Source organism: Hoplias malabaricus, chromosome 8 (assembly GCF_029633855.1).
Source record: "Hoplias malabaricus isolate fHopMal1 chromosome 8, fHopMal1.hap1, whole genome shotgun sequence".
NCBI classification, from domain to species: Eukaryota; Metazoa; Chordata; class Actinopteri; order Characiformes; family Erythrinidae; genus Hoplias; species Hoplias malabaricus.
Window position 1 is genome coordinate 12,972,740 of NC_089807.1, and position 127,717 is coordinate 13,100,456.

At 41.4% G+C, this 127,717-nt stretch overlaps 1 protein-coding gene across 1 annotated transcript; it reads left to right on the plus strand.

Annotated features, from left to right (window-relative positions):
* Nucleotides 1-58,844: 58,844 nt before the first annotated feature.
* Nucleotides 58,845-119,571, plus strand: unc5b (unc-5 netrin receptor B). Its single transcript, XM_066679822.1, has 17 exons — nucleotides 58,845-59,068; nucleotides 102,397-102,621; nucleotides 103,221-103,364; nucleotides 103,521-103,624; nucleotides 103,998-104,178; nucleotides 104,859-105,026; nucleotides 105,429-105,593; nucleotides 106,381-106,413; nucleotides 110,580-110,774; nucleotides 111,154-111,516; nucleotides 111,829-111,916; nucleotides 112,725-112,893; nucleotides 113,338-113,577; nucleotides 113,715-113,864; nucleotides 115,169-115,333; nucleotides 115,485-115,663; nucleotides 116,392-119,571. Exons 1-17 carry the CDS (start codon nucleotides 58,981-58,983, stop codon nucleotides 116,555-116,557), a joined length of 2,823 nt encoding a protein of 940 aa, XP_066535919.1. The 5' UTR covers nucleotides 58,845-58,980; the 3' UTR covers nucleotides 116,558-119,571.
* Nucleotides 119,572-127,717: the final 8,146 nt, after the last annotated feature.

The following is a 127,717-nucleotide window of genomic DNA, read 5'->3' on the forward strand; positions in this document are numbered from 1 at the left end:
GAGGAGCAGCGGCTCCACTCTGAGTCTCTCCCAGATGTCCGAGCTCCTAACCCTGTCTCTAAGGGAGAGTCCAGAAACGAACTTGTAAGTCGAGTTATTTAGTTTTGTAGCACTTTCAGTAATTCAGTTAGCAGTCCCTAGAATTTGGAGACATTTTAAGGCAATATTACCCACCGATGGAGCAGGAATAGAGCAATATCCTCATCTCAGTTCATGCTTTTCAATGTCCTCTCCATTGTCAACTGTAGATACTTCTGCCATGAGGAGAGAGAGAGAGAGAGAGAGAGAGAGACTGTGACAGTTTGTTTCTTTACTCATTTACAAACACTGGAACATCATGAACACATTGACTGGTTTTGAGCAGGCAGACAGACTGGAGAGGTGGCAAATGATGAGGAAATATCTTCAAAACATTTTGATTACAATTGTGAATGTTGCCTTTAAGGGTCCGATTATTAAAAGCAGTACCTTCCTATCAAGATGTGAGCACATAAATAACCACTTTATATTTTTTCATGGTTTTTCATTATTTCAGCACTGATGGACTGCTACTGATGGACTCACTGACTCTGTTATTTAAATCTATCTGGTTTCACCTGCTGTTTGCAAATCCTCTGTGTAAAACCTCTGTGTTATCTGCCTTCTGAACCATGTTCATCAAAAAGCAAATTAGTTAAATCCCATATCTACCAGACTATTTACCTTGCAGTGCTTATGATCTTCTCTGGCATTAACAGAAATTCGACGTTTTAAGCGAAAATCTTTATCACTAAATTATTGTAAATGAATGGCTCGGTCACCAAGGTAACGGATATGTCCCCATTGTGTATAAAAGCATTCTTTGAAGTAATTTGTAAAAGATCTGGTTCCTGACATCACTGATTTATACAATTCTCATTGTCATTTTTGTTCCACAGTTCACCATTTCACATCATACACCAGACATCTCTCTGATTTAGTTCGACTGAAATTTTGAAACATTGCTGGAACTTTCCTTTATCTATTAGGGAATAAAATACATTCTCAGGGGAGTTCTGTCACTAAGTTTATCATGAATATTTATATGTGTTTTCCTCCAAATAAAGGTAAGTACTCTAGTCTTTAATATGTTAAGTTACTGCCAACTGCTAAAATAAGCACGCTCATTAAAACCATTGTGAAAATTGAGGTGTCCTTAAACTTTTGATGGACAGCTTTGGAGTCCACGTGCGGTTGAAGAGGAGAGAAAAGAACAGAGAGCAAGGCACCAAGGGGGAGTTTGGTGGTGGTGTGTGTGGAGGGGGGTGAGAGGGAGGGGGTGTTTGAGAAAACAGAACATCACTGCTCAGATAAACAGGGAACAAAGGGAGCAACACACAGTTTCCCTCATCAGCTCAACTTTTAGCTTTGTGCTTCTCTCTCTCTCTCTCTCTCTCTCTCTCTCTCTCTCTTTCTCTCTCTCTTTTTCTCCATCATCCACATTCCCACCCTTGTTCACTCCTCTACTCTCTAGGTATTTTGCTTCCTTTGCTCTGTTGATGCTGTTGTTGTTGTTGTTGTTTCTTTACACCAGGCATGTTGAAAAGACTAAAAATATATGTGTTTTCCAGAGACTGGTCCCAACAGGAATCTCCGGCGCAGCCGGAAAAAACGCACCAATGCTGTTCACATAAAGTCCAAATAGCTGGCTGTGTAAATAGGCCCCTAAGCCTATTGCAGCAGACGATCTAATCACTGGATTATCAATTGACAGCCCAGAATAAAAAGGTACATAAATTGGGTTAATCTCATTAACATTTAATCCAGCTGCCTTTATGAAAATGGACTTATCTGGCGTGATTAAAGTAATGGATTGTTAGCATCTGACGGCTGGGCTGGGGGGGTGTTTCAGGGACGCTCCAGAGAGGAAAAGAGAGCTGTGCAAGACAACAAATGTGCAAGATGCAGGATGTGCAAGACAACAAAGAAAAAACTAGCAATACGGTGGTGGAGAGAGTGATGGAAGTGTCCTGAAAGTACATTCAGTGGAGGAAGTGACATTCTGCTGACATTTGGTGGCTTAGTGGCATTTTAAAAGACAGATGAGAGGCAGTTATAGTTCAGCTGAGTTTGAGATGGGGTTTCCACACACTGATTTCTTTTCTGAAGCACCCTTATCTTAAGGCACCTGCATTAACTGAAGACACACACACATACAAGTCTTCTTCATCATCTTCTCTCTAGCATATTATTCCACATGTCAAACCCTCATTCAGTTGCTGCAGTGTAGATGCGTTTTCAGGAGGAGGTCTGGCCTCATCACTGCAAGCGTGAGCTGATGTCCGTCACTCCTGAAAGACGGGAATCCAGTGGGGCAAAGAAAACATAAACTTTTAATCAAGACTCCTGGAGACCTTTTCCTTCCCCTCAGCCTTGTATCATCCCCATTTTTTCCCCTCCTTCTTTCCTCTCTGTCTGTCTCTCCATCCATCAGGGAGCGCTTTGCTGGAGCGCAACATGCCCCGCGATTGTCCTCATAAATTGTATGTCACACTGAGGATGGAGAGAGAGTGAGGGAGGGGCGAGCGAACAGTAAATAACAAAGGCTTCTGATGCCACAGCCACGCAAGATTACCCAGGCTGGTAGTCTCTTCCCCACGGTGATGAATGGGGAGAAAGATGGTGTGACACGTGCTGGTGGGGCACTAAACACCACCCACCCCCAATACCTCCCACCCTCCCTTGCTTCAATGCACCCCTTACAAACACCCACCCACCCCACCTCACCTGAACTCAGGCCAAAAACAGGGGCCCCCCTCGGAGATTTAAATTGATGAGCGTATTTATTTCTGGGTAAAAGAAGCTGTTTTGTCGCCTGCCTTCTGTAATAACCGATTTCTCACCAGACATTCTTAACTGCCATCATTCGTCTCTCTTGCTCGTACACACACACACACACACAGTTTTTTCTCAGTCACACACTTTCTGGTTCTGTTCAATCTCCTGCTTTCTCACACTCTCTTCCTTCCTTTCTCCTCTCACTTTCTCTCACATTCTAAATTCAATCTACCCCCCCCCCCCTTTTCTTATCGATCACACATTCATAACAACCAGCAGATTTTGACTCCCTCTGTGCTGACAGCCATCTCCCCAGCTTGTTTTTGTCCTTCCCTTTGCTCTGGGGCTGGTCATTAAAGGAGTATTGTGTGATTGTAATAGGTCTCTCGTCCATTCCAGCCCTCTCAACCCTCTCTCATTCACTCACTTTTACCCACTCCTCCACTCCTCCTCCGCCCGCTGCTTCTTCATCTGTTTATTTCATTTATTTCACGTTCTTCTCACTCCCTCATCCTGCCTTTGCACAACCACTCTCTCTCTCTCTCTCTCTCTCTCTTAAATTCTGTCTTCCTATAATCACTATCTCTCTCATTTTCATTTATTCTCTTTCTCTCTTTTTGTCCCTTCTCATTTTCTCTCTCTCTCTCTCTCTCTCTCTCTCTCTCTCTCTCTCTCTCTCTCTCTCTCTCTCACACACACACACACACACACATCCAAGGCAGACACTTTTTATCACCTGCAGGTTATCACCTCCTCCTTCTTCACCTGTCTCCCTTACCACTTTGGATTTTTTTCTGTGTTCATTTTCTCATAAATTCTACACACACTCATACAGCCATACACACACACACACACACATACACACACCCACACACAAGCCACCTCTTCCTTCCCATCTCCATTTCTCACCCTGTTGCTTTGTCCAGCTGGCACCGTCATCTATCCTTCTCTTCGTTACTCTCTCTCTCTGTCTCCGCTCCTGTCGTTTCTGTCTACGGGATTTGTCTCCACTCTGACATCTCCCCTCCAAACATCTGCACATCTGCTTTTTTTAACCACTGTTGCGTAAGTATTGTCTCTCAGGTTATGAGTTTTTGACACATGCAGATTGATATGATGAGCTGATGTAGAGAGACTGAAGCTGAATCTGATCCTCTACATAATAGAGGTGCAGTCTCACTTAAGAGTCTCACCTCACTATCTCCAGGATTCTTCTTCTCCCTGTCTCTCTCTCTTTCTCTCTCTCTCTCTCTCTCTCTCTCTCTCCCTCTCTCTCTGCTCTCTCTCTCTCTCTCTCTCTCTCTCTCTCTCTCTCTTTCTCACTCTCACTCTCTCTCTCTCTCTCTGCTCTCAATGCTGACAGCCACAAGAAACAAGACGAATTGGTTTAAGAGAGAAATATTCAGCTTGTTTTCCACAAAGCTCCAAAAATAAACCTGGCCACGAGACCTTGAGAAATGTTCCTTGTAAATACTGTAGTTTTTTTCAGTCGTTTTTGCACTGAAGCCAACACCTATATCATTGCACATAATATTTGGTAAACGTCCAGCTTTTCGGGAGTGAATATCATCCATCATTTCACTCACTTATCTGTGATGAAACCTCTTCATGTGTCTACACAGATCTGCAGACATTTGGGCCGGGTCGATAAAGTATTTAATAGTTTGATGTGTAACCTTTTTGAGAGCATTGATTTCTGTTCCCGTTCGCAGCGAACAGGACGAGGCTCAATCTGCGCTGTATTGACTGTGGTGGTGTTGTGATATGGCGAGCTTTGGCCTCAGGCTCCACTCTGACGCTCACTAGGCCACAACTATTGACCCTCCTGACCTTCCCACAGCTCCATTTCAGGCAGTTTCTGAATGTCCAGTGGCTAAAGGTATCTCAGAGGTATGGCATGTTCTGTGTTTTCCTGTCTATACTCATCACAGTTCCTGAAAACATTGGCAATCCATGCTTCAGTGCCTTACATAGCAACTGTCGCTATGTTGGACAAGCCTAAAGATAAATAAAGCAAGGGAATGTCTAAATTACTATTATTTTCTGAGTCTATTTCAAATATTCACACACCCAGCCCTTCAATCTTTCAAGACCAGCTTTCCGAGCCGTGTGTGAGGATGAAAATTATAATCCAACCTGATATCTTTTTTTTAAACCCCTCCTCTGCTGCTTTCCATTATCTTGTGGACTAGTATAGGAGTCACATTAGCCTAAATAATCTAAGTAAGAAGGCTTAAGCCAAATAGTTAGGGACAATGAATCACTGTTTAAAACAAATAATTCTTGCAAGATCAGAATAAATATAATAAATAAATATTCAATCTCTCTGAATATTTCTCAAAACAACGAGACAATGATATATTTTCCATATATTTTCTCTTCACTCCTCACTGTGGGGTTCTGTCATTTTTATGGCTCTCCTTTTTAGAGAATTTCATTCACATTAATTAATTACCTCTGCTTGTGTTAGTGATATGTGAAGCATTATTGGAATGCTTTATTTAGATAAGTTGTTGTGATACCCAAGCCGGGTGAATGTGGAAGGAGCATGGCAGAGGCAGGAGTAGAGATGAAGGGGTGGTATTTTATTGGAACTAAAACAACACCAAAGACTTTTTTATCTAATCAAGCTAACATTAGCACGGTGGAAAATGTATTAATGTCATAATAAAATAACACCTTACCCAGTGAGAAAATGTAACCTTGGACCTCAGCCTTATATAAGACACAAAAACATAGTTCACTGCAGTTTCTATTCTAGTAGAGTAAAATCAGATATCAGAAAAACCATAAAAATATACAGTGTCTCTGGCCCTGAAACAACTGTGTTATCTATACAGACTGAATCAATAAAACAACTGTCTACATTCTTTAAAGATGACACTCTGAGTAGAACAATTGTTGGATATTTCAGCTTAAGCATTTTCTCTGTCAGACCGGAGCGTTTTATTGAAGCTTTCTGACGAAAAGTGGTTTTTACGTCACACTAAATCTCTAAAAACCCACACCGAAGTTTGCAATACAATCTTTATCACATCTTAGGGATGTTGGTGCAGTGTCAGACTTTAGTGGAAGGACAGAGATATTACACCTGCTGGTCTCTGACATTTCATCTTATTGCTGTAGACATCCATGATGGGATTCAAGGCTAAAAGCTTACCGTTATTGATTGCAGCAAATCTGCCATTACATTGACCTCCTGTCTGGGGTCAGAAATCAGAACTCAAATAATGTTTCATTCTTTGCTTTGTTGCCTTTGCACTTTTGAAACATGTGTTTTCCATTTTTAAATGGCATTAATCTGATAACCTCAGCTTTAAGCCAGAACCGTTTAACAAAAAAATGTAACTGATATATTTGTCATTACAATGCTATTGTGTAACAGTTAACAGACATGTGGCAGTAAAACCCTAACCCTAATTCTGGCCCCTAACCCAACCCCACCATCCCCAACCCTGGTACTTGGCGTATTTCTTGAATCTGCCTGTTCAACAGAACAGGGTCATTGTGTAGGATGATATTCCCGAAGTGTTCACATCAGTCTTTGGATCATTGTGCTTTACTGGCTCTTCTACAGGATTTGTTCATCTATCTCATCTATTCATGCATTCACCTGTAGAAACACCAGTAATTTTACTTTGTCCTCTATTATGCTCATATCAGCTCGCTCTCTTTTCTCTCTCTCCACTCCCTATCTCTCTCTCTCTCTCTCTCTCTCTCTCTGGCTACAGTGCAGGGTATGATGACTCAGTGGGCTAGAGGTGACCCCAGGCCCTATTAACCACACCATCCGGCACCACGCAAAACACATTTCCCAAATGTAGCACCTCTCTGTGGCTCAGCCTCAGAGCCTCTGCGCTCTCCTCCCTCCATCAGATTGCTGCCTCTCTCTTTTTCACAAGGCTCTTAATGGTTTATAAATTGCACGTAATGATTCCTCCTCTCCCCTGCGCTAAGGTACTTTTTATGGTCTCTCGGCTTTTGTGAGGGAGAGCTCTTACAAATGGGAGGCAGTAGCCGAGGCAGCGGGGCTCTGAGTAGAGTGTGCGGAGGTTAAACTGAGCTTTCTGGATCTCATGTCAACACATCTAGCTTTCTGTTCTGTCGGAATGCACACTGGCTGCCACTCGAAACCTGGCCTGAAATGACAAACGGGGGCAAATTGGAGAAGAACATTTATACTTATGGCATTTGGCAGACCTTTTTTGTAAGAGTGGCTTACAATTTAAATCATGTAACAGAGTAAAGTGAATGTGGTTAGGTTAGGTGTTTTTCCCAAGGACTCTCATTGGTACAGCAGTGTTCCTGTCTTGGGAATCACACCCTGGTATGGAAGGCAGTGCTCTTCACACTAAAGCAAAGTTCTTATCCTCTTGCAGATTTAACTGTAGTGCATATTCTTTACCTGTGTTCATGTGGAGGCGGACAAAAGTACAGCCTTTCACTGCTGTGCCGGTGTAGTGTGCTTTCAGGTGTATAAGCATGCCTTATTCTTTCTCCCTTCGCATCTGTGTTGAGAAAGCCTTGCAATGCCATTGTGCCTGAGTGTGCCTCAGCCTTAGAGAGACAATGTGAGGATTCTTCTATAAACTCACCAGTCAGTAGCCTTCCTCTACGCTCTGCACTGAGGTTTGATGTGCTTTTTTATTTATTTTTTTTTGTGAAGAAGTGAAAGAAAACATCTGGAAGTAATGACAGACTACAAGGCACAAATATAAAAGGCATTTAAAGGTAAAACAGTATGGAATAGCTCTACATCATTTAACTGAGGTGTAACTATACGCTCCATAATCCAATTTTATTCACATTACTGGGCTCATGATGTGGTTTTGAACAAAAATTCAGATTAAGAAAAATGATTATTATAATCATGTTATTGTGCAACTTACTGAAGCAGGAGGAGAGCTGGAGGGAGCTGCTGAATGGTGCTAATTATTTGTAATGCATCAATTAATAATGCAATTACATTTGATGACATGATAAAATAGAATGTCCGTTGTTCACTACAAGGCTTAGAAACTGCAGTAGTGACATGAAAATGATGTGTTAGAGCTGACTAAACTAAACACGTGTCTGGCTGCACGTTTTTTATAAATGTTTCACAGCTCCCAAGTCCCCCTAATAATAACGTTTTAAGGGGAACCCCATTTGAGATCCCCATTGTAAATATACAGCAGCTATGAGACACTGGAAAGCAACTAACAAAATTACACTCATTTTACAAGGGTCCCAATACAGGAAGAAAAAAAACCCCAGGACGACTGGATCGAAAAACTAAAGGTTACAGAGTGGCAGAAAAAATAAGGAAAATATGCAGTGATGTCAATAGAGGATGCGCAGACAGGAAACATTTATAGCAAGGCTGCATATGTCTCTTGCTGATTAAACCTCCTTTAACATACACACGTTTCTAAAATGCTGCCAATAGATGCAATAGACTGTGGTGCACACCAATCCATGTGTGTTGCCCCGTACATTTCAGAAACCTTTCAGAGAAGATTTCTGTTGGATCCTGATCTGACTTTGTGAAAAAGAGTCCTTACTAGAGTTTTACTTGAACAACCAGGATGCAATGCTTCAGAGAAGAAACAAACTACAGTTTCAGCCAGTTGCATTCAATGTATTTCTGAGCATTCATGTTCCTCATATTCACAGCTTGCTGCATGCTAAGAAAGAGTCGGCACTATGGTAATGTCATTTTTCTCAACCTGCTGGTGCATGGTGATGTGATCAAAACTTGGGGAATGTTTTGGAGTTGGACATAATTCATTAGATGACTTCTCCAGTGTTTTAAAGGCATTCGTGTTTGTTGTCTGGTGGATTTATTGTGTGTTTCGCACTCATCATATATCTCTACTCCTTATGTAATGCGCTGCAAGCATGGACCATTTGAATGTATACAAGTTTTATTTGGGAATATTAAAAGATCTGATAAGCCACGTTATGCTTAAACTGACCACAGGAACTAACGGGTAAAATAAGTTCAGTATTTATTCAGGTCGAATTTATTGTTTAAAAAAAAAAAAAAGCACATTCCAAAAAATGTTTACTTTCCCCTTTTAGATATAATAAATCATAGAACAAGGAGCATTGTATCATACCTTATGTCTGATTCAGAGATGCTTTGCTGATGATGCGCTCTGTTTTTTTCCACATGAGCAACACAGGGCTACTTCCCTCAAGCAGTGAGGGAGAAAGAGAGAGAGGGGCAGAGGCAGTGTGGCACAGTGTGGAGGAGAGAGCAGAGGAGCAAAGCCAGAGAATGTGCTGACTGCACATCAGGAGCACATCTGGGAGAAGAGAACTTAATGAAACGAGCCTCTCTTTCGTCCGTATGTTTCTTTGGCTGGTTATTTTCTCTCTCCTTTTTTCTTCCCTCTCTCCCTCTCTCTCTCTCCCTCCCTCTCTCTCTCAAACCCTCAGTGTGCCTTCATCCATCCTCCCCATAGGTGGGTAATTACAGGGAGTGGAGAGGGGGAGGATTTTAATTTTCAGCTTGTTCATCACTGGAGCAGAGACATGGCATAGCTCTTCTTCTCCCAGTTGGCACCACTGCTATTCTGGCACCATATCATTTCCTGTCATTACTGTCCACTGACTGCGAATGGGAGAGATGTGCATTGGTTTGTGCTGAAGCTCGGGACAGTGCACCTCTCTCGCTGCTGATGAGAAGAGTTTAACTTCATTCTGTTCCCATGTTCCCTCATTTCCAGCTTCTCCTGCCTGTGTGTTTCACTGATACGAGCCAGGAGGGACACTCTTGTCCCCAGATCTGACATGAAGTCCATTCCAGAGGCTGGAGAGAGTTATCACAGCTTTCTCACCTCCCTGGTAGAAACAGATGCCTTCTGCTGATCATAGTCTTTGTACTTGAACTTTTCTGGCTCTCTGTTAACTGTGTGTCAGTCTGCGTCGCACTTTGAGCTACATTTGAGTTAAAGTGATTCACAGTGGTTTGTAACGAAGGTGATGAGTTTCACATGACCAGCTTTAGTTACAATCTCACACCAAACTGCACAGAAATGTGACTGTAAATTGTTAAAGTGCACCAGCAGTGAGAATTCAAAAAGTCCTGGAAGTTAATCTTAATGGTTGCTGATGTGATAAATGTCTCTCATAGAAGTCTCAGTTTAGTATTAGCTTAAAGTCACATGCTCTGACATCACCTGGTCCTTAGGGCACAGCTGAAAACAATGTGAAGTAGCAGTGAGATTCAGCATTTAACCCATCCATGAAAGAGAACAGACACTAGCACAAACACTCACACAGAGTAGTGGTGAAGCCTAGAGCACCCTGGGAGCAAAGCAGCACCGGGGAGAGCAAAACACCTTTTTTCTGCATTGCCTTTCAAGCACAGAAATGCCAGGGTTCAGAACGCAACATGAGTGTAATATTTTCTTGAGCAGAGACAAAATATGTGTAATTTTTCTTTAGTTTTCCTAAACACATTTTCATTCCTCACTGTTGGCTGAGACTGACTTCATGAAGACCTCAAAAAGTTATCACAGACCCATGCAAATGTGCAGGGGGAGGAGGAGTCGGCATGGGGAAGGGATAAACGGTTGCTGGTGTTACTGTTTATTATTAATAATTAGAAGTAGGCTTTGAAATGAGATGTAAACATAAAAAATAAATAAAGAAAAATAATTAAATCTAAAATAATTACTCATATTGCTACAGTTACTGCTAATTTCTCCAGAAAGGTTATGGCAATAAACTTGCCATTATTTATTATTCTAATTAAACACAGACAATTTTTTTAATATAAATTTGTAAATAAAAAAAAATGCTAATGGCGGCACGGTGGCTTGGTTAGAACGTTCGCCTCTCAGCGCTGGGATCTTGGAGTCTCATCTGGGTGGAGTTCTCCCTGTTTCTGTGTGGGTTTCCTCCAGGGCTCTGGTTTCCTCCCACAGTCTGAAAACTTGGAGGTTATGTGAAATGTGTGAGTGAATGAGTGTGTATGTGAATGAATGTCTTTGTGTGTGAGTGAATGTGTGTGTGCCCAGATATGGATTGGAGCTCTATCCTGGGTGAAACCCTAGTGCCCGATGCAGTCCTCCAGGTAGATGGTTGTTGTTGGTCAAGAGTATGCTGCGTGCATTTGGCTTCCGCTTCTCGTCAGTGTGTGTGTGGACTGAATGTTGTGTTGATTGTAGGCGTGCTCGGGTTCCTAGAAAGGCACTATGTAAGTGTAACATTAAATAAATAAAAAAATAATGCAAGGTTACAGGACAGCTCAGCACACTGGAGGAGAGTGCTCACTTCCCAGATCTGCTACGAGAGATTGTTACTTCAATAATAATAACAAAATAGTGTTCCGTGATTGTCCAGGTTGTGCTCCTGCCTTGCACCCAATGATTCCACATATGCTCTGAACCCACCACAACCGTTGAAGTTGAAGTGGCTACAGAAAAATGAGAGAGAACGACCGAGACCAGTTTATTTATTTCAATTACCTTCATTTAAGTTTAAATACAGTTCTCACTTTTGCTGTACACTGTCAGTCTGAGTGACATTTTGGTGCAGTTTTGCTGTCGTTTCTGCTACGTTTAGTTAACTTTTAAGATGAAAAAGTCTTTGCTCCTAAAAATGTTAAGCAGCTCAGGGAGATGTGAAATCTTAAGTTCTGTCTGCTCAATGGACGTTTGATATTGCCATCAAAGGACTTGACACAAAATGTTAGTCCAGATTTTACACAGAAGGGAGGGGGCGTTTTATGGCAGTGGTCTTTTTCTCAGCCCTGATAATGAGAAGAAACTACCTCATAAAAGCTACCTGCAAGGCCACAGGGAGCTGTCAAAACCTCTCTCTTTCTTGTTCTCTATCCTTCTTTGTTTCTCTCGGAGTGTGTTTGTGACTGTGTCAGAGAATACATTCTTGTGTTCATGAATGATACAGATCTGTTTGTGTTTACTGTCTGTGTTTACTGAGTGGCTTCTGCTTCTTTCCATTGCTTTCTATTGATTTCTCTACATTTTTCAAAACTCCAACAACTTTCAGAATGATGTGATATGAAAGGATATGAAAGATATTATATTACATTAATATAATATAGATAATATATTACATTAAATAATTTATTAGAAGTAATATAATATATATATAAAAATAATAATATACAATATAATATATATATATATATATATATATATATATTACTTCAAAAGGACCAATAGGTTCAGTAAATTTAAACTCACATTTATTTAATTTGCCATTATTTTCCATACACAGTTTGCCATACGATCCAGAACATTACGAGGCTTGAGGCTGAGCGTAGTTCAGTTTAACTGTAATTGTTTTAAGCTTCAATTACTTTTTTCATTTGATACATTCCAAAATTTTGGCACAAATCTATTTCCTACCATAGGACATATTTCATTAGGAGAAGATATTGATAGCAGGTTTTCCATCCACTGAGTTTTTGTGACTTATGAACATGCACATAAATCAAACCTGAATGGAAAAGGTGCAAAATTCACAAAAGAGCAAAGGAAAAGGGTTTTTAGACTAAACAATGATGTTTCAATGGACGGCATAGTGGCAGCAGGTAGTGTCCCAGTCACACAGCTCCAGGGACCTGGAGGTTGTAGGTTCAAGTCCTACTCTGGGTGAATGTCTGTGAGGTGTTTGGTGTGTTCTCTCTGTGTCTGTGTTGGTTTCCTCCGGGTGCTCCGGTCCCCTCCCACAGTCCAAAAACACACGTTGGTAGATGCATTGGTGACTCAGAAGTGTCAATAGGTGTGAGTGTGTGAGTGAATGTGTGAGTGTGTGTATTGCCCTGTGAAGGACTGGCGCCCCCTCCAGGGTATATTCCTGCCTTGCGCCCAATGATTTCAAGTAGGCTCTGGACCCACCACGACCCTGAACTTTATAAGCGGTTACAGATAATGAATGAATGAATGACGTTTTAGCTGGTTTTCTACTGATATTTCTTCATGATTTTGAGAACTATTTTGGATGGAAACCCAGTTTATTCAAAAGGAATAAAGGTAGAAACTGGACACCTGTAGGCACAAATATTCATGTCCTTCAACCCAGCTTCAGAAAATCCAGTTCTGCATATTGCATATGTCAATGTCATGTCTAGTCGTCATTCAAAACCTTTCAGAAAGGGCAGAGAAAAATAGTTTCTCATGAAGAAAAACAAAATAACTGCAGACATGCTTAGTGCTCCTGAAATAGTTTAATGTAGCGTTATGACAAGGCAGTCTTTTTTCAGATGTATACTCACAGTTATATAAACACATCAGCCGTACAATATTCTCTGAACACATTATATTAATCTGTATTAAAGATTCCTAGTGACTGTGTAAAGCCAAAGTATGTTCCAAGTAGGTAACTGTTAAAATGGAATACTGAGTTATAGTCCATTAGTATTCAAAAAACATGAGAAAGTGCTATATAACTACCTCATAACATCAGCTATAGCGCATTCATAAACAGATTTAATGCTTTTTTCCCCTTCTTCCAACAAATGGGTTGTATATAAATAGGCAGCAATGTCATAAGTCAACACATGCAAAATCCAAAATTCCAAAAATGGCACAAAAAGGGACAATAAAAGAAAAAACACAAAGCATGAGAGAAATTATTTTATGAGAGATTTTAATTCCAAATCATCCCATACTCCCTAGATAGTGCATTACACAAATCATGAAATAACTGAATCTAACAGTATCTAATCGTAATAGTGCATTATGTATTTTTAATACAACACTGTGGTAGCTCCTGGCAATGGAGCAATTTTTGCAATGACAGTTTGTTCACTGGGTAAATTAAGAGCTAGCCATCTAGACCACTGGCACATTGCACTGTGCAAATTAATCAGGAGACAGTCTTGACATTCATCTAATATTTAAGAGTTTTATTTCTGTGGTCACCTCATGTACAAATACTACAAGTAACCACTAGATTCATAAAGCTTAATATATAAAGCATTCTCTTTATCTATGTAATGTACAGTATTTGTGGATAGCTATATCCAGGAGCTATATCCATCTTTAATAAGGTTCCTTTGCCTCTACAGTGACCTAATCATAAACTGTGGTCATAACCAAATCAATTTTCATTTCGTCACCCTCAAAAATATTTTAAAGAGACACCAGCTTTATCATTACTCATAAAATTCTATATGTTTTTCACTATTCAGTCTTCAGATTACATTTTATTTTAGGTGAAGGAGATTTAGAAAAAAGAGTAAGAGTTATCCATACAGGTTTGTACCTGAAATGAGTAAAAAAAATGGTGCCCCCCCCCTTCCTATCTGGTGGGGCTTCACTTTCATCGCTTTAATGAATGAACCACCTGTGATATATCATTAATACTTATTCATATGTGGGAACCTGAAATCTTGTGTTGTCTGCATGTATACATTGTTGTTTTAAGACTTATGTCTTAAACTACAACCCTAAATCCCTAAATGCTGACACTGACTTAAAAGGTAGTGTTGCTTTTACACAGCTCCAGTGTCTTGAGATGGTGGTTTGAAACCCCATCTCGTCTGTGAGGAGTTTGATGTGTTCTTTTTATCTCCATGGGTTTTATCCAGGCGCTTCAGTTTCCTCTCACAGTCCAAAAATACATGTTGCTAGATGCATTGGCCATGCAAGTATTCGTACATGTGTGAATGATTGCGAGTGGAGGCGTGATTGGTGTCTTGTGATGGACTGGCACCAGTATTGGGGCGTGTTCCTGCCTTTCGCCGGGTGGTTCCGTGTGTACTCTTGACCTATCGAGACCCTGGGGCTGGATGGGGTGGTGGCCAAGAAAGACTAAATCCCTAAATCACTATATGATGTGTTTGTGGTATTTACAATGAGCCATTGGTCACAGTTGCAGCCACTGCAACTTTTTCTGTGAGAACAACTTGAGAGTGGAGGAGATCATTGCTACAAATTGCAGTATGCTTTTGTAAGAATGTGTAACTTAGGCTGACCCCACATTGAAGAAATTGTTGCTTTAGGACAGTATTTTAATTACTGGTTTTATATTCACTTTTCAAGAAAAGGCCTCCTGTGGAGCTGGTGGGGTATTTACATAAGAAACTTTACTCATATTTTTGTCTCTTTAACAGCAACCTGCAGTGAAAAAGGAGGGTCAGTTTTTAGTGCTGGAGAATGGATGAGCAGATCAGGAGAGTTATCCTTTTGTCAGAGATGAATTCAGCTCCTGCCCCAGTTTCTTCCAGGGGCTCTGAATTGCCTGCAATTCCCTCAGCAGCAGCACATCCAGACTGGCCCCAGCTCCAAAATGGGCCAAGCCAGGCAGAGAGTACATGAGGGACGTGTAGGTACCAGTACCAGTGGGCTGAGAGAGAGAGAGTAGTTACCCATAAAGAAGCAACTCTGTGTGTGTGTGTGTGTGTGTGTGTGTGTGTGTGTGTATGTGTGTGTGTGTGTGTGTGTATGTGGGAGAGAGAGTAGTTACCCATAAAGAAGCAACTCTGTGTGTGTGTGTGTGTGTGTGTGAGAGAGAGAGAGAGAGAGAGAGAGAGAGAGAGAGAGAGAGAGAGAGAGGCTGACAAAGAGTATAGTTACCTATAAAAAAGCAATGGTGTGTGGAGTGTGACAGAGAGATGAAGCAATGACAGTAGACGTTGTGGCTTTGGAAGGGCAGGAAGTGGGGAAAGGTTAGTGAAAACAAGGTAAGGGAAGGAAATACGTGCATGCACACACACACACACACACACACACAAACACACACACACACAGGGAGCGAGAGAGAGAAAGTGCTGATCCACACTGGGACGGAAGCGAGGCCAAATCGATTGGGCACAGTAAGCCACAAATGAGAAGTCCATAGGGGCGAGTTGTCCCTGCGCTCTGAGACAGGACCGGGGGAAGAAGCTGTGGAGGTCAGAGATGGGTCAATGTCAGCAGGCCACAGCACAACCATCACCATCATAAACCCTCTGAAATCAGCAGGCATTACCAGCTGAGGTCGACAGGACAAGGGTCAGTTTGTACAAGGTCAGAGGGTCACTCTGAGACTGGGCAGCTGTCCACAGTCCAGAGAACACTGGGTCCTTAATCGAACACATGCACAGGATCCGAAATACTGTGAATAAGAAACACAAGAACAAGGTGTGGTTTTTATCACTGGCATTAAAGCTAAATAACTACAAGAGTAACACCAAAGTGTCCGTCAGCATTTGTAAATCCTAATTCATTTTGCATGCTTAAATAATTGAATGCAGATCAAACATTTTGAAATAATTTGAAGTCATATCAAACAAGATTGTCTGCTGAGAAAAACACGGAAGTAAAATCTTGTTTATGGTGCATATCTGCACACCCTTCTGTAAGCTTAATGTAGATCTGCAGTATTGTCTTGACACTGTCATCCTCAAGGCATTTCCCCTCATTCCTCCATACTTTGCTCCTCAATGAATACACACTGTGAGTGCGGAGTTTGTAGGTAAGCTACAATGTCAAATAACGCTGTTAAATCAATTAAATACGAGGTGATCCTGCTGACAATAAAAAAAAAACATCTAAAAAGTCTAAAGAGATATTAAGCCTCAGTCCAGGCATTGCCCAGGCTGAGGACTCGGAGCTGCAATATGAAATAAGTCGTTCTGAACAATGCTGCATAAACAACAGGAGTACAGTGCTGTGTTGTTTGATCCTTGTGGTATTTTGACCAAAGAAGGTCACCTTTCATTTACACATGAGGGAACTCTATATAAAAACTGGGGTCTAGTGCTATTTGTCCCCTTTAAACTTTAAAATGGCTCTTCACATGCACACATCTCATTTATAACAATGCACACATCTCATTTATAATTTTTTTACAGAACAACCCCATGATAAGTTTTATTTATAGGACTCAAAAATAGGGTTCTTGTAAGAAATAAGACTGAGGGGTAAATATCTCTGTTTGCTAAAGGTGATCATGTAAATTACCAGGTGTGTGTGTGTGTGTGTGTGTGTGTGTGTGTGTGTGTGTGTGTGTGTATGTGTTCTGATTTTCTCTGTGGTTAAGCGGGCTTAGCTCATGTAGTTTATTCGAGGTGTGTCCACTGAGGTGCGATCTCATTAATCCGTCTTTTCTGTGTTCCTCTGTCCTAGAGCCCACTGTCATGTTCCTGACCACGCAGTTCACCCAACCACCCCTCACCTCCTCCACCACCATTAGGATCCATTCAGGCCTTGTCTCTGACACTTGGCTCCACAGATAAAGAGCAGCAGCGGATTCCTGCCCGCTTTTCATTAAAGCGTTTACTGCCCCTGCCGCTGGAAAGGAGGGCTTTTTTTTTCTCATTACCCCCCACCTTTTGTCCATTTCATACAAACACAGCAGCAGTGGCTGTGGCGGGGCTAATCTGGGCTCAGATATGTTAATCCACCGCTGCTCCTTCCGGATGGAAATGCCCCCTGAAATGCAGAATTGGCAGAGAAGTCATTAACTGGACCCTGAGGGGGGCGTAGATGGGTGGGTTGTGGGAGGCTGAAGATTTTAGGGAGGTGACTGTGATGTGTGTGGGATGAAGCCTGGCTCTCCTACCTTTATCTCACTGCTTGCATTGTCTGCTCTTGTCTTCTGTCTCCTGGGAGGCTGGCGGTTCCCCAGTGAGGCGAGATGGATAGCTGTCAGAGAACACACTGTGTGTGTGTGTGTGTGTGTGTGTGTGTGTGTGTGTGTGTGTGTGCGTGTGTGCGTGTGTGTGTGTGGGTGGGTATATATATGTATATGTATTAATGGGAATGAGCAGGAAGGTGCTACAGGCAGTAAAGGATAAGGATGGTCATAGTGCATGTCAATTGGATTGTGTTCACTTGTCACAATGTGTCAATCACCTAAAGAACTCACTGATGCGTGATGCCAACCACAGATGTAATTTGATAAATTAAAATATCTCCTCTTCTAAATTCCCCTTGGCTGAGCCACAGTTGAAACTATGGTGGAGAAAAGAATATTCACATTCACAGGGGTATAACATGCTTATGTACATGTGTACTTTATTATACAGCACTTTCTCACCAGCAAAAGTAATCCACAGCTTTGTATGGTTTATTCCGTACATCTCACTGTGGAAAAGGGAGACACCACCCCTTATTTATTTATCTAACAGCGATACAAGATGTTCATTTTTTTCCCCAGGGACTTGCGAGGAGATTAGATAATCCATGTGTGTAAGAAAGAGGAAAGTCAAAGGTAGAAGTGAAGAAAGAAGAGTTTCCAAAACTGTAGATTAAAAATTATTAAAAGATATAGAACTTATGGAACTCAGGCAAACCATTCTAGACCTAGTAGACCACCAGACTGTCCCCATCAGATAAACAGCACTTCCTTTTCAAGAGAGAGGTTAAATTAAGCTCCATTCGTGCTTCAGATCTAAATCAAATCCACAGGTGTTTCCACCAACCCTTCTACTGTGAGAAAACAACCCACCTCTGTCAGGCTGACAGGATGTGCCACTGTCAGGAAGGTGTTAATGAGGAAAAGGTGTATTTGCATTAGAATGCCACATCTACACATCTGAGACAGAGGAAATTTTTACTGATTAGTGTACAGTTTGTCTTGGACCATTATTCATAAATTTTCTGTAAATGCTTCATCCCAGTCAGGGTCGCAGCAGGCCCCAAGCCAACATGGAATCATTGAGAGCAAGGCAGGACATTGCCCTGGACAGGGCAGCCATACATCGCAGGGCATCACACACTCAGCCAGTCATCCACACACTCACAGCACTGGGCAGTTTCACACAGCCAATCCACCTACAAACATGAGTTTTTGACTGTGGGAAGAAACGAGGAGGATACACCATACTCCTTACAGACTGTGGCTACAGGAAAGGATCAAACCAGGATTCCAGATGAGTGTAATGTTTATTAGTCCAATAAAAATTGGGTGTAAACTGTTATTTTATTTATTTATTTATTTTTTTTAAATACAAAAAATGGGATCTCATTTGTTTTTCCAGCTTTCTAGTTTTCAATTGTGCCCCTCACTATCTGAATTTCAGGAATGAACAACCACTCTTTATTTGTTTTTTGTTATCTCGTAATGACTGTTCCATCAGATTGGGGGCCGGAGGACGACGACAGCCAATGCACATCTGATGCTCCTTTAACCCAGCCCCTACCCAGCAGCTCTCCTGTCATAATTTTCCTGCCACAAACCGGCCGCATGTGTTCACAGCTGATGAAACCAAATTATTTATGCCATCTCTCCCGAGTCTTGGATTGAAATGATGGATGTCTTGTGCTGCAGAAAACTGGTAAATTGATGAAGTACTGTTCCCCTCATTTAAACCCATACTGTGTCTGTCGCACATGGTGTACCTCTCGGCACGTAACCCCCTGACTGTCCACTTAACAGCGAATAACATCTCCGTACTCATCAAGGACCGACATTAGACATAGACACGCACAGCTGCAATGTCAACATTTACAGGGACCGGGGGTGAGGGAGACGTGGGTCATATGATTTCTCCATCATGTGATTAATGTGAGAGATTTTGGTCTGTATTATTTTAACAGATCTTATTCATTCATTCATTCATTCATTCATTATCTGTAACTGCTTATCCAGTTCAGGGTCGCAGTGGGTCCAGAGCCAGCCTGGAATCATTGGGCGCAAGGCGGGAATATACCCTGGAGGGGGCGCCAGTCCTTCACAGGGCAACACAGACACACACACACATTCACTCACACACTCACACCTACGGACACTCTTGAGTTGCCAATCCACTGTCCAACGTGTGTTTTTGGACTGTGGGAGGAAACCGGAGCACCCAGAGGAAACCCACGTGGACACAGGGAGACACACCAACTCCTCACAGACAGTCACCCAGAGCGGGAATCGAGCCCACAACCTCCAGGTCCCTGGAGCTGTGTGACTGCGACACTACCTGCTGCGCCACCGTGCCACCATTAACAGATCTTAGTGAAGTGTAAAATGTTTATAAATTAATCCACTGTGTTATTTTCAAAAGTGCAAAAGTTGGATTAATTCTGTTTTTAATTCTTCTCACAATAACACACGGTCTCACTGAGCAATTACAGACAGGCATTGTTTTCTCCCCAAGGACTTTCCAGTCCTACCACTGTCATTACATGATGCAATTAAATGAAATTAAATCAGGAAATAAAAAATATATTTAAATTAATTCATTTATTCATTGTCTGTAACCACATTATCCAGTTCAGTGTTGTTGTGCGTCCAAAGCCTACACAGCAAATTCACCAGTGTTAAATCAACACTATTAGTGTTAAATTAACAGGGTTAGTGTAATATTCTAACACTCTCTGTGTTAAGTTAACACTAATAGTGTTGATTTAACACTGGTGAATTTGCTGTGTAGATAGAGTCACTGAATGCAAAGCAGGAACACCCACTGTACAGTGCACCTGTCCATTACAGGGAACCGAACACTGGCAGCCGTGGACACTTTTGCATGGCCACCCCTTCTACAAACACATGTTTAAGACTATGGGAGAAAACCAGAACACATGGAAGAAACCCAAGCAGACACAGGGAGAACACATCAAACTCCTCACAAGCAGCTGCTCAAGGCAAGGCTCGAACCCACAACCTCGGGAGCTCTGTGACAATGACACAGTGTTTTCCTGAAATGCATATTGTGGGGAGCAGAAATGAAAACCTTATTTACAGATTTAGCCTGAAATGGTCAGACAACTGAACAGATAACTGTTACACAGACCCTGCAGCATCCCACACACTCGGATCATCAGATTCAGAAAATGCAGCCAGCATCTAAGACTGAACTTTGGAGGTATAGAAAATTAGCCCTTTAGATTTATTTTTAAAAACAGAAATCAACTGGCGATACATATATTTTCTCTTCTGTCCTGACCCTAAACACCAAAGAATGCCTACTTAATCCAAAAATTAGTGATCTCTGTCACAGTGTGTGGGTGGATGGAGGAAGTGTCTTGTCATGCAAACACAGTGAACTCATGGGGTTATAAAAGAAAACAGTGACTGCCCCAGTGGTGGCCTCAGTATGTGTGCAACACATATGCAGAAGCTTTCTGGGTGTTACTGAGCACCTTCAGAGGAAGCTTGTTATTGTTCCATTAAACAGTTTCCAAACCCGTTGTGTCCCACACTGTGCTGTACTATAGACAAGGTGAAGGTGTGAATGCTCACACCACACCGGTGCTGCTTTCTGTACATGAGATCACTTCCTCTCAACATGTTTCGACAATAAAACACCAAAGCTGGCAGCCGCGAGGATGGCACTTGTTGCGGAATATATATTTCCTGCACAACAGGAGTGAAAAACATGTGAATGTGAAGAGAAGAGGAGAGGAGAATGAGATAGAGAAGAGGAAATGAGGAGAGGCAGCTGTTAGAGATTTTACAAATAAAAGAACTCCCTCCCCAGCCCATGTTACCCATTAAAAACCAATCCACTGTTTTATTACATCAATATAACCTACTCATTTGTCACAGGCTGTAATCAGTGTGTTACACAGCCTAATGGAGGGGCACTAGTGACAATGTGCCTCTGCTGGGAGTTCATCTTTGAGACGTGTGTTTGGTTGCGCTTGCAAGCACATTTGTGTGTGTGTGTGTGTGTGTGTGTGAGAGAGAGAGAGAGAGGGAGTGTAAAGGCAGTGAAAATGGAAGTGCTATGTGTGTATCTTCAGGGCTGTTTCCTGACCTTGCTGAGGTCAGTGAGAGGGCACATGGCGTGTTCAGGTGAGTGATTCTGTATTGCATTGATTCTGTTCCATTTCTCTTCAAAACCGACTTCTTTTCTGTCCTCAAGAACACTTTAAAGCAGCAAGGATTTTTTGAAATGAAAATGTAAAATGTGAAAGCACACTTTATGCTCATTGAACAACAACATTTCACCTCTGCATTTAACCCATCCGTGGTAGTAAACACACATGCACACACTTACTAGTGATTAGGGCTAGTGAGCCCACACACACCCGCAGCAGCAGGCCACCCCCCTCTTTACATCATATATACATATATACACTCTTTTATCGCTTTATGCTACATGACCGCTTTCCCATTGGAAAAACTGGCCCTTGATCCAATATGGCGGCTTTCAAGATGGTGGCCATGTTCTGAACATAGCTTAAATGATAGGCCCCCTCATTACTAGCTTAGGTCCTGCAACATTTGACTCACCCTGTACATCAATCAGCCATAACATTAAAGCTGCCTACTTGTTAATAAACTCATCCATTTTATAAGTTCCATTTACCATACAGTTGCACTTTTTACAGTTACACAGTTGTAGTTCCAAAATTACTAACTGTAGTCTATCTGTTTCTCTGCATGTGGTAAGCCTCCTTTGACCCTGTTTACCACAAAGCAGGAATGTTATATTTGTGTGGTGGACCATTCTCAGCACTGCAGTGACACAGACGTAGTGGTGGTATGTTCATGTGTGTTGCACTGGTTCAAGAGGATCAGACATAGCAGTAGGGCTGTGTATCGTCTGCAATAATACAGTCATCATTTTTTAAATGATTTTAAAAATATATATTATGGTAATAGTGATATTCTGACATCATGCAGTTACTCATAATATGGCAAACGTTCTTTACATGAGTCATTTAGGCACATTGAAGTACGGAAAGTGTGGAAGGTGGCTCTGAGAAGGAGGAATTTGCTCCAAAAAGAAAAAAGAGAGGGACTTGTGTGGAGGTGGTTTAGTTACAAAATATCAGATGTACAATAAACCATGGTATTATGTATGAAATGAAAGAGGCCTATAACAAAGTAGCCTTTTTTGTCACTTCTTCTGAATGTTTGAAACTGTAGTAAAATAAATATTTATTAAGATGTAATAAACCTTTGTAGTAAAATAAAACTTTTTAATAAAGAAAACCATTTAATGTTGCTAATGTCTACTAAATATATGTATTTTTCAGTGTTTTGTCATATTACCAGGTATATGTTTATCACTAAATTAACCTGAAATATTGTGGTATTATTTTAGGGTCATATCACCCACCACTACACAGCAGTGCTGCTGGAATATTTAACCCCCTCAAAGTCTCACTGTGAATAATCCACTAACCAAAAATATACAGCCAACAGCATCCTGTAGGCAATGTCCACTGACCCCTGATGCAAGACAAGAGGGTGACCAACAAAAACTGTGCAGCAACAGTGTCACGCCCTCTAGTGATCAGACTCTAAATCCTGAACCCAAAAACTCCACTTCCCAGAACTCTTCTGTCTATCACATGACTCCTCCAACCACCTGGTCGACCTATCACCTCTCATGAGTATTGATTGAGTACACCTGCATTAGATCTTTTATTAACTCTCACCTTCCAAAAGTCCTTTGTGAAGTGTTGTCCCAGTTCACAGAGCGTACTGAGTATTTTGTCTATCTGTATTTTCTGGTTTGTTTCCTTGACTACAGTTTTGCCTCTCCCTTTTGGGACTGTGATACTCTTTCTGGTTTCAACTATTAGGACTGGCTCTAGTGTTTACGACTGTGTTTTGCCTACGTGTTTCTGTTTGCTGGTGTGTTTACCCTTTGTGTGTTCAAGACTACTCTGTTGTATTTCCCTTATTGTTAATAAACATTTGGGCCTCTTTTGTGCACATCTGTTATAGTCTGAAAGCGTTACAGGAAACCTCACCTTTACAGTCCAGATGGCAGACTTTCAAGCAAGCGCTACATAACCAGGGTCAATTACTTGGTCAGCACCAACAACTACGCTCTGGAGTTAATCAGATGGTCAGTGAGCTAGCTCAGCAGCAAGGACATCAACAGACTCAACTCTCTCAACTTATAATGGACATCAAAGGACTCACAAACCAATTGCAAACTGGGACTGTAAGTCAATCTTTGACCACTCCACCTGCTGACACAGTAACAACTCTTTTAAACATATTTCCTATGAGCAAACCTGATAAATTTGATGGCTCTCCTAATAAGTGTAGCGGTTTCCTGCTTCAGTGCTGTGTTTTCTTTGATAATTCTTCTCCTGGTTCTGATTGATCCAAGATTGCTTTTGTTGTTTCACATTTCTCTGGTAAGGCCCTTGAGTGGGCTACAGCCATCTGGCCCCTGTCAGAGGTTGTCAAAACTTAAACAGGGAAAGCGTTCCGTGGCCGCATATTCGTTGTAATTTTGTACCTTAGCCTCTGTTAGTGGGTGGAATGAACCAGCGCCGCTCGAAGCTTTTCGCAATGGACTCAATCCTGACATTTTGACGGAACTAGCATGCCGAGATGACTAGCTCTCGCTTGAGTCACTCATCTCTGTGGCTTTTAAATTAGATCAACTACTCAGCAGACAAAAGCCGTTCTCCAGAGTTTGTTATAGTCTGAAAGCGTTACAAACAGATGGCCTACTGCGTCTGATTTTGTACCTACAATGTAAATAAACAAGGTAGGCATGTCTAATTCAGTGGCCAATCAGTGGACAGTGGACATTAGCAAAAGATAAACACACTGCACATATTTATGGATTTACTGCACATATAGTGAAAGTGTAGCTTATATAATGGACAGTAAGTACACTGTCAGAAAATAATGTACCTTTACCGTAACTTTTTTCTGACAGTGTACGTGTAGAAACAAGGTGGTCACTTTAATATTTTATTAATGTTATTGTTGAATATGACACAGAAAATTACATTTCTTTTCATTGGAAATAAATCTGATACCAGCAATATAACATATAATAAAATATATTACATACATAAAATATCACTTAGATAAATACATGATGGCAATAATTAAATACTTGCTGACTAATTGCTTTATTAATTAGTATACATAAGTGGTAGAGTGACGATCTTCCCACATTGGGGTTCAGTTATGGCTAATATAGCTTGGTAATCCACTTTTAATTCCCCAAGCTTTCAAAGGTCCTTTTTTTTCTGGACAATTTCAAAATCCTCTTTGAAGCCCAGAAAACAGCTTAACTTCTCTTTTAGAAACCAATTAGTTATTTTGGCTGTATGTCTGTAGTGATTGTCTTGTTGAAATGTCCATCTTATCCTCAGAGGTATTCAGTGTTTCTAATATGTCTCAAAAGAACTAAAAACCAAGCATATGTATTCAATTTTTAATTGCCACATTTTGATATTTGCATTATACCAATTGTAATAATAAATATATAATTCCACAAGGAAAAAGGGGCCCTCAGCTGGACCCACTAGTGGACAATTTTAAAATTCCCTGTGAATATTCATTGTGTTTCAAATCAGTAGTTTACTACATTACACTTGCAGCACCGTAGGAAGACACTTATCTTAGGTCACATATGTCTTGGCTGATCAGCTGCATTTCGGTTAATAAAAGTGAAAACAGAGTGTGTTTTATTTTTTTTTTTTTCACCAAAACCATGGTTTTAATTGAACGTATTGACAGTGTTCTGCCTCGCCTTATCTGCAGAGATTTCTATCTGTGTGTGAGAGCGACAGCGAAAAAACCCAGAGGATAGGAGGTATGGGAGTGTGAGGAAGGAAATGACAGACTGTGTAGACAGGAAGAGGGATCCATGAACTGTCTCTCCTGGAAAAAGATGGAGTGAAAAAGAGAGGAGGGGAATCTGAAAAAAAACATGGGTAGGGGACTGATGTGACAAAGAAAGAGTGGATTTTGCCAGAGCGATCTGGAGGGGGAAGAAAATGAGGAACAGGGGAAGGGAACTGTTGAACGTAGTGTAAGTGCAGAGCGGGTGGAGGGACACTTTAGGAAGAGAGAGAGAGAAAGTAGGGGACTGAGAAAGACAGAGGGAGCGGTGTGTCCTCTACTCATCCAGCCCTGCGGCATGCGGTCATCTCAGAGACAGCCCACTGAATTACCCACAACCCTCAGCTGCTCCTCTGAGTGCCTGGACAAGGGTAGAGAACAGGAGAAGTTAATGAGGGGAAGAGAGAGAGCAGCTCCCGAGGGCGGGGGGCCCTGGGGGGGTCCAGCCTGCCAGGCTCCAGGAGCTCTTGCGCTCTGATTGGGTAATTAGTACCCTGGACTTGGCCTACAGCCTGAGAATTGATTGATTGCGTGGTGGGAGAAATGTATCTTTGCTATTTCTCCAGGCACCTGCCGGGTCACTCCAGGCCACAGGCGAGCCTGCATACACACACACACACACACACACACACACACACACACACTGTGTTCCTTTTAGCCTGTCACAATAACATCATGACATCATTGGCCATACTGAAGCATTTGCATATACTCAAAGGAGTAATAGATTTTTTCTTAAGTATTTAAATGAAATCATTCTAATCCACGAATAATTGTTAATTACACCCTTGACGTCTGAGGTACATTACTCATATTCTGCAGAGAGAGAGGCAGAAGACAAGAGGTCACAACATTGTTAAATATAGGTCACCGTTTATTCCACAGATTAATGCTATTTACTTTGACCATGAGGGGGATGCTTTTAAGGTGCTTTCATTTATTTACTCATACCTTTATGGATGAAATAAAGCCATGTCCTCTTTAATGCACAAAGCAACTAAAGAAAATGGAAAAAAGGGCAGAAAAATAGAAAAAAAATGTGAAAGAAACCCTTGATCTCTTGAACCACATGTATTTTATGCTTGACTGCTGTTATGCTCCATGCATTACTCGCGTATGGTCCAGCTACGCAACAGTTCTTCAAAGGTACTTTAAATATTTGCTATATATTGAACAAGACTCTCAAAGGAGTATGGGATGCTCTAGAGCAGCTGCAGATAAGTTTATGGTCACTCTGCCCAATGTCAAGAATTGGCCAGAGGGATATTAAGCCCCATAGCTTTGGACTGTGGATTTCTGTGTTTGCTAATGCTCCAAGGAGGATCCAAATTGTGGAAAAGCAAAAAAGCGTAGTAGGAAAAGATTTGAGATGATGTACCATGCAGTGGAAAAGGGCCAAATACAAGTTTTACAAAAGAAGAAAACAACTTTCTATTCTGTTTTTGCAGCATTTCTGCGGGTCCATTTCAGCTGGAGGTAGGTCGAAATAAAATGGAGATATAAGGTTTGGATGGGGGTTTCAGGATTTAAGGGGTTAATGTGCCAAATAATGACATCAATGCACTAAACGTTTCAATTATCTGACAATAATCGCCTTGTGTAAAGCTGCTGAACAAGAATGTTTTCATCAAACTCAGCTTAAATCTGAGTCTCGGATAAGCACAGCGTTTTGTCAGACGAAAAGCAATGTGTTCCATAAGAAAGCGGGATCCTTTGGACAGGGAAAAAGCATTCCTGCGCGATTGAGACCTTTAAAGAAACCCAGCAGTCTTCTCATATCAATCAGAACTAATCCATCTTCAGGGAGAACATTACACACACACACACACACACACTGCCACCCTGCTGCTGCTGGGAATGTGGCTGGAACAGCAGAGAGGAGAAATCTCCCAAACCAAAGCACCAGCTGAGAACTTAATTGGATCGACCAGATTATGGAGAAGAGAGGGAAGGAAAACAGAGACAGAAACTAGGAGGATTTGGTTCCATGGTAACTGTCGGCGTAGTGACGGGACCTGCCGCTCGTCCATGTAAAAGACCCTTTTCTTCCTTGTGCCAGGGGCTCCCACCACTGGACAGACCCATCCCCCAGGGGCCCACACTGGGCTGTGGGAGGATTACAGGCCTGCTGCTCTCAGAGGAGCCGCAGGTTGGCAGGATATTAATTAAGTAATTATCACGCCATGAGGCAATGCTATGAAATATGTATGAGGCCTGATTGGGACGTTTGTGATTGTGTAATCTAATTTCAACCATGCACTCGCCACCCCCTCCCAGAGCCAGGTGTCCAAATGTCCAAAGATGGGACACTCACACACACACACAGGTGCATAATTGTGCATTGTAATCATGTTTTCTGTGTCCCTGGCCAGATGCAAATTCACTTAAATATCCAAAACGCAATCAGGACCAAATAAATATCCAAACTGACATATTCATTAATTAAGCTCAAGAGTTCTCATGTAAACGCCTGCCGCCGTCATTGAGCCAGGAAAACTTCACTACAGTGAGACAGAAGTATTTAGGGGTAATTTGTGTTTGTGGTAATTAAAGTGGAAGAGGTTAATGAGAATGGATTACAGCTCATGAAGATAAAGACTGAATTTTGGATTAGTCCCTCCCCCTTAAACAATCTCCCAGATTAGATCATGTGTAAGTAAGATTACAGTAATCCGACAGCATGCAACAACAACAACCCCTATTGATCAGTTTACACCATTTGTATCCTCAAGTGGGACACTTGTTTTATTCAAATCCACATGAAGAGACAGTCCAATCGCAGTGGTCAGAAAACAGGGCCCTACACTGCTGATCCAGAGGCTATGTACCACCTTTTTTTAAAAAAAATCTAGACGGTTAATAATCACGACTGAGAGTTGACAAAACACCCAATGCATTTAAGGGTTTAAGATGCTGCTGAAATATGCTCTGTGTATTTGGGACATTAACATATTACAAGTGATCAAGTTACCACATTAAATTGATGTTCTATGTCTAACTTTATATCTATACTCAATTAAATTTTAATTATATAGAGCTTTTCACAACGGCTGGTGTCACACGGCAGCTTTACAGAGATCTATGTCCAAGCCTTCATTGAGTCAAGGGTGACTGTGGCAAGGAAACTCTCTCAGAGTAAGAGGAAGTAACCTAGAAACCAAGACTCCAAAGGGCGAACCCATCCTCCTCATGCTGACACCAGAGAGCACAAGAAATAATAAAACAGCAATAAAACAGAAACAGCTCTGGTTGATGTGAAAGCAAGAACCTGAGTTGTGAAGAAGTGAGTGAGCACAGGACACATGCTCAGTGCCAATGTGGAGGAATTAAACTGGTGTAAGGTCCATTCGGGTAAAATAGTCCCATGAAAACCGGCAGCGTGACCAGGGAAAGTAGGAGCAGGGCAGCATGGGGGCATAACAGCAGAGCATCAGTTCAGGAGAGAGGGAAAGAAGGACAAAGAAGCAAAAGTGGTTAAAAAGTTTATGGTTAAAGAGATTCTGCTACACTGTAAATGCTAACATTCAAAGGAATAGCTGGATTGAATTATCATTCATTCATTGTCTGTAACCACTCATCCAGTTCAGAGCCAGGCCATGCAAAAGTGTCCAAAAATGACGCTTTGTGTGGTCCCTTTGATGGACTGGTGCCCAGTCCAGGGTGTGTTCATGTAAGGTGACAAAGCGTCCTCTTTTACCTGGACATGTCCTCTTTTTTAGACTTAAAAAAATGTCTGGGTGGAATTTCACAAATTTAGTTTTTCTAGAGTTTACATAGAGTACAATTACATTTACATACAATTTGGAGAAGTGTTTCGTTCACAAACTAGTCCCGCCCTCCCCTACTCCGATTGGTTTGCTTGAGTGAGAAGGGGGCGTAGTGAAGTAGCCTAAAATCTTTGGATTGGAAGGTCTGACTCTAGAGCTACCGCTATTGGTCGATAACCTTCTCTGTAAACATTTAATTGGTCAGTCTGCACGTCAGTAGTCGTCCACCCACTCGCCCCACTCCACCACCCCCCAAACCCCCCCAACCCTGTGGAAGGAAACTGGAGCACCTGGAGGACACCCACACAGACACAGGGAGAACAGAGCAAACACCTCACTAATAGAAGGACTGAACCCACAACCCCAGGACCCTAGAGCTGTGTGGCAGTGTCACTACTTCAGAGTTGTTTTTTCATATTTTTTCAAATGCTGTCGTACATTTTTAGCAAACAATCTAGTAACTCCAGCTGCCAATGGGCTTAACAGGTTAATTGTAATCACCTTCGTTAACTATGAATAAGCAGCCATGGGGACGTGCAGTTTGCTTTTCACATTGTTACTCATTGATTGCTATCAAATTGCATTGCACTGATGAACCAAACACTTCTTGACAGGAAAGGAAACAATTATCATTAGCTCCACAGCTATTTACTTCAGTTTTTGATTAATAACACATTTCTGCCAAAGCAGTTACAGTAAAACTGTGTGTGTAATATTATACACACAGTCATATCCCAAGTGGGCTAGGGAGCAGTAAGAAAACAAGCGAGCTAATCGAAACTATCACTCTGAGGCATTACCCTAAAGATAAGAATAACCGACTTGTTTAAGGTACTGTCTGCCTGCTGTGGGCTTTGTAGTCCCTGCCTCTTTTCTCTTTGTCTCTTCTATTGTTTTGCTCTCGGACTTCACAGACATATTGATGAAGTGAGGCCTGTGTGGGGGAATGCTTTACCCCAGCTTAGCTGCACACACTTCAAGTGAAATGCTCAAACTCTCAGTCAATACAGAAGCCAGAGGGCACACAAACACACAAGAAAATATCTGTACAAAACATATAAACACGCCTGCTTTTACTGACAGACATCCAGCTACAAACGAAACACACGAAGACACAGCTACACACTGGGTCTCTGTGAGTAGTTGATCACTGGGGGGCTCATTGATCCAGGTGTGCTTTCCTTCCTTTCATTTTTCTTTCTTCACTCCTAGCTTATTGATTCTGAACATCTGTGTTCAGGGCGTGCCGTATGATGTTGGATGGATTGTATGGCACTGGAATACAGAGCTCTGTGGCTGGTCATTTGTGTCTGAAACATTTGTCTTGTCTAGTTCTGTTCGTGCACGGCCAGCGCTACAATCTGATTCCGATGCTTCGTTTGGCTAGCCGTTTGTCTTTGTCTCACTCTCTGCTCAGCTATGTGTCTGCATAATGTGTGTGTGTGTGTGTGAGCATTTGTTTGTATTTGTAAGACTTTCTGTCTGTTTATCCCTCCCTCCATCTGTCTCAGCAGTTGGCTTTTTCTGTGTACACACAGACGTTTGCACCAGGCAAATAAATAAATAAAAAGAACCCTGTGAATTATATGGGACATGGGGTAATTCATTGTCAAGAAGAAAACAAAACTTTCAATATACGTCTGGCACTGCACAGTATTTAAGAATATGCACACTTTACTCTTTTTTTTTTTTTTGAGGCTGCAAAGCAGCTTATGTCAGGTGATGTCAGTGTTATGGAGCACGTCCTCATCCTAAAGAGCTCCCCAGTGCCCTAGCTGCCTGAAAGAAGGGACTTGAAACAGAGACATGAGAGAGGGGGATAGAATAAAGAGGCATGTAGTTCCTCTCCTGAGGGTGAGCAGGCAGCTCTTCTCTCCTGCAGTGTTGGGTTTGAAAGGAGTTCTTTGTCTTCTCTGCTCCCCTAGCCAAGGCTTCCTGTAAGGAGCCACTAAAGCTATCTGATGAATGCGTTGAGATTGTGTGTTACAGTAAAGCAGTAAAGCAATGCGCCTTTATAAATCAACACAAGCAGTTTCTAAGAATGCAGCACCAAAACATAATTGATTCTTTTTTTCTTTTTTTGCCTCATTAGTTTATTCAGCTCATTAGCAAGGCTTTTGTGAATTGAATCCAGAAAATTAGATGAGGGAAAATACTAATCTCTGCAAAGCTGTGACTCAGTAGGAACCCAGATTGTCATGCCTGCCACTTTTGGGAATAACCATTCAATGAGGGTTTTTTAAAGAAACACTGATGAAAAAAAATTCTAATTCACAAAATTACATTAATATAGTGCTGGAGCTAAAAGGCTAATGCTTTAGTGCTGGAGCTAAAAGCTTACGTTAACAAAAACTACAAGTCAGCAGTGATGAATGCACCACTAGTTTAAGAGGAATAGCCACATATTTCTTAACCAACATCTGACGAAATGCATTAAATGGTGGCAAATTATTCTTGGCTAAGAAGATTAATTTGATGTTATTTGATGAAAGGTTACCGTTTTTAAAGCATACTGATAGACTGACTGTTACTATACCCTCACCCAGGGTAGTGGTGTGTCCACAGGCTACCCGGAATCGCAAGGTGGGAACACACCCTTAAGGGGGTTCCAGTCCCTCCCAGGGCAACACACACCCTCACTCAACCCTCCAGGGAAACCAGAGCACCTGAAGGAAACCCAAACAGACAAGGGGAGAACACACCACAGTCACCCAGAGCAGGACTTGAACCCACAACTTCCAGGTCCAGCTGCATGACTGCAACACTACATGCTGCGCCACCGTGCCGCCCAACCCCTCAATATGTACTTCACTAACTTCTGACAGGGTGAAACATTACCCATTTGGAAATGGAAGATACAAGAAAAGAAGTGTTGGATTTGAATTAAACTTTAAAACTTTTGATGGATTATTTGTATGGCATATCAGTCTTAATTTATGCAAAATGTATGCAAACTTACAAAATTTATGCAAATGTACTTTCTTTTCAGACAGTTAATACAGACCAAAGCTGTTTCACTTTTTTCCCCAGAAGATAGTGTAATATACTCCAGTAAATGGCAATAATGTTGACAACAATAGTAATTTACTTGGCATATGCAAAGTTAGCCAACTAGCAGGTGTGTCTGGCTATCAAAGGCCTTCTTCACTAACTCAGTGGACAGTGTCATAGATAACTAAAATAAGAAAAATATTTAAATTAATATGAAGGAGACTATAAGTTGAAAAACAGAGATGTATTCTAACATGTCGTATGTGTAGATCTGTTTGAACAGACAGCCGACTGAAATAAATCCTGTCTCCGCTGTCTGATGAGAATTACATGCTAAATATTATCCTTATAGTAAACATAGTAAAAATATATTTACCTTTCCTGCAGTACAGGAACGGTACTGCTGTTTTTTCATCTCATATACACGGATCATTATTTGAGTAAGAAATACTTTTTTTTACTATACCTCTAAGCTTTAGCTTTTGTTAGCTTTCTATCAATATGCGAGTAGATTCTTAAGAGTCTCTTATTCCATCGATTCTCAGTCCTGCGGTGACACTGAGGGGTTAAATACCTTTGGCAGTAAAGTGCTTAGGGTCAGTGGAATTAAAAGAATGGAGAATGCATGTAGGTAGTGGGCTTAATGATGTGGATGATCTGTGTTTGTCTGTGTGTGTACCTCTCCGTGTCACTGTGGGACTAAAATATCCAGCCAAGAGCATCCTGTGGGCAGTTTCCTGTGTCCACTGACTAAGACCACCAACACAAACTAATTCGCTGACTTACTACAACTCTACAAGGTGAATTAATAAGGAAGGTGTGTCTAACAGAGTGTACAGTGAATGGACACACTATTTAAAACTCCAGCAGCACTGCTGTATCTGATCCACCTGTACTAATGTGACACACACTAACACACCACTGAGAATGAAGGTGTGAATTATAACGGGTCCCAGGGAGTCCAGGACCACATAATGAACCTTTTGAACCCTGTAAAAGCCACAAAATCAAACTGTTTTTTATCTATTAACCCTACTGAGTGCTTACAAACCCTACAAATGCTTAAATGTGAATTTGAAATATATTTAAGTATGCAGCAGCAATCTAAATTGTTTATTTATATTTTGTAATACAGAAACAGTATTTGTCTTCAGCCCAAATAGAACACCCCCAACCACACCCCATTTATTAGAAATGGATGTTTTGCACACTGCTAATAATGATACATGATCCAAATCACACCTGCTGTATGGTTGCCTGACTATAGATGAACAGTGTGAAACAGAGATATACATATAAAAACAGAAAGAGGAGTGTCAGTAAAGGCGTGAAGGTAAATGTTAAATTTACAACTGGGTTTATCTGTTTTCCCTGCTACACGCCACTGTTGCTCTTTTGTTTGTCACCTTGTTGTTAGGGTGCTTGAGCAGAGACTTTGTGGAAGTGTTATTTGTGAACTGTACGATGCATCACAGATCCTGCAGGGTTCAAATCTGTATTATATGCTGCTTAGAAATACGCTCGCCCAAAAGCATTAAAAGTTGTGGGGGTTGGATGAAAGCATTTGTCTTTGCCTTTTTTACTTTTGGCTGCTCCTGCAAAGAGTCACCACAACTGACCACCTGCCAGACAGGCCAATGATACATACATCAGCCTTGGCAGGGGCATTACACCGGATACCCTTCCTGACACAACCCACATATTACAATTGGGATAGACACCTACCACCGGCAGCACACAAGAACAACCCAAGTGTCTGCATAATGAACATGCGGAGAACATATTGGGAGCTCAGCAAAAAGTGATTTTCACAAGTCATGCTCTTTAATTGCAGTATTTCTTCCTTTAGCTTCAAAGCCAGCATTAAGAAATAAATGTATACACTTTGAATATTCCAACATACCGCGACCCTGACCTGGATAAGCGGTTACAGATAACGAATTAATGAATTTCTAAACATGACATCATATTTAATCTTATAATATTTCAGACTCCTTAGTGTGACAAGTATTTTGTAATTTGCTAGGGTGACCAGATCTGAGATGGTGAAAAAGAGGACACGTCTCCGGGGTCGGGGTGGACGACTACTGACGTGCAGACTGACCAATTAAATGTTTACAGAGAAGGTTATCGACCAGTAACGGTAGCTCTACAGTCAGACCGTCCAATCCGAAGATTTTGGGCTACTTCACCACGCCCCCTTCTCACTCAAGTGAAACCAATCGGAGTAGGGGAGGGCGGGACTAGTTCTCGAAACTCTATGTAAGCCCTAGAAAAACAAAATCCGCCCGGACATTTTTTTAAGTCTAAAAAAGAGGACATGTCCGGGTAAAAGAGGACGTCTGGTCACCCTAAATTTGCTCATTCAGTTTCCCAGAACACAGAATGGGACCGAGAGCTAAGAAATTTAACTGAAATGTAACTGAATTACTGAGGCTGCTAAATTATGATCTTTTGATACAGATGAAAAGTTTATATTTTAATGCTTTCATTTCTGGCAAAAAAACAGACAGTAATACCTTGACTTATGAGTTTAATTTGTTCTGACACCAAGCTCATAACTCAATTTGCTCATATATCAAATTAAATTAAAAAATGAATTGAAATACTATTAATCCGTTGCAGCCCCCCGAAAATCACACCATTTTTGTTTACAGATTTTTAAATAACAAATAATGCATTAAAAATGTAAAGAATTACACTGGTTCTATTAAGTGTATTTATCTTATCAGATGAAGATGCTGGCGGAAATGCAGGAGATTTGCGGAGGATGTTGGGCAGTTTTTTTTCGTGCTCTATCGCTTAGTTTAACTTACTTGCTACACACTTAATGCTACAAAAAACAGCGATACACTTTCACAGCAAGATAACCAAGTGAACTAACGCTCGCTGGGCCCCCTAGTGGCAGGTGGCGTAAGCTTGCTCGCTCGTAACTCAGATCTCGCCTCGCATCATAAAGCAAAAAAATCAGTCGTTCGACGGTTCGTATCTCGGAAAATTCGTAAGTTGATTGTTTATTCACTCGTAACTAAAGGTTTCACTGTATATCTTAATTTGATGGACCAGTCCCATTCCGCCGTCTCTTGGACAATGGCTTTCTCAAGCTGTAAACCTGCTTCCCTTTGAAAAGTTGACCTTCAATCTGCATCAACAAATTCAGTCTGCACCACAGAGATTCCCCTGTGGACTTGGGTAGAAAATCTTTCTTAAGATCCATTTTATGTTGGCCACTCGTGTGAGAGTTATAATATATAAATAATATATTGAGGCCACAAAATAATGTATTGAAGGTTGGACAAAGGGACCTGCGTTTGCAACACACACAAGTTTGATTGGCATAGCAGCTGAACAACCAGACAACTAACCTTTGAGATTAAGTCTAACACTGGATTGCAGTTGGGTTAACGTTAATGCACACTGCCTTGAGGTTCATGGACAGCATGGAAAAGCAGCGAATTAGAGAACTTTCGCCAGAAGAGATATATGGAGGAGAATCAAATAGCAAAGACGGTGGAAAACAAGGTAGGTTTGTGCAAGTTTGTCAGCGTGCGCAGTTATTTGGTGGCCTCAATATATTATTTTGTGGCCTCAAAATACTATATAGTGGCCACAACTTGCTAAATAACCCCATCATTTCACTTTAGGGGCTTTGTAGAATATAGTAAAATATGTTTAATTAATTAATTAAAGATGGCTTCAGAGAAGTCTGCTGCTGGTCTTACGTTGTCTGTATATTATTCACTAGCCTTAATCCCCAGGCTAAGTTCAAAGTTTTCTTGTATTAATACATAATTAATTAATAATGAAGATGTGTTGGCGATAATTAAAGCTCAGATCATAAATCATAAGAACATCAACAAATGAGTTTTCAGTCCTTAATATCAGAGGAAAAGACCAGAGCGGGCCTGAGCTCAGCTCTTAGTGGAGGTACAAGTGTTCCATAAAGAATGTAAATATACATAACAGCAGCAAAACACAATACATACCATCATCCATCTTCACTGGAGGCTGGTGTAGTAATCAGGACACATTCCAACACTTCTACATTATTCGAGGGAGCTTTGTGTTTAATGCACTTAATAAAAACATTCATTACACATGGTGTAAATATATGGACATTTGCGTAATATGACACTGCATGGCACATGTCTGTATAGGTGTGTATGAGAGAGAGAGAGAGAGAGAGAGAGAGAGAGAGAGAGAGAGAGAGAGAGAGAGAGAGATAGTTATATATAGGGTAGTGTGTGTGTGTGCTCACAGCATGGAGTGAGAATGGCTGGAATCAGGTGTCTCTCTAGGTTTAAATTAGCATCTTTTGTGCTTTTGTCTTTAGGCTGCGAGATGTGTGTCCTTTTCTCTTTCCTCACCAAGAAAAGCTTCACTACCGCAGGCAAAGCTTGCTCTGCCAATGCCTCTCTCACTCTTCCTTCTTCCCTGTCTTTCTCTCTCTCTCTCTCTCTCTCTCTCTCTCTCTCTCTCTCTCTCTCTCTCTTCTCTCTCTCTCTCTCTCTCTCTCTCTCTCTCTTTCTCTCTCTCTGTCTCTCTCTCTCTCTCTCTCTCTCTATCTCTCTCTCTCTCTCTCTCTCTCTCTCTCATACACACACACACACACCCTCATTCTCTCATTGTCTTATGTTGATCATGCTCTATGCAATCCCTATTTTATGGATCTAATTGCCATTTCGAAGACATTTTGGAATTCAGAAGTCTCTCACACACCTCATCATTGTCTAGATGGAGGAAATGTCAGTGAGGATGCTGTGAAAGTGAAGAGTCTCAGGAAAAACACAAAACACTCAAGCTAAGCCTTTCCATCTGCTGGTCTCTCTTTGTGTCACTGAAACACACTTTGTGCCACTTTGTCACTGAAGGTTTGATGCAGTTGCTATTAGAGAACTGCGCCTGTGGGAAACCTCTGATTGTTATTATATCACAAGCTCATAAATCCTTTTTGTTCTATTTAACATAAATTCGACATTCTTGTTTTGTTCAGTAATAAAAGTTATTTTAACAGTTTCAAAATGTAGCACTCTCACAGGAGTTATAAATGTGTTTCAACCCAGAGTGTCATGTAAAAATGAATTTTGATTGTTTTTGGAACATTAAACCTCACAGAATGTAATGAACTACATGCATTTCCAAAGAACTATATGTCAGTAACTTGAGTATTTATTTTGTTTGGGAGTGTGGCTAAATTAGCAGCGATTATCTTGACTATACCCCTCCTTCCACTTTCACCTTTTTTACATTTTATTGTACGCCACTTATTATTATGATTAAATATGCAGGAAGAAATGTCAGTCTATCATATATCACTAAAACACATCACACACCACAAGTTGCTGCTTGAATTGAGACAGTCGTTCAGTGAATAAATATATCTTTTCATTCATTCAGTTATACAGCTTCTGTTAGGGATTCATGTCTGAGGAAACCCATACAGACACAAAGAGAACACAACAGACTCCTCTCAGACATTGACCCGAGTCCCCACTAAACCCCAAACCCCAGGACTTCAGAGCTGTTTGGAAGCGACACCACCTGTTTTACATCCGCCACCATTAGAAAAAGAGCTGGATTTGAAGGTTGGATGTTGAAACAATATCAGGTCCAGACTGTAACTGACTATTTCCATGGACACTGAACAGAAATAGAAAAGCAGAGGTAGGTGGAGGCAGGCTGTAAATATATCTCAGCTACCTCTGCAGTCGCTCAGCAAAGTTAAATTCATTTCACTTTCTTAAGCATCCTGTAGACTCCATTGTTCACTTCCCTCTTTGGATGCACCTGCAACCACCTCTGTTTTATCATGTCCAACTTCAGCTTTGGTTTAGAAATATAGGTTTGTGGTCTCTGCAGAAACAAAGCTGATAAAGGAAAAGTGTTGCTAAAGTCAAGAGTCAAGAGAGTTTTATTGTCAATTCTGTATATGTACAGAACATACAAAGGATTGAAATTACGTTACTCTCCTCTCCAAGATGCAGTAACATTTAACAAAAAATAGACAAAATTCAACTAAGCTAAGTATATAAATATATGAAAGTGAACAAACAGAAGACAAGTGCAGGACATACAATACCAGCAGCTCACTGATAGACATACACGAGGCAATGGGACACTGACTGAAGACAATATCCTGATTTGGAGGTAGGATAATGGACATACAAAGCAGTGTAAACAATAGTGCAAAAAAATTGTAATAGAAGGAGGTAGGATACTGGATGTAACTCTAAACTCTGCCATATAACTCTGCTGTGGGTAGATTATTATTTTTATTATAGTTTCTAAGTTCAACTTTTATAGTGAGTGTGAAGGGAACGTGTTGGTGGATGGTAGTGGATAAACTGTATGTTGTGTGTGAGTGAGTGAGTGTTGAATATTGTTAAATGATTCCTAAGATGGTAACCATGTTTCAGTGCAACACATTCGTTTCTTAGTCTTCTGTAACCACTTCATACTGCTCAGGGTCAGAGTGGGTCCAGAACCTACCCAGAATCATTGAGTATAAGGCAGGAACACACACTGGACAAGGCACCTCAATATATTTTACACTCATTAAGTGCAAGTAAGCAGAGAAAAAAAGAATTGCTGTCTGAAGCCTGATCAATAGCTATTGAGCATTTAAAATTTAGTGCAATTTCTCTGGGGGTAGAGCTATTCTGTCTTCAAATATTTCATGACATTAATGTTGAAATTTTAGTTTTTAATCAGAGCTTCATTTCAGGTGTGATCTGAAGTTACAAATTAGCCGATAATTGGCCAATGTATTTTCCAACATATCCAGCGAAGCTGGAGTAATTATCGATGTTAAATTTAGGTTGCGTGCCCAGTGGCAAAACAGTGGAGAAATCTTCATTCTCTCCATTCCCCCTCCCCCCTTGTCCATTCCTCCCTCTCTTTTCTCCACCCAGGGCTGTCTCCCACTCCTGGTGATGAGGTCAGAGCGGTGAGATGTAGGAGCCTGTACGGGCAAACAGAGCACGCCCACACCCAGACCTTTATAAAGAACTCTAATAAGATGACCAACAGAGCACGCCACTTCAGAGCAGCCTGGAGATCAGGCCTCATATTATCTCTGAGGTCATCAGACTCATTACAACACCTGAGCACTCCCAGCTAAAGTTGAGAAGAGGTGCTTTAAGGTGATTATGAGATTTCTCATCAAGTCTGATGTGCGATCTCCCAACACTTTCAGCAAAACTGTCTTATATCGACACCTTCTTCAGTTGAAAATAATAAAAATTGCTTAAAGTGATGATTTGACAAAAAAAAAAAAAATTACACCATTTCCCACTTACACTAAGGGTGGTCTGTGAATTTGGGGTAAAGCAAAAACCAACTAGAGACAACTGCTTTATTAAGAATTGAAATCTGTGATTTGGTCAGTGTATTGCTCAATGTTTTTATTTATTTATCACTGAAGCTATGTGGCTAATGTAGCTGACATGGAATCCAAGTTAGCATCACAGACATATGCCTCCAACCATGTCAATGTAAGTGGTAAACAATATAAAGTGTGCTTTCTGACACTGTAGAATATTAGTATACACTATCACTGTAGTGACAGCCAGCATGAGGACATTTTTCCATATATTTGCTAAAGCTAATAGAAGTCACAGTGTTACTTGATATCGTTTGGACACAAAACAAATGAAAGAACTGCTAAACTACATATTTTCCCAGATCATTTCCTACTAAAACAGTGGGCTTCAGTGGATGTTTTTTTTCTGTAATTCTGTTCAGTTATATCCCTTGCTACCTCATGCTAGCTCATACCCCAGCTCATCTCATTGCGATCTTGTGGTTCAGCTGTGAGCTGTGAGTCTGTGGGGGGCTCCTTGGTCTGCTGCAGTGGAAGCCTATAGGAGCCTAACAGCAGCTGGGGCTCATGGCTGGCTGTTGGAGCAGCGGAGCTCATTGTCACTCCACTGCGCCCTCCATCAAAGCCATGATTAATAGAATGGGCCTTTTCCTCCATCTAGCCTGCAGCACTTTCTCACCTTCTCCATTTACTGCTCTCCACACACCACTCACTCTCTCTCTCTCTCTCTCTCTCTCTCTCTCTCTCTCTCTCGCTTTCTCTCAGGCCGACTGAAGCGTGCACTTCTAGCAGGCCATAGAGACACTCCAGTGTAACGTCTGTGCTCATTAGAGATGAATTCATTTGCACCGCACTGTGGTTGATGCGTTAATGAAAGTAAACTGTTGAAATCAACCGACTCAAAGATATTGACAAGCAAAATTTGTTATTCAATCCAATGCGAGATTGATATATCCAGTGACATTCTTTCCTGTGATCTGTAATTGTGACCAGCCTAGTTGTCAATAAACTCTGATTTGTTTTCTGAATTGGCGAGAGAGTTGTGCTTCGGCTTGAAAGGAAAAAAAAAACTAAACTGTGATATCCTTGCATTGATTATAATGATTAATCTGTGACAGCAATATGTTAACACCGATAGAAAATGGTTAATTTCTCATGGGAATGCACACAATAAAACAGGGCCATAAAGGCAATGCTAGAAGAAGTCTTCAGAGAGCTTCATTTATTTATAGTGTTTTCGGATGGATTTATATTTTAATGGTCCATACTGTGGAAGATAATTTTAACAACTGTTGTTAGCAAAGTTTTAATCATACCATTCACTTTCAGGTCCATGTAATCCACTTATAGAGACTAAGCTAAAATAAATAAATAAATAAATTAAAATAATAATAATAATAATAGGGCGGCACGGTGGTGCAGCAGGTAGTGTCAGAGTCACACAGCTCCAGGGGCCTGGAGGTTGTGGGTTTGATTCCTGCTCCCAGTGACTGTCTGTGAGGAGTTGGTGTGTTCTCCCCGTGTCTGCATGGGTTTCCTCCGGGTGCTCCGGTTTCCTCCCACAGTCCAAAAACACACGTTGGTAGGTGGATTGGCGACTCAAAAGTGTCCGTAGGTGTGAGTGTGTGAGTGAATGTGTGAGTGTGTGTTAATGTGTGTACACCCCTCCAGGGTGTATTCCCGCCTTGCGCCCAATGATTCCAGGTCGGCTCTGGACCCACCGCGACCCTGAACTGGATAAGCGCTTACAGATAATGGATGGATGGATAATACTAATGAAAAATTAATTCATACACTGTAATCACTTCATCGTGTTCAATGTCTCAGTTGATTTGGATCCTACCTGGAATCACTGAGCGCAAGGCAGAAACACACTCTGAACAGGGGGCTTCTCCATTACGGGGCATCTAACACTCACTCAATTACACATTTACACAGTCACCATGGTAGACATTTGAATCATCACCAGCCCTGTGGTGGAATGAGGATTTTACACTTGTTTGGTTTTCAAGAGGTGCCACATGTTTGATAAACCTAGCGTCTGCTTTCTGCATTTGATTCCAAAGGTAAAGCTCAAGGTCTTCTTGTTGGAATGTCATTTAGGCATTTACTGTCTCTAAGTTTATTGATTAAACTAGCCAGCTTTATTTAGACAGGAGGGTCAGGCTGTATTTCTGTCTAACTAATCACTAGTTAGTTAACATATGTTACAACATATTTACTGCATGACACTTCAGACTCACCTGTTTTCTGAAAGAAATAGGTCAGTTTGTGCCCTCTTTTTGGTCTCTCTCTCTCTCTCTCTCTCTCTCTCTCTCATTTTATTCATTTTATTCTTTATTTACCTCTTTTATATCAGAGAGTATGACAAGTAGAATCCTAAATCAATTCATTTCTAGGGCAGCATGGTGGCAGGTAATGTCACTGTCACACCGCCCCAGGGACTTGGAGTTGTGGGTTTGAGCCCTCCTCCGCGTGACTGTCTGTGAGGAGTTCTGTGTGGGTTTCCTCTGGCTGCTCTGGTTTCCTCCCATGGTCCAAAAATACATGTTGGTAGGTGGATTGGCACCTCAAAAGTGTTCTTAGGGTTGAGTGTGTAAGTGAATGTGTGATTGTGTGTCACCCTGCAAAGAACTGGTGCCCCCTCCAGGGTGTGTTCCTGCCTTGCGTCCAATGATTCCGGGTAGGCTCCGGACACACCGATACCCTTAATTTGATAAGTGGTTACAGACAATGTGAGATTAAAGGTGGGCCCTATCCAAGGAAGGCCTGGCATAGTCAGTCCCACTATTATCCAACGTCCAACACCCTATGACACACCAGGTCAAACTAAAGCAGTGAATAACTCTAATAAAAGAAGTCGGTTTTGAGTTCTAGGAAAAGTACAGTCTCACTCTCTACAATCCACCAAATGTACTGTGTTAAGATCAATGTTGCTTACCTTCACTTGCCTATATTTTAATGGAACAATAGTTGCTGGAACTGAGGTTAAAAATAAGTTTCACATGCAGTTTCTGATAATATTTGACAGAAGGATTCCTAAAAAATGGTCTGAAAACAGCCATGAAGAGTGTCAGATTCTCATACAGTTCCTTCAGAAAGTCAGACATGCTTGAAAAACCTGCTCTGTAGTGGGTGTGCTAGGAAATGCCCTTTCCCCTGCCAAAGGGACTTTCTAATTAAAGCATATTTCTTAACTTTGTATTTTAATGAAGACGTGAGTACCGTACATTTCTCAAACAGATTTGTCTGTGCTGCATAGACAGCATCTTGGGTTAAAGTTCCCGTCTGGGACTTTTCATGTTCTCCCTTTGTCTGTGTGGGTGTCCTTCTGGGGTCTCTGATAACATCCCACAGTCCAAAAACATGGAGATTAGGTTAATTGGCTACTTGTCCTGATGAGACTGTATGAGTGTGTATGTGAATGAATGTCTGTCCTGGTGTCAGTGAAAGAGTGCACTGTAAAAAATATCTGTGAATTTTACAGTAGAAAACTGTAAAACCATGACAATAAATGACTGTAAATTCTAAAAAAGTTGAAAACAGTTGTTGTAACAGTGAAATACCGTGAATATTTTCATCAGCCAAAATACAATTTTTTACATCTCTTTACTGTAAAAAATACATTATTTCACTGTTAAATGCACAAACCATTATGGGCAGTAAAAGTGTCTAAGTACTGGAAGGAGTTGAGACTCATTAGGGAGCTCCCAGCATGCCTTGCTTCTCCATATTTTCTGTGATTTTCAGTGTTTCTTTGTTTTTTTCTGGCACAGTGGCAGGACACACAGTTCAAGTCCTGCTCCGGGTAACTGTCTGTGAGGAGTTTGGTGTGTTCTCCCCGTGTCCGCGTGGGTTTCCTCCGGGTGCTCCAGTTTCCTCCCACAGTTTAAAAACACACGTTGGTAGGTGGACTGGCGACTCAAAAGTGTCCGTAGGTGTGAGTGAATGTGTGTGTGTGCCCTGTGAAGGACTGGCGCCCCCTCCATTGTGTATTCCCGCTTGCGCCCAGTGGATTCCTGGTGGGATCTGAACCCACCGCGACCCTGTAGTGGATAAGCGCTTACAGATAATGAATGAATGAGAGTTTATGATTTTGGGTTGCATTGGGGTGATTATTTTGTGTATTTTGTGTGTGTGTGTGTGTGTGTGTATGTGTGTGTGTGTGTGTGTGTGTTTCTGTGCATGTTGTGACGAGATGTGTGTTGGTCAGGAAAGCTCACTATCAGCCTGTGTTCTGAGTGTTGGAGTGTGGCACACAGATAGCGCACATTTCTTTAGTCTTTTCAGCAATATCTCCTTTTAAGGGCTGAATATAGGATGCGGTTTGGCTGTATCTAAATATGGCTATATCTCAGTCTACATTCTCTCATTTGTAAAACGATTTACATTTAAATTTTATGGCAAAACAATGTTTTCTTGTTATTTTTATTTAAATACTATGGCCTTTTTATGGTGTATATGGTGTATGGTCTGTTTTTTAACAGAAAAGTACTGCAAACAAAACAGTCCTTAAATGTAAAATGTTTGATTGCCAAAAACATGACCCTAAATTTTACGGATTTTTTTTAGTGTATGTATGCACAGATTTGGATTGGCACTCTATCCTGGGTGAAGCCCCTAGTGCCCGATGCAGTCCTTCAGGTGGACAGTTGTTCCTGGTTGAGGGTGTGCTGTGTTTGTTTGGCTGCTGTTTCTCACCAGTGAGTGCTGATTGAGTGTTGAATGGAACAGCGTTCTGTGCAGTGTTGATTGTAAAGGATCCTTAAGTGTCTAGAAAATCACTACATAAGTGTAAATATAAATAAGTTTTAAAGTTTTAAAAGTATAATCTACATAGCAAAATTGGTACCATCTGCAGCAGATGTGCACACTTAAAGTCACCATACCCAATGCTAAGCACTGACTAGAGTGGTGTTAAACCACATGCCAACTGCATTCTGTGGAGTAAGATACCATTGTCCAATAGCTTTGAGGTGAGCTGGAGTGCTCCTTGTGATCCAGAACTAATCATACTCACTACTGCTCATATTAGAATGTAAACAGATAATCCCTGAAATGTTTACGCATGTATTGTAAAGTTTCTCTGAAGTATAATGGCTCCTGATTAATACCCTCATTTCAGAAGAAACACCTGATGAGTAAGTGTCTACAAACTTTCTGAGAGGTGGTGTACTTCCTGGAATACACAAAGGGTGAGTTTTTAAAATTAGGTGACCTTTCCCTCTGATGCTTTTACTGTAATGAATCCCTGACATGGAAAAGACAAATGCATTAAGATTTCATCACCTGTTTTGAAACTCTCTGCCAATGTAATTGAAAGCACTACACAATCTTTCCATCTTTCTCTTCCTCTCCCTCTTTCCCTCTTCCTCTTTCAATGAAATTAACACTACAACTACACAGTCTTTCCATCTCTCTCTCACTCACTCTCCCTCCTTCAATGAAATTAAGAGTACTACACAGTCTTTCCATTTCACTCTCTCCTTCACACTAGAATACCCCCCTCATACCTCACTTCTTCTTTCAGCTCTTTCTGTTTTCCTCCTCTCTGTGTCATGCTCCCTTTCTCCAAATTGAATTATGCCCAATCCCTTTATTCTCCTTCCTCCTCCTTCTCTCTCTCTCTCTCTCTCTCTCTCTCTCTCTCTCTCTCTCTCTCCCCCTCTCTCTCTCTCTCTTTCTCTCTCTCTCTCTCTCTCTCTCTCTCTCTCTCTCTCTCTCTCTCTCTCTCTTCTGTCTCAGGAGCTCCTGGTAAATGATGCATTGCCAAGGCTTGGACGCTGAGCGATCATTAGAGAGGTGGTCCAGGTGAGCCAGAGAGAGGGATGATGGAGAGAGGCAGGGATGGAGGGAATAAGAGAGAACAGCGAAAGGCACGTTTCTTCCCTCAGGCGTTTCCCTGCTTCGTCACCGAACTAGGGTTGTTTGTGTAAAACGGCAGTTGGTGGCATCTCTTCAGCTCATGGTCATTAATTTGAACACAAACAAACACACACACACACACACACACACACACACTGAGTTCATACAGTATAGAAATACTTTGTCATTCAAATTAATAATTTACTTCATATGTTAGCTGCAGTTCTGTTGGTTTTCTGTGGACATTCCATATACAGAGTTTAGGCTCTCAATGTATACACCTAGGATAAAGAGGATCAAATATTTTTCATAACCTATATATTTATAAATAAATATTTGTCACCAAATATTTGACATGTTAAATTAGGGCATGTACTTTATTTTCACAAGAAGTCTTTTCAGCATTTCAGACTGAGAGTTTCAATGGATCAAACATTTTTCTACATTAACATCACCCAATATTTTCTGGAATTTTAGCTCATTGCTCCTCACAGAACTGGTGGAGGTGTGTTGGCCTCCTCACTCACCCCACATTTTAATGTCCTTAAGCCATTTTGTCCCAGCTTTGGAGGAATACTTGGGATCAGTGTCCAGCTGAAAGATGTCCAACTACATTTCTGCTTTCTGGCTGATGTCTTGAGGTGTTGTTTCTGTATTTCTAAAGAATTCTCCTTTCTTATATCAACAGCCCCACAAATGATGCCTCCACCCCCATGGTTTACAGTTGGTATGATATTATTTGACTAAAAGCCTCACCTTTCTTCATCCAAGTGTTGATCTTAACCAAATGGTTGACTTATTTTTTTTTTACTTTGTCTGACCTGAAGGTACTCTAAAAGGTTAGTTCTTTGTCCTGCTTTTTTTATACAGCAGCCTTTCAGGCTGTGGCAGTGTTGCACTTTTTTTAATGGTGGATACAGACACTTTGGTACCAGATGCCTCCAGGTCCTTCACCAGCTCTTTGTTGTCATCTTGGATTTATTTGAACCTTTCAGACAAAAAATTGTTCTGCCCTGGGACTATACTTGCACCTCCTTCCTGAATGATGCAGTGTTTGTGTCATTCCTGATATTTTACATTTGCAGACAGCTGTATGTACATTTTCTAGTGGTACATTGACTTGAAAATTGCTCCTAGGGAGGCTTGTGGATGTCCACATTTTTTCCGAAGACTTGGCTGAGCTGCTCGGATTTATCCAATGTATCAAGAGTGAAAAGGGCTCTGGCTGTAAATATAGCAATAACTAACTAATTCCTAATTCAATGCAGTTTGTCTCAATTCAGTTTTATTTACATGGTGCTTTTCACAATTGATGTTATCACAAAGCGGTTTTACAGAGATGTTCAAGACTTGAGCAAGCCAAGGGTGACAGTGGCAAGGAACCTTGAGAGGAGCCAAGACTCGCAGTTCCCAATGGGGGAGCCCATTACCCTCTGGTTGAGACTGGAGAGCACATAAAAAACTATAATAAAATAGATCTGATAGAAATAATTTATATATATGTGTGTGTGTCTGTGTGTGTGGTTTGGAAGCAAGATGTGAGTTGTAAAAATGTGACTGAGTGCAGGACAGTCTTGTATTAATGTGGATTAAACTGGTGTAAGGTGGATTTGAGCACTGGGGAAGAACAGCCAGAACAGGGCATTGGCACAGATCAACTCAGGACATGGGAGAGAAGGATGATGGTTACCAGCCAGTTTTCAAAACAGACTTCAACAGAATAATACAAATGAATGACATACAAAATGGAGTTAATACAGACTGTGTACCTGTAGAAACTACAGATTGTAATGGATGCCTAATCAAAAGCTTGGCTAGTGGTAGATTTAGATTTGAAGGTTAAGAGGCTGCAAAGAGTAAGGAAGGTTACTCCAGAGTAGGGAAGCTGTGTGAGATAATCCTCATGCAATTTTTTCCTAATGTGAGGGACATTAGCCCAACATCTTAAGAGGGAAGTGTGCATGGCCGGCAGTAGGGATTAAGAAATTTACTAAGCCTCTATGGGGCTGAACCATTAATAGATTTAAACGTCAAGGTGAGTATTTTATAGTCATTGTGGTATATAACAGGTAGGAAGCATAGGGATGGGAGAGTCAGAGTAACATTATCAAATTTTCTAGCTCTGGTGAGAACTAGCTGCTGCATTCTGAACTAACTGAAGCTTGTTCAATTTATTTTCATGTGCTTCCTGCAAGAAGAGCCTTGCAGTAGTCAAGCCTTATGGTTGTGAATGCTTGCACCAGCTACTTTGCATCTTGTTGAGGTAGTAAGTTTCAAAGTAAGTTCATTCATTCATTCATTATCTGTAACTGCTAATCCAATTCAGGGTCGCGGTGGGTCCAGAGCCTACCTGGAATCATTGGGTGCAAGGCGGGTATACACCCTGAAGGGGGTGCCAGTCCTTCACAGGGCAACACACAAGACACACACACATTCGCTCACACACTCACACCTACGGACACTTTTGAGTCGCCAATCCACCTACCAGCGTGTGTTTTTGGACTGTGGGAGGAAACCGGAGCACCCGGAGGAAACCCACGCGGACACGGGGAGAACACACCAACTCCTCACAGACACCCAGAGCGGGAATCGAACCCACAACCTCCAGGTCCCTGGAGCTGTGTGACTGCGACACTACCTGCTGCGCCTCCGTGCTGCCCTAAGTTTCAAAGTAAGTAAGTTTCAAAATTTGGAAACATTATGAAAGTGGAGAAAAGCAGTTTTGACTATGTTGCATATGCGGGTGTTAAATACGGGACAAAAACAGGTTATTAATGGTGTTACTGGTTGTTACCTAGAAGTCAGAAAAACACCTATCTCCACATTAGTAACTTTATAGGAGAAGGATAAAACCTTCTTAACTTTTAATGAAAGTAAAAAGTTATTTTGGAGCCTTTCTACTTGTCCATTCATTATTCAATTTCAACACAGTGCAGGGCAGCTGCTGTGTTCAAATGATGTAATAAACTGAAAATGAACAAAAATGGAGATACATGTCTTCTTTGGCTGTGAGGAGTTTGTGTGTTCTCCCCGTGTCCACGTGGGTTTCCTCCGTTGCTCCGGTTTCCTCCCACAGTCCAAAAACACACGTTGGTAGGTGGATTGGTGACTCAAAAGTGTCCATAGGTGTGAGTGGGTGTGTTGCCCTGTGAAGGACTGGCGCCCCCTCCAGGGTGTATTCCTGCCTTGTGCCCAATGATTCCAGGTAGGCTCTGGACCCACCACGACCCTGAACTGTTACTGAAGTGGTTACAGATAATGAATGAATGAATGAATGAATGAATGAATGTTTTCTTTGGACAGTGAGGATATGAACTTGGGAAAATGTCCCAGTACAGTACAGCCATCCCAGTACATCTGTTTGTGTCAGATGCATTCTCACAGCTGGCAGCTGTGTGGTTTAGGCATAGTGCAGCACCTGTGTAGCGTGTCCAGGAGGCACTGTCAACTGTGTGGAACATTAGCTGCTGTACTGACACATGGGCTCACTCACACATTACCTGGATTCATTCAAATTCCTAAGCCAACCTGAAATCCTCCCCAAAAACACCTCCCCTTTTCAGCCTTTATGGGCGTGGTCCAAATTCTATTAGAGAGTCTGTTATTTAGACATATGACATCATTTGGTTGTGCTGATATGTACAGCTGGATGTCATCTGTTTATAAGTGGAATTGCACACTATGCTTCCAGACTGCTCTACCCAAAGGGAGCATATAAATGGGAATAGTAAAGAACCAAACACTCTCTTGTGGAACACCGTATTTGGCTACGTTATGGAAGGAAGATTTCTTATTCCGGTAATCAAATTTGTAAAGGTCAGTCAAATATGATGTAAAAAGTATCCTTTATTAACAACCAAATTTTCCAGCTTGTCAAGTAGTATCACATGATCTGTGGTATCAAATTCTGCACTAAGATCAAGCAGCACCAGAATAGAGATACAGACCTTATCACGTACAGGATTTTGTCTTATGCACTTAAGATTATTGTTATTATTTGAAGATATAATCACAATAAGCATGGTGCTCATGTACAATTATTCATTCATTGTCTGTAACCTCTTATCCAGTTCAGTTTTGCGGTGGGTCCGGAGCCTAGCCAGAATCATGGCACGCAAGGCAGGAACACACCCTGGAGGGGGCGCCAGTCCTTCACAGGGTGACACACACACTCACACATTCACTCACACCTACGGACACCTCTGAGTCACCAATCCACCTACCAACGTATGTTTTTGAACTGTGGGAGGAAACCAGAGCACCAGGAGGAAACCCATGTGGACACAGGGAGAACACACCAACTCCTCACAGACAGTCACCCAGAGCGGGACTTGAACCCACAACCTCCAGCTCCCTGGTGCTGTGTGACTGCAACACTACATGCTGCACTGTGCCGCCCTCATAATTGTTATATATTATAATAAATACAAAGATATAACTGCAGTCAAACTAAAGGCTTTGATGTGCTGTGAGTTAGTGTGAGGAACAAGGTTTGTTTCCAGATGCTTTCCTTGATCATACTGATTTGTTAAATCAACAGCACATCTGAAGAATTTATTAATGGATGAAACTCGGTCTTGGATGATAACATCGAAAAATAATGGACTGCCGTAAGGAGAGATTTGGAAAGAGTTGAGCCAGCACAAAAACATATAGAATATTATTACTTACTGAACTAAGGTTATCAGCTTTTATTCTCATTTCTCATTTATTCTTTTTGTGCAAATAAATTCTTACTGCTCAGACAAATAGAATTTTCTACAATCACCATTCATTTTATAAAGTCCACTCCCCGTGTCCGCATGGGTTTCCTCCGGGTGCTCCGGTTTCCTCCCACAGTCCAAAAACACACGTTGGTAGGTGGATTGGTGACTCAAAAGTGTCCGTAGGTGTGAGTGAATGTGTGTGTGTGTCTGTGTTGCCCTGTGAAGGACTGGTACCCCCTCCAGGGTGTATTCCCAAATTGCATCCAATGATTACAGGTAGGCTCTGGACCCACCGCAACCCTGAACTAGATTAGCGCTTACAGACAATGAATGAATGAATGAATGAATAGAGTGCAGCAAGAATTTAGGAACCAACTTAGGCTGAAAACATTTATTATGGGTATTTATAGTCATAATCTGTGAGGAGTTCGTTGTATTCTCCCAGTGTCTGTGTGGGTTTCCTTCCTGCTCCAGTTTCCTCCCACGGTCCAAAAACATGTGTTGGTAGGTGGATTGGTGACTCAAAAGTGTCCGTAGGTGTGAGTGAATGTGTATGTGTGTGTGTGTGTGTGTGTGTGTATTCCTGCCTTAAGAGTTTGTACAAAATATTGAATAAAATAGTAGTTTTGGTGTACAAAAATGATGTTCTTCATCTGTAGTAATCTTGCAAACACTTCAAATCGATCTCTACACCATTTTGCATTAGTACAGGGTGTCACTCTGAGGTTGTCCTTTAACCTTTGTTTCACTGAGGCTAAACGCTGTTTTTGCTACAATAAAAATAACCCTGACCTTGAGCTTAGGAACCAAAATGAAAAACTCTCTCATACACTCTCACACTTACTCATAATCAACACTTACTATTTACTAAATCTCCTCAAAAAAAAAAAAAGCAATGAGACTTGGAGCAGTTTCTGTAGTTGCTTGTTGCACTGTGGGCATCATAAACACTCTTGTTCAATTTAGCAGTGAGCTCTCGCCTTTTAGTTCTGGCACAACTAATTCTGTGAATTTGTCATCAGAATGAAACTTTTGCACTAAAACACACTGCAGTGCACATAATGGGACCGTATTGCCAATGTCTCTATCAGTGGTGTGAATGTAATTTACTCTGAGGCTGCTGTTGATCGCAGATATCTGAGCGTTGTTGACATTTAAACTTTGAGTCTCCTCAGTGCATATTCCCAAAGGCACTTATGCAGGCAGATGCTGTGTTTAATTAGTGTTCTCACAATTCTCATCAGTGGAACACACACACACACACACACACACAGCATGCTCAAATTTATTCTTCATTTGGAGAAATCAACTGACTTCTCCCTAGTGGGACTCGCTTATCCTGTTCATTCTCAGCACATTATGCACAAGCCGAATCAATGAACACAGGGAAGGAGAAGAAAATAGAGGAGACACAGAGGCATTATGCAATAACATTGGCTCAGCAGGCAGGAAAAAAAAAAACGTCTTCCTCTTGCTGAGAATGAAGCATGGGCCACTACTAACCCTCAATCAGCATGTGTCATATTCAGCACTCATGCATTCTGCCAGGAGCTGAAGGAAGAAATCAATCTTAGCTTATATTCTCACTTTTGCTCATATCCATGCGCCACGCAAAGATGCTTCCTTTCATGTTCTGAAAATCCAATGCAGTTTTATCAATCACTGGGATCAGTCATAAAGGCATAACCACCCACCAATATTCCCATGAGCCAAAATACACTTTCCAAGGAAACTATTCTGCTTACAGCTCTCTGAGGTAAGCGCTTATCTGCCGAGGATGTTGGCGAGTTCCTTCTTGGCCTTAACTCCACAGCAATATCTCCTTCTGACCACGTTGCATACAAATGTGCTGAAGAGCATTCATCTCCACAGGCTGTTGAATCTCCTCACATCTCTGTCACTGCTGAGGTATTTACCCAGGTGACTGTTAGATGGGAGGGCTGTAGTACACAGATCTGGGCTTGCTTTTATGTGCTCTAAATGCCAGCGTGTGTAAGCATCAATCAGAGCCGGGCCATACCAGCCTGCGCTGACTCACTGCTAAGCCATTGCACTGAGACATTTACTTTAGAACTCTATTTAAACTGCATCCTGCCCACACACAAAAAGATATATACTACAATTTAGTAGTGAACCTGCAGTTTATGCGCAATATTGTAGGGTTGCTGCACAAAGGATACACTTCAAGGTCATTGTTGGTCTTTTTCAACATCCTTATGTTTAAACGCATACATATTTAAAGGACATTTACCATAAGAATATATATCCAGCGCTACAATTTCTCTGAGGAAGAAATATGTCTGATTTCAGAGCGTTTATCTGACTTTGATCTATGTACAATCACCACAGGTATTTTACATACAAAGCCTCCAAGGCTCCCGTCTTATTTTTTGTCTTTGACTTTTCAACATATTTTTCTACTTTTGAATTAAACAGGTATTCTCAGTGCTTTACAATTGATACTAGTCAATGAGCTTTACTGTAATCATCTCCCCTCTTTCAAAAAGCAGGCCTGTGTAAAAAATGGCACATAGTAGCACATATGCAAATTCAAAAGTTTTGTTGATATCGCACAGAAAATGGGCAGTTTTTCCTGTTTTCAAATCTGAACCACATGAGTTGTGGTGGCAATTTAATGTTTTGCAAACTTTATATGGTACTTCAATCAGTTTTATTAAAAAAAAAAAAAGATAAGAACACGTTTTAACAGCTTGCATGCTTAATTGATAGTTTTAACAAGACATGGTTTTTATCTTGATCATTTTACATCGTCGTAAGTAAAAGTATGTGCCATGGCAACAATGTCAAATAGATATCTGCGTCTGCATGATAACAGAGCAGACATGCAGGCTTGCTGAAGATCTTTGTCGCTTTCTCCCTCTGTCACTCAGTCGGCTTGCTGGCGTTAGACTAGCTCTTACAATTCTTCCTGTGTCTGATGGACAGGTTGAAAAGAGCACGAGGACTGAAAATTCTCATTTTCCCCAATTGTCGTGTCACCTTTAATTTCATTAGCTCTTCTTGTGGTCGCCACAGGAGAGTCGAGTTTCTGGGGCAACAATCAGAGTAATAGTCCTGCCCATGCAATCTGCTAAAAGCCTCACAGTCCACAAGCCCAGGTGTACCTGGGGATTAGAGCAAGGCAGGACAAGCGAACCCAGCATGAAGGCATACACAGCTTCACAAGCACTTACATGTACAAAAGTACAGTGCTACACACACACACACACACACATACTGAGGTGGTAATTAACAAGCATCTTCTCAATACCAGGCAGTACATAAGTACAGTGAAGTAGTGAATAATCATAGCTGCTCCAGATATGCTCATGCCTTCTAGACCATCCAATGTCTATGTGCATCTATCTTTGCCTTGTATAGTGTGTAAGTGCTCTTATGCTGCTATCAGTGTCCCCTGCAGAATTTGACTTGCCTTCATGATTATGCTAGATTATGTTTGGGAGTTCCATTTGAATTTTTTCAGTGTCCAATAGAGCACCTCTACCTGCCTACAAGCGCATGTACAAGCACTTTTACAAGTGTACATAAGCAGTCTGAATCTATGGGCACCCGAATGAAACTAAAATATATGAAAACAAAATTAAACTCAAATTTTCACTAGTTCATGTTTTATAAAGTTAACATAGTTGTGCGTCACATTCTTAAAGAGTGTTATTATTTAGGGGTTCTCATATCATTTTATTACATTTTTTATTGGTTTTATTTGTTAACAAAACATTCACTGGGCACAAGGCAGGAACACAAAGAGGAACACACTCATGCTTGTGGATGATTTTGCACAGCCAATCCACTTTCCAGCGTGTGTTTGTGAATTTTGAGAGGAAACCTATGCATCCAGAGGAAAACCCCATGCAGACAAGGGGAGAACTCCTCAGAGACAGTGATTTTTTAGGCAAGGATCAAACCCAGGGCCCAAAGGCTTTGGAGCTGTGTATCAGTGACACCACACAGCCACCCAATAATGTATTCTGTGTGATATATATATATATATATATATATATATATATATATATATATATATATATATACTTATTGTAATTTGATGAAGAGAACATGTTCATTTGTAGTGAACCACAGGTTATGTAGGTTAGAAGATAACGGGAGATGTAATTACAAAGGCAAATTTTATTTGTTGCAAGGATATAAGAATCTAATGAAAATACAGATCACTTTGATTAAAGGTTGCACTTATAAATGTTATTCTCTTTACTGTATACCGTTCAGCAGTAATGCAACTCTCCCACTTTTTATTTGTCTCTGGGAAGTATCATCAGCTGAACTGCATGGGGTGATTAGAGATTGCACATATACCGTACTCACTTATTGAAATCTATTAAATGCCTTCCTCTCTGGCCCAGCAGGAGTAATTAGTGTGTGGTTTGGGTCAATTCAATAATTCCTGAAAATAATATTCAATTATAGCTTCTGCTGCATCCAGAAGATGGAGACTATATATAGAATGTTCCACCCCCATTTTACAAGAAGTGTGAGCTTTATAGGTTTCAAACTTTGAAATGCAGAGCGAATGTAATGTTATCAGGTTTAGCTGGTTATTACAGCAAATATGTAATTATGTCTCTATAATTGGCTTTGTTTTACCTTCGAAAATATACAGGTCTGTGTATGCGCTGCCTACATGTTGTGTGTTGTGACTGATTGCAGGTTGGAGACCTTTGACAAGTAATAATTCCACTGTTCCTATTCCTGTATGGGTTGCATATGGTAAATAAATCTTAAATCCTGATGTCTGACACATGGGTCTTGTCATTTTCTAATATTAACCTACATTACCATGGAACAATCTCTCTCTCACATGCCCCGACTCTGAGGTACATTTCCAATTAGTGTGAACATGATTCAGTGTAACATCTCTTGTGTCTTGAACAAATCCTGTAAATTAGATTAAAGATGTAATGCGAAGGTAAAGTGTGACCACAAATAATATTTGCTATGCAATGAAGGTTATAAACTGGTGATATCAGCGGAAGATAATCAGGAGCCTGAAGCAGTCAAATTTAAGTGTGAAGAACATTTATAAGGCTATAATCTATGATCTTAAACCAGGAAAACTCCAAACAACTACATTTCTAGGAAAGTGAGGAAAACTGGAAAAAGTGTACACGGATAAACAGTGTCAAATATTAGTGAGATTTTGCCCAGGGATGTCGACACACAGCAGTTATACACATGTACAGACACTGATAACACAAACAAGACACACTGTGCAAATGACAATGGGGGGTGTGAGCAGAGCTGAGCTGGAGAAGAAAAAATCTTGACACTGTTGGAGACTCCATGACAGATGACTTTGGGAAGACAGTGACTGAACATATTAAAGGTTAAGAACTCTTGGAAATGTGCTGCATATTGCTTTATGTCTTATATATATTTATTTATTTCACATTTCTCACAGGATTCATTTTCCATTTGGCCTTTCCAAAGGAATTTGGAATGGGCTTAGTGTTAGATAAGCATTTGTCTCCCAAACATCTAAAAATGCCTCTACTTACATAACTGACCTGATGTGACTAACCAAATATACACAGTCAAAAATACACCCTTGCTCCAAGAATCCGGGGGCTCGCATACTTGTCTAATGGTTATATTGAAAGGGATGGTGGGAGGGGGAGTCATGACTAGTGCCTGGGGATTAGGCCTATGAGCTTTTGAAGTTGGCTTTGAGTTACTAAATGTTAAAGATTATGTCAGATACAGTAACTTAAGCCTAGATGCTTCCCGCTGGTTCTCTGCCCTCCCTTTCAGTGCTTTTCTTTAAAGGGAGGCTTCTGGAAGGGGTCTGGGTTGCATGACAGAGAGAGTTATGGCATCTTTCATATTTAGACATGTGCCATGAAAAGCAATGATGCTGTCCAACGGCGTGACAACATTTAACCACAGCAAAGTCACTGGAGCTGAATAAGTGCAGTCTACTCAGTGGAATAAAACAGGTAAATACTACTGCTGTAGTGATGAATAGTGGGGTTTAGATAGAAAACATTTTGTTCAGATGAAACATTTTATCTGGCTCGGTTTACCGTGGCTTCTAAACCTCTGCAATATCTGTAGATTACTAATGACCACCTACACTGGCCACCTGGATACTAGTGCTATACACATTCCCTATGTGTTAGCTTTCTCACTGCGTCAGAGGATTTTCTTGAGAGTTCACAGAGTAGCACTGGGTTTGCAGAGCCCTCAGCTGTTCTTCACCAAGCAGTAAAATAATCACTGAGATAAATTATGGTTTTCTTGCTTTTTTTTATCCAGTGCAACCTACATGTTCAGTATACTTAGCTCTACTGAAGCAGATAGCTGTTATAGGAGAGGGCGCCCTCGTGTGGCTGTCTTTATACTCACACACACACACACACACACACACACACACACATACACACACACAAATCTACTACAACTCAGTTACAAAATGATTCCAAATGGAGAACAAATACCTGCTGATGGAGATTTATCCAGGAGGCAGGTTTCATAAATGCCTATACATTTGAGTGATTTGAAAAAAGGCATGTCTCTTCAGCTTCTTTCTGCAGAAAAGAACCATGTGAAGACTGCTTTTGTGGTTATAAATAATACAGTTTAAATAGAGAGCATATTATTCAGATGAAATATTATATCTGGCTCAGCTAGTAATGGCTTCCAACCTCTGCAATATCTGTAGATTACTGATGGCCACCTACACAGGCCACCTGGATGCTACTGCTATACACATTACACAAAATACATACAGGAAAATGTGTTAGCTTTCTCACTCTGACTGTAAACATCAGTACAGAAGATAAAAACTTTAAGCTTCTTGGGGGACACCCTCCACAGTTTTACAATGCTGAAATATGGAAAACACCATAGATAAGTGTAGCTTGTTTGATGGGGCCATAAGATGTGAGGAACAACTCTGGTCAAATATTATTTTGTAGATATTTTAGATATTGCAGCAGGTAGATAGGGAGGGACCTGGAGGTTGTGGGTTCGAGTCCCGCTCCGGGTGACTGTCTGTGAGGAATTTGGTGTGTTCTCCCTGTGTTTGCGTGGGTTTCCTCCGGGTGACTGTCTGTGAGGAGTTGGTGTGTTCTCCCTGTGTCCGCATGGGTTTCCTCCAGGTGCACCGATTTCCTCCCACAGTCCAAAAACACATGTTGGTAGGTGGATTGGCGACTCCAAAGTGTCTGTAGGTGTGAGTGTGTGAGTGAATATATTAGTGTATGTGTCACCCCGTGAAGGACTGGCGCCCCCTCCAGGGTGTGTTTCCCGCCTTGTGCCCAATGATTCTGTGTAGGCTCCAGACCCACCCCGACCCTGAACTGGATAAGCGGTTACAGACAATGAATGAATGAATATTCTAATGGTAAATATTAACCTATTCCCTACTGGAATGAGTTATGTATCATTGCTGCACAATTAAAAACATATATCTCCCAAAATAGTAACTTTACAGGAGAAGATATAAATGTTCTTAACTGTAAATGGAAGTGCATGTAAAATCATTTTATTCCAAGTCATTTTGGAGCATTTCTATTGGTCAACTCATCATGAGATTTTCACACGGAGTGAAGGACAGCTGATGTGTTCAAATGCAGTACACAAATCATCCACAAAAATGGAGATACATGTATTTAATTGGACAGTGATGATATGGTACTGTTCTATATGAGTCTTTAGCATGATTGTTTGGTCAAGACATTCTAAACAGCACAGTTAATATCCCCCTCTGGTCTTTGATTAGACCCCTGAAAATTATATAAATTTTATATAAAAATTCAGTTCCTTTCTCTCTCACTCTCTCTCTCCACCCAGCCTTGGCCTGCAGCTCGAAAGACCAACCCCACAAGTAGACGGGATAGGTTTCCTAGGTTTATGATGTAAGAAACCTGGCCGTTTAAATCCGTTTCAGACTGTATTTGGAACCCTAGTTTTAATGTGGAAATGCTTAGCTACTGACTACAGATTTCACTTCTGTTCTGTAAACATAAAATAAAATAAATTCTTGGTTTTCCCTTGTGGGAGACTTTAAAACTCATATTTGGGCGTTGTGTACAGTCCTGGGCAACTCCTGTGTCTAAGTGAAAACAAGTACACATTTTTTACAGAGAACACACTTCTGTAGCCTATATTTTAATGCACAAATGCAGTTTATTCCTGAACTGAACATACTGGAGATGTTATTGCTCCTTTTATAGTTAATATTTTCTCTATTTTAATTTGTTAAACCTAACAAATGAACAGACAAATCCATATTTGTTTTTAATGTAGAGGATGTAGTTAATCTCAGACCAAAGGTTAACATATTTTCAAATCAGTAAATAACGTCATTTGATCGGGGTGCCCAAACTTTTGCGCACACGACAGTAAAGGATCCTCTCCGTACAAGCTGAGACTCCAGCTCCGGGCTTTGTGTTTTCCACTCGGCTCTACCCCGCTCGGCTGGACTTGTGGCGCTCACTCGAGCCGCCGAGTCTCTGAGGGAGGAGCGCGGTGATTGGCTGAGCGGGAGATGGGAGTCCAGCGGCTGGCTTTTCAACTCCGCGTTCACAGCCGCTGTGTTTCTGTTTACAGCCGCGCACTCAGCTCTGGCCCCACTCACAGGAGGATGGCGAGCTTCAGATAACAGCTGCAGGCACGAACAGGACACTCACCTCAAACCTGAGGCGACTTCTCCGAGGACAAGGTGTTTGATATGCACTGTAAACTCTGCCGTGTCGAGTCGAAATGCTTTCGCTCTTCTGTAGTAGCCTCATAAGAGCAGAAAGCAGTCTGCGTTAGTGGAGTAGTTGTGAAGTTCTGAAGCTGTCGAGTGAGAAGCAGCCGAACAGCTTCATGAAGTTCCAAACACTGAACATATCACCAGCTCGTTAGTGGTTTGTTTTCTGTCTCCCTCGCAGTGCTTTCGCTCGGTGAAAACTTGGACCAGGCTGACTGCTTTTGTAGCCAAGGAACTCTGTATTTTTTCCTGAGGAGATTATCAACCCCTCCACAGCGAGTCGCGTGTCGAAGTGAGTCGTCGACGACTTGATAGAGAGAGAGAACCAAAGAGCCCCGGGGACTTTTGGCAGCAGCGTAACTGAGAAAGATGCTCTCTGTACGGATACAACGAGAACAAACTCCCGCTCCTCTACTCGCTCTGTTTCTCATGTGCGGAACCTTCATGTGCAGCGCAGGTATAATTCACTCCTCACCTTCAGTTTTTCACTTCTCACCGCCCGACACTAGCATCTTTATTTCAGTTGAAACCACGCATTTACAGACCATTCCCTGAAACTTTGTCATGTTACTTCTCTGTAAACGCTCAAACAACACCAGTGGAATGTAACGCAGGGCGGCTTTGGTTAAAGTAATTCACTGTGCTAGTATAAACCTTAGTGTGACATTAGCGTTATATCAATGTCCTTTCAGCTTTTCTTTGTGGGGCAGGTTCTTCCATCTTAAGAAGGCTCTGGGAACATTACTGGGCATTTACCTTCACATTCAACGAAACAGTGTTTCTCCAACCACCAACGGAACGTTTTTGTCAGGAACAGAATGTATTAGCTATGCTAAATCACTTAGCTTCGGGGTTTGAAAGGAGGTAGAGAGAAAACGAGGCTGGTGTCCAAATAAATACACGCCCGAACAACACATTAAGTGATAGGAAGCTGCTTAGACAGGATTCATGCCCAGTTCAGCCTATAGATTAGATGAGGATGGTCTGCTGGGCTGGACATGAACCAATCTTGATAGTGAGGCACAGCTATGCAGTGGATGATAAGTCACTGATAAGGCTTTGAATGGAGTCCTTATGAATGAAGCCTGCATGCTTTATTATCCTGCATGGCCATCACATGGGCCATTTATTTTGCTCTGGGCTTCATCGGGAATGTGGTAGGCAGCAGTATCAATTTTATCCATCTCTATTATGATGTCAGAGCAGGTTATGGTTATGAATGATCTCATTTATGAGTCTTAAAAGGATGTAGAGGAAAATTGATTAGTAAGTTTGGCTGACTGATTTTCACATTGATATTTATTTACGCCTTTTCTTTAAGTCTGATTATTTACAGCGCACACTGCTGGCGAGATTAATATGGGGCACGTTGGCGAGCAGTGATTTGCAGGTTGTGAGTGTGTGTGTGTGTGTGTGTGGCCGCAGCGCGCGCTCGTTTGGCGCTATGGTAAAGTGTGAAACTCCGCGTGTCCCGTGCGCGCTCTCGTGCAGCGCTGTTAGAGGCAGTGGAGCTTGCTGCCTCGGTGCATTGAGAGAAGCAGAAAAGTCATGCATTATGAAAAAAGAAGCAGAACAAACCCCTCCTGTGACAGAGGATGGATGAGTTTGGGTGTGTGATGCAGTTCTGAACACCGAGTTTCACTCTGCTTTCAATTCAGCACGTTTGTGTCATTTATTCATTCACCTGATTCTTTCAGCATTTGCTTCTGGCACCATTCTCAAGTTCCCTGAAATCTGCTTCACTTAATTTCATCATGCAGCCTCAGTAATGAAGTGGAATACCAGAACGCTGTCTACAGGGTGAGAAGCCTGTTTTGTGGAATCTAAATTTGCCTGAGAATGGCGTACTGTACTGTCATGCTCATTTATCCCATCCATGCTCCTCCCTCAAGTGCAGGAACCAGCTTCAGCGTAAATCAGAGTTGATCCAACTTTAACTGGAATAAATAAAAGAGCCGTGATTACATAACAGATCATGCTATCTGCATTTGAGGCGTTAATAAGTGCTTAAATATTGTTATTTAACTAATATTATTACAGTATTACTATAATGTCATATAAATAACACATGGTAGTTCTGCCTGTGCCTTTACAGCAGGCCTACAGAAAATTCTTGCTGTTTTCAACATGCAAAGCTGTGTTTAGTTGGCTTTGTTCTTGGTTGAAAGTAAGGTAAAAGCAATGTAGCGTCAAAAATATCTATCATTCTTCACATAATCAGATTGGCTCAGAAAGCGGCATTGATAGAGTTCAGTGGGTTGTGTTATTTCCTCTAAACAAGGATGGGGAAAAGGAAAACACAGACATAACACCGCATCGGACAGAATCATCTATTGTCTATATCCCGTGTTCCCTTTTCACCTTATGGAGCATGCTAATTTTATACAGATCACTTATCGGTGAGTATCTCCTCATCTGGTTTAGTCATGACATGATGTTTAACTGGAGCAATCTTGCACCTCCCTGTCCCTTTCTGTTGTCCCAGGACAGGCAACCCAGAAAAGCTGCTTATGCTTAATAAAAGAAGCACAGTTTTGAAATGAAATTCTTTGAAATGCAGTCTACAGGCCTTAATGGTCGATGATGAGTTTTAGGGCTTGGCTGGGTCAAGAGATAAGAGCGCTGGCTCTTTGGACACGACGGGAAGTTTTTTTTTAACAAGGCAGAGACGCCGACACTTATTTCAGCCAGTCCATAAAGCATTATAGTCCAGACAGATAACATTCATCTTCTCCCTCATCCTGTCCATTCCTTTATTCTTTCCCTCTGCTCCTGTGTGTGTTTATGTGTGTGGATGCGCTGAGCTCAGATTTCCTCGATGAGACAGCTTTCTCAGTGTTGACATACACATTAATTACCTAGACTGCCAGGAACCCACGTCTGGGTTCTGTGGCCCGTCAGCCTCCTCACTCATGGATATCTGTTTGTGTGTGTGTGTGTGTGTGTGTGTGTGTGTGTGTGTGTGTGTGTGTGTGTGCTTGTAAGTTTTTGTACATTTGCAGAGCCAATATGACAATATGTTTTTTTTCCTGAGCATATTTTGGATATCATCTTGCTGAAAGAATCCATATATAAATCTTGTTAAGTAGAGGGCATAGTTTAAAAATAGGTATAGAATGTGGGATGTGTTGTATTTATTTCACAGTACATATTGTCACTGTCCAAAAAAGACAAACATCTTCTTAACTTTGAATGGAAATCAATGGATTCAATGAATTCAATGGATTTTATTCCAAGTAATTCTGGAGTATTTCTATTGGTCCATTCATTAAATTTTTACACAGTGTAAACAGCTTCTGTGTTCAAATAATGTAGCATATACATGCATTTCTTTAGACAGCGACAATAGGAGCCATGCTCGGTTACAAACTTTGTTTCCGGTCAATAATGGCCAATAAATTCATGTAATTTATATTTTTGGAGATATTTGAAATATATTACATGTAAAGGTAACACTGTACAATAAGGGTATATTATTGAACGGTATTTAAGGCTGCTTTAGTAATAAGACACTAATAAGCCTTATTAAATGATTAAGTAAAGTCACAATTAATCATTAATTACAGAAACAAGCGCAAACATTAGTCTAGGAATTTAATAAAATCCTAAAAGAATGCTAGTTAATGCTAGTCCTTGTATAATATCATACTTAACGATTAACTGTGACATTACCTAACCATTTAGTAATCATGAATTATGAATTATATGTACTCTTATAGGCTCTGGACCCACCGCGACCCTGAACTGGAAAAGCAGTTACAGATAATGAATGAATGAATGAATGAATGTACCCTTGATATAAGATAACTGACTTGCATAATGAAGGAGAAAGCCAAAGTGGACAGCGGTTTCACAACTGGAGGAATCACACATTTAAACGTCTAGAAGGACTAACAGTTAATTTACAGTAGATCAGCTAAATTGTTTTAAATAAAGTGCACTTAAAACTTATTTCTTTGACAGACAGGAGAACATCAAGCTTCCTCCTTGGTTCAGATCTGAAAAAATTCCCAGGTGTTTCTGTCCTTCCTTCTACTTTTAGAAGACAACAAACACTAAGGGTCTCAAAGGATGTGTAGGTATCAAGAGACTGTTACAGAGAAAAACAACTTCAAGATAGACGAAAAAGTAAATATTGCAAATCAAAACAAAGACGCTGTTGGCGTTCTCAGAACAATGGACTGACAGCCACTTGTCAAGATCCGAGATTATTGAATGTGTTTGGGATTACTTGGATTCTGAGGAGCAGGAAGTGCAGTGAGCTTTTGAGACTAAATGCTGGAGTTGTGAGTACATACCCCTGCAGGCACGTGTCACTGAAACAAATATATTTCAGCAGGCTCTAGGTTTTGCATAGTACATTATGTATGACAGTGTGTCTCGAAATGTTTTGCAATCAAAAGTGCGAGCGTGCCACCATTATGGCTTCTGAAGCAGGTCTATTGTTTGGATATTAGAGTTTGTTATATAGCAGCACTATTCAACAATGTACTGGAGCATGTTCATATCATAGGCCATATTGCTTTCTGCTTTGCAGATCTGTCTGATATTTCCTTAGTTCATTTTTAGTTTCGATTATTGTGAATATATCAAATTACAGACCAAGTATTGTGGCTCAAATTAAGTTGAATCATGGGCCGAGTGCATTGTTACCTTCTGATGTTTTATTTATTGATTTAACTGAGGCAATGTGTTCTATGCTTGAGAACAAGTGTATTAAAGTTGGTGTTTAGACTGGTTACAGAAGAGAAGGTGAAGACCAGTGACTTGGCAGAAGTGGGCCAGGGAGAGAGCTGAGATGGAGGAGGGTGAGGGTTTGAGATTAGCCTCTAGTGCTTAAGGTCAAAACATATGAAAAGAGGTGGAGTGTACCCTTGTGTCCCCCTCCTCATCATCTTTACAAAGCAGAACATGTCTGACCCTCCCCGGGGCTGTGTGAATTCTCCTGCAGTGTTTTAGGTCACAGAGGTGCATCTGGTTAACTCTGGGAAAAAATGTTCATTTTCTTCTCAGAGGACGGATCAAAATACTGAGCCTGTGTATGTGGCACACACAGAACGAGAATGGCCCGTCATGAAGTGCAGTACAGTTTGTAGATGTGAAGATTGATGGACTCTTAGAGACAAGCCTGTAGTAGAAGGAAAATGTGGGCTTACAAAGTAAATAGAACTGGTCAAATAAAATGTTAGAGGCAGGAGCGGCCAGAAGGAACGATCAGAACAATCTGTCTGAGAGAGAGAGAGACAGACAGAGACAGAGAGAGAGAGAGACGAAGAGAGAGAAATGCATATGTTCATGTGCAAAATGCTAGAGAGAGTGACTTGCAGCACTGTGCTGTGCATTAGTTTAATGGTCGCTTTGGGAGGGAGAAATGGAAGGGGGGTATTGAAGATCACTGGTGTTCCACTCACTCCCCAATCCTGTATTATTCATCACTGCAAAGTGGCCCTTGTTAATATTTTAAACCTGTTTATGATTCCCTTGTATCTTTACATGAGCATGTGTGTGTTTGTCCTGAGTTTGAAATCTGTAGTACATGCTGACATGAATGAGCCTGTATTCATATCTGACACAATTTAAAGATAGTTTAACAACGTAATAACATTAGAGTCAGGCAGCAAGATAAGAAAACGAGGGTAAATAGTATGGATGCACCAGTGTAGACGTTCAAGAACAGAAACCAATATTTAACACATTGTGATGAATACTGAAGCCATTTTAAGACAAGGTCACACTCTAATCTATAACTGAAGTACAGACTCTAAGAAAAATTGATTATTCATAGCCATGATATAACCAAATCAGACATGGCTTGCATTTGACTTTGTATTTTTTTTCATTGAATCTGCTACAGCTAGTGAGCATTAGGGATCTTGCCCATGGAATTGAAGAATCGTTGCCTGGACAGAGAATCAAAATATTATTAGTTATTTCAGTAATTAGTTGCAGTGAGTTGAAATGAGAGAAATACTTTTGGCTATATGTGAGTGTACACTATACATATAATGTTATTAGCTGTGATTTCTGGCTGAATGTATAACACAATACAATTTTGACCAGATAACTTAATAATGAATAATATACAGTTTCCTAATACAGTAATAAATAGTCTAGAAGAGTAAATAGAGAGTTCTTGCACCACTGGCGTTGAGTAGAATTAAGCGCAATTTATACTTCTGCGTCAAATCCATGCAGGCAACGACATAGCCTGACGCGCACTTCTCCAGAAATGTAGCTACCCGTCACGTCAACACAGACCGGGTGGCTGTGATTGGTCAGAAGTCAGACGGACATTGTTTATGCTGAACCAAAGAAATACAGGAGCATGAACTCCTCAACTCCACTCACAGAGAGGCAGACAGCTCATTCATTGCAAGAGATTCCCTCAGACTTGGTGTGGGCATCAGGGATGAATAAAAATGTTGGAACAAAAGAAAAATACGGAGGTCTCCAGGTAGAAATAACTCAACAAAAAGTGATACTGCACGGGGAAAAACACGCCGGCTTTGTATTAGTTACTTTCCTGGCACCTCATTTAAAGTCTGCTCTGTCTCAAACAACGACATACTCCCTAAATAGTGCACTTTAAAGATTTATAAAAGTATTTCTACTACACCACTACATTGTGTACTAAATAGTGTAGAGGAAGATGTTTGGGATACAGCCCTAGGGGTGTGGAGGTGTAATTGCAGAGCGACGCAGACACCAACGCAGAAGTATAAACACTCAAAAAGGTGTAGGGCTCTTGCGTAGCCTATGGAGTAGGCTCTGTAGGTAGTGTCTTCGTCACACAGCTCCAGGGAGCTGGAGGTGACTATCTGTGAGGAGTTTTGATGTGTTCTCCCTGTGTCTGCGTAGGTTTCCTCCAGGTGCTTTGGTTTCCTCCCATGGTCCAGAAACACACATTGGTAGGTGGATTGGCGACTCAAAAGTGTCCGTAGGTGTGAGTGAATGTGTGTGTCAACCTGTGAAGGACTGGAGCCCCCTTCAGGGTGTGTTCCCGCCTTGGGCCCAGTGTTTCCAGGTAGGCTCCGGACCCACTGCGACCCTGAATTGGATAAACGGTTACAGACAATGAATTAATATATTCCATTTTTTTTTCAGTGTATTCCCCTAACAAGTGAGAGCAAAGACTGATCAGAGAGGGCAGAAATTAATCTCTGAACGAAGTTGAGATGGATGGACCTGAGAGACTGTTTTTTAGATATCCTTTATTAAAAAGAGTGGGGAAGAAGTACAGGGAGAGAGAAGTCATGAGCAGTGGCATTCAAGCATCATTAAGTCCCTGGCAGAGTCTGGGAGAAGGAGACAAGAGAAAGAGAGTGGGGGAGAGAAAGAGACAAGGAAAAAGTGAGGGACAGCAATAGAGGGGCCAGCCTGATGAGCAGATCGTTGGGAGGAGATGTTTTTATTAAGGCTCTTATCGATGGCTAGTACTCTGCGTATTAATGGTGGACATGTTTAATGCTTTGCCAATACTGCATATGTTGTGCGCCACCATAAATCTGCAGCAAACAGCAAGGAAGGAAAAAGAGTGTGGGCTGAGAGAGAGAGTGAAAGAGAGAAAGAGAGGGGTTAGGAAAGCAACTAGGAAAAGAGAAGATACATAAAGAAAAGACAGTAATCAATAGCATAATCAAACTAATAATAAAAGCTCTTAAGGTGGAACTGCCGTTGAAGGAATCAGCCAGTTGTGTCTGTAATATTTGATTAATACTGTTGTGTATTGTTCAAATCTGTATGAAATGCTTAATACTTTCTAAGAAAACATGAAAGTTCATGTTTTTTTACTTGATCTGAGACTCTTAAAGTGTCTTTTCCAGGGTACCAGTGTTTTTTGTCATACAGTGATGCTGATTTTTAGCTTTAACAATATTGATATTTAACAATAGATCCATGATATCCTTTTAATCCATAAACCAACAATGTCAAGTGTGTACATTTTTACATACCGAAGCATCTGAAGAATACCAGAACATTCTGAACAGGAAGAGGAGGTTCATTGTTAGAAGAGCTGAGGATCAGAAGAGTGATGAGGACAGAGAGAGTTGAAGGAGTGGGTGGAGGGACGGACGATGGGAAAAGAAAAGAAGGAGATTTTAATGAAGTCAGGGCGAGTCAGGGGATGGATGAATGAGAAAAGAAGAGAGGGAGACTCTTCACCCCGGCCGGGTTTACGGCAGATGGAGGGTGGGCCGGGGAGCGGGGGGTTGGATGGGTGGAGAGTGACAGGGCCTTCAGAAGAATGACTCGGCGGGGTGGCTTTGTGCCCGGCCTGAATGGAGGGCTGAAAGAGGGCTCTTTTCTGCCACTGTGTGTGTGGGGTGTGTTGGGAGTGGGGGAGGCAAGCAAGCCTCTCTCAACTTCTGGGAGCCAGCCTTAGAGAATCAGTTTGCATATGTGTGTGTGTGTGTGTGTGTGTGTGTGTGTGTGTGTGTTGATTCTGCCTCTGTTCCTTCTTTTCATGGTCACACTTCTTACGCAGCCGTTCACAAAACAATGGAGCCCGTAACTGACAAGAAAAGTTTGTATTCTTGTCCCAAACACTGTAGTTATGACCGTGACAAAGCTTTTCAGCTTCTCTTGCAGTACTATTGTGTCAGCTGAAGCCGTCTTAATAACACTTCACAAAGGGAAGCGGTTTGACTTCTTACAGTAGAAGCTACAGTCACAGTGCAGTGAGTTATAAAGTGTAGATTCATGCCAACTCGAAAATGTCTTTGGCTATGCACCTTTTCACTTGTCTGTAGTGCCTCGGTTGGGGGGGAATTTAGTGGAAGTGTCTTGCACCTGTCAACACACAGATCACTGCGTGTCCTAATTACAACCACCTCAAACTCATTAACTCATGAGGATGAGCATGTTCTCTCCTCATTGTGCTCAGCCACGTGTCTGCAGCTTGTAATTGTTCTGATATGGTTGATAGGCTGATTTTGATTGAGAGGTGGGCTCAAACTATGCAGCGTTTTGATACAGGCATTTAAGAGGAATGGCTTTGTTCATTGCACTAAATAGTTTTCCCATCATTTTTTGTTTTTGTTGTTTCTCATTACATAAAACAATAATAATAATAAAAATAATAATAATAATAAAAGCTTTTCTGGTTCTGGAAGTTCTCCGATTTGATCCACATAACCAGCAAGAACATTCATGGCTAAAAGTGCCCTTGAGCAAGGCACCTAACCCCCAAAATGCTCCCCGGACACAGAGGGTGGCCGCCTTGGGTTTGCATGTTTTCATGGCACCTAATCACTAATGTGAGGGTATTCACTACCAAGGCTAAGAGTTAAAGGCAACATTCATGATTGTAGTAAAAAACAATTTTTTATAAACACAAACAACAAAAGGAATTTGGGAGGTTTCTAAGACAATGGAGAGAAACATTAAAAAGCAAGACCTGAGATGAAGATATTGCTCTATTCCTGCTCCATAGGTGGGTAATATTGATTTATCTTTGCTGTTTCTGTTCACTTAAGGTGGAAATGTCTGCAAACCCTGCAGATGACTAAATGTATCCCTGAAAGTGATACAGAACTAAACCACTCGAGTTACAAATGAGTTTCTGTGGTAATTCAGAGTGAATAAAAAATACAGACAAGTTAAACTCCAGCTACATACAAACAACAGTCGATTTTCCCCTCAAACACACTGTTCCACCTTAAAATACACAGAGCTTCTGAATGTAAACAACCAGAGAATACTGCATTTCCCCACAATTGTAGACGTTTTTCAATGACTATAAAGCATGATCTCACATTTAAAGTTCACATTTTTTCGTTCAGTTACATCACCTACAGGACAGATATTATCAAGATATTTTGACACATCCCTTGAATTTTGCTTCTGAAGGTGATGTAAAAACTTGAGGACATAAAACCATTCTTTGTAGGCTCTTATCTCCATAGGGCTTATAGAAGTCTAGGGGAGGATTCTGTAACCCATAGCATTTTGACGCATAGAGTTTGCCCCCCAGTGGTTTCAGTGCGAGTTCAACCAGTGTGGCGGACCCTGACTCGTCAGGAGTTCATGAGAGCTGGTGCCAGGGCTACGTGAACACATCTCCTGCTTGCCGGCCGCCTGCCTTTGTGCGTCCCGTATTGAAAGAGAGAATTTTTGAGGCCATGCAGATTCGCCTCATCTTCTTAGCCAGGCTTTTTCTCTTCAAAGGGAAGTTCAGCCCGGTCCACGCTTGGAGATTAGGCTCCAGCCAATCTGGGTGCTGTTTATGCGTGTGAGCATGTGTGCGTATGTGTGTTTTGCTATCTGACGCACAGATGCTGGCTGAAGTATGCGTGTGAGAAATGGCAGTTTAAGTCTTTATTTTTGTGTCACAGGGTTGTCTTTAAGAGGATATTAGCAAGCGGTTCTCTTTAGCCTTCATCTCTTGCCTTGATTTGGCCCTGGTTTTTGTCATGTTTCTGTTTTTAGTCTCTTTGAGAAAATCTCAAATACCAATCCCTGTTTTTTTCCCCCCTCTCTCATCCATCCAATCTGTCTTTCATTCCCTGTTTGCCTCCTATGCAATCATCCTCTCTGTCTCCATCCTTTTTTTTTTTGCCCCAGCTGAGTGGTGGGGGTTTTTGGAGAACTGCTCTTTAGAAGGCAGCGTGGAGAATCCTATCTCTGTGACTTTAACGCCTATTACGGCTCCCATCTGCCTCTAGAGGAGCTGCATTGTTGGAGGGCATCTTTGGGGGGATGTGAGAGGGAGGAGAGGGGATTTATTAGGTTCCGCAGGGGTATCCATGCCACTTTGGGGAGGAATGGGGGTCTTCTTAACACCCCGGAGGGGAGACACATGCAAACACACACGCATGCTCACACACAGAGCAGCTGGTTCAGCATTGTTGTGGAGTAAGTAAAAAGAGACCTCCGCTGAGATTTGTGTGTGTTGCTGGTCAGTGGAGCGTGATGATGTGTGTGATAAAGTAGTGTTACAAAGAAATGCGCAGAAGACCTCACACAGTGGTTCCCTGTTAAAAAGCCATTCTCCCCTGCCTCTGGAAGACATTACCACAGCAACCAGGATATTTAAGGGTGATATATAATGTCATATTTTCATGTTCCGTTAAAGATATTTTAAGTCAGTGTCAAATGACAATGCATGGTCTGTCAAAAGTTTGGGTACACATTTCAAATTTGATTTAATTGAATGTTTATTAAATAAATATTTTTCTTTTTTAGTTTCATTAGCTTCATTTTCCTTAAAATATCTTCCATTTCTACATTCACTGAATGATAACGATGAACATTTGACTGTGTTCTTTCAAACAGTAGTTGATTGGTGGTTCAAACACTTTGGTTGTGTTGTGAAAGAGGGAAATTGTGTGGGTTATGGCATCATTCACAAGACAGTGCTTTTGTCAGTTGTTCCTTCAGTCGACTGTCTTTGCAAAGGCAAATCACAAAGTCTAAGCAGCTTGTGGCTGAAACATCTCTTTTAATATGTTAATATATTGCAGTTGTGAAAGCTAGGTGTTCCCAAACATTTGGCAGGGGATGTTTATGCAGGAATGTAACATTTGGTAATGAAATGTTGGTGTGTATGAGTTTATCATAAATCTTGTTCAGTGTATGCTGAAGCATTCCCCTATTAAACAGGGCAGAGTCAGGCCAAGCCCAGCCCTGGAGCCCTGGCCTTTCAGAGTGTATAAGCTAGCAGAAAAGGATATTATTTAGCCCCCCATTGCAGTCTGACCGCTAGGCTGGTCGCGCCACAGCGTGGTGTAATCTCCCTCAGATAATACACCCTGTGGAGTGCAGAATCCTCCTCCCTCCTGTGTCTTGATTCTGGATTTTCCATTCCCAGCTTTGCCTTTGCAACTTGCAGAAGTATTAAGACTCACCCACCCTTAATCTGAGACTGACAGCCTCCTGCCTGCCTTGTGATGGAGTGAACAAGCCTGTGAGTGCGTTTGTGAGTGAGTGAGCAGAAAAATAAGAGGAGGTAAAGGAGGTGGAGTGGGGTGGGGTAGGTTGACAACCAGCAGGAATCTCATGGTGAACTCAGAATCTGTCCAATTATTAGTCAGTTTGTACTTTACACACCTTCCATTCTCCAGCAATTTCTCTCTCACATTTAGAGTCTAATGAGCAGAATGAGAACTAGCAACCTACACTATTCTTTCCTAAAACGCACAGTACTGGTCTTTCTGCAGTTCTGAAGGAATTTCTCTGCTTGTTCGATTTAGAAATGAGTGAGATGCAAGGCACAGTTGAAAGTTTGTGTATGGAGAAGTCCGCCCTCTTTACTTCAAGCTTCTTACCTGCTGATGGACAGATGGGCGGCATGGCCGACCTCACTCTCACCTCCTTGCTCACTCTGCTTGGGCTCGTCCACTTTGCTGTGATTAGCAGGTGTGCAGAGCTTTTAGCTGCTAAACTGAGCCACGGGCCTGGTGCCACACTTAGCCCTGTCTAAAAGCAATCCACACATTTGTATGTAGCCAATACACCTCCACTCTCAGTTGTCTGTGGTGTGCCATTCACAGCCTTGTTCTGCAGATTGCGGCAGTGAGTCAGGTTCAGCTAGCATGGAACGCTTACTGTGCTAGCGCAGCATGGTCAATGGTTATGGGGATTAAGAAAACAGATGGATGGCCATGCTGACTGGTGCAGGTTCATTAACTCTCAGTGCATTTGCTCTGAACTGCTCCACCCCGTCGCGTCCTGTACTGTCTCGTCTCGTCTCGTCTCGCTTTCTCTGCTCCACGTCAAGTTCTAAGCCAACGCAGCTCCCAGGCTTGAAGTAGAGAAGCTGGAAGAACGACAGCAGGAGTGAAAGCTGTGAGGATGTCTATTGATCCAATGGTCAAGACGTGGGCTGGATGCTTCTTCTTGATTGATTAATCTTGAAGTGAGGCTGTGGGACATTTACTTGGAAAAAAATACTCTTGATTTGATGCTGTCAAAGTGCATCTTTCCATTGGGCATGCGTTGTGTGGTCATGGGTTCATGTGTTTTGAGACCATGTAAGAGAACACCAAGATCCTGAGAGAAAGCTTTTTGACAGCATAGTAGATTCATCTGTAAAGTGATCTGTCACGGATAGAGGAGTGCACAGTGAGCTGAGACTGTTAAGTTTGATCCAGCATGGGGTACACAAATGGGCCAAACAGCACCAATCCCACAGAGCTCTTGAGGACAGACACTGTGTTTGGTATTCATACTTACACAATGCTTGTCAGGCATTTCCTCAGTGCTTCATTCAGGTTGACCTATTACAGGATTCAAAAAAATCGGGATACACTAATGCCACTTTTTTCTTCTGATGTTGATTCTGTTTCCTGATCCAATGGCAGCACTTTGTTGTTGTTGTTTTTTTTTTCTTTTAATTTCACACTCTGTTACAAGCAGAATGTTTGAGTCATGGTGGAAGAGACTTCACGACAGATGAAGTCTTGCGTTTGGGGGTGTCATTTCAAATTTACTAAAATAACAGATTTCAAGATCTTTCATTGTAAATAAATGACACAAACATGAATATCTATCAAACTGAATTTATGGATGTACACACTGTGTGTTTGATATTTCAATATAATCTCACTGTATGCAGAGCAACTAGTGATGTCCATCGGGAGGTAAAGTTCTTAACAGCCGTGATTTAGCCCTGATTTCTTCATTATGTAGGATTACATGGGACCATATTAAAGACAGTACTCTAAGACACACTTAAAATTATGTAAATAACAAACACAAATATTTTCTTGTTATTTTGACCATTGTGACACCAGAACCGATTTGATATATTGGACTGGTCCAATATCCCTGCCCCAAAACAGTGTCTGTCTCTAAAATTACAGGCAGCTGCTATGGGTTGTGAAATTAGATGTTATGTTGGCTTGATGGACAGGTGAAATTATCTACATTTCAGTGCCCCTCATGTTTCTCCTATGTAATAAGCATCACTATGCCTCAACACGTCTACCTGTGACTTCAGCTTCAACACATAATTTCTTTTTTTTTAATATAAATGCTGGTCGGTGCTGTTCGACATTTCTCAGTTCCATAACAGTAAATGGTGATAATGCTGGTTAATACAATGCTGCATAATAGGATGGCATAAGGCTGCTTTGATTGATCTTGGCTTTGAGAGCAGGCTTTAAAAGGGACGTGCAGACACATGGACACACACTGGCAGCCAGTAGATGTTTTAGCAGATTGTATCGATGGCCTGTGTGAGCCCTCTCGCTGCTGCCAGTGGAGATCTCTTTCTAACCAGGTGGAGGAACAATCACAAACATGGAACATACTGGGTTTGCTCCAGGGGTCACTGACCATACTTTACAAATTAAGATTCTAGGTTGTACCAGCTGTTTGTATGACAGAAGGGATCTTGTTACAATATCAAGTGTAACATCAGTATTTACATTTACATCTATTATTAAAATACAGTTTGGAAAAACAGATTTAGGGCAATTACAGAGAGTTTGTAAACAATCACAACAAAGCAACCTGTGATAATTAACTGCATTAACTGTGAAATGCCAAGTAGGTTTTTGATCTGCACTGCCATGTCTATACTTTTGTAAATGCAGCACTTCTTATTTGTTGTTTGATTAAAAGTGTAGGTCATGATTGGAATCAAAAACACTTTTTATAAAATTAAGGTCTGTTCACGTGCCCAAAACTGGTGTAATGAGTTTACAAAGACCCAGTGTCTTGGCCTGGTGTTCGAGTCTTTTGCGTTCTCTCTCACACTCTCTTTATGTGCATGGCAGAAGCATCTGGAGTTTTTAAAGACAATGGAGAGAGCGCAATCATTGAAAAGCACAAACTAAAACGAGGATTGCTCTATTCCTGTCAAACAACAATTGTTTTTTCCCCTCAAACATGCCGTTCCACATTAAAAACCATGCATTTCCCCACGATCGTAGACATTCCCTTTAAGTGAGACTTGAATTATTCCCAAACCTCAGAGAACCTAAAACATCCTGTTACATGTTTTCATTCATTCATTCGATCATTCATTATCTGTAAGCGCTTATCCAGTTCAGGGTCGCAGTGGGTCCAGAGCCTACCTGGAATCATTGGGCGCAAGGCGGGGAGGGGGCGCCAGTCCTTCACAGGGCAACACAGACACATTCACTTACACCTACGGACACTTTTGAGTCGCAAATCCACCTACCAACGTGTGTTTTTGGACTGTGGGAGGAAAACAGAGCACCCGGAGGAAACCCACACGGACACAGGGAGAACACACCAAACTCCTCACAGACAGTCACCCGGAGCAGGAATCGAACCCACAACCTCCAGGCCCCTGGAGCTGTGTGACTGCGACACTACCTTCTGCGCCACCATGCCGCCCCGTTACATGTTTTGTGTTGTGAAAATGTTTCATCATGGGATATTTTTGCCATAGCATCCACCCCTATCTGTAAGCTGTAAAGAGTTTTGAAGCCACTTTTCCTTATAAACCCTTCCTTATAAGCAGAATATCTGCTTTAATGGACTGAAAAAGTGCCACTGCTGAGAAGTCCTCATGGCACCTCATGATAATCTCTGAACAATTTCCTTTTTTCCCTTTTAATTCCAGAGTAAATGTGCGGTTGAAATGAGCAGGAAAGAGTCTGTGAATCATGGTGACGTCTTGTCCTCAGTCATTTCCAGCTGGGCCATGAGTGTCTCAGGCTGTGAGAAGCAGCTCGTGATTCCGCTGCTGTGTCCAGGTAGTGGTGATTTAAGTGCTGCTTGTTGATTTAGGTTGATTTATGTGTGACTGACGGTGGAGTTTGTGTGTCATTATGAGTCTATGTGACGGTGTCCACCCACACTCTGTGTATGTGTGCGAGTATATGACTGATATCTTATACAGTGATGTGGAGTGTGTAAATCGGGGCCCATAATGCACAGAGCCTGCATTAGCACAACAATTTACACGTCTGTCCTGGAGACACGGTCACTAGGGCAGTAATGAAGCCCCAATTGACTGGAGCCACTGTGACTGCCACAGAGGAGAGACACAGGGAGGGGAGGAGAGAAAAATGGAGGGATGAGACAGAGTAAACAGGATATACAGGAATACTGAGTCTCACCCCACCCAATGTCTCTCTTTCTCTCTCACATTTTCCTCACGGTCTCCTCCTCCTTCAATGAGCAGGGGCAATTACGTGGCTGTGTCTTGCATGTCTTTCATCTGGTGTGGGGAGCAGTGCTGAAATGAAGGTCCTCCTGCGTATAATTACATGGAGACATCCTGGATGAGGGCGTCAGTCGCAGCGCGCAACAGAAAACAGCCCTAAATACCTTTGATATAGGAAGAGATAAAAAGACCAGTCTGACTCGTTTGATCCACCTGGGATCTGGTGTCTCCTGTCGTCAAGCTTCGGAAGAGTTACTAAGCATGATCTCACACTTATTTCACCTGCGCTGATGGGGCAGTAATTGGAGCAGTCACATCAAACCCTTACTGTGCTCTTCTGGTTTTGCTCTAAAAAGGACTTTAGTCAGTGCTCTGAGGCACTTTGTTTGAAATGATCTGAAGTTCCTTAACACAGTTAATTACACATACCTTTGATTAGTTTCATTGTATCCAGTGCAAGGTGACCTCGTGGTCATTGAGGATAGCTGCATGTGGGTGAAGCTCTAAACTAAGAGGGTGGGGTGGACACAGAAAGGTCAGAGTTCATTTAGGTCATTACCATGCATACCTTGATTATGCAACTTCAGTGATGTCTCTGTGAATGAAATTTTAGAGTGTGTCTCTGTCCATAATTACACTCGTTACCTGATATAGAGTACCACTCAAGAAATGCTGCATGGCCTACACTCCACTCAGCGTGAATGAGGCCAGGCAGTAGTGTGAGCTCAGCAGGGGTGCTAGAGGAGTCCTGTTGTTCTTACCACACACTAATGCCGGAGCCCCTCCCCTCCCCTCCCCTGCCCTGCCCTGCCCTGTACTAATGTGCCCTCTTTCAACCTCTAACCTCGCTAAAGAAACTCCTAGAGGAGAAGAGCTGAAGTGGTTGAAATAGGCATAAGAACAAAGCAGGAATCAAGAGTGATTTTCTCTTGCTGCATTGGGTTAGCTCAAGAGCCCTGTTCTCTGTTGTACTTGTCGGATCAGTCACAGTCGCCTTGTAGGGGTTGTCTATATGGTGAAAATATCACAGTACATTTTATTACATGCAAAATGTATGAGAATTAGTTCAGGACCATAAAATAACAGTGCAATATTCAAACAAAAGCCAGCTTCACATTTCCACTAAGAGCCTAATCCTAAAATAGACATAGTACTTAAGCAGAAAGTCTTAAAGAAATTTTCGGTTATAATGACTAAAACAGCAAGCATAATTTTTTTAAAGAGCTGCAACAGAAAGCACCTCCTTAAGCTGATTACGCGGCTGTATCTGCAGAGAGTAAAGCTCACTTGAGAGTGACTATTTCATTTGGAAGTTCTTTTCTGTGCACTCACGCAGCTTTAAAGGGGGCATATTATGGGGGGGGGGAGGGGGGGTCACTTTTTCAGTGCATTTACACATTAATTTGGGAATCTGGAGCACATTCCAAGCTAAACGTTGTGAAATAAAAACAACTCAGTTAGTGTTTTGTGGGCTTTTTTGTATACTAGATTTTTTATTTGGATACATTTAATACATTTAGGTTTTATACTATAAATATACAATAAAGTAGGTGGCATGGTGACGCAGCAGGTTGTGTCGCTGTCACACAGCTTCATTGTCCTGGGGTTGTGGGTTTGAGCCCTGCTCCAGGTGACCGCCTGTGAGGAGTTTGGTGTGTCCTCTCTGTGTCCATGTGGGTTTCCTCCCACGATCAAAAAAAACATGCATTTGTAGGTCAAAGGTGTCTACAAATGGCACCCCCTCCAGGGTGTGTTTCTGCCTTGTGCCCAATCATTCTGGGTAGGCTTTGTGGACACACACAGAACTGGATAAGCGGTTGAACTGGATAATAATAATAATAATAATAATAATAACAGCAATAATAATAATAATAATAATAACAATAATAATAAATAAATAAATAAAATATAAAAACAAGCAAGGGCGGCACGGTGGTGCAGCAGGTAGTGTTGCAGTCACACAGCTCCAGGGGCTTGGAGGTTGTGGGTTCAATTCCCGCTCCGGGTGACTGTCTGTGAGGAGTTGGTGTGTTCTCCCCATGTCCGTGTGGGTTTCCTCCGGGTGCTCTGGTTTCCTCCCACAGTCCACAAACACATGTTGGTAGGTGGATTGGCGACTCAAAAATTGTCCGTAGGTGTCTGTGTTACCCTCTGAAGGACTGGCACCCCCTCCAGGGTGTGTTCCTGCCTTGCGCCCAATGATTCCAGGTAGGCTCTGGACCCACCGCGACCCTGAACTGGATAAGCGCTTACAGATAATGAATGAAAAAAAAGCAAGTAAAATCAGCTGTTCTGAACAGGGCTGTTTAAACAGGGGTGCAGTGCTCTGTTGTTTGATCTTTATGGTCGGGTTAGACTATGTCCCCTGTAAATACATTATCAAAACAGAAAATGTGTTGATTCGTTTACAGATACCTTTGGAAATGCTGTTGTGTAGTAGCCAGATGTAGGCAAATGAGAAACTCTTCATGTTTATTTACACGTTACTTTTCAACTTCAGTAATAAAGGTTTGGACCAATGGCAAAAGCACACCAGTAGTTTGAGGATTTAAAAATGTAAAAATGTCTATATAATAATTCATTTATGTGCTACCTATAATTAGTCTGACATTTTTCTCTTGGATTTTTGGTGTTGTCAAGATTCACACTCACAAATTCCCAATAGCAGAGACAGCTGCACCGTTGGGACCCGCTTCTAACCTCATTTTCTTGAGACATGCAGAATATCATTGTTTTATAAATATTGATGATACCCACAGAAAGCTTATTGTGTCACAAAAAATATATCACATCATATCACACCCCCTTACAGACTTGTATTTGCCGACTGTGGTAAACAGGAGCCGGAGGCCTGGCTTTATTCCATGTGCGGCTGGGTGAGAGTAGTGTTAGCCTGCTGGTCTCATCCCCCTGCCACTGGAGGATTTTCAGCCCTGGATTTCAGATTAGCTTTAGACCCTGATGGTGGGTTGGATGGTCAAATGGAGTAGGGGCAGAACTAGAGAGGACTCTGGGGGGGAGGACAGATAGGAGGAGGGGGGATGAGGGAGGGGACTGACTCACGGATTAGAGTGTTTTTGATGAAAAAGTGATGTCCACCTTAGAACCCCTTCACCTCCCACACAATACGCACACAAGAATGCAACTCTAACCTTCCCCACATCAGCCCTCCCCCTCACTTTTTTCAGTTTATTCACAGGATTACAGTACCCTAATCTCTTTCCACCATAATTCAGATTAGATTTTGTATTATTTTTATTGCTGGGCCTGTACCCAGCTCTCCCTTAGGGATTGACTTACTGACTGACTGGGCAGCCATGCTACTTGGAAAATTGATTAAAACACTTGACCGCTGTTGTGGATCCCAAGGACGCCAGTGGTGAAAACATATATATAAAAAAACAATATGATGATAATGAAAAAAAAAGAAAAAATGAAACCACTGACATCCGCCTGCGGCATGCGTTTCTGCATGTCAATATAACCGGCTATAACGGATCCGAAATGAGTGTGGTGTTGAAGTGGGTGCCTGCAAGCTTGTGGGATGAGGGGATAAAAGATGGAGATATTGAGAACAAATCTTGACTAGATTAGTGAGAGGAGAGGTCTTTGTGTTTTTCCTCTGACGATTGAGGCCTGTGCACGTCTGACATGACCTGAGCTGTTTGCATGTGTGACCATTCGCTACAGATTTTTTATCTGAGATGTTTACAATGACGTGTCATCTTCTTACGGTTCTGTGAAGTATTTATGTCTGCAAGTGTGGAGTTCTGCTTGGTTTAGATGGTTATGTAACTGAGCAGTTGTGCCCTGTGAAATTAAGTGTGCTGTGTTTATCTGGCCTTGTGTGTTGGGTTTTACAATATGCAAAAATGCCCCTTCCACATCACTCCTTGGGAAAAACACAAACACTTAATTTTTCTTTTCTCTCTCTCTCTCTCTCACACACATTCTCACCCCGTCTCTGTCTTTCTTTCATAAACACATTCCCCTGAAAGCTGGGCTTTGCACTTAGCATCCTCTGAATGTGCTGCTGCTTGTTTGTTTTTCCCTTTTTCCCTCATTTAAGATGAATTATGAAGGGTGAGGTTCGAGCAGAGAGCTGGAGTGAGGGCACACAGAGGTGCTCAGCCTCAGGCAGAGCAGCACACAGCCCGATTGGGAGAAAGAGGAGTATTTTTGTCTTCTCTGTCTTTTTCCTTAATAATACATCAAGTCTCCATGGACTACATAGTACACACTGAAGCTAAACAAATGAAAGCAAGGGCCTAACTGGATATTAGAGGCCGTTTATTTGTTCATATGAAGAGGATCGAGGGGCCTGGCATGTATTTGCGCTAGCTGCTGCTGTTTGGGGCCTGGGCCTTGGCTGGGGTGTACATTTCATTAGTCTTTCCCCCTCCAGGGAGCGCTTCAGAGGACGTGGTAGGCCCTGCTGAAGAGAGCAGTATTAGATTATGAGGTGAGAGATTTGAGAGCACTAGCAGGTAATTGGTCACCACTCCATTTAATATCAGCACCTCCGGCACGTGACCAGGGAGAGACGGCAGCCCACGCATTATCAAATTCACCTGTTCCTCCCAGATCTCCACCTGGCGGTCTCTCTCTCTCTCTCTCTCTCTCATACACATGCACACACACACATCCTCCTTATTTCTACCATCTGTGTTTTAGACAGCCACATGCAGGGAAGCTACTATAGCCTTCATCTCTCAAGCTATCTCATACACGGCTTCATCTACTTTTAATCCTCTTGCTGTTTCTCTCTCTCTGTTTCAGGTTCTGATATATTATTTGCTGATAAATGAGGAATTATAATTATCATCCAGTATTAGAATTACAGTAGATCATTTCAACCAATAATTTAGTACCTTAGCTTAGCATTTGTAGTCACTAGTGGTTGCCATTTCCATTCCAACTCACTGAAGTGGAGCACAGTGGATTACAGCACCACCTCAAACACACAGAAGACTGGAGGTGTGAGATTTCATTCACACATTTAATTTACTAATGAGGTGCCTGACTAAGACATCTGGAGTTATATTTAATTGCTGATATATGTGAATTGGATAAGAACATTTTGCTAAATAACGGTAAAAACGAATTGGCGTTAAATAATTTAAGTATGATTTAGTGTCATTTAATTATATGTGATTTAACTAATGTATAACACGACTGGATAAATTTTAACAAACATTTATCTTTAGAGTTTTAATTAGTGGTGCGTGATATATCAGCGGCCGATATATTATTTGGCGATATTTGGATTTTTTATTGTTATCAGTTCGATATTGGAATTCTAGCCGATATTACAACCGCCACCTTTTGGTGCTCGCGCATAGGCACTGAAGCCTGTAAATACACAGCTATGTCTGCCGTGTGGACATTTCTCACAGTTTTTGCAGAGAACATTTGATGGGATTAAATTTCTCAGTGGTGAAAACTAATTTAAATAAAATATCAGTGGTGCTCAGTCCACGCACACACAGATGGCAGTGTAAAAAGACACACACAGCGGCAGGTTAAACGACAGAAAGATACTCTCATCTACCACAGTGCAGGAGTCCTTCGTATATCAAACACATGAAAATAGATCTAGAGTCATTCAGCGTCTGAAATTAATACTGAAACACAATGATAAACGGTTACAAACACTTGCTCAAACTCTCTTTCCCTCGATCGCTCAGAGACACTTTATGCCTCTCTTTTCCTCGCTCTGCAAAACAAATCCAGTGCTGCACTGATTAGTGCCCCTCTAGAAACATTAATACGGAACCAGCAGTCAATCTTTGATAAAAACTTAAATGTATTACAACTAATATACTCAAAATATAAAATTACACAATTGTACAAATACTGAAGGAAAGGCTTGTCCTATGAGAACCTCACTGATAAAAGTCATTTGCTTTGCTTTAATCCAATGTGATTTTGCTTAAATTACAAAATATCGGTATCGGCTACTTCAAGTAGCTTATTACCAGTTAACGTATTGGAGCATGCCTAGTTTTAATACCACTTATTATTTTATTAATATTTCTTACTGCTTTGTAACTTAAAAAGTTAAAAATGTAAATGCTCTTATCTAAAGCTGAGGGCAATGTATCTGTTTCCTTAGGAGTTCAGTCTGAAAGCTTATGAATATCTGAGTACTTGTGAAGTAGTTTAGTTCTCATATGGTTACGCATGGCTGATTGTAGCAGAGCTTAATGTTGTGGTGCATTGCTGTTATGTTTTTCGCAAGTCATTCTTTTAACTTATACTTTAATACACTTTCTTTGGTTTACTTTGTCTTACGACACTTGTTTATCATGTCGTCTGAGCGATTGGAGATTGGAAATACATTTCTGGGTTTAATTTCCATATACCCCTCCCACACATCTACTTTAAATTCCAGCAGCTTTAAAGGTGAAATCCCCTGCCTTCATATAATAAAGATGGGCACATTTATTGTGGGCTTTATCTTTTGTGCTCCATAAATGATCCAATTGACCGAGGCCATTAGAGGGTCTGGAATGACTGCCTGCCATGGCCTTCAGCTTTTCCAACTTCTGGGCTATGATTACAGTGCTCTGATGGCCTGTGTCTGCCCCATAACCTTTGGAGCACCCCTCCATGTCCTGTAACTGAGGATAGAAATGTAGCTTAGCCCCTGAGGTCTCTGCTCAAACAGAAATGCTGCTGGTGCTTCTTTGAGGCTTGGGTGAGTATAGTGGGTTGATTATAGCACCCCTGAGATTTGTCACAGCCACATGACAGGCTTTTCTACTTACCACTGACAGGCACTCCACCAAGACCCCTGCCCCACCAAAGAAGCATTTGCACTGGCCCTAAAAGACTCAAGAGCCTCGCAATGTGATAGTGTAGAATGTGCGAGAGTGTGTGTGTGTAGTAGTTTCAGTGCAAACATATTTGTATGTGTGTTTGTGAGAGTGTTGGGGTGTGGGTGGATGGTGGAAGCCATTATTGAACATGCTATGGGTTCTTTTAACTTGCACTGATATACATGCACTGATATTGGAATCAAGGCTTGCTGGCAGTGTTTTTACATTTACACTTGCCTGTGCCAATAATATGACCGTTAAAACATTGCATTGTTTCACTTTATGACTGGTCTGTATTTGTTCTGACTTTCCATGATGGGCACAGTTGGGTTTCAGTATTTGAATAATTATTTAAGATTAAACAAGTAACGAGTACTCACATGCCTTTGTAGTGAGAGATAGGTTTATGCACTGGAGTGTCACACCTTCACTTCAGAATTCCTCACTCGGGTCTAAGACCTGGAAGTCTGTAAAGCTGCTTTGTGACATCTCCAGATGTGAAAAATGCTCTTTTAATAAAAGAACGTAATAAAACGTTTTTATTGTGTGTTGTTTGAAATGTTGTCCTGTTTAAATATCCAGCTTACCAAGGTAACCAATGTCAAAATACATTCTGAAACACACTGTGTCAGATTGGCGCTTCTCTGAACAACATAATAGTTTTGAAGAACACACTGAAACAAGTTGTAAGACTGATACCTAAATCTTATGCCTTGAGAGTCAGGGGTTAAAGCCTGGAATAACTTGAAAACATGTTGTTCTGGCTGCATGTGATTTAGCTCTGATTTCACAGAGTGATTATGGTTGCTCATGGAAACATAATCTATAATGATTGACTGAAATAATCTAGACTACCCAGGGGGTTGTAGCTATGCACAGTGAGGGGGCTTTGGTCCAGCCTTCCCCCAGCTGCTCATACAGACCATCCAGCTTATGATATTTAGCAGAGAATCCCCATATGTGCATTTACTATGTGTTAATAACTTCAGTCAAATGAAAAAGAGTCAACTGACCCACTCTGTCAAAGTGCAGCTTTGTTTTCAAAGAGTTCTTTGGTTTCTGGTTTGGATTCATGTTGGAATTTCAGCTCACTGCTTGGTCTCCAGATTTGAAATCTGTGTAGAATGTGCTGTCCAGTCATCCAGAGTTGACCATCTCTAATCTTGTTTGCCCGCAAGTCCAAAGCTTATATTTTTCTATTGAATATTTTTAAAGCTGATATTTTCTTAAGGTGTTCAATGCAGTGTTTCTGTATCCAGGCCATATTCAAGCTGCATCATTTTGCCTTTGTCTTGTGTTTTCTTTATTTATAAATTTTTGTGTCTCTTTTTCTTCACTTCATCTGTCTTTCTCACTCTTTATTGATTTGCTCCCAGCATCCACAGACCTGCACACTTTTTACTATTGTTCTGTGAAAGCATTTCTTTGCAATAGTCCAGTTTGAGAACTAATATACCAACTTCAAAATAAAATAAATTAGACTGTTAGAAATAACCTTCCTCCCGTCCTCCTTTTAAAGTTTCTCGGTGTTGCCCATGTCTGGTCGGGCTTGCAGGATGTGCTCTTGAAGGTAAATCTTCTGTCAGCTCTTGGCCAGAGGGAGTGGTTGATGAGAGGCCTCTTTATCATATTAATGGGAGCTGCAAAGAGCAGAGCTAGCCTCTGCACGCTGGGGGACTGCAGCTGGCCCTGATAGCCCCCACTGCTCTAGGGACGGCAACTGCATCGAGCCCGGGTACCTTAGAGGACGTCGCTATGCACAAACAACTGACCAAGAAACAGCTAGAGAGTGTCAGAGATTGGGGAACCCACAGCCACAGATCCTGAACACAGTATGGAAGGGCAATTTATCTTTGGAAGAAATAACAACAAAACATCCAGTTAAGTCATTCTGAGACTAGAGGCTATATACCAGACTTCCAACAAACAATTCAGACTTGCAACAGATTGATACTTTGCATTTTTGAATGGGGGTGGAGCTAGCTGAGATAACATGCTCTCTGTGTCACTGAGCAACACGCTATCAATACTAAAGCCACTCTGGCATTGGTGTTTTGCCTGATGTAGTGCAAGAAGAATGGTAGCAGAAGAACATGGTGATGTTCAGGAGCTGGAGTAGAAGAGAAGGAGCTGGAGGAGAGAGAGGCTAGAGGGTCATCTCTGCTTAGCGTCAGAGTTGTCAAGAGGTTTTTCGCGCTGGTCACTCACTGTCAACAGGAAAGAGGTGCTCTTAAGATGTGGCAGTGACCAGTGCCTGGACCACAGCTCCCAGTATCACCCTGTCAATCCACATTTGTCCATCGGTGTTCCTGCACCTGGACCGTGATGTGGAAAGGAACTTGTTTTTTATATAAAAAAAAATGTTTTTAAATTGAACATGGACAGCTGGGCTGTAGCAGGACATTTTTGCATAAAACATACCAATGCAAATCATCGTAGTCACTGTGCCAACATGTCAAATAACTAATGTGCCCGTGTTTCAATAATTTAGGGATCTGAATTAAAAAAAAGTATAGTTCCGGAAAAAGTCATCAAGGGAGGGTTTTCTGGAGCTCAACCCATTGCAAAGATGTTTGGTGTGTTGCTGTGGTCAAATGACTGGTGCTTCGTGCTTCTAGTGAGACATTGGGACCTCTTGCTTGTCTCCTCATCCCCCACCTCTGGAGTCATAGTGAATACAATTTGCAATTATAGCAACAATTAAACTGCAGATGTTGTTTAATGCTACTGCAGTTAGCTGGGTTTTTGGACATTGTTGGACATCTTGTCTGGTTTTATAATCCATCCATCAATTATCTGTAACCGCTTATCCAATTCAGGGTCATGGTGGGTCCAGAGCCTACGTGGAATCATTGGGCACAAGGCGGGATTACACCCTGGAGGGGGCACCAGTCCTTCACAGGGCAACACACACACACACACACATTCACTCACACACTCACACCTACGGACACTTTTGAGTCGCCAATCCACCTACCGACTTTGGACTGTGGGAGGAAACCGGAGCACCCGGAGGAAACCCACACAGACACGGGGAGAACTCCTCACAGACGGTCACCCGGAATGGGAATCGAACCCACAACCTCCAGGCCCCTGGAGCTGTGTGACTGTGACACTACCTGCTGCGCCACCGTGCCACCCTGGTTTTATAATAAGTTGATTTGTCAAGCTACTTTTATTTCATAAATCAATAATAGCATTAAAATCACACCAACTATAGAAAACTGTCCAAAAGCATATTCTTCCCTTAAAACACTTTGGCACTCGAGTATTTAAATAAAGTGGAGGTTAACCTTTGTTTACTATTTCAGTCAGAATAATTTCTTGCTTTAATATGCGGTTACTACAATCAGTCCCTATACAGTTAAATTGGAAGGATTGTTTGTGCTTTTCTCAGTCTAGCTGCGGTCAGATATATCACTGCTGTCAGCTTTCTCCCTACTGTTTTCAGAGAATGAAGGCCTGTACACTCTTTTCTTTTTTTATGGGAGGGGGTTGGGAGGGCATCAAACAAAAACTGATGATGCAGTGCTGCCAAGGCAGTTAGTCACAAGCTTTAGCACTGTCGCGGCATCTTACATGACTGACAATCCCTGACCTAACACCTCATCTCATATTTTTCCGTATTTCCATGCTAATCATGAGTGTTATAGCTTACATGCTTTTTATCCTTAATCTTTTATAGCTAACATTCTGAGATAAAAAGAATCTAATCTGTGAAGAACTGTAGCGTTGTAACAAGGTCACAGTGTGTCCTCACCTCTACATAAATATGTAAATACCCCCCCTGAAACACACACACACACACACACACACAGTGCTGCAATGACAGCTGTTCATAAGAGGGGAAGATGCATCAGCACCTCACTGACTGTTAGTGAATTATTTAAATGTGAGTGCTGAGTCACACAAGTGGGAAACAGGCAATAATGTGAGCAAACAGCATTTAGCCATTAAGAGCTTTTTTATGGCCGCGTCGACGGATACGACAGGCAGGCGGGGCGTCTGCATGCTGAGGTGAGAAAAAGGGGGGGTTAGGCATGGGCCAAAGGTCAGGGTTTAAGAAGGAGGTTAAAAGAAGTTTTTGGCTGGAAGATTTTGCTAAGGGAGGTGAAATGGAGCTGGAGAAAAAGTGGGAAACGCAGAGAGAGGGAGAGCGAGGGAGTGTGGAAAAGAGAGATAAAGGATGAGGACAGCATTAACCTTAATTAAGCTGAGCAAAGGACTCGTTCACTTAGCCCTGAGCCAATGTAGGGTCAGAAGATCGATCTAGCACTCCATTTTTGCTCGTTCAATCTCACTCTATCAACTGTATCTTCAATATAGCACTTTTATTCCCTTCACATGACTTTTGTTTACCCTCTAGTAGAGAGAGTTTCACTTACGGGCTCCGTCTTTGTCCCTATACATGTTCAGACCTCTGTTTCCTTGTGTTGCTGTTGGTGCTCCTAGTGCTTTCTCTACCTCTGTAGGAGACACTAGGGGATCTCTCTGATGCAAGGGGACGCAATGGTAAAGGAGTGTGACGCCAATCCCTCCGCATCTCTGTTTGTGTGGGTGCCTGAGTGTGTTTACAGTGACTGAAGTATCTCTGCTTATCTTTTCACATCAGCGATGGACCATGCTTCATGCTTGTTGCTCAGCATCTGTGGCTCTTCAAGGGGCATTACATCCTTATCAAGAACTTGATGAAGATGATTCCATGCTTTTCACTGTGCACCTGTGCATTGCTTTGTATGAGTAGAAGTTTGTGTATATATGTGTGTGTGTGTGTGTGTGTTGCGTGCGTAGGGGCTGTAACGTGTTGATAGGCTGTCAATCGTGCTCCTCTCCACATCTCTTCATTAGCATGACAGAGGAACACTGCTGCCAAAGCAGTTAGTCACAAGAATCAGTGCTGTCACAACACATTACGTGAGTACAGCTTTCTAATAGAAGCAGGACTAAAGACAAAAACAGCCCAAGATTGCTAGCTGTGCTTGAAGCACTCCGGGAATAGACTGACACTCTCTCTCCCTCTCTCCCACACTCTCTCTTTCATTCTTGCCTACCTCTCCTCTCTTTTCCTTTTTGTGTTTTTATTTCTGACTTTCACTTGAACCCTCTTTCACTTTTTTTTACCTTCTCTAGCTCTATTTCTCCTGGACTAGACTGTCTGTCTTTTTGCTTCCTGTCTTTCACTCTATCATCCGTAATTCTCCTTGGATCTGTCTTTCTTTCTATCTCAGACTGCTTCTGTCTCACGCTCGTTCTCATCTCTCTCATCTCTCCTATTATTCAGGTTTTCCTCTCTCTCTCTCTCTCTCTCTCTCTCTCTCTTTCTCTGAAATCTTATCCTCCTCACCCTTGGCTCCTATGATCACTGCTTATATTTTTACAAATGCACTTTTTAGTCATGTGACTTTAAAAATCTCACTGCCAATGGATTATTCTTCATCCCACTGTTTTCTCACTCCTCATCCTCTCTTTCCTCACAGTGCTCCCTCTCTTTCTCTCTTTTACTCTGACTCACTTCTCCCTCTATCTCTCTGTGTTCATTATCACCTCTTGAGTGAGCCTGATGTAATTTTTGCAGGAAGTTTGATTCATTCGATATCTATTTTCTCTGGAGAGTCTAGTCACACGCGCTTATTGTAAACAGTCATCGACAGCTCTCTCTCACTCTCTCTCTCTCTTTCTCTCTTTCTCTCTCTCTCTCTCTCTCTCTCTCTCTCTCTCTCTCACACACACACATCCCCACTAACACACTCTCTCTCTCTTTCTCTCTCTCTCTCACACACACATAAATATCGTAACCAGCACGGTCACATTGGGCAGATTATTCCACTGTTTCTCCTCCAATCTTTTCCTCCTGACCTTGCTGTACTATAAACACAAACACACATACTCCAGGGTGTTTCCATGTGAAAATCCCTGTGCACACGTTCAGTGTTATGATGATGCAGCAGTATACACACACACACACACACACCCATTTGTGCAAACACTTGCATACAGCTGGTATGCCGTTATTTTAGTACCGCAACAACAAAGGTTTTAGAACAGCTGTGAGTATTAGCTTAGAGATTTGGAGTTTGCAGATGATTATTAACTTCTCTTTGTGTTTTTACTCTCATTAATGCCGCTGCTTCCTCACAGCTTGCATATACCAATACAGAATGTATTCACTGTAACTGTAGCATTTGGTCTATTGTTCCTCCCTAATCTGATTATGGTCTTTAGTAGGATAACTGCTGGCTCCTCTTTCTGTGGTAAACATGCGCAAGAACATTTATGCTTTAAAAAAATATGAATGCAGAGATTTTATTATATTTCTCATACAGCACTGCACTAAATTTAACAGCATGTATCATGACTTCTGCAATGAAACAAGCAGGTAGTTTTAGTTTTTAAGTACTGATATTATGGATGATGATATTTAATCACAGACTATGACATAATACGATATAATTCACCATGATAACAATAAATACTGTCATTTTGCCCATTCTTGGTATGATTCAAGTATCACTGTGTGATAATATAAACAATATGAATGATTCACAAAGTCACACAGGGTTATGACGGTCATGGTGTGGTTTCTCAAGCTCCTCATTTGGATTTTTGTGGCTTTTTATGGCATAAACATGTAATGTTTTTTTGAGCTCCAAGCTTTTTTTAAGAACAATGATTTGGACAAAATCTCTCAGAGGTCCTCAGACGCCTATAAGACCCATACAGCATGCAGTAGAAATTTTCACACATCCAAATAAGAATGCTGGCGATGTTGTGTTCATACAAAACAACACTGAGTTCATAAGAGTGGCCTGGGGACCCTACAGTCCTTTGGCTTTTAATTATTCCTCTCCCAGAGTTGCACTGAAGCATCCTACTGCAGTAATGAGAGCTTTTTTCTTCATAACAACAACTTTTCATGAGAGGTGGGAAACTCATATTTTACTAATTATCCAAAAAATATAATTGTTTACTGTTTGTGTTTAGCTCCAAGAATTGGATCAAAACAGGAAGAAATACAGCAGTGATTCTATACACCAGCATTTTGTTACTGTCAAAATTGCACTAACATTATGTTAAAAGCTATTTTTACATGTTAACGTTACCATGCTATACCCTTTCATTTAGGCCATTCTTGAGTTAATCTTCACTGTGCGGGGCAGATGGTGTAAACTTAATAAAGTGTTTGATAATAGGGAACAGACAAAAAGAACACAGCAGCTGGAATAGTGTTCAGCTCGACTGATGATGATTTGCTCAGATGAAATATGAAGTGAATAACTTAGAGGTCTGACATTACAGTGATGATACTTTTCAACAGTGATGATCGTTATAGACTAAGGATTTTTAATGAGCACACACTCACTACACAAGTGTGTGTGTGTGTGTGTTTATGTCTGCAATCGTGTGAGTTGTGGGAGAAAGACGCTGTGTGGTCTCTGGTTTCTGTCTGGTCTCTGCATGCTGTACGAGTTGTTGAACTGGTTTTTAAAGAGAGATAGAAACGGATGGAGTAATGGGAGTAGAAGTGAAGGGAGGAGTGGGCAGATCTTGAAACTGCCAGAGGCAGACAGGGGCCATCAGCATTGGAGTGGATTCCTGGAAAAAAAGGCGCAGTGTGTTGATGGCTGACATTTAACACATTTAAATACCTCCTCTGCTAAATAAATATGTCCACTCTTTTGCTAATTTCTTAAAGATTAAGTCCCCAGAATTTATAGAATAACCACTTCAGTTTCTCAAACACACTCTCAGCTGATATTTCTTTAAGAACCATTTTCTGTAAATGAGATATGAAAGTCTTTTTCAAAAAATTATAGTGAACATGTTATACTCCTTTTTTCCTACATGTTAACAGAATTTCCTGTGGTTTTAATGGAAGTGTGTGACATGTTTTGGTCAAAATGCCACAACGTTCTCCTCCCCGTCTAAACAACCCTATTCTGAAGGACCAGTTCGGCCTGTTGTGAAACGAGCCTCTGTGTAAAGCCAATGGGTGGCAACCAGCAGTGAGGTTTGAGGAGCAGAAACACTGGTTTTTAGTCACTTTGACTTTGTTCTGTATTCCAGTCCTCTGTCATATTCAATCATTGCTCTTATTATTCTGTGCTCATTTGTTTATGTTTAGCACGCTCACATAAACGTGGATTTGAGAGCCTCCGAATGGTTCAGCACTGTGATTGGAGAGATTCCGACAAGGAGGCAGGACAAGTCAAATCAGAATAACTCTTTTATCCCATGTTTTCAGATACAGGCAGCTCACAAAGATCTTTCTAGGTTCTTTATTTCACAGTGTGTGGGGTGGAGGAGCTCCAGGTCCTAGTATTAATGTCCTAATGTATTGAAAATTGATATTTTTTAAATATGTAATCTTTAAGAATCTTCAAAACGTACACATATTTTTCACCAGTTAAAGATTTATATTCTCTTTATTATTATCTTACATTCAGAAACCTTCCTTTTTAACAGGATATGGGCTCTTGGATTGTCATTAGCTCCTCACTGTATACACTGTATTGCTGCGTGTAAATGATTATAGAGTGTAAGCAAGAGGAATTCGGTGAAAACAGGAAACTGTTCCTGGCCAAATCACTGCATAAAGTAGCTTTTAGAAAGCATCAAAAAAGTTTGTACATATGATCCCACTAAACCAGCCCCCGGGGCCTCCACTGAGAGCACATCAGAAATGCTTGAGAAACACTTCTCACTGGAGACTCTCTGAGGACTCTGCCCCGCCGCAGCCTGAGGACTTGTGTCTGAGATATCAGGGACCAGTCAGGTCAAAGGTCAGACAGGGTGGGTCAGGACCTTGGTTTGTCATAGACATGATTATAAAGTGATAAAAGGTGGATATATTTATAGTGTCTGAGATTCTGAGTGAGCTTATAGAACCTGTGAGTGTGGTTTTCGTTTGTTTTTTTGCTTACTGTGTGTGTTTGTCAGCTTTTTGGACTTATTTTGTGCGTGTGTTCAGGGGTAGCTTTGTCCTCTGCATGTCCTGTTGAGTAGGGTTGAGTAATCAGCTGGAGTGGCATGTTGAGGGAGAGTGCATAGCCTTTTTGCCCTGATGAGAGACTTGTGTATGTGTGTGTGTGTGTGTACAGGAGTGGGTAATTGTAGGGAGTCCAGAGAGAGGGGCCTGTAATCACTCTGCCCTTAGGAAGGAATGCTGCTCATCTTCTCATGTAATTACACCCATTTAAAACAGCCTGGCTCCAGGGTGGGGGAGGGGTGGGGAAGTTGGGAAGGCCAGTGTGTGTGTGTGTGTGTGTGTGTAGCAGTGTATTCAAAGACAGTGGCTAAGGACACTGATAAAGTTAGATCAAGTTTGTCCTATGTAACACAATTTATTTTAATTGGGTTTAGGTGTTATATTAAGTCTTAGCACTCAAAATGAGCAGAGATTATAAATCACCTGTCTATTGTCCCTTGTACAAAGATACATCCAGCTGATAATCACACCGCTGACACTCTCACTCTGATGCTCATCTCATTTTCATCACCTTAATAATGTTTTATGTAAACTTTAAATCTTGAAACTTCACTGTAGACAATTTTAATAATTTTATTACCATTTCTTTAAGTCAGAAAGTATACCTTTGGATATTATTAGATAATAGTCTCCTGTGACCATAATTTGATCACAGTATGATCATATGTTTAATTTGTTCTTTATTATTCAGTAACGTTCCTCATAACTTGCTTTCTTAGTAAGTCAGTGCAGGAAGAGGAGGATAAGCATGTGTGTGAGAGAGAAAGAGAACGATGATGCTCCATGGTGATCTGTGTGTGGACCGATGGACTCCAAGGAGATCAAGTCCATGTGACGTGCCTGAGCGTCATGGCAACCAGCCACACACACGGAGAGTAGCTCTACGGCTCTAGCATCACAGCTGTGCAGAGCATACACACAAACACACACACAGGGCTGGAGAGCTGCCTCCTGACTTTGTGTCCTCTACAATCTCTGAGGTGGATTTTGCGATTTCTGTCAAAGCCTGCCATTCTTGTCTGTAGAAATGTGTGCTCTCTTTCTCTCATTCTCTTTGGTTTTTTTCTCCCTCTACCTCAAGGTCTCCGACTCAGTGTGTCATTTCAAATCACCGTCTGCTGCTAAAATTGTAAAGAAGTTTTTGACAATGCTGCAAGTGTTCTATTCATCGTATTCATGCGCTGTGTGTGTGATTGATGGTGCTATTCCCTGCTTGCTCTGTTCCCAAGCAGTAGGTGGTTTATGGGGGGTTTGAGTGTAGTCTGGAGAGAGTAGAGGGGACGCTGTGGCACGGGGCAGTTATTGATGGAAGCTGATAAATGAGCTCAGTGGGGGGCGGCGCCCTCTAGCTGTGCCCCAGCACATAGTCAGCATCACAGGATGGGAACAGCAGTGGCCCCGGCATTCTCATGCACATACACACTCGCATTAATATGCACAACCACGTGTACCTGCATACCCATAAACACGTAAAAAATGCTCAACAAAGTATAGTGATAAGTTCAGAAGTTAGAGTGTGTTTTGCTTTTTGTGACACACTGATAAGGAACTTCTGAACCATTGGGTTTTTTCAGGAGCGTATCAGCCAGTGTTGCTATGCAAATATTTTATATATATATATATATACATTTTTCAAGCTGATAACTGCAGATACCAATATAATTCTTACCTTTATGTTGTCTATCAGACAAAACATACTAAGCGTATTTTTCTTCCAGAGTAGTGTTCACTCCTTGTGGCTCATCGCCTGAAGATTTTCATATATTCCCTGCTCTTTTTCACCTGAACAAACACTTGAAGCGAGGAATGTTAATTTCAGGTTTTATCAGGTTTGTTATAGCGATGACAAACTGTAACCATAAAGATCTTTAGCCCCGAGACAATACAGATGTGTACTCTGCCTAATTCTGCTCATTTTTATAGCAAATACTAACCCTTATTGTAGATCTAATCCCGAACTAGCCAAAACAACCAAAAATATTTTGGATGTTTGAGTTTATTTTGTTTAAAGAGAAAATTATGTATTTTTTTTTCTCTCACCAAGCTATTGTCTAATTAGTGCTTTTGTTTTGCTGCCGTTGTTTCACTTTTTTCAGGAAGCTGCTTTTATTCGGCTTTAATAAGAATTCTCTGCATATTTGTTGGAGGGAGGGAGGGAGAGAGAGAGAGAGAGAGAGAGAGATTTGGAATATGTTTTGATTTTGTTTTTGATTCTTTTATTTCTGTATTGTTGTCTCTTTTATCTCTTTCTTTAACTTTCTCTGAAACACACACATTATTTTCCAACAGCAGTCACTAGAGTGTGTGGAGAGCTGTCTGGTCAAATAAGTGCAGAGTATGTTGTCAGGTTTCAGGGTGTGACTGCAGCCCCCCGGGTGCTATTAACACACACACACACATACACTCACACACTCACACACACACATACACTCACACACACTAACACTCATATACACACAAATGTCATTAGTGCACTCAGCAGTGATTACAGAGCTGGAGATTGCATGTGTGCACGTGTGTGTGTGTGTGTGTGTGTGTGTGTGTGTGAAGGACAGCACATGACATGTTAAATCATGTGCTCTGACTGAGATGATGACAAAGGTTTTGTATGTCTATGTGGTTACACATTTCTATGATTTTGTTTACCCACCAACATCTATGTCCCCAGTGAATAACCTGTCTGAGTGTTGTGTATGTGTATGTATGTGTTGTGTGTGTGAGTGTGTGTGTGTGTGTGTGTGTGTATGTGTGTGTGTGTGTGTGTGTGTGTGTGTGTATGTGTGACCTGAGGCTTGGTTGTCAGTAAAACATGCTGAAAGGGCTACAGAAGCATTTCTGTCACTTCACATCTCTGTCCTTTCCCGGAATCTGCCACCAACTCTGAAACCCACAAACCCTAGTGTAGATACACACATACACGCACACACACACACACAGACACACACACACACACTCATACACAAAGAGAGGACAGAAATAGCTCATTAACATTGACTTTCATTTTACACACTTTTGTTTGTAAATGTTTGTGAAAGTGTGTGTGTGTTTTAAAAAAAAGAGTTTGAAGTGATTAGTCTTAACATTAAATTAGCCAGTTGTGTAATAGTTACTGTGAGAGAGAACAGGAGAGAATTTACAGAGAGATATGAAAGAAAGGATCATTAATTCATTATCCATAACCGCTTATCCAGTTCAGGGTCGTGGTGGGTCCAGAGCCTACCTGGAATCATTGGGCGCAAGGCGGGAATACACCCTGGAGGGGGCGCCAGTCCTTCACAGGGCAACACAGACACACATATTCGCTCACACCTACGGACACTTTTGAGTCACCAATCCACCTACCAACGTGTGTTTTTAAACTGTGGGAGGAAACCGGAGCACCCGGAGGAAACCCACGCGGACACAGGAAGAACACACTGAACTACTCACAGACAGTCACACAGCACAAGACTCGAATCCACAACCTCCAGGTCCCTGGAATTGAACTATCGCAGCCTCACCCACCAGTAGCAGCTGTTGGACAAGTTTTATAGAACAGTTTCTGGCATTGAATTATTGTTTGAATTATTTAAATAACATGGTTAATATAGAAAACTAAATAAACACATGCTTGAATAGTTGACTTGTCAGGGCCAGCCCTACGATTGTAATAAAATATTTTGTCCTTTGATTGTTTACCTGAAGTTTCCTATATACCACTTAAGATGACATTCTGTACATAAGGGATTTTATTCTAACAGTGCACCATAGTATTCCCCCACACAGGATTGTTGTGTAACATGTTATGTGTGAATGTGTGCATTCATTCAGAGTTGTGATCTATTTTAAAGCTACAGCCTTCTTTGCTACATATCTGTTAAAGTGCAGATGAGAGGTGTTCCTTCCACAGTGTATAAACATACACACACACACACACACACACACACGCACTTCTGGATTCCTAACGCCTGATCACACTTCCTAGTTCTCCCATTGTTAAAGTCTGTGTATTCCTCTCTATTCAAACATCACTCTTCTAACATTGTGCTGCACTCTTCAGCATGTCCTTTGCTTTGTGTGTGAGTGTGTGCGCTGGTTCCTGAAAGGATACTGAATATCCATCACTGGTAATTGTCTTTTTAAGAAGCACTAGGGGATATTCCATTATCCATCTATCATTGTCTCTCATTAGGTCACAGTATGTTCCTCTGAGCTCCTGTTGAGCTGCTGCTGATGAATATTACAGTACACACAGACACACACAAAAGCTTTTTGATAGTACCTTTCTGTTGCCTGTTGAAGTGGTAAAGACATTCTCTTGCTAGGGCGATGGAAACCTGGTGGCTGTATCAGTTATCAGAGGGGAAGAAGTGTGACTTTGATCCTATCTTGTAAAAACCAACCCAAAAGTGAAATTTTTAATTAGAAGCACACAGTTTCTTACACAGGTTAGGCTTTGACCTGATGCTGCTATTACATTATTAATCACAGTAATTAGACAGGCCTGCTTTTACCCCCACTCTCATCTAACACTTCTGCTATCCTCTACATCATTTATATTGTTCCTGTTGTAGAAATCTCAAAACAGTGTCACAAATGAGTTAACTACAGATGTTTCAATGAAATATATATTTACTTTTGTGTAGATTAAACTAAGTACATTTCTATGAGTTTTTTTAATTGCACATGCTGACGGTGACATTGTACCTTAAACTAATACACAGCATCTCAATATTCGGGAATATAAACAAAATGGAGTCCAGTCCAATAAAGTCTTTACAAAGTTATTAGGAAAACTTTTCAATCATGCGTGTGTCAGCTCTTCTATGCACATACATTTTATTACTGTACTTAGCTTTAGCTGTAGCATGCTGCTTTCTGCCTTGCGGTCTCATAGGTGGGCCTAGAGGAAGAGTGAGCTGTAAAACATATCTGATATAGAATCAATACTGTGGGAGATCAGTATTAGTTCTGTTTCAGATTTTCAGTTTCAGTATTTTTTTTGTGATAACACTACTGCCTTGAAAAATTAGTGTAGAGTGTTATTTTAAATAATCTCTCACTCTCACTTTCACTCTCTGTCTATCTCTGAATTAATTTTAACATTTTCATTCCCTTCTCTCTCTTTTTTTTTTAGTTTAAATTGTAACATTCCCGTGCTTGGACAAAGATAGTATCCTGTTTGTTTCTGTGAGTGTCTTTGTGTGTGTATCTCAGTGGGAGTTGATTATGGCTTGTGTACAAAAGCTGCTGAGAGCTGAGGAAGAAAACAAGGGCAAAATATATATATGAAGGGAGACAGAAAGAATGACTGTGTCTAGGGTGCCTTTGAGAAGTAAATGGGTTAAGGCTGATAATATGTGATCTGCGTACATTTGTGTGTGAGTGTTTGGTCTGTTTGATCACAAAATGAGTGTCTAAAGCAATGACAAAGCACTGCACTTTACGACTACAGACACTCTGGAGCTAGCAAAATTATACTATCTGACTACCACTGACTCTGGTGTTCTGTGTCTGTGTTGTTGTGATAGTCTGATAATCTTAAGCTGTTTGTCTATGTACATCCTGGTAATTCCTTAGATTGTTGGATACATGTGAACACGTTTTGTTGTGAACATGTTTTATTGAAGATATATTATTGTTTGTGTGTGCCTGCTGTTCCCAGGCTGTTCCCAGGAGCAGGAAAGTGTGTGTGATGGCTCGGTGCTAGCTGTCATTACAGTAATAAAAGACTTGCAGTGGGGGCCTCTTAAGAGCTCCTCTCTTTTTTCGGAGAGAACCACAGCCATTCCAGCCAAATTGTGGGCTGCTGAGGGCCTATGATGGATATTTGTGGCTGTTCTCCAAACCACGTGTGTCCTCTTTCTGCTTAAAGCTGGGTTATCAGCCAGCCAGGAGAGCCAGGATTGTCTGTGCTTCTGTCTTCCAGCAGTGTGTTAATTAAAGCCAGTCCGTTCATGTTCACAGCTACACACACACACACACACACACACCCATCAGCACCATTCACTGTACTGACGCTGTCGTCGCTCTGCTCGGAAACATAAACCTCCAACATTGTTTTTGAAATTAGATTTTTTTGTGGACAATGTGGAGCACATTGGGTCTGTCCCAAATGGTACCTTTTCGCCTTCTGTCCTTGTCCATGTCCATACTTAGTTGATGTCAACAACAAACAGACATCAAGGTCCAGGGACCTTATATAGAACTGAGTTTTTCAAGTATTTTAACATTTGAGACATGGCTGTGACTTAGAAGTCATTTTTCACAGTACTATTTTAGGCTAACTTCTTTATCTACAAAAGCTTACAAGGAAAATACAGCGCAGTGATAAGATAAATTAATAAACACATGCATTTTAACTACAGATATTTTCTTCTTCTTCAGAACCACTGTCTAAAGTTATATTAGATTTTAGCCAAATCAACAATTCCTCATCAAACCTAAATATCCTTAGACCTCAGCCACTGAATTATGCAGAAAGGTCAGTAGAATTGCCCTTAAAACTTGTCAGTGTGTATTAGTGATGTGTCGGTCGCAAACGAACCGGTTCAAAGAGCCGGCTCTTGTAAGTGAACAATGAGAGCCGGTTCCCGTCTAAGACCGAGACATTTTTTGCTAAGGCTTGTCATTCAACAAATCAGAGAACACCAAGCAAGCTCCAACCCTCCAAGCTGAGACACTGAATGCCAATCTGCCTTCCAAAAAATAGTTAAATAAAATGTTAAATCAGTTAAATGTGTGTTGACAGTTGTGGTTGTTTTAATCACTACCATTGAATGCTGCTGTTTTGCACTTTGCAGAATATTTGTTTATTACCCAGAAATGGATGATTATTTGGGTTCCATTGGCTATACTTCAGAGTTTACAAGTGATTTTTTATTAAGGTGTTTAAATAAAAATCCAGTTATTTATGCAATTGAATGTGTGAGTGCAATCAGTGAGTTATTACAAGACAGCCATAAAACAATTGTTTATTGCAACACTATTTATTATTTTTAATATTGAGCAATAATGTTTTGTCCATATAGTCATGTAAAATGTAGGTAATATTGTTCTGTACCAGTGGAAATAAGTGGTAAAACAAAGAGCCATTTAGGAGCCGAAAGAGCCGGCTCTTTATGAAGAGCCGAGCCAAAAGAGCCGGCTCCCCAAAAAGAGCCGAAATTCCCATCACTAGTGTGTATCATGAAAACATTTTATTTCTGCTTTATAAGTTTGTAAGATCATTGTTTAATAAGTCATAGTAAGTTTGGGGATTAAATGTGAGAGAAATTCAGTGCTGTTAATACATTTAATACAGAAAATCACTTTTAAGATGTTTCCATGTTATGGGCTTCTTAATGTGAAAGTGGTATTGTTATTTGTTTGCTGATTCTTTTGTTCCTTGGACAATGGATTGTGATTATGATAAGATAATATCCTGCACATTTGGTGTGATTTGGTTGTTTTGCTTCATTAAACCATGTTAAGCTTTTTTACATTGTCCCTTGAAAAGTGTGTTTGTGCAGCATTTGTTTGTGTTTGGTGCTGCAGCAGTTTATGAAGTAGCATATTTAGTGTGTTTTTAAGAGCTGTGTTAAGAAGCAAGAGAGATAAAGAGTTCAGCGTCTTTAGTATTGTATAGTGATGCACGATATATTGACGGCAGATAGTTTATAATTTCCCGGCAGATAATTTGCCGCCATTTTTGTGCTTGCGTAACTATGTCTGCCGTGTGCGCGTTTTTCAAGAGAAAAGTTTCGGGGATTACATTTCTCCGTGGCAGACATAGTTACACAAGCACAAAATATAAAATATCAGCGGTGCTCAGTCCACGCACACACAAATAGTGGTGTAAACACACACACACACACATACAGAGAGACAGAAAGATACTCTTAACAACAACAGTGCAGGAGCCCTTCGTATATAAACCCCATGAAAATAGATCTAGAGTCATTCAGAGTCTGAATTTATTACTGAAACACGATCATAAATGATTACAAACACTCACTCAAACACACTCTCCCTCGCTCGCTTTGAGCCACTTTATACCACTCTCTCATTTGCTCTCCAAAACAAACCGGGTGCTGCATTAATTAGCGCCCCTCTAGAAACCATTCATGCGGAACCAACAGTAAATCTTTGATAAAAACATAAATGAACTACAACTAATATATATAAAAGATAAATATAAAAAGTACAGAAATGTACTTATGATAAAATGAACTTGTTTTGCTTTAATTACAAAAAGATAAAATTATCAGTTATTAATATCGGTATCAGCTAAGGTGCTAATTATCAGTTATCGTATCGGCCCAAACAATTCTATATGTGCATCCCTAGTATTGTACTTTATCAAATGTATACAAAGACCAAACAAGACAGTAATATAGTTTATCCTATTAATTAAAATGAGAAATAATCATTAATTAATCTTATTAGTGGTCAGTGAAGAACACCATATATCCCTTCTGGCGTCACAGTGATGTGATTCGGTCCATTTAAAAGGTTGGTTTGTATTGGCTATTCAATAAGTGTCCATAGGTGTGAGGTTGTGTCCCTGTCCCACTTCTTGCTCTAGCACTAAGGCCTTCTTAAAGTGGGCACTTTGCTGTTGTCAAAGGGTGATCAAATGAGGTGTTTAACTGAGAATTGAGAGAAGAATTGTGACACAGTTTGGCTTGAGCCATTTCAGCTGTATCACTGCTGCGTAAGCTCCATTCACCATGGCCAAGCTGGGCTTATCATTTGTGTTTCACTAGTCATGTAAACAGAAGTGTGTTGAAAGATGTTGAGACAATTTCTTATTTTGTTCCTGTAATGACACAAATACGATGGATAAATCTGATTGCCTTTTTGATGAGTTCATCAGAACATTTTAGTTTATCTTTGACATTACATAAAACAGGAGAAATCTCAGTACTCATTAAATCACCAGAGAGTGAGTGGGTTGTTCAATATAAATGAGGCTGTGACTGGCCTTAACTACAGTACCATTATATTAACAAGCACCATTATATTAATCAGATGGTATATCAGATTTATAGAAGTATATCACCTCTGCAAGTAAACAGGGCCTTTTTCTCTAACCACAGCATGATTTTTAAAAACAAGACCCAAATCCCATCAGTCTTAGGAAAGAAAAAACAATTTTTTCTCAGTTATTTGAGGTGTCATCCATCAGTCAATCAATTAAAATGTATTTATATAGTGCTTTTTACAACAGATGTCATGTGATTGGTTTATGTGAGGAACGTCACTGGCACGTCGCAGTGGAACATGGGTAATTCCGTTCATGAGCACATGAGCTTAAGTATGTACAGCTTTGCATACTTAAGCAGGCATGTGCAAATGAGGGGTGTGATGCTGCAAGGTCAACTATTGGTAAGGAAGGCGTGAGTGAATGTGTGAGTGTGTGGTGCCCTGTGATAGACTGACTGTTTCCAGGTAGCCTCTGAACCCATCGCAACCCTGAACTGAATAATGCAGTTACAGAAAATCATGGTATGTTTGCTCATGCTTTACATTCCAAAATCACTGCAGTTAAATCACCACCTTCAGATCAATGCATCATCACAGCACATGCAGGCACTCACATAAGTGCCCCCACACAATACAATGTGTATTTGTTCCACTTCACCCTCTGCTTCACTGTCACAGTCCTTCTATCAGTGTTCCCTCTCTCTCTCTCTCTCTCTCACACACACACACACACACACACACAAATGGAAAGACAGAGTGGCAGAGAGAGAGTGAGTGTGACAGGCTGTGTTTTGGGCACATGTTTGGAGTGGAGCGATCAATGCCACATGGAGAGAGCAAGGAAAAAGTGAAACACAATTACTTATTGACAGAGAAGTCAAGTCTGAAAGACACAGGACAGCAGCTGATGGAGGAGGATAAAGGCAGAGAGACTGAGGCTGAGTCAGTCACCGGCACAATGCATATTTGTGATGTGCAGAAGAGGACGATGTTTCAGAGTGATTTCAATTGAGTCTCTTTGTGAATTCCATTTATTGTACACTATTGTACTATGTGATAGGTAAGATTGAGTGTGCAGATGTGGGGGTGGGGGGTGGGTGGGTTATGAGAGCTGTGTCTGACCAGAGAATGGTGTGGAGGAAGAGTTAATGTAGTCCTTCTGCTTGGAGCTACAGTTCGGCTTGTGTGTGTGTGTGTGTGTGTGTGTCTCCTTGACTAGTCACTAAATGTGCTAGGTAAAAGGACGGTGCTGTCACATATGGGGACATATTGAAAATGACAGTTCCTGCAGGACCTTCTAGTGGCCTTCCAGCCACTGTGCCGACTACAGAATACACAATGGGATACGTGTATGCATGTGTATATGTGTGTGGGTTTTCCTTTGTTTGTGCCTTGATAGCTGCTGTTTTTACTTTCCCACATGCTGGCTCTGCCCACCGATCCTCTTCTGTAACTAGGAAAAAGAGGATAGTTCTAGCTGTTGCATTAGCCACCACTCTCACTGCTGTCACTGTGCTGTAGGGATTGAGTGATACGTTTCATAGACACATACTTTTTTTATTGTTCATTTCGATGTTGGAATCATATCATATCGATCGAAATTAAGAAATATATTGTGATATAAATTTTGGTTGTATCATCCTGCTCTACATTACATGCATATAGTTCATAAACTACATAAAATCTTTTAATCTGAGGTATGTGTAAGAAGTGAGTAAAAGAAAGAAAATACATGTTAAAAGAAACTGCAAATCTTCATTTTACCTGTTCATGTTCAAGAACTTATTTGACAGTTCATTCTAACGCTTCAATTTTAATTTCTCAATATTCCGTATGTATTCATGTGACCAGCAGCTGACCTTATATTATTTCTGCCTTCCTCCCAGCAAAGTTAAGCCATTTGAAAAGATTTGATTCTTTCATAATAGCTAATGGTGCTTTCCAGCTCTCGTTTTGTTTTGGTCTTGATTAGCATTAGGACCCAAAGGAGGTAGCAATTGCTTCAGTCAGTATTAGAGCAATTTAAAAAGGATTTGTAGCTTTGTTGTCACTGGGGGATCTTATAGAGTGTTACTTTCATTACATTCAATTTGTATTCTTTGTTACTTTCAGGGACAAGTGAAAACAACAGTAGCCTTGAAGGACATTTTGTGTGAAATGCAAGGTTTATGCTAACGCTTCCTCTAATTAATTTCACATTCTGCTATTAGTGGTAATGTGATTTGTGAGAATTTTCAGCTGTGAAGTGTGTGATTATTTATTTATTTGTTTGTTTGTTTTTTAGCACACACACGTGAATACGCTTTACTTTAAATCAAAGAACGTTCAAAATGAAACCTCCCCCACTGTGGCCTGTGGCATGGGTGTCTATGGAGCTCATTTGGATTGGGTGGTCAGTAGCTTGTGTAGCTGTTGGCTGTTAAAGCTAAAAGGTTAAGAGCACGGTGGTGTTGGAGGTGGCGGCGTTGCCAGACGCGGTGTCCTGGATGAGCTCCACTGCTGTGAGGGATGTGTCAGAGGGGAAATGTCAGGGGATAATGTGTGATCACTGGGCCTTTCAGTGGAAGGTCAGCCTGTCCCCCCTGTGCTCAGCACCTCTTTACACTCCCCAGGGACGGCGCGCCGGGTATGAGCCTAGCTTCAGAGTGGGGCTCTGACGCCACTGTACACTTAAAATGTCAAAGACTGTAAAAATGGGCTCTCACACTCAGGCTCTCTCAGCCTTGTATGCATTTATGCTGTTTTGTCATCTCAGCTACATTCACTTGCATTTATGGTTTGAGTACCATCCACCCAGCTACGCTCAGACATTTGGAATCACTTGTCATCATAAGATGGAAATACAGTCAATTCTCAAGTTGCATACCTTTTCATCAGGTTCTAAAATACAAGATTACCTGGATGTTAACTGTCTGTTGTCTTGACTATTCTCCTGTGTTTGTCCTGTGTAGATGGCAGTGACTACAGTGAGGTTCTCCCAGATTCCTTTCCATCAGCGCCAGCCGAGCCTCTTCCCGAGTTCCAGAGTGAGCCGGAGGACGCCTTCATAGTAAAAAACAGACCAGTCAAACTCTCCTGCAAGGCGTCTCCGGCCACACAGATCTACTTCAAATGTAATGGAGAGTGGGTCAATCAGAATGACCACGTCACTAGAGAGAGCCTGGACCAGGTCACAGGTATTTACCATTCATACACAGACACACACTCTCTGTACACATTTAAAACTAAATTAATTATATATGTGTACGTACTAAAATACTGGTGGTTTTATCTGAAGCCATGAAGCAGTAGCTAAACAGAGGAGTTCAAATAAAAAGTCATGAATTCTGTTGTTTTATGTTTTTCATTACTGTACTTTTGTCTATTCCCGATATAGATTCTAAAATATATTGATTGCATTAAAAATGTAAACATATTTACTTTATTACAAAGCTAATCATGAAAGGCTTCTCCATGAAGGGAAAATATCCCGTAACTTATATTGTGGTTGTGGTTGTGGTTTAAATTGCAATAAAACACCTAGATCTGCACAGCCACTAGAGGCACACAGGCTAGAGGCCTGAATGCTGAATATAGTTTCAAACTGAAAATGAAAGATCTTTTCTTCTTTCTACAAACTTAATATTGATCCTGAACATTAAATTATAAAAGGTGCACTTTCAGCTGAATTTCTCCTCTTCTTTGATTAAAAAAATGAATTTTGCTTAAAAATCTATGAATTTAGGGGCAGACGTGTGAGGGTTAATGGTTGTAATATTGTGCGACTGTGTGTTAGGTCTGGTGGTACGTGAAGTGGACATCTCTGTGTCCAGGACTCAGGTTGAGGAGCTCTTTGGACTGGAAGATTACTGGTGTCAGTGCGTTGCTTGGAGCTCAGCAGGCACCACGAAAAGCCGCCGTGCTTATGTTCGCATCGCGTGTGAGTATATAAGAACGAGTCTTAATGTGCGATGCCAGGTCTCTAATATTTTTTTTATACTCATAAAAAAATTAAGCAAGTTTCAGAGACGTTTTGCTTGTTTGTCAGTTTTCACGCTTCATAAAAGCATCTCTCGCCATCTGCTGTGCTCTTTAGACCTGCGGAAGAACTTTGAGCAGGAGCCGCTCGGCAGGGAGGTGCGTCTGGAGCAGGAAGTCTTGCTGCAGTGCCGCCCACCAGAGGGCATTCCACCTGCTGAGGTACATTACCTTCATCCCTCCTCTTCGTCCTCCTGTCTCTCCTCTGTCTATTCTTCTCATTTAGATTCTTTCAGAGTCTCCAACTCCTGCTATTCTCCTAGCTGTGTTGTTCTCCACTCCACATTTCTCCAGTGCTTTAGAAAAATGTTACGTTCACTGTTAAATATACATAGCTTACCTGAATTGAATAAAATTCACTTAAACTTTAAATGCACTCTGTAGGTGAAAAGTAAGGATTCTGACAGCCACTGTTCCTTGCAACTCATTAAAATGGCCCCGAATATTGATTTAAAGTGCATCTTTTGACCTCTTTGCATTTCACTATTTTCTGCCTCATAAATGTTGCTGACTTTGATTTCTCATTATGCCACAGGTGGAATGGCTAAAGAATGAGGAGCTCATTGATCCTGCACAGGATTCGAACTTCCTCATGACCGTGGACCATGACCTCATCATCAAGCAAGCTCGCCTCTCTGACACAGCTAACTATACCTGCGTTGCCCGAAACGTGGTTGCCAAGCGACGCAGCAGCACTGCTACGCTCATTGTCTACGGTAACCACCCAAGCAATCGTGCTCTTAAACTTAGTTATATGATGTGACAGCTTCCATTCTGAACTTTCTGTTTATTCAGTGGAATATATTTGTGCCTTAGATGATTTATTTACCTTTATTTACCAGATATTACACTTCATTTCATTTCTATAGTTTTGTTTTCATTGTGGTCTTTTCATAGCTTCAAAATGCTTGGCGGATTCTTTCATTATCATACTCATTTTTATTGAAGCTTTTGTTGACATTTTCTAACTAACAATACACAGTCACCTGAATGGGGGAGGGATATATAAGTATGAAGAGATCAATGAAAGAATGAGTGGAAATCAAGCAATTTTTAGAAGGTATCCAGGAAAAGGTCTTATTTTTTGTTATGTGTTTGCTCTGAATGGTTCAGTTTCCAATGTAATTCCTCACTAGACAGAAAACCCCACTATGATAGACACATATGACCTGTGCAGGCTTGTGAAATAGAAAGGCTCTTTGCTGCATTGTGTTGTTCACAGTCCAGTTACTATAGTTAATGTGGCCCATTCCCCACAGAGCAAACTGTGAGCCCAGCTGCTGTTTTGACAAGGAGTTTGAGTGAATCCAGAATGTTCTGTCAGTGCATTCCTCATCTGCTTGTGTGTTTGTGCTTGTGTGTGTGTTTGTGTGTGTGTGTGTGTGTTTTTTCTCAGTGAGTGGTGGCTGGTCATCCTGGACAGAGTGGTCAGAGTGCAATGCTCGTTGCGGGCGTGGCTGGCAGCGACGGACACGTAGTTGCACCAATCCAGCACCGTTAAATGGAGGAGCTTTTTGTGAGGGTCCGCCCTTTCAAAGAGTCACCTGCACCACCCTCTGTCCAGGTGAAACAGACTAGAACTTGTCAATTCCCGATTCAACAAGATATGCACAAACTACTATACACAGACAGAGGAGTGACAAATAGAAACACCTTGCTTACAACAAGATATATGCTCAGTAAAAGACCACCACACAGCAAAATAGCTTACAAAATATAGTTTACAGAAGTAAGATACTGGGTACTTGTTGGATACATAGATGATGGAAAGCCTTTGACATATGTTCATTTTCAACTTGCTTTTCAAAATTTCTGTTCATTTTTGCTCATTTCTCATCAAATGTTCCCACTGCATAAATGATAGCCAGCATTTTCAAATGCATATTAATTTTAAAAGTATTTGTTAATATATTTTTTATATTCCTTCTGAGATAAGCTCTTTACAGTGCTATGTGTCATTTTCCAGTGGACGGAGGCTGGACAGAGTGGGCAAAATGGTCAGCATGTGGTACCGAGTGCACACACTGGCGGAGCCGCGAGTGTCAGGCGCCTCCACCAAGTAACGGAGGACGCCACTGCAGCGGCAGCGTGATGGAGAGCAAGAACTGCACAGAGGGACTATGTGCCCGCAGTGAGTCACATGATCTACAACAGCATACCAGTGGACCACACAGAGCTAGACACTAGATGCAATTAAAATTCGTATTTTTCATGGTTACCACTAGTTTACATTTGGAGATTACCATGGATGTCCCCAAGCTCTCACTGTGAAAATTCAGACATTAAAGGGGGTGTATTTTACTGTTTTTGTTGCTGTTACAGATGTACCCCGTAGTTCACAGTGAGGCAGGTTTAGAGCACAGATGGTGAATGAGGTAAATTTGGTGGATTTTGCGGCAAGACCCTCATGGGCAGAACACAAGACAGTAGAGAAATCAGCTAACATTAGACATGTGGGGATGCAGTAGATTTATTCTGACACTCTGTTGCTGTCCTAGGGGCTGATTTGGGATGAGCCAAGCTGATGACACATATGTACCTCACCATGTACACTCCTGAAATCCTATACTATAGAAACACAAACGCACACATGATGCGCTGGTGGCTAGCTGTGTGTGTGTGTTTTGAGTCCATTCTTAGGTTTCAGCATCAATAATGCAGCCAGACTCACATTCACTCACTCATTTGTTCATCTTCTGCAGATCCAGTTTACTCAGTTAACCTTTTACTTCAGTTTACTGAGTACTGTTTTGTTCTGTTCAAATCATTACAAAATAACACCTTTAACCCTGTTTTGTTCTGTTTCATTTTCTTTGTGGTCATCTCAAATCTGCAGAGTGCATGACCAGTTCATTCATAATTTATTTTCATTCTTTCTGTTACTCTTTTTTTTATTTGTTTTTCTTTTTTTCTAACAGATAAAAAGATTTCTGTTGAACACACAAGCCATCGTAAGTTCATTTTTTCATGTCTTTGTTTTCTTGCACAGATTATGAGTCTACTTTTCACCCCGATCTCTGTCCATGTCTGTGTAGTGTGTGTGTGTGTGTGTGTGTGTGTGTGTGTGTGTGTGTGCAAGACATATGCTTGCATGTAAGAGGCTGTGGAAGTGTATCCATGCAATAGTACCCATTGAGGTGCATCTTTCAGTGTGTGTGTGTGTGTGTGTGTGTGTGTGTGTGTGTGTGCGCGTGCGCGTGTGCATCAGTGCATTCATGTCGTGTCTAATCTAACTCACTACAGGATTCACAGCACACTGCCCTGTTCTACCTTGTTCTGTGTGTAATCCTATAATGGTCTCCCATGTTGCATAATTTTCCTGTGAGGGAGAGAATATTTTAGACCACAGTAGTGACTCAAGGCTTTGAAAAGAGCACAAATATCAATAGCACATTCTTTTGAACATGAGAGAAACTTGGTATAATTTGCTAAACCTAACAGCAGGAATAAATAAAGCCACAGTATGCTTTTTTTATAACAGGAGGCACTGCAGCCTGCAGTTCTATTACACCCCCTTAAATTTTAGTTATTAGAGTAAGGAAAGTGGAATACAAACTCCAAGAGTTTCTACCTAGAAGGCTGAATTTGGGCTGTAAAATAAGCCATGATACTTATTAATGTTTTATTGGCTTCTTTCCATACATTTCCTATTTCTGATTTACTTTCCCATTTATTTAATATTACAGTGAAAAAAAGTGTTTGTATTTACTACCATTGTAACTCCAGTTCATTTTTTAGTTATGAGAAAAATTACTATGTCCTACTTTAGCTTAATAGCTGGAATTTGTCATGGTTTTGATAGCTCACAATTTAGTTAAACCGCCCTGTTATAGGAGCAGCAAGGTGGCATTACAGATAGTGTTGCTTCAACACAGCTCCAGGGTCCTGGGGTCCTGGGTTCAAACTCTCTTTCGGACGCTGTCTGAGAAGTTTGGTGTGTTCTCCCCGTGTCCGCGTCATGTTTCCTCCGGCTGCTCTGGTTTCCTCCTACCGTCCAGAAACCAATTTTGCTAGGTCATAGGTGATAGGCGGATGGGCTGTGTGAAATGGTCGACAGGTGTGAATATGTGATAGCACTTTGATGGATTCCAGGTGGCCTCCGGATTCACAGGAATCCTGATCGTGATGAAATGGTTACAGAAGTTGAATGAATGAATTTCTAGTTACATGCTTTAATTGTACTGTAATGTCCATAATGAAGTACAATGACACATAATAATATGCAAATTAGTGAGTCCCCTGACACCCCTCCCGCCTCCCCTTTATGCCTCACTCGTACTGAAGAATAGGTATGTGCTTACTTGCACTTTTTTTTGCCGCATTGGTCTCATGTGATTCTTTCACTTTTGTAATGTAATGAATAAACAGACATTGCAGCAGAGCCCCACCCCTTTCAACGGTGCCCCAAACAACGGCCCCTCCCTATTCAGCTTTTGGTTGAATTAAGTGACAACTGGGGGCATTGTTACCCTTTAATACCAAGATAAATGTAGACAAAGAAAATAGTCATACCGTTTACGTAAGAGTACTTGCTTATTAACCTCTGTTAAGAATAGATTTCTGGGAGACTGTAAGCCATAAGAGGCATCTTTTAGTGATGGAGGAAGATTCAGTTGTAAAATAAACATTAACAATTTTAAGAATAGATTCTTTGCTTAATGAAGTTAAGATGACTAATGGCAAGAATAAGATTAAGCACTTTATCCTTTGGCGAATGCAAAAAAAGTAATTATGAAAACATTAGAGGCGATTTGGATTGCTTTGTAATATCAGCACTTTTCTGGAGGCTGAATCAAAATTCCATGCAGATTGATGCATTAAAAATAAATATGTACATACTGGGAGGGTGATATATAATGCATATGCCTGCTTGGTTGAGAAATTGAGCAGTGCTTTGAGACATGTGGCATCTAATGAGTGCACAGCTCTCTGGCTCTGTGCATTCAGCAGTGTAGCTTACAGCTGCAGTGATGCTAATATTCAGAGATCAATGTGACACTGGGAACTGGCAAGGCTGAAAAGTAATGCACCTAATTCGCCACTCCTCCGTTTAGGATAATAAGTTACGACGGCTGTCGGATTTGCTTCTGCCCTGCCACGTGAGCCCCTTTGCCCCTTGCTGCCATCCTCTCAACTCTTTCCCCTCTATTCTTCTTCATCTTCTTCTCTTGCTCCCTCTCTTTCACTGCTACTGTAGCCCTGCTGTCATTTTCATGTAGGCAGCGTTCCATACCTCTGCCCACTTTTGTCGTCTTCTTACTTTCTCGCTGCTCATTTGCATCGTCTTCTTCTTTCTCCTTCCCGTCTGATTGTGTTTTTTAGTTTCACAACTTTATATTCCTTTTTTTCTTTTTTACTTTCTTCTTGAGCTGGATTGGTTTGGGTTTGAGGGTGCGGTGGGGGTACGAAAAGATCATGTGACTTTATTATAGTTGGATTGTGGACTACCTCCTGCTGCTTGAGAATAAGAAACACAAGCTAGATTATTGTCAACAAATTATACTATCAATTTATTTCTCAGATAGCAGTTAATATCTGGCCAAAATATGGCACATCTGCAGCTGACTTATGTTCCACATTTGGCCTTGAATGTTGTTGTTGACACAGGGTGAGTCTGGCTGCCTAAACTCAACCACAGGACCACCTTATATTGACACTTGGCTCACATCTAGCCCACACATTACCCACGGTAACCCAAGTCAAGCCTCGCTCATGACATTTCTTCCACGTCTATGTGCCAGTGCTGTAACTGAGAAGTAGTTGCTAAAAGTGACACAGATTCGGCCCAAATATATCTGCTGTCTGTTTTTCTTAAATCAGAATGTTTATAATGTATGGGAATTGATGTTAAATGATCTCTAACTTTGAAACACAGACACTTTGCTTCATTACATTCTCCTTTGAAAGCGTGTGCAGTGCAGGGTTACCATAGCACCAGCATGGGAGACAACTGGTGTAATGTGCAAACATCAGAAACCATTCATTCATTGTCTGTAACCACTTATCCAGTTCAGGGTTGCAGTGGAATCACTGGGCACAAGGCAGGAACACACCCTGGAGGGGGCGCCAGTCCTGCACAGGGCGACACACACTCACACCTATGGACACTTTTGAGTCGCCAAGCCACCTACCAACATGTGTTTTTTCGGACTGTGGGAGGAAACCGGAGCACCCGGAGGAAACCCACGCGGACACAGGGAGAACACACTAAACTACTCACAGATATTCACCTGGAGTGGGACTTGAACCCACAACCTCCAGGTCCCTGGAGCTGTGCGACTGCGACACTACCTGCTGCGCCACCATGACAACCAAGACAGAAACCACCTATTATATATTTTATTTCCTGTTAAATGTCCATTAAGCACAAGTTCTTTTGTTTGCCTTCAGGAATAAATCAGAAAACATATATTTATCAGACAGCTAGACAGGAACGTCCACAGAAGAACATAACATATTCTATATTCGTTTAATATCTAATGTGTCCACCCTTTGCCTTCATCACAGCTGTCATTCTTTTTGAGAGGCTTTGAGAAATTTACTTCTCTTAGTAGTGGGCTGCATTTTCTTCTCCTGCATCATCTAAATGTGACATAGCTTTTTTTCACAGAATAAATAATTGCTCTGTGGTCTAAGTGAAACCTCTACGCCATGCTTTAGTCGATATACCACAAAGATCCAGCACTGTAGGACCACTCTCAGCAGATACTACAGTTAAAATTCACATTCGTTGTTTTCATAATATGTCCTCTTTAAGAATATTTTTAATCCCATGTTGTTACTTCTTTGGACCGTCCTCTTATGCAAGTGCAAATGGATAATTTATCTCCAGCCTCCTCATGTCTCCTAAAAATAAATGAAAAATTAAAACTTGTACTTAATGGTGGGTTCTACTGAAATTTAAATAAATTAAGGCTGGTCTGTGACTTTTGCACAGTACTTCATTAAGTACAAAATAAATGGCCTGTAAATCTTGCCACACGAATAAAACGTATATTAACACAGTTATTGCCAAGAAGTGAAGCCAATTTACAGTTGTTTGGTGTAATGTATTCACATGTAAATTAGCTGCATATGGAGGTTGAGTATCTTGAATTATGTGTTGTTTCCTCATCAGCGCTGGACTCTGGTGCAGGGGTGGCAGTATATGCCGGGCTGGTGGGGGCTCTGCTCCTGTGTGTGATCCTTGTGTTGTGTGTGGGCATCCTAGCCTACCGCCGCAGCTGTCGCCATCTCCACGGCGACATCACCGACTCCTCATCTGCCCTGACTGCAGCCTTCCACCCTGGCAACTACAAGCCACCAAGACAAGGTGAGATCCTTCTGTCTGTTCTTTTCCCCTTCTCTCATTCCTCTCCATTGCTTATTACCTCTCCTTCTCACTCTGTCAAACCTCAGTATAAACTGCTTCTTTTTTCTTTCAGCCATATCTTAGCTTTTTAATCCTCTTCAGCTGCTCACTCACATTCCTCCCGCTGTCTCTGGCTCTTTCTCTCCCTTCAACTGCATTTAATCTCCCTGAACTCCTCTATATGAGCGCACTTGCAAATCCTTCCCTCTCTTTAATGCTTTCATTCCTTAGGCAGCTTTTGCCACAACTTTTTTAAACCACACTGAAAAACCCCGCTTTCTTTTTCCCCCTCTATCTTCAGAGAAACACTCTTTTCTGTCTTTGTTGCTTCCTTCATTAGATAACCCCCATCTGCTGCACCCCTCAGCTCCACCTGACCTGACGGCCAGTGCTGGGACGTTCCGGGCGCCGCTCTTCTCCTCACTGCAGCAGAGTACCTTGGATTCCCACCACAAGATCCCCATGACCACCTCTCCATTGCTGGACCCCCTGCCCGGCTTAAAAATAAAGGTTTACGACTCCTCCACCATGTCTTCTGTGGAGCTGCCTGCTGGCCCAGGCTCTTCTGATGGAGATATCATGAGCTTAAAGACAGTGGGCAGTGGGCGAGACACCCATGGACATACTCTGCCTGGAGAGCCAGGGTACAGTGCCAGTGCCACGATGGGGTGCCTTGGAGGCCGCCTCGCCATCCCTAACACAGGCAATTCACTCTCTCTTTCTGAACACATATATATATATATATATATATATATATATATATATAGTAACTATGTCATTGTGGGACTGTACATAGGGTACCTTAATTTAAATATTTTCTACAGATGTCATTTTTAGTTATTAGTACGTAAGTCTGCATGCTACATATGTACTATCTTTGAATAAAGCAAATGACTTCATAGCTGTGAAGCATATGAGCATCCCTATCCAGGCTATAAGACTTTCTGCAATAGGCCTTGTTAGATTGCACATATGTAAATGTTCCAATCTTTCTCTTTCTATGTGTGGCTCGTAGGTGTGAGCTTACTGGTGCCTCCAGGGACAATTCCCCAGGGGAAGTTCTATGATATGTATCTCATCATCAACAAATGGGAGAAGACTTCGTAAGTCAGCCCCTTTAAAATGTTATCCCACTGTTTATACAATGACTGTCTCTCCCCTCTCCCTCTCTAAGTTGTCACAGCCTGGGCTTTCATTTAGCTGGCATTTGCTGCTTCACTTGTTGCTATTGCAGACACACTAATTCAGTAAATCTCTACAGCCCTTCTAGAGCTGTTTTTAACTACAAGCATGCTGTGGCCTAAATGACAGCACTTCAGTACATATAAGAGAGGAAAAAAAGACAGATATCTGACATGACAGCAGTTAAACTGATGTATTTGTGTGGTTTTCGGCTGAGGCAGTTTTTTGTTTTGGAATGTCTCATTAAGGTCTTTTGTCAAAACCAACATTAGCTGGAGTGGGTTCTCTATCTTACCGTTCTCTCACTGCTTCATAGACTCTACAACTCTCTGTGCCCCGTTTACCATATTGATAGTGTTTTAGTTGTCCTGAATATTCTCTTACTGAGCTCAGGTCATTTACTATTATAGTTTTTTCTTGTCTGCTGAGGATAAATAGAGCCTGTACAGTAAAGGACAAAACTAGGTCATGTTGATATGCACATAGTATGTAGTTATTTGTCTCTGCTGAATATGTTTCTTATTGTTTAACTTACATTGGTTAAATGGGCAGAATCATTGGCTCGTGTTTAAATAGATGGACTCATGGACTCCTGTAAATGAATGTTTAAAAGCATATGCTCGTCCACTCATGTTTAAATGGATGAAATCATGCTCTCATGCTTAAATAGGTGGGCTTATGGACTCATTTAAATGGGTGGGCTCATTAGTTTTGTGTGGTCTGTGTCAGGTTGCCATCTGAGGGTGGTCAGACAGTGCTGAGTCCAGTGGTGAGCTGCGGGCCCTCAGGCATGCTGCTGAGCCGCCCAGTCATCCTCACTCTACCCCACTGCGCTCAGCTGGAACCCCCTGACTGGAGCCTCACTCTCAAGACCCAGACAAACCAAGGGGCCTGGGAGGTCAGTACAGAGGAGCCATGGAGCAGATTACTGCATTCATACCTATACCACAAAATAAAACCTAAACATAGCCAAACTGTATTATTTTAGATGTTACTTTCTGGTGTATCAATTTACAATAAATAAGTTTCGTTTTCAAAGTATGCTACAGCTTTCCCCAGGCCAAGCATTCTCCATCATCTATAATTGTAATGTAATGTAGTTGTAATGTAATGTAAAATATCATAAGTTTACATAATTAATAATATTCACAATAAATAGCAGTAATACTTGTGACATTATATTTTCTATTTAACTGTGAGTTGATAATTATTTATTACATCATATTTTTGAATAAATGTGTGTGAGAGTTTCTGCAAAATATTCATTGGAAATGTGTGGTTAAATTCTTCCAGTTTTTATCTGTATTTTTCACTAAATATCTGTTTTTCACCTCGCTACTAGGAGGTGCTGACAGTGGGAGAGGAGAGTCTGTCGTCACCGTGTTACCTGCAGGTGGAGGAACGGAGCTGTCACGTTCTGATAGAGCAGTTAGGAACCTATGGGCTAGTGGGTCAGTCAGTCCCACCTCAGCCTGCCTGCAAGAGGCTTCAGCTGGCTCTCTTTGCTCCCCGAGCCCCCTGCCTCTCACTAGACTACAGCCTGAGAATCTATTGCATTCATGACACTGCACATGCCCTAAAGGTTAGTCTGTCAGTGCCTTTTTTTATTCATGAACTGTCTAGTTAAATAGCAGTCACACAGTTTTCATTCAGACTCTTCAATGAAAGAGTTCCTTTAGATCAGTCATGTTTCTGACCTCTTCTGACCTTTCCCTGCAGGAAGTATTAGAGTTGGAGCGAAGTCTTGGTGGGGTGTTGCTAGAAGAACCCAAGTCACTCCTGTTTAAGGACAGTTACCATAACCTGCGGCTGTCAATCCATGACATCCCACACTCTCATTGGAGAAGCAAACTTCTTGCCAAGTATCAGGTATGAATTGACCCTGTAGGGCAGGGGTCACTGTAGGGGCGCAGACGCTGTCCTATCCGGACCTGGACCTGTAACTGATAAACTATTAAGAGCTGTTTAAAATTGAGCAAAGAGTTTGTTTTAAAGGGTGTGACTTCTAGTCATTTCTAGTCTAGTGACTTCTAGTCATTACGGTTTAGTTTTAGCACTCCAGGAAACCACCTGATGTTTCTGCATATCATACGTGAGGCTACTCAGTCAATCAGACCTGTGTTATGGTGAGAGCGCTGTGCCTCGAATGAGTGACACACACAGGGAAGTGCTCCAGACACCACTAGTAAAAAAAGCCCATGGGGCATGAAAAAAGCTATTTTGGGACACTTTCGGGATGACAGCATTGTGTGAGGTAAAACCAGAAACTTTAAAAAGAAGGGAACGATTACTGGTTGAAATTCTTCTAACTCTGAACATGGATACTGTTAACAGATAAAGTCCCGCCCTTCAGTAGAAAGAGCCAATCAGAAAAATGATAAGTTATGGAAAAGCATTCAATTGTTAATTACTATTTACATAAAATGTTGCTATAAATACAAGTCTACTTCAATATGCAGGATTTGGCACTGATCATAAAGCAAGTTATAGATTATGTTCCGGACCTTGGCTTGAGAAGATTTTCTCTAACTGGACCTTGGGGTTGTTCGCATTAAAGTGACAGTGAATACATATGTAACATACGTTTGTATGATACTAAAATTGAATTAAACTTTGAGGAAATGCAATGATAAATGGAGGATGCTTATTGCTGATTAGACCCATATGTCTAGAGCTAAGAATGGTGCTGAAATGCAGAGAAATGGGAACGGGCTCTAAATATGTAGGTGGTGATGTAGACTGTGTCCACGGTGCACAGAAAAATTAGCCAGCTTTTATGTGGTGACATCTTACAAAAGGGCACTTAGAAAAGGTCGCTTAAACCTTTACTCACAGTTTCAGTAATAGGGCTTTAAAGTAAGTAATTATAAGTAGTTTGAAAAGTAAACCTTTCCTTGTTGTGGTACTTTAAATTGTGCATCTATTACCACATTTGTTTCTTAACTTTTTCTTTACCTTGTTTATTAAACAGGAATAACATACACCAGCCAAATGAGGACAATACACTAAACACAATTCCAGTTTTCGTAATTAAAAATGTAAATGTGCTACATTCAGGCAAATGTCAAAATGTAAATCCTCAACAAAATGAAATCAAAATATTTTCTTCATACTGATAATATGTTTATTACCCCCTTTATAAGTCCTTAATTCTGTAATTCCTGTGTGTGTAGGAGATCCCATTTTATCATATCTGGAGTGGGAGCCAGCGGCCTCTACACTGCACCTTCAGCCTGGAGCGAGGCAGCCTGGCTGTGTCCCAGCTCAGCTGCAAAATCTGTGTCAGACAGGTGGAGGGAGAGGGACAGATATTTCAGCTGCACACGGACATCCAGGAGGTATGGGAAAATGAGGAAGAGTTTTACAAAGTGAAGATGGTGCTAAGGCTGCTTTGTGGTTTTTATTAAGACATCACATAGCCGGTAAAATGATAAACCTTTATAATAAAATAAACGTGTTCATCTGGCGTTTGGTGTGATTCCCTTTCAGACATTGCCACCTCATTCGCCACTGCCTGCGGGAGGGACGTGCCTGCCCTCCTCTCAGGTGGGCCCTTATGCCTTCCGCCTTCCCACCTCCATCCGCCAAAAGATATGTGCCAGTCTGGATGCTCCCAGTGCCCGTGGCTGTGACTGGAGACTGCTTGCACACAGCTTGGGATTTGACAGGTGTGTGCTCGGGCATGAGTGTGTGTTTGGGTGTTTGTCTACAGAAAATAAATGAAATGATGAAAAGGGGAGGATGTTCGTATTAAATCCCTATCAGTAATGGCTGTTACTTTTTTATTTTAATGTCTTATTTATATGCTGAGGAATATAAGACAGACAAGATGTTAATTTCTGAACCTGTAAGGAGACTAATGATAAATAGTTGGAAGAGCGTACTACAGGTGTGCTAGTTTCAAAAGAGATTATTTTTAACAGCATAAGACTTCAATGTTCATCTGCTTGTTTAAAAAAAAGCTGAAGATCCCTTAGGAAGGAAGCATGATGAAAGAAAAGCTTATGTGCAGAACCTTAGAGCAGTGGAAGACAGTAATAGAGTTTGATTAGTTGTCTATTGTTTTTGCTGTACTCTGGGTGGGTTTTTCTTTAAAGAACTCAAAGGAAACGTTTAACTCATACTGGTTGCTCCCAGCTGTTCAGTATGAAAGTGGGTCTTTCCTTCTTGTAGAGCGTTGCCTTTTCTCCAGCAGAGATTCTTCAGGACATGTATAACAGTATTTCAAATAGGATCAATGCTGTCTAAATATGTGCTTTTTAACTGAGGTTTACATGAATTGCCTACCATCTCCACTTTTTCCGTCTTCAATTTATACTTTAAAGTCAAACAATTTGGAAAAAAATATGTCGTGTTTTGCCTTTGTTTAATGCTGTTGTCCCTGTCTCTGGCTCAGGTACCTGAACTACTTTGCCACTAAACCAAGCCCCACAGGTGTGCTGCTCGACCTGTGGGAAGCCTGTCACCAGGGTGACGCAGACCTGGTCTCCCTGGCGACCGCTCTTGAAGAGATGGGCAAGAGTGAGGTCTTGGTTGTCATGACGACAGATGGGGATTGCTGATTGGGTAATCATAAAGCATGAGAAGCAGAGAAATTCGTCACCGTGAATAAAAGCAGCCATTAATGCCAGTGGATGGGCAAGAGGAAACTACACCAGTGCACAAACCTTGTTCCCACACACCACCATGACTCGCCTATAATACCTCAACCCCAGTGCGTGCAGACAGAACCCCAGAGGATGTAGTGCCCAAGCACATGAGGCAGGCTGCCACTGGCTGGAGGAGCTCCCACTCTGATATACAATGCTGTTCTCAGCAGTAGCAAATGGAACCAAACCATTGGGAATCATTGGTGGACCAGAAATGAGCAGTGTCATTTGGAGTAGATCAAGATTTTCTTTTGTTTGTTTTTTCAAATTCCTATCCATGTGGAAAAGTTGAGATTTGATATACCTGTGTAAACCATACGTACTGTATAAGCTCACAGCCCAAGGAACGTTTCATTTTCCATGCATTTTAGTTTCTTTTACACCCCTTCACCCACACACACCCACTTCCATCTATGTAGATGCTGGAAGCCCAGTGTGAAAGCGTGTGATTAAATATCGCTCGAGCATTGTTTCCTAGAGATCATTGGAAGTCAGCCATCATCCAGACTCTGCTTACCCTGAGCAGTGTCTCAAGCTCCACAAGCCACACACATATAATAGGCTGCCTGGAAAAAGGAAAAAAAAAGTCACATGGATCATTTCTTCTCTAAAACGTGGTTATGTGTTTTCTTGCCTTAATGATTGTGCCAGTTCTGTCACCAATCTGCTGAGTTCCTGTCTACTTTAGCCCACTCTTTCACACTTATTGTGCTCCATGTGAGAGCGGGATACAATACAGTCATTCCACATTTGCAGGATTACAACCGTTAGGTGTCTGTATGCAACAGATTTAATAGACTTGCTTTAACTCCTGGACAATTTGACTGGCCGGCGAAATCACCAGACCTCAATGCCATTTCTCAGTTGAGAACATCAGGTTAAGTGTTAAAACAGGCACACATGAAGACTGGACCTAGTTTTGGGATAGAAATGGCTAAAAAGAGCAAGAAGGGAGGCTCATCTCAAGAGAGTGGCGTAATTATCTTTATCTGACAGAACAGATGCTGTCATTAAGGCTGGAGGACAACCAAGTGTAAGAAAAGAAATGCTGCATGAGGCACATTTTTTGGTCCACTGAGATTATGTCCAAATCCATACACGCAGACACACCGTCATCACACAAGACTAGGGAATGCAAAAAGCCAAACTACGTCCACCCAGTGACACTGAGAGTGGTTTTCTTTTTCAGTCACTTCTCGTACAACGCAGAGAACAGCTAACGGTGAACCTGACAGTACTTTGACTGGTAAAATCCTTGGCATGGATATGTCTTTGTAAGAGGACCGAATTGTATTTACTGGTTTTTCTTTTCTACTTTGGTCTAATACTTCTATGAACCATAGTATCTTGGTTGCTCTTAATTAAATCTTCTCTTCAGTCCATCATATATAATGCAGAAGAGCTTTCCGACAAGAAGTTTCCTATAGGGAACGCACTTTTTTAAGTTATTGTCCATATTAGTGGATTGTTCTTTCTTTCACTCTCCTTGTTGTATCTGCTGTTACGTTCATGAATAGATTCTCTGATCTGCGTCTGTGCTTGGCTGCTATTGCATTGCGTTTCTACTGGCAGGCAGACCAGCAGGGAGTGGTCTTAATGTGCTTAAAGGAGTTATTTTGTGGTCAGCTTTTCTAAATGCTGTATTATACTTCATGAGTAAAATTGTAATTTTAGCCATTGAAGCAGGCATGAGAAGAATGTGAAGTCTAGATTTAAGTGATGGTTTGGATAAGTACACAGAAGCATTGTAACTCAGCTGGTGGCATTAATCACTGTTCAGATTCGAAGGTCAGCCAACTGTAGGCCTTCTGTTAAGTTATAAAACGTAGCCTTTCGAAATGGCATGGCTGCTCTTTTGACTGCAGTTTGTCACATTCGCTGCCTGCTCCGACTGTGGGTTAGAAATGTTACAGTGGTGTGAAACTAACAGCCATGGCTGTCATGGGCCTTTTTATCATCTCTTGTCCATGCTGTCATTTTTGAAGCATATGTTTTCTGATGCTGCATCATAAGCGTATTTCTTTTTTCTTTTTTCTTCATAACCCTTTCTTTGTAAAAGTGTTGAGATATCCAGAAGAAAAAAAATATATAAGCAGTATCTGTCCATCTCTCTGAAAGAGTGGTTCTAGCCCTCTGTCTGTGTGTGTGTGTGTGTGTGTGTGTGTGTACGGGCTCTTGGCCTCGTGCTATTGAATGTGTGCTGGTTAAATGGGTCTCTTCATTTTGTAGCTATTTCTTTTTTATGTCTTTGTAAGTTCTATGCAAGTACAGAACACAAGTGAATTTGCAGACCTCTTTAAGTTTTCTCTTTGATGTGTAAGTGCGAGATTGGGAATAATTTTCTTGTTGTACTACTGGCATATGCTGTAGCAGGGCTTAGGGGCAAAAAGGTTCTCAAAGGCCCCTCAGCAGCAACAAACAATCCAAAATGACTCCTGGGAGAGGGCTTCTGGCAGAGCTGTGTGTGCCCTCTGCTGCAGCCGAGCAGTGTAGAGGCATGGCATCATCAATAAAAGAAGAACTGAAAACACATTTGTTTATGAGGAGGATTAAATAAACACCTCCACACGAAAAGTATCTTTGCGAACTGAGATGATGAAGACTGTAAAGGAAGCCCAAAAGCACATGCAGCCTTTCAGCTTTGGATGCACCGTGGAGTGCAACCTTCTCCCATGTCAGACGCAATCTCTGGTGGTCATTCAGGGATGAAACATCAGCTGCATTCTCTTCAGGCCTGCCCACGCCAGGATCCACTTCTTTCAGGATGTTGGTTGCTATTTGCTGGAGCACCCTTGAGGATGAAATTGACCCCATTTTGTTCAGATGTAATTCTTCAAGAGGGGAAACCAGAACTCAGACCTTTTTAAAGTTCTATTGTACATAAATGTTTAGCCTTCTTACTGTAACTAAATATAATTTTTATGCAATAAATTATATTTCCTAGTTTAACAAGAAAAATGCTTCTGTCTCTTTTTCTGTTCAGTACAGTGCACACAACAAAACATGAGTGATGTCCTGTGAGAATTATGTAGGGCTGGGTAATTAAGCGAAAATGAATCAAAATCAACAAACAGAACTTCAGATAATCAAAGTAAACTTGCTGTTCAGTTCATCCACTTTATTTAGTTCTGTTAATATGTCCTCTACTGTGTGTTCATGTACTGTCCCCTAAAAACCACAGTCATGTGATTCTGCCCCATCCAATCAGCCGCATGGAAGCAACATGGAAGAGAACCTAAACACCAACGCCAACCGAGCAACTAGAACAAATAAAAATGTGTCTGTCGTTTGGACATATTTCGACTATAAAATAAAAAATTGATTCACCAACCACAGTTAATACCACCATTGTTTTCAAACACTTGAAGCACAATCACATCACAAAATATGAATATTGCATGCCTCATTTTTCTCATTAGAAAAAACTAGCCATGAACATATTAATGACAGTGATTTCTGAGGGCAAAAAATAATATTGTTCATTATTCGTAATCAAGGTAAAATGTTCAATTAATTCTGATAACTATTTACACTCATATCGCCCAGCACTAGTTTATGCTAAGTTTTATTTAATAGAACTGCTAAATGGCTTACAGAAGTGCAGGCTTTTCATTCATTCATTATCTGTAACCGCTTATCCAGTTCAGGGTCGCGGTGGGTCCAGAGCCTACCTGGAATCATTGGGCGCAAGGCAGGAATACACCCTGGAGGGGGCGCCAGTCCTTCACAAGGCAACACAGACACAAATTCACAACTACAGACACTTTTGAGTCGCCAATCCACCTACCAACGTATGCTTTTTGGACTGTGGGAGGAAACCGGAGCACCCGGAGGAAACCCACGCAGACACAGGGAGAACACACCAACTCCTCACAGACAGTCACCCGGAGCGGGAATCGAACCCACAACCTCCAGGTCCCTGGAGCTGTGTGACTGCGAGACTACCTGCTGTGCCACCGTGCTGCCCTTAAAAGGAATATTATAGAAAGTAAACCATACTGCAGATAATTTGCTCGATATTGTGATTGCTATGTGTGAGAAATTGAAGTGACTTGAAAGCACATTATAAAGCGATGGGCTACCACAAGCCACCAGAACAGTTCATTACATCTTGGGCATAGATTTTAAAGGTCTCTGGAATGGTACCAGAGGGATAGGACATCATTCTTATTTATATATATATATAATACATTCTGTCTGGTGTTTTAAAAATGTTGGAAAAGGGGGCTCTCTATCACATCAGTTCATAGTTTTCCATTGGTCTTTTCTGGATGATGGCCACAGCCGATGAACTACATCACTTTAATACTCGCCAATAAGAATAACGGATCATTAATTGACTGTCACTGACCCTTGACTCAAAAAGGACAGGTGGTGCCTGCAGAAAGTATGTCACAACACATCACAACCACCTGCCCCCATCACAGTGGGGTCAAGCTTTCAGACCTGGACGGTACACCACACATGCGCTCGCCCACTTGAGAATACGATGGTGTAGGATGACTCATCTGACAATATCACTTATTGCTGCGTCTCTGAAAACCCAGCCCACTGAACTCTCAAATGTGTGTTTGTCTTTGTAATGAAGGCTTTATCCACCTCAGTTCTATTATTATATCCCTGTGTGTGTAGTTGTGGTCAGCCTACTCTTGCTGACACTGTCTGATCATATCCTGTATTGACATTCTTAGTCATCTGAAGAACCATTGCTCTTCTGTTCTCCCTCATATATTGCCCTAATGCACAGGAATCAGGGTCATTCAATGTGGGCTAAACCACTTTTTCTCTTTCCCATAGATCTAAATGAAGGTGGCACTTAGGCCACAGTTCCCGTTGAAGCAGAATCATTTAAGCAGTCTTTGTGATTAAAGTTTCTGTCACCCGTGACCCACCAGCGAACCCCACTTTTTAAAATCACTCAGACCGTGTTTACACAGTCTCCCAGTGCCCGCATGGGTTTCCTCCGGGTGCTCTAGTGGATTGGTGACTTAAAAGTGTCCATAGGTGGGAATGTGTGTTGCCCTGTGAAGGACTGGTGCCCACTCCAGGGTGTGTTCCTGCCTTGCTCCCAGTGATTCCGGGTAGGCTCCGGACCCACCACGACTCTGAACTATAAGAAGTTACAGATAAGAGGTTACAGACAATGAATAAATGAATGAATGAATGTTAAACCATATGTGAAACCATGATGTGATATGGTTAAAAATCAGCCTCCATTATTTTCCTTTCCTCCAAAAGCTACACAGTTCAGATTCTGCAGTGCTGAGCTCCGAGTAGCAACAACAGAGGCTCTGTCCTCCCTATTACAAGTCAGTGGAGCATCACAGTGATTTTGAAGCTTTGAAGTCTTAAAGTAAAAATATTACATAGTGTTTAATATTTAATTACATGTCTGTGACATGCTTTGGTCAAAATAACACAAGCATCAAACAACACAGCACCTTTCTCCCCCCTGTCCAAACAGCTCTGTTCAGAATGACATGCTTCAGCTCTTTTTCCTGTAAATGATAATGAGCCACATACAGCTCTCACACACGTGTGAAGTGATAAAAAGGCAGACAGGATCTCTCTCTCTCTCTCTCGCCCCCATTTTAGCTCAGTTCTTTTCCTACTCCAATCCCATCTATACAAGCTTTGCTCATTTCTCTCACTTTCTCGGATTAGTGTGGCCAGATATATACGGCTTTAGGCCGGATAGTATGTTTTTTCAGCTCTCAGTCCTTAGTCCAACACAATACCTGGATGGACACTTAATATTCCTGCTTTTCGGAGTAAATTAGTAATATTTCAGTTTAGATGTATCTTTAGATCATTATTGATGACTGGCTCGTGTACATGTCAGAAGACGTATATTGTATTTAATTGGTTTAAAAGTGTCATGGGGCATTGTAGCTCTCCTGTTGATTACTGCAGAAGGTCTTCCTTTGCTTGTGTGTTTTCAGTGATGAGCACAGCATGGAGACAGGAGGAGAGAAGTCATCTTGAGGTCGATAGTGCCAAGGCAGAGCCTCAGATATGTGTGAACATGCAGAAGGGTGTGCAGACATGTCTCACAAACCCCATCCAACAGGAAGGGACTTAAATAACTCAAGCAGGCGTACGGTTTCACAAGTAAATCTAGAATTAATGTTATCGATTTCTTGTTCCAATATTTCATAGGTTATGGTATTTATTTTGTGTGTTGTAGTATGTAGTTGTATTACGCCTCTCTGTTTCTGGTATGATGTCCTACTTTTGGAGGTGTGATGTCCTCCTTTTTGTGTTAATGAAACTGGCCACTCAACGTCTGCATTTTTTTTTTTTTTTTGAATTTCTAATTTTTTTGCTCTGGACATGTCTGATTTATACAGTTTAGTCCAGGCTTTGCTCATGCCGGTTTGATGCTGTGATTGGACATGCTCAGACGGGGGCAGGATAACTGCTCTTTGACAGCCCATTAAAATGGACAGTTTGTTGGATGATATGTGCGCAAGCACTGAAAAGGTATGTCCCATTCATCTGTTTTACAAGGATCAATATCACGACAGAGGGCGGCACTGGTGCAGCAGGAAGTGTCGCAGTCACACAGCTCCAGGGACCTGGAGGTTGTGGGTTCAAGTCCCGCTCCGGGTGTCTGTGAGGAGATTAGTGTGTTCTCCCTGTGTCCGCGTGGGTTTCCGCTCGGTGCTTAAGTTTCCTCCCTCGTTTGTTGGTGGATTGGTGACTCAAAAGTGTCTGTGAGTGTGTTTGTTGCCCTGTGAAGGACTGCTGCCCCCTCCAGGGTGTGCTCCTGCCTTTCACCCAGTGATTCCGGGTAGCCTCCGGACCCACCGCGACCCTGAACTGGATAAATGGTTACAGACAATGAATGAATATCATGATAGCAATCAGGAAGTAATAAACTGAGCAGCCCTGGCAGTAGGAGGGAAGATGAAACCTCTGCATGCTTTTCCTCGATTAAGCTTACTTACACTCTTTAAGATATATTGAGAGATTCTGGTCTGAACCTTGTAAAGTGCCCATAGGGATTTTTTAACATATGTTACTGACAAGTGCTTGTCTTGGCCTCAAACTAACAAGGTTTTTAAAGAAGGCACTTGGAGCTTTCAAGCAGATTAAATGGGCTGTGGGGCGAGCAACCTTCTCCCTCTCTCCTCATAGCCTCATTACAGGGAAGTGGAGAACAGGCTCTCTTCGATTTATCTCTGCGATAAAAGACTTCACAGTACCCATGAGAGGAGCTGAGCGAGATGGAGAACAAGGGAGAAGTGTTTCTGAATCTGGATCCACTGGGTATCTCAGAGTACACAACACATGTTTCAGATGAGACAAAAAGACGGTTTATCAACTCATAAAATAATAATCAAATATAGTCCTTTCACTGATCGTCTTTAATCTCCTAAACTATGATCGACGTCTTTTAGAGGGACATAAACAGGTTACTGCATTATTGCTCTATTCGGCTGTCTAATCCAATTTATATGAAAGCATCTGTTATCAGTTCCTAGTTTGTTGCGAACTGTTAACGAACTGTTAACTTTGATGCTGTTGCTAACATGTCCAATACTTGCTCATGTTATTACGCCAACCCAGAGAGCCAAACATTCATTCATTCATTTTCTGTAATCGTTTTATCTAGTTTAAGGTCACAGTGTGTCCAGAACCATCACCAGTCCATCACAGGGCACCACACAGTCACTCACACCCACATTGGCCCAGTCAATCCACCGTTTATACACTGTGGGAGGAAACAGATACAGGGAGAGCACTCCAACAGCCCACAGTCCTGGGGCTGTGAACCCGCAGCCCCACACCCAGGAGCTGTGTGATAGCGACACATACCTGTTGTGCCACCGTGCTTCCTGGGAAGAAAATTACAGGCGAAATATAAACAGAGAGAGAGAGAACACAAACAGTATGGAAGCATTATAACAGCATTTTTTTAAATAATTAAAACACAAATAAATGAATACAGAGACAAACAATGTTAAGAGAATAAAATGTCAATGTTGCATCACTCTGCTTGCCACATGTGGGCTGTTCACTGGTTTCAGAGAAACAAAGGAAACGCATTGACATTTTTGGGCCAGTAAACAGTCTGATGCACTGTATGCTGTTGCACAATTAGACTGAATTTCAGACTTAAGCATATTTCAGATGTTATAATTTTCTGAATACATAAGTCATCCACACAAACTGGAACGGTAACTTGGTCTCAGCTACAAGCTTCATTTGCTTTCCAATACGAAATGTGTAAACCACTTCCAAACGAATGTCTTTCCTCCAGTTATTTACTGTCAGCAGTTCTGTGCAAAACCAGACTTCATTATTTAAACTTGCAAGGACTGAACAAAGGAAAAAAAACAACAACAAACTCTGGACTCCAGAGAGATTTAAATGTGCAGTCAGTCTCATCTGCTCTAACCTGATTGGCTGAACATAATGCAGACATTTGCATAAGGTTTAAATTTGCAGAACTGATTGATTGTTTGTGAACATGAATAGGAATACGGCAAAGTTGCATGTAGGACTCATACTTAGAGTCATTAATTAAACCCCTAAAACTCATTTATCTTCATCAACATTATATTTTTAGAAATTATTTACAAGAACAAATTCTTAGGTAGGGTGTAGCAGCAGGTAGTGTCGCAGTCACACAGCTCCAGGGGCCTGGAGGTTGTGCGTTCAATTCCTGCTCCAGATGACTGTGTGTGAGGAGTTGGTGTGTTCTCGCTGTGTCTGCGTGGGTTTCCTCCGGGTGCTCCGGTTTCCTCCCACAGTCCAAAAACTGTTGGTAGATGGATTGGAGACTCAAATGTGTCCATAGGTGTGAGTGTGTCGCCCTGTGAAGGACTGGTGCCCCCTCCATGGTGTGTTCCTGCCTTGCGCCCAATGATTCTGGGTAGGCTCCAGACGCACCGCGACCCTGAACTGGATAAGTGGTTTCAGACAATGAATGAATTCTTAGGTAACTCTACACTTTACCTTTATTCAGTATTGTAGATCTATGAATAGATCACTGCTCATCTGCAGCTCAGAAGACCTGGCCCACCAGTTGACAGGATAGGTTCATTGGGTTTATGATGTAAGAAACCCTGGCTGTCTGAATTTGCCCTTTTGAGAATGTCTCTGAAACCATGCGGTTTCAAAGTGGAAATGCTCAGTCATAGTGTTTCCTGCTTTGTTTGCACATGATCCATCTTGTAGCAATGAACCAACACCACAAGGAAGGTTCAAATCTTCATTTTCACTAGAGGTGGTCTTCAAGGCATCAACATTAAACCTGTTTTCTTTAATGATGTCGCATTCTTATTTTTTCTTACTTCCCAAATATGGTATTCTGACTTACTGCATTTACACCGAAAATCTTTATGTTCTTGAATGTATTTCAAGTATGTATTTTCTCCACCTTGTTTTCATGGTCGACTGGCCAGTCTTTATTTTAGTCTGCTCCCCACACACCTGTACCAGCTAATGAAGGGCCACAGAAACTCTGGTTACCTGGCTCAGACAAGCTCGGAACGAAATTAGAACAAAATGGTCTGTCTACAGGGGTTTGAAGACTACAGAGAAATCCCTCTCATAACCTACTTCACTGAGATTAAATGATCAACAGTTTGTCATTGGCTGAGAAGAAGGTGTTATACCTGAGTGCCATCTACTGGATGATAACTGTTACTTCAAAATAAACAACAAGTACCTGAACAGTTTGTGCATACACCACCGCCCTGTGATCAATATCACCGCCATATGTTTAAAAGTCCCACTCCAGTCATCTGTTAAACCCCTAAAACTCACATCTATTTATCACAATAAATATCCCTGTTTGCCTTAAAAGTGGATTAGACACTGCTCACTTGCAGTGTGAAAGCCCCGCTCCCAGGTTGATGGGATTGGTTCTTTAGGTTTGTGACATAAGAAACCCTCACTGTCTTAATTTGTCTTTGGAACTTTCAAGATGCAGCTTCTAAACAGAAATCGTCAGACATGGGGTTGGCAGTTTATTTTGTGCATGATGTGTCTTCTAGCTTAATAACAACAACAACAACAACAATAATAATAATAATAATAATAATAATAATAACAGACCTGTTTACAAGATAAAAAGCTTGCTTTTAACCTTAAGATATTCTGACATACGCTGGCTTGTGTCTGCACGATAAACAAATCAAAGCTTTATTGTGATAAAAGATTTACAAATTACTGCCAATTTTGCTGCAATAGGCTATTATATTATAATAGTATATAGTATTATATATAGTATAAGTGTGTTACATATTATATATAGTATAATTATATTATGGAGATGACCAGTTTATCAGAGTCAAATGTGCTGTAAAAATATATAATGTTCACTCAATGGTGCACTGAGGAGCAAACATTTATATTAATGCAGCCATGAGTCAAGTAAAAAATGAAAGCCCCAGCAGGACACTACCCCTTCACAGAATAAAGCCAGGTCAAATAAAAGTCCTTTAAAGAACAGAAATTCTAGCATCAGCAAAGAAACACAAGCTAATTAGACCACATTCTTCATGTGTGTGTGTGTGTGTTTGTGTGTGTGGGTGTGTGTGTGTGGGAGAGTGTTCTTTGCTTCAAAATGTAGTACATCACTTGGTAACAACAGTTGTAGCAGCAAACCATTTCACTGACTGTCATCCAAAATTATCAGTGACCTAATCCCATCCACAGGATAGAATTCTGCTACTGCAGAGAACTTACTTCCACTGCAGTCCTGGGGGGTGGGGGTAGCCCATGCCTGGTACTGAGCAAGTTGACTTTAGGTGCGTGTGCAGCTGCTAAAGAGCATCCTATTCCATTTCTGACTTTTCTGTGGGGATCATGAAAGCTGTGTGTGCTTAAATGTAATATCTATGGTATTTGAGAGATGCTCTTATGCAGAGCTATTCTAATCAGGTTACAGGTGGTTATGCAAATGTAGGCAATCATGGTTTGCTTACCCAAGCTGGGACTTGAATCTGGTCTTACCCAAGGACATTTATATGTATATCATTGTGTACATACAGAAGTTAGGATTTGACACTTGCTTCTTTCCAAAGACTCCCACTTGGATAGCGCAGTGCAGTTAGCCGA

Excerpts from the sequence above, each read along its gene's own strand:
- unc5b (XM_066679822.1), top strand. The coding sequence starts at position 58,981 with ATGCTCTCTGTACGGATACAACGAGAACAAACTCCCGCTCCTCTACTC. Across the intron at positions 105,027-105,428 it reads CTGCACCACCCTCTGTCCAG|TGGACGGAGGCTGGACAGAG; the intron begins GTGAAACAGACT and ends GTCATTTTCCAG. Across the intron at positions 115,664-116,391 it reads CACAGCTTGGGATTTGACAG|GTACCTGAACTACTTTGCCA; the intron begins GTGTGTGCTCGG and ends TCTCTGGCTCAG.